We start from the raw sequence: 144,179 nt of genomic DNA, 5'->3' as shown, positions 1-144,179 counted from the left end.
ACTGTCCAAAGTAACGGAGAGTGTGGGAGAGAAGTGAAAAAGAGAGTGCAGGCAGGATGGAGTGGGTGGAGAAGAGTTGCAGGAGTGATTTGTGACAGAAGGGTAGCTGCAAGAGTGAAGGGGAAAGTATACAAGACGGTAGTGAGACCAGCTATGTTGTATGGTTTGGAGGCGGTGGCACTAACAAAAGACAGGAAGCAGAGCTGGAGGTGGCAGAGTTAAAGATGCTGCGATTCTCGTTGGGAGTGACGAGGATGGATAGGATAAGAAATGAGTGTATTAGAGGGACAGCGCAGGTAGGACGGTTTGGAGACAAAGTGAGAGAGGCGAGATTGAGATGGTTTGGACATGTGCACAGGAGGGAAACGGAGTATATCGGGAGAAGGATGTTGAAGATGGAGCCGCCAGGCAGGAGGAGAAGAGGAAGGCCAAAGAAGAGGTTCATGGATGCGGTGAGGGCGGACATGCGGGTGGTTGGAGTGTCAATGAAAGATGTGGAGGATAGAGCAAAATGGAGACAGTTGGTCCGCTGTGGCGACCCCTAGCGGGAGCAAGCCGAAAGAGGAAGAAGATATATGTATATGTATATGTATATGTATATGTATATGTATTTATATGTATATGTATATGTATATGTATATATATATATATATATATATATATATATATATATATATATATATATATATATATATATATATATATATATATATATATATATATATATATATATATATATATATATATATATATATATAGAGTCGCGAATTCGCGCCCGCCGGCGTGCGAGTGGCCACGTAACTCGAATCGCGGCACGTCGCCCACCGGACGGACAATTCTGTCGTGACCCTATCGGACTAACGCCAGGAACTAGTCACGGGTGGGCCTTTCGGCCTCACCACGATCGTGCCAATCGGCCCCCCGCGTGGGATAGGGTTGTTCGCCAAATTCGACCTACCTAAGTACCCACACGGAGGTTAGACCGGGCGATCGCACCTCGCTCCGGACTCGGGCCACTTTAAGCGACCCGTTCCGTACTATCGGGATAACAGAGCAGTGTTATCGTCAACCTCGACGTTTCCGATTAATTATCGGGCGTATTTAGCCCACTACCAACCCTTTACGTGAAGTAAGATGGAGATTCAATTAAAGAAAAGACGAAGCGAAACAGGAAAAACAGTTCAACATAAGGCACATTTATTACGCGGCACACGGGAAGCACACATATACAATTACAACAATTATGCACCAAAAGCAGTTGCAACAAAAGAAACACAACAATGCAGATCTACTACCGACTGCGCGAGCACACGGCAACACTTACACAGTTTTACTTTACAGACGGCACTGACAACACATATACTCAAAAGCAAAAGAAAGGGGCCACTCTCAAATACAAGGGGACAGACGGGGCTGTGGGCCTAGACCGGGTGGAGCCTACCCGTCTTGTGATGAGCCGCAAATGCGGCGGCGGTGCCCCGACTCCGCGCTCCTCCGTGGGTTTCGTTGGCACTGCTTGGAATGGGGTGGGAACGGGGCCCCCTTTCCGCACTATCTCAGCGCGGGGGGGGGGGGGGAAGGGGGGAATTGTTGATGCTCTGGGGAAAGAGGATAGCTGGCTTGCTTGGGTCCCGCGACGAGTGACTCCACTGCGACCTCGACCGCGTTCCCCGCTTCCCCTCTCTGCAGCTCCCCGATAGACTCTGAACCCCGACAGACTGACCCTCCTCCAGACCCGTCCCGACTGCCGCTGCCACACTCCGCCGCCACTACACCTCTCCAACTCGCCCGAGCCCAAAACTCCGCCGCTGCCACACCTCTCCAACTCCCCCGATCCCAAAAAACTCTGACTGAATTCACCCCGCGCTCGCGCTTTACAGTACGGCAGGAGAACCCATATGCAAATTTCCGGATCAGGATGAGCTCGGGGGCGGAGCCACGCTCGCCCATTGGACAGAGGAAAAGTGGGCGTGAACCTCCTCTGATCCTCGAATTTGCATATATCGATTCCACTCCGACGCGCCTGGAGGCGGGGCCAAATCGCCCCGCGCTTGCTGATAGGACGGATCGGAAGTGGGCGTGTATCATTCCTGATCCGACTTCTCCTCGGAAAGGCCGCTTTTTGCACCGGCTGCTCGGCGCGCGCCCTGTACGAGTCCAGGACAGCCTGACGCTCGGTGCCCACAAGCGGTGCGGGAATGGCCGCAGAAGGAGAGGCGAAGGTGGGTGGGTCTAAAGTGGCGGTCCCTGGCCACGGTGACGCTTGGAATGGTGGTGATGCGATGGTTGCGGGATGGTGTGCTGTGAAGGTAAAGGTCGTGGCTGTTGGCGTTGTTGTTGTTGTGAAGCGGCGTTGCGGTTGGTGGTTGTTGTGTGATGGCGGTTGAGACGTGGTTGGTTCAAAATAAAGATAGAACAGAAAAACGGCTATCTTAAAGGGTCGCAGCCCGAATGAATCACATTTATTCCCTCTAAACAACGGGTTTGGGGCTAACTCCGCATGTACTTACAGAGATATCTCACCTACGGGACCTGAATGGTGGTTTGTGAATTTCCTTAACCACAACAATATATACATATATATATATATATATATATATATATATATATATATATATATATATATATATATATATATATATATGTATATATATTAACATATATATTAACATATATTAACATATTTATATATATGTATATATCTTCTTCTTCTCCTTTCGGCTGCTCCCGTTCGGGGACGCCACAGCGGATCATCCGCATGATCCGTATATATATATATATATATATATATATATATATATATATATATATATATATATATATATATATATATATATATATATATATATATATATATACATCTTCTTCTTCTTCTTCTTCTTCTTCTTCTTCTTGTGAATGGCAGCAAAGCTGCCAGGTTCGCTATCATTTCTTAGAAGCGCGACTGTGTCGCTGATGCAGTGCCCCTCTACCAGTACACACGAACTCATTTCACCGACCTCGGAAAGATGACATGCTTAGTTAATTCCCTGGTGCATTAATTATTGGCCAACGGGGCTTGAACTCAGTACCATAGCCGAACCATGAAGCCAACACACACACACACACACACACACACACACACACACACACACACACACACACACACACACACACACACACACACACACACACACACACACACACACACACACACACACACACACACACACACACGATATTTATGATACCAGCAAGGATCCATGGAACATCCAGGCAATACAGAATGTGACATCAAGCCTCAACTCCTCCCATCACAACCCCAAAGTTAACATCTCACACTCCCAACTTCCTCCTCCCTCCTCCTCCTCACTCCTCCCCCCTTCCCCTCCCCCTCCTCCAAGCACTCCGCTGATCCCCACTGGACACAGTCAGACATCAAAGCGTCACCTCCAACACAGTGGCCTGGCCCAGTGACTGTCAAAAAGACAAAAATTACCTGGTCAACATCAGTTAAACATCAAATGAAGCCACCAATCCCATATCAGGATTGCTCATATAGCTCAGATGGCAGAGCACTGGTATGGGTTTCTGGAGGACTTTGGTTCAATTACCAGTCTGATCCCATAATTTTTCCACATATATTTAAGATGTTTGTTCTCTTCTGTTCATTTGTATTTATATTACTCTACCCCATGTGGTGATTAATCGTGGACACCAAGCGACCCGTGACCCTGTTGGGTTCCCGATGTGACAGCGGTTGATAAAAAAATCAATTTAAAAAAAAGATAGCTGTAGCGAACTCTACCGCTGAGGTTGTTGGCATTGATCAAAAGATGTTGGGAAAGTGTTGGGCAACATGTATACTTGACTGAATCGAGAATTGATTTTTAATAGCGAACGCAGTGAGCTTCATGCACATGAGAGAATAGGAAACAACAACAACAACAACAACAACAACAACACAATACCCCTCGCTATTTGGAATCCGTGTCATTAGCTATGACCTTTTGCTTCCGGTTGTTGTTAAACGCTGTGCGGTGTATAAACACGATTGGGTTTTATTTCTATCTTGTGAATATTACTTAACACGTGCACATGAGAGAATAGGAAACAACAAAAATAACACAATACCCTGGCAATTGTGAATCCGTGTTGTTGGCTCTGACCATTTTGCTTCCGTTTTTTTTTGCTTCTGGTTTTTTTTTTGTTTCCGGTTTTTGTCATGGGGAATGATGCATGCTGGGAGATCATGACCGGAAGTGTTTATTTATTTATTCAATTATTTTTTCCCAAAGTTAATTTTATACTTCCGAAAGTGATTTTTTTCATGACAGGAAGTGTTAATTTTGTATTTAACATCATCGGGAGTGATTTTGAAAGTCTTTCCGGAACTTTTAATTTCTTTTATTCTTGACCAGAAGTGATCGTTTATTTATTTATTCATTCAATTATTCTTTTCCCAAAGTTAATTTTAATAAAGATATCTCCCGCATCAACAAAAAATAATTTTTAATCGTGATTTTCATTATTTGATCGCTGATCCCGAATCCAGGCCGAAGTAACCGGAAATTGCATCAAAATCATCAGCTGTACGGCGCTTACACGTACCACGGTATAATTGGCAAGTATACAGTTGTGAACAAGTTTTATCTAAAGTCAGAAGTGAATGTAAGAAGAATTCTACGTTCGCTTCTTGGCTTTGCCTATTCCATATTAATTTTTTTCATTACCCCATTTGAACGAAACTTGATACTGCACATCAATGTGAAAAAATAAAACGGAGAAAAGAAAGTCGAAGAAATTATTGTGCGTAATCTTCTAAACACAGTTTTATTTATTAATGAACACAGAAGTATTAGATCAAAATGGCGATGTTTATTTTATGCTGAAAAATAAATCGTTCTTTGTCTACACTAAATGTTTGAGATTTTTAAATAAATCTTTTCAGGAAAAAAAAAAAGATAGCTCCAGCAAACTATACCACTGAGGTTGTTGCATTGATCAAATACTCCCGAAGAGTACTTGACTGAATCGGGAATCGATTTTTTTTTATAATTTTTTTCGTTGCCCGATTTGAACGAAACTGGACACTGCACACCACAGGAGAATGATGAATAAGATGGCCCTAAAATTTTTGGGCTATCCTGTACTATTTCGGCTGTATTTTGGGAACATACATACATATGTTCCATACATATATACAATATGAGAGTTTTAGTAATATATTGATGGAATTTTCCTCACACGGGGGGAAGACCCTCTCGTGACCAGGCCCTCGCTGCTCCTACGGTTGGCAGCGAGTACCCCGGAAGTGGGGGAAAGAGAGTGGCATTTCTATATGTGGAGGAATGGCGTTGCTCAGATGGCAGAGCACTGGTATGGTTTGCCATGCCAAAGGACCAACGCTTGATTCCTGGTCTGGTCCCATATTTTTTCCACATATATTTTAAAGTTTATTCTCTCCTGTCCATTTCTAATTATGATAATTATTGTGACATATTCACAAAGTGTGGTTGTTGTCTGTGCTTTTACAGGTACCACAGTCAAGGTGTAGTGAACAATGTGACCCTGGGACACGCCGCATTTCCTTAACAGGCCTTCCTCTTTGCTGTTTCAAATGTGTTCCTTGCAATGTTAGAGAATTTTCAAATAATTCAGGTACATGCAAAAATTGAATTGTGTTGCTGTAACCTCTGCCTATAAATACAGTCAACAATGTAAAATATCAATAATGAATACTGCACTGTTAACATATCCACAGATTCATATGAGTGCCATCGCTGCCCCATACATTACTCATCCAATGATCATGGTGACAATTGTTTTCCAATGCCTGAAGAATATTTATCATTTTCAGACTCTCTGGCAATCACACTTCTGTCCTTTATATTGTTGGGATTTATGCTAAATCTTGTCATCGGAACTCTCCTTTGTTATCACAGGAACAAACCTGGTTTCAAAGATTTTGAAATAAAACTGGAAGCATTCCTGTTGCTCGCTCTTTCTTTCACTCTTTTGAGCAGTTTATCATTCTTTGGACACCCCACTGAAGTTTCCTGTCAGTTTAGGGAATCCGCAACATGCTTATGCTTGGCAGTTGTCCTTTCTTATTATGCTCGAAAAATCTTTTGCAAAGTTCTCTCTTTTCAAGGTGGGTTTTTCCAATTATTAAAACTATGATTGGAAATGAATAAGTGCAATACTTCAAAACAGTATAAAGAAATCACTCACATTTTCAAAAAAGCTACATTACAGAATCTAAGGTCTAATCTCTGGCAGCTGTTTAGCATTGGTATTCTCATGCATGTGATACGTGTAAATGTCTGCAACTGTGGAAACACTCAGGTAGGGTTTGAAAGAGAAAGAGTTTAACTTGTGTACATTTATTGCTTGCTTTATGCAGCTCATATATACACTACGTGGCCAAAAGTATGTGGACACCCCTTCTAATTAGTGGATTCGGCTATTTCAGCCACACCCATTGCTGACAGGTGTATAAAATCAAGCACACAGCCATGCAATCTCCGTTGACAAACACTAGCAGTAGAATGGGCCATTCTGAAGAGCTCTATGACTTTCAACGTGACACCGTCATAGGATGCCACCTTTCCAACAAGTCAATTGATCAAATTTCTGCCCTGCTAGAGCTTCTCCAGTCAACTAGGTGCTGTTATTGTAAAGTGGAAATGTCTACAAGCAAAAACAGCTCAGGCGTGAAGTGTTAGGTCACACACACTCGCAGCACGGGATCACGACGTGTTGAAGCGCGTCGCGTGGAAAAATAGTCTGTCGTCTGTTGCAACTTTCACTATCGAGTTCCAAACTGACTGGAAGCAATGCAAGCACAAACAGTGTTCGTCGAGAGCTTTATGAAATCGGTTTTCATGGCCGAGCAGCCGCACACAAGCCTAAGATCACCATGCACCAAGCATCGGCTGGAGTGATATAAAGGTCACCGACATTTAACTGTGGAGCAGTGGAAACATGTTCTCTGGAGTGATGAATCACGCTTCACCATCTGGCAATCTGACGGACGAATCTAGGTCTGGCGGATGCTAGGAGAACGTGACCTGACTGAATGCATCGTGCCAACTGCAAAGTGTGTTGGAGGAATAATGATGTGGGGCTGTTTTTCATGGTTCCGGCTCAGCCCCTTAGTTCCAGTGAAGGGAAATCATAAAGCTACAGCATACAATTTAATTCCAGATGATTCTGTATTTCTAACTTTGTGGCAACAGTTTAGGGAATGCCCTTTCCCATTTCAGCATGAGAATGCCCACCTGCACAAAACGAGGTCCATACAGAAATGGTTTGTAAAGATGGGTGTGGAAGAACTTGACTGATCAGCACAGAGCCCTGACCTCAACCACATCGAACACCTTTGGGATGAATTGGAATGCCGACTGCGAGCCAGACATAATCGCCCAACATCAGTGCCCAACCTCACTAATGCTCTTGTAGCTAAATGGAAGCAAATCCCCACAGGAATGTTCCATCATCTAGTGGAAAGCCTTCCCAGAAGAGTGGAGACTGTTATAGCAGCAAAGGGGTGGGGGTGGGGACAATCCCATATTAATGAACAGGAATTTGGAATGAGATGTTGGACGAGCAGGTGTCCACATACTTCTGGGTGTGTGTGTGTGTGTGTGTGTGTGTGTGTGTGTGTGTGTGTGTGTGTGTGTGTGTGTGTGTGTGTGTGTGTGTGTGTGTGTGTGTGTGTGTGAACAAACACAACATAATAGTGACCGAAGCTTTTCGTGCTGCACTATTCAGGGTAAAAAATCACAGCAAGTGATGGAGGAAGTGAAGGTGAGTGCTTCTCCATGCAAATCTCACGAAGGTATACACTGATTGGTTCAACCGTAATGACGTCACGGTTAATCCGAACGCCCATTGGTCAGCTTATCATCTTCACCTCGAGCTCCCATTGGCTAGAGCAGAGTTCGTCTATGATTGACGTTTGCAACCGCATCCTGGAGAGAGGGGGGATGGATTTCCCCTAAGTCCATTCACCATTTGTTACCGTAATTCCCTTGATCTTTCCATGCTGAAAGAGACACAGAGATCGTACAAATTCCTTTTGATGACATAATATTGGATCGGTGGTAAGGAGAAAGGTCTGTATGTATGTATGTATATGTATTTTTTTTTTTTACCGGGCGTAGTGGCGTGCGCCTGTAATCCGGCTACTCGGAGGGTTGGGTTGGAGGATCGCTTGAGGACGGGAACTCTGTGCTGGGCTGCGCAATGAGAGGGCATTGGGCAGCCCGGAATCATGGCGAAACCGAATCCTTATCCCTGTGTTGTAAGAGGCGACCAGGGTTGCGTCAGGAAGGGCATCCGGCGTAAAACCTATGCCAACTCAGTATGCGGATCATAACGGATGATCCGCTGTGGCGACCCCTAATGGGAGCAGCCGAAAGACGAACAACAACATATATATATATATATATATATATATATATATATATATATATATATATATATATATATATATATATATATATATATATATATATATATATATATATATATATATATATATATATATATTTGTAGCATGAGAGAGCAAGGCAGATGAGAAGATATAAAAGAGGCTGCCAATGTGGCGAATATGCATGATTCTGATTGATACTGCATTCCATTTCAGTCATGCTAAACCTCCGAATTTTTTTTGACAACGAATGCTAAAGTACAAACCAGCCAGTACATACACAGTATGTAATTTGATGTTTTTATTATTATTATCATTATAATTATTTGTTGTTTCAGAAAGCTCCTCTCAAGCTCAAATCTGGACGTTTCTTTCTCAACAAGGAGTCCTTGTGATGCCATTGAGTATCTTGCCCCAGCTATTATTTAGCATCACCTGGATCATTTTCTCCAACATTCAGGTTCATCGAAACACAGACGTTTATCCTGGAATCGTTGTTGTGGAGTGTAAGGAAGAATCACCATTATGGGCCCTTTGTTCGTTAATTTACCTGAAAATGCTGATTAATATTTGCTTGTTATCAATAATAAAAATAAATAATGCAAATGCTGTATCTCTAGAGCTTAGGTTTATCATTTACAGCTTGTTGGTTTTCCTTTTAATATTATTTTCCTTTATTCCCGCATATCTCACCACGAGGGGAAAGATTGTTCTTGTTACTGAAATTTTTGCGATTCTCGCTACGGTTTATAGCACTCTTGGCTGTATCTTTCTTCCCAAATGCTATTACATGATTAACTCAAATTGAATGAATATAACTGTCACACCAATAAAAAATAATGACGTATCACCCGAGTTGTGTATTTCTTCATTTAGATTTTGGCGTACAGAAGAGCAAGGTGATGGAGGGTAAAAATCAACATACTGGCTATAGTGGAGGTGGAGAGCAGTTTCACACTCACAAGGGAAGACCGAACAAAACAAAACGAGAAAGGTGGACGAGTGGAGGAAACGCAGTCGCTTGTACATAATTTGGCTTTTTAAACTCGGGTTAAATGGGTTCCAAAAATGGAGAGAGGGTTGTAACATAACTTTGTGGTGCACCACCTGTTTCAAGTCATCGAGGGAAGAGAGTGATTGACACCAACATTGCACATTTGAGAACACCCAAGATTGAAATTCCACCAGGAGGATATTAAGCCCCTTATTTAACTAATTATCTACTTCCATTAAAGCATGGCCACCATCTGTTTTTTTTTTTATTTTTTTTTTGTTTTTTTTGTATACCTTGGTCGAGGCTCGTATGAGAGCAAACACACAACTCACAGCAAGGAGGCATGAGACAAGAGGGGCGGGAGTGGAAGGGACAAAACATTGGGGAACAGACACAGGTGAACTGTGGAAGGGAGAGGGATGGGGATGGGACGGGGAACATGGCGAGGAGAAGATGGACATTACAGGGACTTTCAGGAAGGAAAGCAGGAGAATTGAAGGAAGTGGGCTTGGGTGGATTATCGGGGGTAGAAAACATCGAGGATTTGGATGGGGGAAGATAAGAGGTGGTGGTGAACAGCTGTTTTGAAAGCCTGGAGGGAAGAATGGGAAAGAATAGAGTGAGGAAGTTTATTCCAAAGGCGGGAAAAAAGAGGAATGAAAGAGTGAAGATGAGCAGTGATTCGTGATTTTGGTAGTTTTACCAGAAGGGGGTTGTTGGCGGACCTTGAGCGCCCTGTGGAAATGTGGTTGGGACAAATCGCAGAGAGAGCAGGGGGGGCAAGGCTGGAGAGGAGTCGGTAGAAGACAGAAAGACCACCGACCAACCTGCGGTGATTGAGTGAGAGGCCCAAAGACTCAGCTTCATTGCGGGAGATGCCAATGATCTTAAAAGCCCTGGTTTCGACAGCGTGAAGTCGAGAAAGGTGAGAGGCAGGAGCACCAGCCCAGAGGGGAGAGCAGTACTCCATCAGGCTATGGACAAAAGCTTTGTAAGTGGTCAGGAGCTCAAAAGGGCCGAGGAAGGACTTTGCACGACGGAGGATTCCCAGTCGGCGACTGGCTTTTGAGGCGAGGTTGGAAATGTGACTTTCCCAGGAAAGGTCATGGCAGATAGTGAGACCCAGAAGCTTGAAAGAAAAGACTTCTTCCAGAGGATTGTTGAGAAAGTGGATGGGGGGGTTTTGTAAACGGTCCTTTCAAAGAGACATAGTGAGAGTGTGAGATTTGTCTGGATTGAAAGACATGTTCCACGTGTTGGACCAGTTTGTGATTTTATCCAGATCTGCAGTGAGCGAAGAAGCTGCTGCTTGCCGGTCTGAGGGATGACAGATGGTACGGCAGAGGGTGGAGTCATCGGCAAAGAGAAATAGAGGATTTTCCAGAGAGTCCGAGAGATCATTGATGAAAACCAGAAAAAGAACAGGGCCCAGAACGCTACCTTGAGGAACTCCAGCCTGCACAGGAAGAGGGGATGCAAGAACTCCATTTAGGGCCACACGTTGACTGCGACAGGAGAGGAAGTCTGCGAGCCATGAGTGGAGATGGCCTTGAATACCATGGGAAGAGAGTTTGGTGAGTAGGGCAGGGTGCCAGACTGTGTCAAAAGCACGTGATATGTCCAGGGATACGGCTCGGATTTCCTGTCTGGCATTGAGGACCTCCATCCATTGATGGGAGAGCAGTAGCAGCATGTCCAGGGTAGAGCGACCTGGTCTGAAACCAAATTGATAATTGGAAATCAAGCCATTGGAGAAGAGGAAGGATTTCATGTCTGAAGCGATGATGGATTCCATAACCTTGCTGATGATTGGGAGAAGGCTGATTGGTCTGTAGTTACAGGGATCTGTTTTTGCACCTTTTTTATGCAGGGCAGTGATGTTAGCAGATTTCCAAGCAGATGGCAGATGACCTTGGGAAAATGAGAGGGTGAATAGAACAGAGAGAGGGTGAGCAAGAGCAGAAGAGCAGGCTTTGAGGACACGTGGGCTGATGCCGTCTGGACCGGTTGCAGAATCTGACTCGAGGTTTGAAAGCAAGCTCTCCACCTTGTCAGGAGAAAAGGATACAGAGTCCAGGGACAGTTTGGTGCGACTGGGTAAAGTGGGTAGAGATAGTGATGGGTTTGGGACACAAGATTTAGCTGCAAACACCGAGTTTAGACATTCAGCTTTATCACGTGTGGAATCAGCAGTGCGGCCATTTGAGGTAAGGGAGGGGATGGAGGGGGAACATATACCAGAAACAGATTTGATTAAACACCACCAGGATTTTGAGGAGGGAGAGAGGTTTGAGAGTTCAGACTTGAGATGAGAAAGATGTTGTTTTCTGGCTCTCCTGAGGGTAGATACACACTTGTTCCGAGCTTTGTGGAAAGAACTGAGATTGCCCTCAGTTGGGTTTGCTTTCCATGAGGCAAAGGCAAGTTGTTTCAGGACAACTGCCTCGCCACAAGCTTCAGTAAACCAAGGGCGGGAGGAAGGGTAAGACAACTGAACACGAGAGGGGATAAATCTGTGCATGAGGGAGAGCAAGTTTCTTTGAAAGAATTCCCAGGATGAGTTGATGTTTGAGAAAGTAGTGATAGGAGACCAGTCTGTAAGTTTGATGGCTGCTCGGAGACCCTGCCAGTTGGCTTGAGTGAAATGCCAGACTCGACGGCGGTGAGGTGGTTCTCTGATAACAGCCAGAGAGATGTCCACTTTAACAAGGACGTGGTCAGAAGAACCAATTGGAGCGAAGGAAGAGCAGCAGATATTGTCAGGGAAATTTGTCAAAATCAGATCCAGAAGAGATGGAGTACCATTGGTTGAGATCCGGGTCGGGAAGTTGACCGATTGAGTCAGTCCCAATGAGTCACAGAAAGCTTTTGCTGATGTCCCATGGCAGGTGAGAGAGGTACCCACACCTAGCCAACTGGCGTGATGACAATTGAAGTCGCCACATAAGAGGAAGAGAGAGTTTGGATGAGAAGATACATTCATGATGATCACATTTGTTAGGGTTAGGGTTACATGATGATCAAGAAGTTACATTCATGATCAGATTTCTCCAAACATCCCTGTCATGCACTGCTTCCTGAAGCTCTGGAAGACAGAGCTTGGTTGATGTCTTCACCAAATCCATCCAGCAGATATAAAGCATCTTCCTCTTCTTTCCTCTACCATAACCAGCCTGGTTGACTTCTCCAGACCTTTGTTTTCTGCTCATATGATGTGTCCAAAGTATGACAGTTTCTGTTTTAGCATCAGTCTTTATAATCTCCATGGTGTTCTTATTTCTTCAATAACTGATTTGTTTGTTACCTCTGCCACTGAAGGTGGATGGAGGTTATGTTTACACCCGTTGGATTTTATCTCCATTTGCGGGTTTCAGGAGGTGGGAGGGGAACTCAAAATCTCCATGTCTTATTTTTTGGTGAAGAATCGTGATTCATGAACCAAACTGTGAAGTTTTGTTGACACAGCCTCATTGTGATGGTATTTTTCAGAATCTTCACTGAAACTCTGACAGCCTCCACTTTTAGCTCGTTTGGAGTGAAGTTCCCTGGAATGATTTTTAAGTGCTCATAAAGGGTTTTGTTAGTCATTCCTGTGGCTCCAACTATCGCTTATACAATTTCAGCTTTCATCAATTTCCACATCCTCGACCTCATTTTTTAGATCCTGGTATTTGGTAATTTTCCTAATTTCTGTGGCATTTAGCCTGAAGTCATTTGGAATTGAGACCTCAATCAACAATGCTGTTTTTTTTCCTTTTTGTGCATGAGCACCATGTATGGACACAATGATCTGTTTGCCATGTCCACACTTACTGGGATCATCTTATCACACGTGAGCATTACTTATTCATTTTTGAGGATCAGCTCTGGTTTGTTTCCATGATTGTTATGAGACCGGGATGTTGAAATGTTTACAGATGTGCCAGGGGATTACTTTGTAGATGTTGTCATGTCTTTCTGTATACAGCTTTTCCGACATTAGTTTTTTGCACCCCAAAAGGAGCTGGCTGGTACTTTCTGTTTCTTCCTGACAAAACGTGCATTTGCTGATTGACTCAATCGCACCATTTTCTTAAAAGCATTAGTGCAATATACTTGGTCTTTGTCATTGATGATGACTCGTCTCCATCCCAACAAATTTGACCTTTGTTAGCCATTCCAGTGAACCTTCCTTGTCAATCCCTGTCCTGTCAAGCTCTTTTTTAAATCCTCCTGCTCTTTTGTCATTCTCCCATATGTCAGAGGATATCTGCTGATATTTATTTTTGTAGTTTTCTTCTTTTATTCTTCTTTGTAATAATTGGGGTTGTGTTTTCTTCTGTTTTGTTCTCCTGTATCGTATCCATCATTTGCACCTCTCTTTAGAAATTTGTTGCTCATTGGATTAAGGATTTCCAAGCTGGCCTCCAAAGCCAGTCGCCGACTGGGAATCCTTATTTGGCATGCAAAGTCCTTATTTGGCACACTTGAACTCCTTACCATATACAACGCTTTCATCCCCAGCCTGATGGAGTACTGTTCTCCCATCTGGGCTGGTGCTCCCGCCTCTCATCTTTCTCGGCTTCACGCTGTGGATACCAAGGCATTTAGGATCATTGGGACCTCCTGTGGTGAGGCTGTCTTTGAGTCTCTCAGTCTCTCACCACATGCAGTCGGTGGTCTTTCTGTCTTCTACCGTCTCAACTCTGGCCTCACCCCCCCCCCCGCTGCTCTATCTGTGATTTGTCACCCCCCCCCCCCCATATTTCCAAAGGGTGCTCAAGGTCTGCCAGAAACTCTCTTCTGATAAAACTACCAAAATCAAGAATCACTGCTCACCTTCACCTTCATTCTTTCATTCCTCTTTTTTCCTGCCTTTGGAACAAACTCCCATACTTTCTTCAATCCCACTCTTCCCTGTAGGTCTTCAAAAAAGCTGTTCACTACTATCTCTTATCTTCCCACATCCAAAAACATAATCTTTTCTACCCCCGTTCATCCACTCCAAACTCACCTTCTTCAAATTCCCTACTTTCCTTCCTGAAAGTCCCTGTGGTGTCCATCTTGTTTATCCCGTGTACCCTGCCCATCCCTCTCCCTTCCACATATCTCCTAATATCTCTGTTCCCCACTGTTTTGTGCTTCTCATGCCTCCTGCTCCCCTTGTTATACATTTTGTATGTTAGCTCTTATACGAGCCTCAACATTGTATATAAAAATAATAAGAATAAAATATAATAAAATTAAAAACGACCCCTTTTCTGGTTTGTTGTTTTCTTGCTCACGTACAAATTTCATCTGCTAGTCTTTTGAGCTCTTCACATATTCTGCTAGTCTGACACATGATATTCTGTTCACTTGGTTAAGCTCCATCAGACCACCTCTTCGCTCTCACTCGGTAAGTGTAGCCTCAGTGGGCATTGGTTTTGTATCACATCTTGTGAATAGTTAGAGGTTTCGTTGTTTGATGTCTTAGTTGTTGATCTCCAATTGTGGCCAGTTTATACTTCCACAGTTATATTGAAATACGGGGACTGCAAGTTGGTTTATAACTTTGGTTTTATTTCTTGAATAGAGGGATGACTTCAGCATTAGTCTATTTCTGCGGTGGTACTCTTTGCTGATTATTTCACGCATTGTTTTGTGTTGTGCCTGAGGCCTTCTTCTCTTCCGAGGTATTTGTAGGATGCTTCGTTATTTTAGTTCCTCTATTGTTATGCTTTGATCGATTGAGATGTTGTCTGTTGTTTTTTGGTTTTCCTTTTACAAATGTGCACTTGGCACATTTTTCAAGACCAAACTCCATTTGCATGTTCTCCGAGTACTGCTTTACGAGTTTCAGTTGCTCTGCCAATTTCTTATCATTTTGGGTGAAGAGTTTTGGAGTCGGTTTCGTCCATGTGCAGTCGGTTTGTTGCCTTTATTGTTTCTTTAGTCATTTTTTTCTGTTGCATATCGGATTTCTACGGATTTTGACAAAACCCGGTGGATGAGTTGGGTAGGTGACAATAACAAGCTTATTAGATTTTGGTTCAGGTCCAGATGCAGTTCTGGCCTATCACTCGGATACAAAATGTAAACTGTTCAGCCTGGCAGAGGTATACACTCTACCGAGTGCTGTTTTAGTTCTTCTTGCATTCAAAATAATTTTTAACATTTGTCTCCAACACAACATTTCAAAACTGTCAATCTTATTCCTTTCTTTCTTATTTGCTTTTCACGACTCACATCCATACATTGCAACTGGAAATACCAGAGCATTCACCAACCTCCTCTTAGTTTGTCTTTCCACATCTTTGTCTTCCCAAATATTTGTCAATCCTGACATTGCGGTTCACTCCAATGCGAGCTCTCTATTAATTTATCCTCCAAATTCTCCACTCACTCTAATCCAACAACCCAGGAAGATGAAATTTTCCATTATTACCACTTGATCATTGCCCAATCTGAACACTTCGATCTTCTCAGTTGAAAAGTTTTGTCTGTTTTCGGTTTAAATAAAGTTCACCTTTTTCACTTTCCTTCCTCACCATCTGTAGCAGTTTCATCAGGTCCGCTTTACTTTCTGTGAACAGAGCGGTATTGTGAGCATATCTTATATTGTTCTTACATCTTCCAATCCTGAATCCAGCCTCTGTCATCCACGTTTGATTTCTTATTGATGTACTCATGATGAAGATTGAAAAAGTAAAGGGGGATAATTCACCATGTCCAATGCCTTTTACAATTCCAAACTATTCTGTCTTTCAATGCCCTATTCTTACTGATAGCTTCTTGTTTAGTGCACAGGCCCATCAGACATGCATTCTTATCAGCCACATCAGGTGTTCAGACATCCCCATTCCCCTCAGCATGATCCACATCAATTAATGATCAACACAATCAAAGGCTTTGCTGTAATTTGTAAAACAGAGACATACCTTCCTTTGATATCCCCTTGGTTTTTCCATTATCCACACCAGAATTGTGATTTGATCCTTTTCCTCTCCTCTTCTGAAAACTGCTTGCTCAATGGGCATTTTTCACTTCATGAAGAAATTCCATTCTGTGTTAAATCATCTTGAGTAATATCTCACTTGCATTTGAAATCAATGCAATAGTTCGGTTATTTGAACATTCTCTTGCACCTCCTTTCTTTGGTAGTGGTATCCAGTATCTCCACTGACTGCTTCCATATTTTAGGCCATGTAGTCCTGCTCCAGATCTGTGTACAGATAGCTGTTAAAATTTTGATTGCTTCCTCCCTAACTATCTGAAAGAGTTTGATTGGAATTGAATCAGCTCCTGGTGCTTTTCCATTTGTCAGCTCTTTCAAGGATCTATGTATATCACACATTCTATCACTATTGGTTCTTGCTCATATTCTCTTTCTTCGAAGTTTGCTATCATATTGCTCTCTAGTTATTTTTATGGAGTTTCTGCATAGTGCTTCCATCATTTCTTTCACCTGTTTCCTTTGTCAGATCTTTTCCTGTTCTACTCTTCCTCAACCTAAACTTTGCTGTGATCTGTTTTCCCCACTGTTTTCACTTTCTATCTCTCTGCATACGTCTTTTCAATATTTACCTTTTTATTTCCTCGCTTGTTGATGGAAGTCAACATTTAGCCACTTAATGTCCTCTCTTGATTCCCCTTTGGTTATGTTTGCAATATTTATGGTCTTTTTGACAGCCATTTAACCTTCTTCTTTTTGCTTGCTTTTGGGATATTGATTTTAGCCTCTTATTTTAGAATGCCTTCAACTTCTCACCAAAATTCGTCTGACCATCTGTCAATCATGACCAGCTCTGCAAAAAGCTTTTTTAGGCTCACCTATAATGTAGTTCCAGGGAGCTAATGGGATGACCCATCCATCCGTCCACAAATACTTTAACTTCTCTGAAACTACACATTATTTCAATGAAACATGATCACAATATTCACCACTCATGATGTACCAAAGTTTGTTCAGAACAAGAAAAAACCAGGGTCGAAGAGGGTCTGCGGAAGGCATGAGTAACTGCTGCTCCTGATCCAGGTGAGCTTCAGCACAGGTGATCCTATTGTTTTTTGTCCATATCTATTCTTCGTTACAGCTGTTCCTTTCGCCTCGATGCTGTATAGGAATGGAAAAAAACGAGGCAATTTTCGAGTTCTGAACAATTCGACTTATGAACAAAGTTCAGGAACGTAACCCGTTCATAAGTCAGGGGCTGCCTGTATATATTGTTATGCGTGGCCTCTGTGCATCGGGGTGAGTGCCCCACAAGTACCCGGAGGGGAGTGTGGCAGTTAATTAACACGATCACTCAAAACTTTACTGTCTATTGGCAACAAGGTGACACCATTTATCCATTGTTTCCATACTCTGTGCAGAGTGTTGCTGCTGCCTAATCAGCCTCCTTGGCTATTGGGCACAATCCTGGATGGGTTGCCACTCCAACACAGGATACCAGCAAGCTGGTACTTATTTTGCTGAACTTGAAAGGATGATAGGGAGAGTCAACCCCACCTGGTATTAATTCAACAGCTGAGTGGGATTTTAACTCAGGATCATAGGATCACCAAGAGGTGATACCAACACACAACATAATACAGAAGGAGATTTAAAATGCAATTTATTAATTCCTACTGTCTCCGGTTCAAGTGCTAATATCATTCCATAAGAAGTCCATCACAGTGATTCTTCATCAGTCCCCAATAACTGTAAAATTCCCCACAGAAATACAAGTCTTGATCAATGCTTTTAAAACTTCCACAAAGTTACACACAGATATTTCATTGCAGTTTTCAATACTCCCCCAATTCTTAGAAAGGCAACTTTAAACAATGTTTTTAATACAACCCCTTTTATAGGATATTTGCTGTGAATCAGATTTTATCTTGCACTGTCGTAACAAGCATACAGGCTCCTGACAGCATATAGATGCTCATGTGCAATTGCTAACAGGCCAGCCATGTGTGGTGAGCGAGCCCCCGAGGTGAATTTCCTTGCAGTAAGGGTTCATGCTGCATCCCGGCCATGCTGTGTTGTGATATGGACGAAGGAGGGGTGACTTTGACGTGAGATCCCACAGAAGTGGTTGGCGTGGAATGTCAATGTGGATGGCACCCAGAGCGTTTCGTTGGTTCCTTCTGATCTCATCCAGTCCACCAGCAGGAAGAACCCTCACACCCGCGAAGCTGCAATGGGTTACGATAGGGTGTGTGGTCAACCTGTGCCCAATGGTACAAGACTCATGAAGCTGTCACAGTCCTTCACCTGCCGTGCAAGCTCGCTTTGGCAAAATGAACTTGACCATGCTCAGCCGCTCCAAGGGAGGGCCTCGAACTCTGCTAGAGCAAGATCCCTGGTTCACCTCTGAAGTCCTCCTCTGCTTCTCTCGAATGCTCACTGCTTCACCATATATTGCAATGACACAAGGTCATCTCTGCAACCAGGCGACAGTCTGAAGTCCACTCAAACCAGGTGAAGTCCACTCAAGGCCTTGTGTGTTCGCTCTCATATGAGCCTTGACAAGGGATACAAAAAAAAGGTTTTCAATTTCAACTTGATTGGACACATGGTCTGGCAGCCAAAAAATTTTTTTCTTTTGATATGGCTTCTGTGTGTTTTATTTATTTTTTATTTTAAATAAGGCTCATTTGGCTGTGCCTGGATGGGTTTGACGGTGGAGGAGTAGTGGCTGAAATGCGAATCCTATCCAGATTCCTCCTGATGACATCATCTTTGCTTTTTGCTTGTTTGGCTTCCTTCTGATGACCCCAATGCAACACTGTACCGATATCATCTTCCATTTGATTTGAATTTCATTTTAATCCCATTGTAGTTTAAATTGAATGATGAAGAACAATCGAAAAAAACATGTGTCGGGGTCAGGTGTCCAGTCAAAGCGGGTTTACATCAAAGCAGGAAGTCTTGGTTACCCAGTCATCACTGCCAGTTATCAAGCGGAAGTTATAATTATGTCTCTCATTAATCAAATATCTCACACCAAAACACAACACAAAATGCGCCACACAATAGCAGTCCTGGCAAGGGTCTGCAATCTCTGATTGCTCGTTGTTTGTTTTTATTGTGCAGTTCTGTGTCCTTCTCGGATTTTAACTGAGTTGGATTGTGTATTTTATATCTTAAACCGAGCCAGAATGCACTTTTTAAAAAAAAATCTCAAATGAGATGGAGTGCACAATCGCGAATGTAAGCTCGAGAGGTCCAATAATTTGGATGGTGTGGTGGTGTCAAACAGATACACATTGAAATAGCACATCAACAGGATCCTCAATCAGAAATTTTCTTTGTTGCTGATGTAATTACACAATTAAGCAAAACTACAGTGTAACTAACAGTGTTAATCTTCCATGCCTCTGCTATTCAATTTTAATTCATTAATAATCATTTAGAGTCATTTTGCTGTTTTAATTTTCAAGACAATTCATGTTTATGCTGCAATAATAATTTCCCATCAGTAGTTTGACATGGGATCACCGATGTATTTCCACCACAATTATGTTTCCTACGAAAGTATAAAACATCATAAGAGAATATTATTATTGTTGTTACACCTCTTGCTAGTCGAAAAATGAACCTGTCTTGTTTCATTACATCCAGGAGTGCAAATCCCAAATTATGTTTATGTACATGGGCTGTCATTTATATTTTCTACATTTTATCCACATCCAGGGTAGGTGCTGAATCTGACGATGCCTGTTCAAAGCAGAGCGATTTGAAAAGCTCTTCCATCCTTCTTGCTGGAGCTTTCCACGTGCATTTTGATTTCAGTGTGAACTTTCGAGATTTTAAAATGGAGCCAGAGTTTTACGACTGCAAAATGTAAGCTTTCATCTTCCGCTGTGATTCTAGTTTCCACTCATGTCTTTCACATTTTCATAATGTGCAAGCTTTATCTATTTGTTGTTAAACCTGTTTTAGAGTCCATCAAGGTGTAATTACTTTTTGCTTGTTTCAATGTGATCAATGTCATGGGTTTATCACGTTGACGCTAAATAGAGCTGAACTACAGGATAAAACTCGAGAGTTCACGGAGCATGATACCTGTGCAGTGTTTATCTATATACAGTAGTGCGTTGCCGTTCTTGGGGGTTACATTGTTGAAAATCGCCGTGAACTGCAAATCCACAAACTTAGGGGTAATATGAAAAATTGGGTTGGAGACTTCAACTTTAAAATTTGGCAAAACTGTACCATTAATTATCATGTTTGTGCATTCTTTTTGAGCTATTTATTTTCATGAATAAAAGAGTTATTAAGAACTTAAAATAAAGTATTATTTTCTTGAGTTATTATTATTATTATTTTGTATGCAGCCTGAAGCTGCTGATTGCATCATTGCTGGAGTGCAGCTGTGCCACTGATGCAGTTTGCCCTGCTTTCAAGCTGGTACTCATTTTACTGACCTCAGAAGGAGGTCCTTCAACCATACTTGGTGTTAATTCAATGGCTAACAGGGGCTCAAACTCAGGACCCGAAGATCCCAAGCCAGCCACCCTAACCACAAAGCCAACATCAGCTTTAAACAAACTTATTTAATTTAAGTTCACTTTTCCACAGAGCATACTTTTATCAACATTTCCATGATGTGGTATACATTACGAACAGATTCTCAATGGGATTCAAGTCTGGGCTTTGGCTGGGCCACTCAAGGACTGTCACGTTCTTGTTGTGAAGCCAATCCAGTGTTGCTTTGACCATATGCTTGGGGTCATTGTCCTGCTGGGAGGTAAATCTTCGATGTAGTCTAAGGTCTTTTGAACTCTGAAGCAAGTTCTCCTCAAGGATTTCCCTGTAATTAACTCCATTTATTGTCCCTTCTCTTCTTACAAGTCTACCAGTCCCTGCCGCTGAAAAGCATCCCCAAAGCACGATGCTGCCACTGCCATGCTTCACGGTAGGGATGGTGTTAGATGGGTGATGAGCTTTGTTTGGTTTTTGTCAGATGTAGTGCTTTACATTCAGGCAAAAGAGTTCAATTTTCATCTCATCAAAACACAGAATATTTTGCCTCATGCTATCAGAGTCCTTCATGTGCCTTTTTGCAAACTCGAGGTGTGCTGTCATGTGTCTTTTTCTCAGGAGTGGCTTCCATCTGGCCACTCTCCCATGAATCCGAGATTTGCGTTGCGCTGCAGAGATCATTGTCCTTCCTGTAGGTTCTCCTATCTCAGCCAAGGAACTCTGTAGTTCTGTAGGAGTGGTCTTTGGGTTTTTGATTACCTCTCTGACCAAGGTCCTTTTTGTTCAGTTGCTCAGTTTGGTCAGATGGCCAGTTCTAGGAAGAGTCTGGGTGGTTCCTATTCTTTCCATTTCCTAATGATGGAGCTCACTGTGCTCTTGGGAACTTTCAACACTCTATAAATTATTTTAAACCCTTCCCAAGATCTTTCCCTCTTCACAATTCTATCTGGGAGTTCTACAGACAGTTCCTTGGACTTCACGGTAGAGTTTCTGCTTTGACATTCACCGTCAACTATGGGACCTTATATCGAAAGATGTGTTTCTTTCTAATCATGTCCAATCAATTGAAATGGTTTGAGGTGGACTCCAATGAAGTGTAAGAGACATCTCAAGGATGATCAAAGGAAATTGGGTGGACCTGAGTTCAATTTGGAGTTTGGAGTTCAATACTTATTGATGCAAGACATTTCAGCTCTTCATTTTTAATTAATTTGTAAACTAGATGGTATTCCGAGAATACCTACCCCATGTAGTATTGAGGAGGACTTGGTGCAAGCCAACTCTTCTGGCGGCAGATTTGTAATTGCATCGACCTAAACTTCTGAAGTAAATGTCGTCAACTTATACTTTGAAAAGTCTGCTATAGAGTGCATTCATTAGTCTTTCCAAAGTAGCTTTTATTCTCTTTCGAGTGTTTTCATAACTTCCAAGGTTGATAAAGATGCCAGAATAGATTGATAAAGTATAATTCGTGAGATTGTTAAAACGTCAAATTGTACTTCTTATTCTTCGTTTTTTTTTATCACCAGCTGAGCACAATAAAGGCTGAAGCGATTACAATGGTTCTAATTTCTAATGTAAGGAAGTGGCATTGTTTCTGGGCATTAGGCTTTGTTTATTTCAGCGTGTAAGTTCTGACGGTGTGTGCATCATCCATGCAATATGCATTGTATCAAATGGTCATGTAATATGTGGTAAAGTTTCAATTTCATCTGTTGAACGTTTTTCGATGGATGCTCTTAACACTAGAACTGCCACTTGATAACTGCTGGCAGTGATGATCGGGTTCTAAGGGGCACTTTGATCGAACACCTTTGATTTTTTTTTAATGTTGAAGCCTTCTGTCATGGACTAAATAGTCCTCATCAAGGCCAAGCCTTAAATACAAGAATGCATTGATAGAAAAGTAAGGAAAGAGAGAATAGTCTCAGAGTTTTTGACATAGTAAAAAAAATCTGTTTTTTGAAAACTAGAAGGTCATAAGTGTTTGGAAAGCCGTGAGAAGGAAAAGAGTTCCTGAGTTTGGGAATGCAGGGGAAGAAACAAACATCGTAACGGCCCACAATTGATTTGGTATGGGCCACACAATAATCATGTGATGTGGCTTGGATGAGTATTCCTTGGTCTCAGTAACGGTGTTGGTACACAAGCAGAAAGTTCTTGCGAGCAGAAACCGAAGTCATTTCTGCAGAAAAGAGAAAGAGAGCCTACTTTGCGGCATGATTTGAGCGGGTATAGTTTTGAGGTCAAATTGGTAGAGTTGACAAGTCGAATAACTTTGGATTTAATTCTGTCCAGTAAGTATGTGGAGCTGGAACTTCACCAGATGTGAATGCAGTACTCGATACAAGGACGAATCAATAGTTGAATTAGTTGGAGCAACTTTTCAGAGGATAAGAATCTTCGACATCTGAAATGGACTCCTAATTTCTTCGAGGCAGACTTAACTATTTGCATAATGTGTGGGTTCCAGGATAAATTTGAAGTTGGAGTAATACCTATTACGTTTATTGTATCACATGGTGTATTTTTAGAGCTTTAATAGGAAATTGTAGAGTTGAGAGGAGTTTTAGAGAGAAAGAGATGAGAAGAAATTTAGTTTTTGAAGCATTAATCTTAACTTGATTACATTTGCCCCACTGGAAGATCTTGTCCAAATCCGAATTTAAAGAGGTGGCTGCGATGAAACGAGATGTAGATCGAGTGAGGGAAGATGGGGCAGATGGGAAAGGCATGGAGGAATGTAATGTCGAGTCATCAGCATATCTGACCCATTATAACTTCTTTATTCAGTTGAATTCAGAATGGGATTTATAAAAAATGAGATTCAAATTAAACAGAAGACCAAATACAATAGGTATTTGGATTGGAGTCATCTGAAAGAACTAGAACAAGCAAAAAGCAAATATGAAGTCATGAGAAACCTGGATAGAATTCAAGTTTCAGCTGCTACTCCTATACCCAAAAATCCATCAAGGTGAAAATAATTGAGCCTTGTTAAAGATATAAATTAATAAATAAAAAAGAACCCCAATTCAAATAATTAAAGAATTCTGTCAGCAAGACCATGCATCTGATCAGGTTGAAATTTATAACATATATTCACCATCACTACTAGATCATAATTTTGAAGTACCACTTCGATCCATGAAGCGGATCAAGAGAGAGAATTAAAAAATATATTTTTCCTTTAATACAATATTGCTGACAATCCATGTGACCGATCAATTATTTGTGAACTCCCTGGTATGCCCAAAGCTTGGGGAACATGTGTGTGAAGTTTCCCCTCGATCTGCCCAGCCTTTCTGGACAAGATTTTAAAATGTTTTAAGGTAAATCCAATAAGGCTGCCAAACAATGTGACCTCTGATGTCAAAGGTGGGGAACTTTTTGTTCTTCAAGGATAGGTGGTTATACCTGGGGAAGTTTCACCTCAATCTGTTCAGCCATTTAGGAGATTTTGGAAGTTAAAAAAAAAAACAAGGCTGCCGAACCATGTGACTGATGTCATCATTTTTCTGTTGACTAATTAATCACGCGATGACCCTCAAAAAGTTTCCTACTCATCGGATGTCACGTTCTACGACTGCAATTATGACGTCATAATGAATCCACCTATGACGTCATAAAATCACACTTATCCAGGGATAGGAGCCAAGTTTTAATCTTTGGAGAAAAATTGGTTTGGAAAAAAAAATGCAGTTTCAGCGAAAAGGGAATAAGAAAATGCAGACACGTACCTTCTATGTACGCACGCGACTAATTGCTTAACTCCACTATTTGCTTCACGAGCATGTGGTAAAAAATCAAAAAATATGTTTTCCGTTTGTCATTATGGATATTTTGTGTAGATCGGTGACAATTTTTTTATAAATTTAATCCATTTTAAATTAATGTGACAACACAACAAAATGTAAATAGTCAAGGGGTGTGAATACTTTTTGAAGGCACTCTATATATTGAGATATTGCTTGGTTCTGGTAAATATTATGAAGATTTGTTTTATAAAGACTTCAAGCATATCATCATTTTAAAGAGGTTTAAAGTCATATAAATAAATTCATTCCAGATTTTACCGCCATTTTTCCAGTGGCTATAACACTATCGATCTAACATGTTACATTAGTTGTTTGAGCCTGTTGCTTGTGTCCCTTATAAAGCTCATAAAAAATGAAGTTTTCTGTTTGAAATGATTTTCAAATATATTTGATTGTCAGGCTGACAGATTGAGTGAAAATATGTCACTCCTCTCTGCTCATGTGCAATCTGAATGAATTCTAAGCCAAGGAAAGATAAAAAGACAGACGACTTTCTACTCATGTTCTGATTCATGTTGAAAATCTCACATATGACTTAAAAACATTGTTCCTCATTCACAAATTGATGATCATAAAGTGATGACAGATGGATGGGCAGACATGAACCAATTGCTTAATCCCACTTTTCAACTCGCGTGTGTGGGGTAATAATACAACATTGTCATGTTCTTTTCTTGCAGACTCTATGCTCGGGTTCTTCGATGGTTAATGGCGATGGTGTTTTCTGTTCAAGAAATTAACAAAAACCCATTGTTATTGCCCAACGCAACACTGAAGTATGATATATATGATTTTTGTTACTCCGGTCAACAGGAAACACGAACAGCTTTACAAATTCTGGGACCAAACTTTGTTACAAGTGGAATCGATGAATGTGGACCTCGTGCACTCATTGGAGCAATTCGGGAATATTCGGTGTATTCCTTTCTTCCTGAGGTATGCTTAAAAGCATATGGATGAAGTATGTTAAAAATATTCTGTTTCTGGTCTAGAATTGAATAAAATCATATCTGAAGTTGGCCATCTTTAGACATTCAAATTAACTTTTTTTGCCACATTTGTATTTCGAAAAAGTCAATAATGTTCCTCATTGGATTGCATTGTTGTCTTTTTTGGTGTACTCAAAATGAAGTTCAACAGAGCATGCTTTCATATTCTGTATCAATGTGTTCAGATTTTTTTATTATCAATTTCCATTTGTTATACAAGCACATTCAAAAAGATATACGAATGAGATACAATATTCAAAATCATGGAAGTCATTTCTTTAATTATGCATGTATGTATATATATATATATATATATATATATATATATATATATATATATATATATATATATATATATATATATATATATATATATACACATATATATATACACATTAAAAAAAATATATATATATATATATATATATATATATATATATATATATATATATATATATATATATATATATATATACACACATTAAAAAAAAAAAATATATATATATATATATATATATAAATATATATAAAACTAGTAATAGGCGTGACAACCATACTTGACCATGTTGCAGATTGTCGAACGAGGCCCTCACTTCAACACGCCCCTCCACCTCCCCCCCCCCACGGACCCCCATCCACATCCCCTCAATTTTCACCTGTATTCTCTTTTAAATTTGATTCATCCGCTTGAGCGATTGACATGAAACTTTCAATATCGGACCAGCTACCTTTGAATAACTTTTTTCAATAGTTATATTATGATTGAATGGAAAATACGGCTGAAGTTCTAAAAGTCTGATTTCTGTTGGTATGGTTTGCAGGGTGTTTCACATATCAGAAATCAAAGACTTTTTTTTCTTCAATTTACACATCAATGTATTATTTGGTGTATCTTGGACTCTCATAATGATCTCATTTATGTTACTTTATGAACACCTAAGTACAGTCCATGCATCTTTGTTATTCACTTAATGTCAGCCTTGTTTGTATTTTTAGCAAGTGCACGTGAAGCGAACAGTGAGGTGAAGCAATTGGTAGCATACATGCTAGTATACATGTACATTATATATATATATATATATATATATATATATATATATATATATATATATATATATATATATATATATATATATATATATATATATATATATATATATATATATATATATATATATATATATATATAAATATGTATTTCAAAATCTTGATAATTGAATCATTTGAGATATGAATCACTTCCCAAATTGATCTTATACTAATGTTAAATCTTATAAGTTTCACCTTTATCTGATCTTTAAAACATCTTTGAATTGTTATTTCAAATGGTTTTGACTCATTGACATCCCTTTCTAATCCAGTTTTCTTTTTATTTCTCTTCAACTTTCTCTGAATGTTCTTAACGTGTTTTTGTGATTGAAGGTGTTTCTTCTCACTCTCTTTCAAGACATCCTTAGAACAGACATCACAATGTTTTGATTCTCATTCAAATGGAGATACTTGTTTGAAAAGATTGCATATGTTTTTGTTGGTTTGAAGGTGTTTTTGCTAACATTTATGTTCATGATTTGAAATGTGGCAGTATGTTGTATTCACCATGTTTATAGAGAAAAACATATGCAAAAATAAAATTTTCTTGATGAAAATCTCACGGTAATTTAGAGACACTTTTCTTTTCAACTAAAATTTTCTTGATGAAAATTCCATTCAATGTATCGGTGAATCTGTCCTTAAAACCATTTTACCCACCAATTATTTTAACTTAACAAATACAATGTATCAAAACACAAAATACTCGTTTCATTCAATCTCTACATTTGTAAAATATTCTGAGAAACATGTCAAGGATGTAAAATTCAATGAAGAAAAATATAACAACTATTGGATAAAAACAATTTTGATTGAAAATATGAGTTATTCATATTCCTCCAGTGGAAAGGCTTTTTGTATATCCGGAAGAACATCAATTAAAATCACTCCAACAAAAGTTTATCCTATCCTTCTAGCAATATATTCTAAACCACAAAAAGCATTGAAACAAGATAAAGTATCAAAAAAGAAAAAAAAACTTATGGATGAAGCTTGAGAAAGAGAAGATAAAACCATCAGCAAAATGAAAGGAGAAATTTTTAATTTTTTTCAACCACCCAAAATATGTAAGGATGTAAATATTTCAGCTGAAATGACATTTCGCTCAGTCGTAGTTAAGGACTTTTCAAAATTACCTTGAATATAAAAAATGTCGTAGTTGAATCTGTTTATTAAAAAAAAAACAGGATATGAAGATAGAGGGAAATGTTTTTTTTCTGCCAATTAAACACGAGTCATTATTCAAGTGAAGATTTTGAAGATTATGAGAGTGATGATTGTATCTGTATTGGAACAGAAGACAGTTATGATACCGAGAGTTTGTGTTCAAACGATAGTTATGAAAATAGTTTTATAGATGATCATGAAATCACCAATGAAAGTACTGAAGATCATTCCAAAGACGAATTTTCTTTGAAATAAAATTTCAGCACATAAATATGAATAGTATACCAGATCTTGAGCCTCTTGAATTCCCACATACTCCATTGTGCAAATTTGAGAATTGTCTTGCGTGTGATAGAGTGGGATTAAACACAGAGTCAAAAGCCGATAAACAATGTATATTCTGTGATTTTCTTCTCATTAATGATAATATAAATATAAAAAAAGAACATAACTGTTTCAAAATTACACCAAAAATGAATTATTTTACAAGATTAACAAGAGAAATGAATGTTAAGTATGAGGATGATAATACACCTTTTCTTACAAGAGAAGAAACTGAACAAATGAGGACGATGTTTAATGGATTGAAATTTATTTTTCATGACAGTCATTTTCAGGGAAATATCAACACAAGGAATTGTATAAATAAAATAATGGATTATCTTTAAATTAAATCTGAACTCAGGATAAAACAATGATTCAAAAAAGCCTATAAAATTTTAAATAATATATTTTATAAATATAAAAATGAATGATTTTTTTGACCTTTTTGTGAGAATAAGATAAAATTTGACAATCATAAAAATCTTCCAAATTATTTAAGAAGTTTAATAGTTGGTTCAAGTGGATGTGGAAAAACGTGCTTGCTTTTGAAGATGACCCTTACTCACAACCTTTAAGATTATGATAATTTAATAATACTAGTGCGGGCCCATAGGTGCATGCCCGTACGTACAGCTTCGGTCCTTCGCTCTCGTAAACGACGACTGGATTGGGGCATTGTTTCATTTAAATCAGACCAACCATATCATAAATGGCCATAACTTGGGAAACACCTGGGAAACATACTCAGGTCCCCAACGTCAATTGTGACATCATGTCAAACGAAGAACAATAATTGTGATGCCCCCTCTCTCTCGCCCCCCCTCTCTCTCTCTCCCCCCTCTCTTGCCCCCCTCTCTCCCCCCTAGTCTCGCCCCTCCTCTCTCCCCTCTCTCTCGCCCTCACTCTCACCCCCCTCTCCCGTCTCCCTCTCTCGCCCCTCCTCTCTCCCCTTCTCTTGAATTGTGATGCCCCCTCTCTCTCACCCCCTCTCTCCTCCCCTCTCTCGCCCCTCTCTCCCTCCTCTCTCGCCTCTCTCTCTGTAAATGTATTCACAAATGTCTACCAAGCACAACAATTAATTCAAACCTTGGGAAAAAACAGCTTTCAAACCCTTGGGAAACAGCTGAAATGGATGAAGAACGATATCAAACCTCGAAAAGGCACATACTCAGGTCCCCAGCGTCGATTGTGACGTCATACCAAACGAAGAAAAGAAGAATTGTGACGTCAATCGCGCAAAAAAAAAACATTAAGTGTGACGTCATTCGTGATGTCATAGCACCGTGTCCTGTGATTGGTTGACAGACATTGGTCACTGTATCACGTTTTTCGTTTTATTACTGTCAATTATTGTGCTATTATTATTATTAGCATGCTGTTATCATTATTCTGAGATATCTTTGGGAAAAAATGGCATGATAAGGTGGAACGACACTTCAGCTGCGATATATACACCTTTCCAACACTGAAAAAAGCAATAAAATGGCCGTAACTTGGTAACCACTCGTCCGATTAATATCAAACCTTGAAAAGGCACATCCTCGGGTCCCCGGCAATATTCCTGGCAAGTTTCAATCAGATCGGACCGGCGGTTGTCGAGAAACGGCGGTCGCAGACAGACACACACACACACACACACACACACACACACACACACACACACACACACACACACACACACACACACACACACACACACACACACACACACATTGCTGGAATTATAGATAGATTCACAACGTCAAATTTTCTACCCAAGTATCAACTATTCTCACAAGGTGTTAATGTGTGTCTTCATAAAGAAGGCATAATCAGTTTATTTAAACTTCAAAACAATCAAAATGATTACATCATTGAAGATATAATTCAAGTATTTTGTGATGCAAAGAAATGTAAAACAAAATCAAAACCTATAACTTGTACTCTTCATGATAATGGATGATGTACCTTCAACCCAAGATTTGGATAAGTCAAAAAAGATCCTCGTCAATTTGATGATTGTGTTGATGAGAGAAACCAAACAGTTCATTTCTTGAGAAGTAGAAGGATAGCTACTACAAAAGTGGGTGACATTCTTCTTGTAATTGTATTTATATTTGTCAATCTTACTTTCAACTCCCTCATAGCTCGATAATAAATAATGCTCATACTTTTATTCAAGCTAAATTCAACAGGTATAAATAATTACGTCACGAAAAAGGATTTGAGGAGTATATGAAACACATGACTGGAAAATATAAACACATGTTTGGGAAACAAGATGAGAAACTGAGGAAGATTTATTTTATTTTATAAACAATTACATCCATGAATTATGGTTGTTATTATTAATCTTGTGGGTAAATATGCTTCTGGGAAAAACTTTAATAATCTATGTTCTTAAATAGTGAAAAAGAAAAGATTACACTTTTTGTTTTTATAATAAAAACATCCTGTGATATGCATTGCATCAAAAACAACCAGAGTAATGCGACCATGGGAAGTGGAAGGTGAACATTATTTCTACATTTCAGTAAAGGAACATATGTGTTTGAGGAACGGAGGTCAAACATTTGAAGAAGTCTCTCTTGGTACAACAAAATATTCACATTGTAAGAGTGAGTTAAAGAAACTAAAATATGGTGGTATTAGATATTGGAAACTAATACAGAAGGAATGAGACAAATTACACTGAACAACAAATTTCAAATTTTTTTTTTTACTGGAGATGTGTAAAGTGATTAAGACTAATTTGGGTACGCTGATTTCAAAAATCATAACCGTTTTGATGTATCACGTCAGGATTTTCAGGAACAGAAATATTCCCATTGCCTAGAAGTCAGGATTTCAATGAAATTTACATATGTCTTTAACATGTCTATTTCGTACAATTGTTGTGAACTTGTGTTATATTTCTTTCTTTTAGATAAAGATGAGTAGGCGTTCCTGTACCAATCATCCTGACAACTTCTGTTATGTCTGTGGTCGGTATACCAAAAAAGATCAACAGCGAAGTATATCTACAGCAGTGAAAATGAAGGCCGCCTACTTTCACTACTTCGGGTGTAAGGTGGGGGACCAAGAACAGAGCTGGGCACCACACATCTGCTGCACAAGCTGTCACACAACCTTGACTCAGTGGTTGGTGGGCAAGCGCGCGAGCATGCCATTTGCGGTGCCCATGATATGGCGTGAGCCGCAGAATCATCATGATGATTGTTATTTCTGCTGCACAAGCATCGCCGGCTTCAACAAGAAGAATAAATGTCACATCAAGTACGCTGACTGCGTCTCTGCTCGTAAACCTGTGCCTCATGATGACGAGAACCCCGTTCCAACACCTCCAGCTGATCAGAACATAGCTGTAAGCAGTGGTGAAGAGGATGGTGATGATGAACCTTTTGAACCCGACACTCAAGAATCACACCTTCTGAACCAGGGAGACTTAAATGATCTTGTAAGAGATCTCTCGCTGTCAAAGGCGAAGGCAGAGCTGCTTGGATCAAGGCTGCAGCAGTGGAATTTACTTGAACCTAACACCAAGATATCCTTGTTCAGAGCACGTCACAGAGACATGGCTGAGTTCTTTGAGATGGAAGACACGATGACATTCTGCAGTGACATCAACGGTCTGTTGAAAGAACTTGGGTGTGATCACGATCCTGCAGACTGGCGCCTCTTCATCGACTCGGGGAAGAACAGCTTGAAGGCTGTTTTGCTCCACAATGGCAACGAGAAACCATCAGTCCCACTGGCTCACGCGTCAGTGGAATCTACTTGAACCTAACACCAAGATATCCTTGTCTTATCCAGAGCAGCACAAACTCAAAGCCAAATGCCTAAAGCATTTTTAATTACATTCTAGTGGAGTTTTTCTGTAATTTCTATAATTTTGAAGCATTCATGATGAAATAAATGAATAAATGAATTTTTGTAAATTTCATTGAAATCCTGACTTCTAGGCAATGGGAATATTTCTGTTACTGAAAATCCTGAAGTGATACAGCAAAACGGTTATGATTTTTGAAATCAGCATACCCAAATTAGTCTAAATCACTTTACACATCTCCAGTAAAAAATTTTTGTTGTTCAGTGTTATTAAACATCTGAGTAGTAATGGAGTAAAGATTTTATCATTTGGTTTTGAGGTTGATGAAGAAACTCAATGCAAATGCATGAAAAGCAGAGATACAAGTATTAGTGAAGAAAAAAATTACATCTCGTATTCATGCGAATGAAGAATTTGATGAAATATTTAAAGAAAAGGATTTATTTGAACACATCTTCTTTAATGATGAAGAAAAGGAAAATTCCCCTGTTGACATTTACAATTCAGTGAATTATATTTTCCAATAAATAAATAGATGCAAAGGAATGAGGAAGAAGATGTAAGGAACATGATGAGTTGGTTTATAAAGTTGTGAAACAACAGGAAGACAAAAAGAAGATATGTAGACAAACTAATGGTAGAAGAAGCATTTGAAAGATAACAAGGGATGCTTTTCAAACCACTTTTAAAAACTTCCCAACAAAAAAATGATAGATGTTTCTGCAGTTCCTGCAATATAATACTGTTATGTTTGTGGTGTTGATGAAGGGATTTCATAAGAAAGATAGGAATGTGTAGAGTTGCTTTGCCTGTGGACGTGTAGGAGACATGTCAATGTAATTTAACTTGGGAGACTGTGAGCTGAAGTGTTACGTGTCACCACACAGGGGGTGGTGCATTGTTTTTTTAGGTAGGAATCAAGGATAACTTCCCCTGTATGAAATTTCCCCCTGTGACTTTTCTCTATGTTTTGAGAACCAAAATTGGCAATAAAAGGGGGGGGGGGGAACATGTCACGAGAACAACTTCAAGTGGGCAGAAGCTCCGCCTTCCTGGGTTCATGCAAGGAAGCCACGCCCCGGAAGTGGAGATTTAATGGGCATGCCATGTGACTATGAAGAGGAGGTGGGCACGGGAGGCAGCAGATCAAATAGGACGAGAAAGAACGTTAGTCAGAGGACATGGAGGATCTCATTTTTGCTCACGGCATGATGAATGCTGCACGATTCTCATGTTCGTGCTGTGTGAAGTTGGCTCGTATGCTGAGCAGGATGTTGGCCATTGATGGTTTGATTGAGCCGTGAAGTGTGTAAGATTCTGAGGAGGGAAGGAAAGCATGCCTCGTGGCATCCTCACGGGGCCTCAGAAATTGTCTCGTCGTGTGGGCCATTGTTGTGACTCGACCAGGTGCAAGATAGGAACGGTCAGCATATTCGCTTGTGAAATGAAGCTGTACGGCGATCTCTGAGCCTTGGTGTTAATTACCGCTCACAAAATTGCCTGATGTATGTTCTTCCCATGGTGCTTTGGCAGCTTAGCTCCATTTTGTTGGGCATGTCTATGAAGCACCTCAATTCCACATTCCATAAAGACCATCTGGACCAAGCTAAGTGCCGGGACAAAGGAGGGACTTTTTTTCATTTGGTTCATTTTGCCCTTGTCTGTATTTAAGTCTGTGTGTAGGAGCCTCAATTATATTTAGATTTAGTCTACCTCACGTTTTCCTTTCCTTTTTATTATTTGAATTATTGTCATTGTACATATTTGCTAATTGTTATTGAATTATGATTTAGTTCATTCAATTTGATTGTGTCCTTGTATTTGTGCCGTTCTGTAACAGTGCTGAACTGTTTTCCCGCACGCGCGCATTAATCTCCTAGAGTCTCAGCTGTAGGCCTCCAAGGGAGAAGTTTGGCCATCCATCCAGGTCGGGGTTTAACCCACTGGACATGACAACTGCTGCCAGGAGTGTGGTATTCGAACCCTGAACACCAACTCTTGTCAGATCATGGGATTGGAAACCTCCCTGACTCCTTCAGGAATGCAGGATTCGAACTACGATAATTGGTTTCGGGAGAAAAATCATAATTCTAATAATTGGATTTAAGAATACGATAATTGGTTGACCTTATGTCTATGTTGACTTTTAGGGTGAAGTTGACCTCAAAAATAATTATTTGGTTGAATTCATTGACCTGAAATATAAATCCTCTTCAAATTTCATGTCAATCGGATGAAAATTGTGGATTTTAGAAATACCACCTTCGTTGTTGACCACGGGCCTCAGTTGACCTTTTGACCTCAAAAACAATAGGATTCTTCCATATGACAATCTCTACCATGTGGTTAAGTTTTTTGAAGATCGGATTAAAATTGTGACCTGTAGGTGATAAACAGACAGACAGACAAACTGAAAGAATAGCAAAATCGACTCACCAATATACTTGAAAAGTCTTCGCTTTTGCAAATAACAAACAGACAGAAAGGGGTGAAAACATAACCTCCTTCACCTTCGGTGGCAGACGTAGAAAAATCACATAGAGTTTAGAATTACACAAAATTTCAATGGTTGTCAAATAATCAATGGGAAAACAATATGCTGCATTCTTAAAATGATATGTGGCTCAGGAGGGGCTCAGACCAGAACATTGAGAGAGGTTTATCATTCTGTCTCTGTTAAAAAACATATTTAGAACAAGAACCAGCCTCCAACATGTTATTTATCATCATTCTCAATGGTGATGAAGTTTATTACAAAATATCCTCCTTTACGAGACAACAAAACAACCAAATCTTTACCGGTAGCCTTTATGAATTCCACTCAAAGTGCCAATAACTAGTTACTCTTAAAAAAAAAATTATATGATTGTGATTTTTGTCTTTTGTAATTATTGCTCATAAATGAGCCTAAATTTCTTCTACTTTGAAATCATATAATTCATCAGTGCAAGTGACAATGTCTGAAATATCAACAATTTTAAAAAGCTCACTCATCTATCTCCAACTTAAACCCTTTTCAAAATGGGATTTCCATATGTAAGTTCTTACAATATAACCATCTTTAAATTTGTGTTTTCTTCAGTTAATCTCTTTTTCATATTCGAATTTTATAAATGTTTCTGATGGTTTGGACTTTGTTGAGGAAAGGACTGCATTGTTGTAATCATACACAATATCTTGAATAAAATAAATCCAATGAAAGAAATCCATTCAGAAAAATTATTATACAGTGTCACTTACAAACTGCGATTAAAATGCTCCTTGAGGACTGCTTTTCCTTCATTAAAAGTGCTGTACAATGATATATCATAATGTTTAAGAAAATTCTGAAATGTTCTGTTGTAGTTCTCAGATCTCTCACTAGTCCATAATTTGTTCAGCTTTTTTTTTTTAGTTTTATTAAATATCTGTTGGAAGGCTCACACAAGAGTGATACCTTTTATATTTTTATTTATCAAAGGACTTACCCATGAATATCTTGACTTTAAATCAATAACAGTTAAAGCATACTTGTATCCCCTGCCATTTTTTACTTCAATTAAGTCAGCAGACCATATGTAATCATTCACTTTAGAATAAACCTTCCTTTTTTAACTTTGTGTTTTTTGGTTTAAGTAATTCATCAGCGAATCTCCTTTTTATCTCCTTTTGAGTTCCCTCATTTGCTTCTGTTTGCTGCTCACCATTGATGATATCATTAAAGATTAATAGTTTTACAATTTTAATTGAGCACTTATCTTCTTTTTCACCATAAATCCATCCACTTTTTATCTTAACATTAGATTTCATATTAAAGACCAATCATCTGACATTTTTCTATCAAGCTCATGTTTTTTCGCTCAATGTCGTACTATTCCATTAATCAATATCATGTTTCATACAAAATTTATCAGCCATGTTTTTTAGGTTTAGCGACAGCTTAGGATTGTCAGCCTTATCTAATCTTTTGTCCAAGTTTATTTCTGGACCACAGAAAGAATACCCCGGTCGATGCAATTCTCCTGTTATCCCAGTTGCTGTAAATTTACTGTCCGAAAAAACTTTTGTTTATCTTCTACAGTTTTATGTTTTTTTGGTATACCTTGTCGAGGCTTATGTGAGAGGTAACGCATAACACATAGCAAGGGAGACATGAGACAGGAGGGGCGGGAGTGGGAAGGACAAAACAGAGGAATAGAGACACGAGGAGATCTGTGGAAGAGAGAGAGGGATGGGGCAGAGAACACGGGGTGTACAATATGGACATTACAGGGACTTTGAGGAAGGAAAGCAGGGAATTTGAAAGAGGTGGGTTTGGGGTGGATTAACGGGGGTAGAAAAGATTGAGGATTTGCAAGGGGACGATAAGAGGTGGTGGTGAACAGCTGTTTTGAATGCCTGGAGGGAAGAATGGGATTGAACAGAATGAGGGAGTTCATTCCAAAGGTGGGGAAAAGAGGAATGAAAGAGCGAAGGTGAGCAGTGATTCGTAGTTTTGGAAGTTTTACCAGAAGGGAGTTGTTGGTGGACCTTGAGCTCCCTGCAGAAATATGGTGGGGACAAATCGCTGACAGAGCAGAGAGGGGCGCAATACTGGAGAGGAGATGGGCGAAGACAGAAAGACCACTGACCTGCCTGTGGTGAGAGAGTGAGAGACCCATTGACTCAGCCTCATCGCGGGAGATGCCAATGATCCGAAATTCCTTGGTTTCCAAAGTGTGAAGCCGAGAAAGGGGGGAGGCAGGAGCACCAGCACAGCGGGGAGAGCAGTACTCCATCAGGCTGCAGACAAAAGCTTTGTATGTGGTCAGGAGCTCAGGTGGGCCGAGGAAGGACTTTGCACGAAGGAGGATTCCAAGTCTGGGACTGGCATTGGAGGCCAGGTTGGAAATGTGACTTTCCCAGAAAAGATCATGGCAGATAATGTGAACCAGAAGCTTGAAAGAAAGGACTTCTTCCAGAGGATTGCTGAGAAAGTAGATGGGGGGGGTGGTTTCCAAATGGTCCTTTCGGAGAGACAAAGTGAGAGTGTGAGATTTGTCCAGATTTAAAGATGTGTTCCATGTGTTGGACCAGTTTGTGATTTTACCGAGATCTGCAGAGAGTGAAGAAGCTGCTGCTTGCCAGTCTGAGTGAGGACAGCTGGTATGGCAGAGGGTGGAGTCATCATCAAAGAGATAAATATGATTTTCCAGAGAGTCGGAGAGATCATTGATGAAAACCATAACAAGAACAGGGCCCAGAATGCTGCCTTGGGGAACTCCAGCCTGCACAGGAAGAGGTGATGAAAGAACTCCATTTAGGGCCACACGTTGACTGTGATAAGAGAGTAAGTCTCCAAGCCATGAGTGGAGATGGCCTTGGAAACCATAGGAAGAGAGTTTGGTGAGCAGGGCAGGGTGCCATCCCGTGTCTGAGACGCTGAGGTGTTTCTCTGATAACAGCCAGAGTGATGTCCACTTTGACAAGCACGTGGTCATAAGAACCGATTGGAGCAGAGGAAGAACAGCAGATATCTTTTGAGACAAATTCACTTATTTTGGTTCCACATATGAAACATAACTCCACCCCCATCCCTCCACCCACCCCTTCAAATAACTCTATTGTTTTATTTTAACATGCGAGATATTTTTAAAATTAGTTTTATTTTGACATAGAAGGCAATAAACTGATGTCGTATTTATTTATTTATTTTACTTCCATTAACTTTCCTGCAGAGTGAGACAGTGTTTTTGCCATTCAAAATATCTCTTCAAATCCAGATTTCTAAAACAAAGTATCGTCAAAAAGGTCCTCATCTATCATCTATTTTTTGAACAAAATCCTCTGAACTCAAAGATCTATTAGAATGACATTTAGGTCTTTTTCACATAAATTACAACAATCAGATTTAGCAATTCATACATTTCCTCCTCAGTAGGATTGGTTTCTTTAATTTTCTGTAATTCTTCAATTCACTTTGTAATCTCACCAATTTCCATGTTGATTATATTTATCCACATCTTCATCACCTTTTTCCTCTTTCTTCTCAGCATCCCTCACAACTCTTTAGCTATCTCCCCATAATATATGAAACATATTAATCTGGATTTCAAGATATTCTTGCATCCACAATTATTGTTTTCATAGTAGAAAACCAATAAGATGAACTCTGCATTTCTGAATGAGATTTTTATTTAATCAATTTTAGAACCTTGGCATTATTTAACATTTTAAATTAAATCTACATTCATTGGTTTATAAACATCAGTTTAAAGCCAGTTCTTTATTGACAGTCTCCCATTTTCATGTTGTAGAACATATTTTTGAAAATACCGAATTCCTTTTATAATTTTTTTGAAGCTTTTCCTCCCCTCCCCCCCCCCGCCTTGTTCCAGGTGCTCTTCCTGCCATTTTTGTATAAATTTTTTTTTTATTGAAACAGAAATAATGTTTGAGAAATACATGAGAGATTAATGTAATTGCAGGAAATACCTCCCCATCTTCCTGTTGGTAAATCAGTTTGTATTTCCTTACTTACTTTTAAGAATCTTGTTATTTGAGTCTTCATCTTACAGTATATAATTGTGAAACTAACTGATTTTATTCCAATTAATATAATTTTTTGCTGTTTGCTTATGGTTCTTCCATATGTCATTATCCCCACAAAGCGGATAATAGTCTTCCTTACGAGACTGATTTAATTATTGTCGGTATTGTAGGTTTATTGAAAATGATTATATATACCCTAAATTATTCATATCATACCTCCAAGGTTGTATTCTCATAATTGAGATACATTCTTCTTGATAATATTTAATTGTAACATTTCTGTATTTTTGGGAAACATCGACATTATATTTAAAGATATGTATTTTTATAAATAATTTAACCTCACCAAGTGATTTGCCTATGTCAAGCTTGGATAACTGATGAATTTATAAGCATTTATCTTTGGAATATCTTGTGTTATACTATATTTCTGGCATTCATCTGTGCTTTTGTATAATATATTCACAAATCAATATCCAGTTCTTCGGATACTCCAAGAGCAAAACCATCCTTTTTGACACAAGTAATTGATATTAGATTAAAAAATTATATCATAAAAATTTTCATTAATGTTGAGATGAAATAATATACGGTACATAAAAATAATTGACCACAACATTTTGAATTAAAGTCCTGTCTTTGAAATGTTTCATAAACACCATTCTTTAACAATTTATATCTTCATCAGGTGGTGGAAGACCATAACTTTAAAAATAATATTTGTATTGACTATTATAAATACAGATGCATTGAGAACCGTTCCCATTATTATGTTCTAAGTTCATCATGAAATCCTTTGTATTTTTAGCCAACTTCATGAATTCTTCGCTCACACAAATAATGCAACTAGATGATCACATTTAAGTTTTTCACAATATTGTTGAGGTTCTATATTTGATGTTTTATTCTTTAAACCATTTAACAATTGAAAAAGTGATTGCTTTCTTCAACAACATATCCAAATCAAAGCAAAATCTACTTTGATACCTGACATGGTATTTTACCTACATATTTTGTAAATTACTAAACAAATACATAAATTTCACATATTAAGTCAAGTAATTAAAAATGTATACAATAGAGTAGCAGCCTTTGAATTCTATAACTGGTCTACATGGGCAGACACTATATCCAATGGTCTTTCTAAACGAAAGCTTGAAAAGACAATGTTTACCTCCAAAGGAAGAAAAGTGTAGCTGACTTGTTGAGTTTGAGTGTTCACACTTTGGCAGAATGGAAGAGGAGGATGGGTATGGGTGAATGCTCATTCATCAGCTCGACCTTTTTCATACAGCAGTATAATCCTCAAAATGACCTCTAATTAATAGAATTATTAAGTTTTAAAAATGCAAACTTCTGACTGCAGATGTGAAGTACTGTACTAGATGGATGTTTATTGTTTTAACTATTTAGGTGGATTCATGGAGAAGCTGTAAATGTTACAGTGACAAAAGCCAATTTCCTTCCTATTTCCGTACAATTCCTAGTGATGCATATCAGTCTTCTGTATTGGCACAGTTAGCTATTCGATTTGGATGGACATATGTTGGAACTGTTGAAGGAATGGATGAGTATGGACAATTTGGAGTCGCACAATTTGTTGAAGAAGTGCAGGAAGCAGGCATGTGCGTTGCTTTTTTCCAGAGGCTGAGTATTAATGAAGAAGGAAAATTGTCTGATTATGTTGGTAAGGAAATGTAAAATTCCACTGAAGTTTGTTCATGGAGTGATAGAATACAACTTTGCTTGATTCACAATCACTCAATGAAAAACAGTAGCTGCACAGGTGGATATAAAAGTTTTTTTTTTCAAACTGGCAAGCACTACAGAATTCAGAACAACATGTAAATATGTGAAATAATTACATGCCATTTCATGGATCCACAAATAATACAAACTGGATCATTATTCAAATGGAGGGCATCAACAGAACATTGATTGAGGTATTCTAACTGCCATGGGATGCAAGGAGAATCTGAAGTTTTAGATGTTAACCCTTCCTCAGATTAAAAGAGAATTAATGTTCTGATGAAGGGTTAATGCTAGAAACATCAACTTCTCCTGGGTTTCCATGATGGTTCCCTTACCTCTATCAATGCTATGTTGATTACATCTATTGTTCTGCCTATCTGTCAATGCAGATGGAGACTTTTTCCTTGTATGGATCAGCCTTTCCATTTCCCTTTTTGGAGAATCAGGCAACCGAGGATGAGTCGTGAACATTTTGTATGTGAACGTTTACCAAGGTCAGGTCTCACCTATATTGTTTTCCAGGATTTCTTGAGCATTATAACACAGTCTTCTCTCAAAATTATATCGAAAAAAACCTGCTCACACATCTTCATATAATTTGTTTTAATTATGTCTCGTGTTAACCAGTCTACATGTAAAGACTGAAGCTTCAACTGTGTCTGACCCTTTTACTCTGTAACAGACCTCACAATGTCACTTTATATCCTGTTATGATGGGGGTGGGGGGGGAGGGAGACATCACATCAACTTTGATTGTGACTGCACTAACTGTTTGAAGTGTGAAATTGTTTTGTGATTGGCGAGTGCGAAGTTGGAGGCATAGTGCTGTCGCGGGTCTGGCCGGTTACATTTAATCCTCCCACTCCAATTGTGGTGGATGGGCGGTTAACACCGACCAGGCCTGGATTGCGGAGTGGTTTTCCTTCAGAGGCAGACACGTAATCTTCAGGGATTATGGCACATGTGGGAGGGGCAGGGTGGCACTGGCGTAGCGACAGAAGCACAGCACAAGGGGTTTATTCTCAAATCCACAACAGATATGTGGACACCATAAACTTAAAATAAACAGGGATTTGATGAAAATAGAAGAAATATTTACAAGGGTAATAATTCAGAATGTAATAATAATACGTGAAGTAAATGAAGGTCTAAAGTCAAGGTGCCTCTGCTCACAAACTTTTATACAGACAAGGGGAAAATGAAACAAAAGAAAATCCTCCCTTTATTCTGGCACTTAGAGATGTCTTTAATGAACTTTGGTATCTTATATATTATTTCCGAGTTTGTGGTTTTGTGTCACGCTATCTTCGACTTTGTTCTGCGCTCGAGTAACGTAATATTCGGCTTACATTATATCAAAGACCATATGAGGTGCATGGTACAAAAAAAAGTTAATAAAATGGTTCTGAAACAGTGAAATCATATTCCACTTACTGCATTAAAGTAAAATTACTACTGATACTCTGCATCAGTTCCTTTCTCAAACACACCCACCCCAACATGTCGCGTAGAGCACGCGTTATGCTAGTCTTTAATGAACTTAGAGATGTCTTTAATGAACTTTGGGATCGCGCAACTTCATCCTGCGTGGGAAGACATGCCCAAAAATGGCGCCGAGCTGCTCTCTGTGCAGGTAACGTACGTGAGACAAATCGTGAGGCACTATTCAATGCTCGGGCTCACCAACCGCCATGCAGATTCATCCTCGATCGTGCTTACTGACCTAATGCTTTGCAGAATGGTGACATTTCTTCAGTGATACAGACGAGGCTTTGAGTTCCATCTCTCATGACCAGCCAAGAGTCGTTCGCCAGCATCTTGCTCAGTATATGAGCCAATTTACTCAGTATGAAAACAAGAATTGTGCTGTTATTTTGTTGTGCTGAGAGGAGAGCAAAGCGATATCCTCCATCACAGCCACATTCCTCTCACCACTGTCTGCTCCTCCAACCACACCCTCCTTCCACCTCTGGGTGTGGATTGTTGGCATGAAAACCGAGAAGGCGGGGCTTATTTCTGCTGAGCACTTTTTACTTCCTTGTTGTTGTGGTTGTGGTTGTTATACAAACATACTTCTTTCAAGGCTGGCTTGTAAATACAAAAACACAGGAGCAGGTCACAGGGGGCAATTGCATACTGGGAAAAATTGGTCTTAATCCCGATCCAATTAACACAGTATCAACCACCGTGTGGTGACACGTAACACTTAAACTGTGACAAGAAACACAGTTTCCCGACATAACTTACATCGAGATGCCTCCTACACGTCCAGGATGAAGCAACGCTATACAATCCTTACTTTCCTCTGAAATTCCTCCATCTACCCCCACAACCATAACAGTACTTCACACGAGATGAAGTTGTGAATACCATCATTTGAATTTTGCTTTTTAGGGCCTTCCTTTGATCATTTTGTTCCTCACCTCTCTGACAATGTTGGAGATGGGGGACATTAAAAGGAGCTCTGACCAACCGACCAAGTCCATACACAGTGACCTGCAGCTTTTGCAGTATTTACCCACTGTCATAGCGGGTAAATACTGCAAAAGTATTTACCTGCTTCCAATAATTCCATATTTATATGAATTACAAATTATGTAGAAATATTTTTTTCCAAATGAACTTTTTTATTCATAACTGAAGAGATCAAACTAAACACAGTTATAATTGAAGGGGATTATATGTCAGGAATACCTGAAAAAGCATATACAAATCAAAATTCACTCGTAAAAGTATTCATCCCTTCGGTCAGTACTTTGTGGAAGCACCTTTTGCAGCATTGACTACTATGAGTCTTTTTTGGTAGGTCTCTACGAGCTTTGCACAGTGAGATGATGAAATTTTTTCCCATTCTTCACGTGATAGTTGCTCGAGTTCTTCCAAGTTTGATGGAGATCGTCATCGATGGACTGCAATCTTCAAGTCTCGCCATGAATGTTCATTTGGGTTCCAGTCAGGACTTTGACTGGGCCACTCAAGAACATATATTTTCTTCATATTCAGCCACTCCAGTGTGGCTATCTTTCTGTGGTTTGGATCATTGTCCTCCTGAAATGTGTATCTCCTTCCCAGTTTCAGTTTCATGGCTGACCCAAGCAGGTTTTCATTAAGGATTCACCTGTACTTTTCACCATTCATTGTCCCTTCTACACTGACAAGCTTGCCAGTCACTGCTGATGAAAAGCAGCCCCATAACATGATGTTATCACCATCATGCTTCATAGTGGGGATGTTGTAGACTGCATGATGTGCAGTGCTTGGCTTGCGCCATATTTAATGCTTTGAATTGAGACCAAAATGCTCAATTTTTGTCTTGTATGACCACAAAACGTTTATTCACACACCTGCAATATCATTAGGATGCTTTCTCTCAAAGTCCACACAAATTTATAGATGCATCTTTTTCAGTGATGGCTTCTTTTGTGCCACCTGTCCAGAGTCCGTCGTTGTGAAGGGAATGGGATGTTGTTGATTGATGAACACTGACCCCCATTTCAGACATAGAGCCTTCCAGATCTTTCAAAGTCATTGTTGGATTTCCAGTGACATCCTGAACCAGTTTCCTGCTTGCCTGGCTGCTGAGTTAGGATGGGCGACCTGATCTGGGTGGAGTCTTGGTGGTATGATACATCTTCCAATTTGTAGTGATGGATTTCACTGTACTCAAAGAGATAATGAGTGACTTTGAAATCTTCTTATAACCCTCTCCTTAACGGTGCTTCTCCAGCACTTTATGTTTGAATTCTTTGGAAAGCTACTTGGTCTACATGTTTACCTTGTTGGTTGACAAAGTGAGTTGCACCTTAAAACTCCTTAGTTAAGTCGGGGAGTTTAATTTTTAAGTTAAACCACTGATAATGTGCAGGTTAAACGTATCACACTTATCTAGAGTGCTGTAAATGTCAAATATTGGAGACTAAGCTGAAGCTGTGGAATGAAAAGCTTGATCTGGGGGTAATTCCCATGCAGGCACCTCCAGTATATTCTGAACTGAAGCTTACAGCTGAAAAATATGAGTGTAATGTAAGTGTGAGCAGTTAACAGAAGGTGTAGCAGCTGTTCCTAACAGCAAGTTTAGTGATCCAAAGAAGACAAAGGTTCACCGCTATGAGATCACATGTGAGAATTATCACCCTTTCTTTTGCAGCAACATCCTTGAGCACTATTCAGAAAAAAGCAATTTGCATATTATATGGTGGGTGAAACAAAAACGGAATGTTCCAGGTAATAATATAACACTGTACACAACATAAATGTGGTGTTTACAAAATGTAATGCTTGCATCGATGAATTTCAAAAGTAACTGCCAGATTAACTGTGTAACTGATGATTATTTTTAAATTCTGCATATTTTTCTGCTGTGTAAATTCTGCAGGTGAAACTATTTCGAACATAAAGGTAAATGCAATATTAATCTTTGCAATTGAGACGGACATCATTCCTTTGGCAGAAGAGTTGTTGCAAATGAATGTTACAGGAAAAGTGTGGCTTGCAAGTGAGGCCTGGGTGAACTCAAAAGTCTTGGGGAAAATGTTTCCTGAAGTGTTTGAAACAACAATTGGAACAGCTTTGCCCTCGGGAAAAATTCCAGATTTTCAGGATTTTTTGTTGAATATTCATCCTCGTAAGAACAAACGATTTTTTAGTCATAATCAGGATGTCAGATATCATGAAGACGTACATGAAGGAAACTTCAAAGATACATGGCATTACATTTTTGGATTGACAAATAACAGAAGCATTCAGGAGTTTCATGGGAAAATATACAATGTGAAGAGAAATTGCAATGATCAAAATGTCCAAGTAAAATGTCATCGTCTAATAGGTTCTAATTTTGTAAGATGCAATGATACTGCCATCTCATCGGAATTTGGGCCAGAAGGGAAAAAAGATAGTTGCATCAATGATCAGCCAATGAATGATCCTCTGGTTACTAAAACAACCAAAACATCAACAAAGGAAGCAGTGTCTTTTGTAAGAGATCATGGTTTTGTTCCTGAAGATAACACTGTAGAAGAGCTTCTTCTCGAATTCTGGTCGGACATTTTCAATTGCTCCTGGAGAGTTGAAGAACCACATGGTAAAGCCTGTACAGGCTTGGAGGAAATAGAGAAAGTTGAAACGGTTTTTACAGATATTTCTCATCTTCGATTCACTTACAATGTGTACATGGCTGTATACTCTGTTGCACATGCCTTGCACAAGTTGCAAGGTTGTACACCAATGGATGGTCCGTTTGAAAATGGATCATGTGCAAGAATTGAAAATTTTAAACCCTGGCAGGTCATTGTTTTTCTATTTTTTCTCCAAATGTCTTACTTTTATTTTGTTTTAAAATCGTTAATTATCCCACACCTCACTCAATGATTAAATAAATAATATGCAGCATTTTAAAATCATTGTTTGGTTTGTTTGAATGAATATTTCAGGAAATGCATTTATCCCTGAACCAGCCAAAAGAAATTTTAAAAATATCACAAATTTCTGACAATGGGTGCAACAAAGTTCAATAATGGTTGTGGGTAGGCAAGCTCGTTCGGTGGCTGGTATAATTGATCACCGCAGTTCAATGGTTGGAATGACCTGCTTGGTGACTTAATGACTCACCGACAGCAATCAAACTTGGGAACGAGCAATTCCAACACACCACTGCACCAACCATGCTGCTTGCCATGTCATCAAGAGCCACCTCTTACTCACGCACTGCTCCTAACTCCAACTGACTGATACCTCAAGTTGACTCCTTGTGCAAGTCCTTGGTCCTGATGTCAACACGTTTTTCTCATTGGCTGCATTAATGGACACATTGTCTTTCCATAACATCACGACCTGAAACTCTGCCTTTTTGGCCGATATTGCTCAGAACACGAGGTTGGAAATTTCATCAAAATGAGGTGAAAGAAGAAGAAGCAGAAGCATGTGTAAGTGGCTGGGAGGAACATAAGGGTCCTCCTACACAATCTAGCCTCACAGCACAAATTGTTTTTTTTTTTACAGTATAGCATATTCTAACATGGAAAAGCAAATAACTAACTAATTAATCCTCTTTTTCACCCCCAAGACATTCCCTGAACATATGAGGGGTGATCAATGTGTTTGTTGTCCAGCAAGAAAAACACTACATAATAACTTATATTTCACTTTATTTCTCAACATAATCTCCTTTCATGGGAATGCATTTCCTCCATCAATCCTCTTGCTTGGCTATGCCCATTCTGTGGAACTCCTTGTCATGCCCCTCTAGGAAGTCTTCTACATTTGCCATCATTGCCGTTCTTGTACAGTATTTGTTCCCTCTTCGACCTTGTTTCAGGTAAGGGAACAAATACATGTCCGATCGGGCTAGATCTGGTGAGTCAGGTGAATGTGACAGAGACTTTTGCTCACAATTACCAGCAGTAGCCACCAAATGTTGAGATGTATCTGGTCAGGCATTGTCCTGGAGAAGCAGGACACCTCGGGACAGTGTCCCTCACCTCTTGCTTAATTGCATCACACAACCAGTGAAGTTCATCAGAATAATACTCCTTGTGAAGAATATTTGCATTTCCAAGAAGTCTTCCATCTTCATAGCATCATAATCCCCAAAACACAGTGCCCATGACCTTTCCAGCTGATGATGTGTTCTTGAACATTTGAGGAATAGGGACCTGTGTGTTTCCATTGCATGCTCTGTTGCTTGGTCTCTGAATCGTATCTCTCATCCTCGGTGACAATGCGCAAGAGGAAGCTATCTTGGTCAGCATGAAAATGGGCCAATAGCTCATGGGAAATGTCCAGATGAGCAATGAGATTATTGAGGCATGTTGGTCAAATGACCAGTTGATAAACAGACATGTTGACATCATCCCAGCTTACCAAGCTCTACACAGACATCTATGCAAACACCAATGCAAACTCCAATGCAGACACCACAGAAAATATGTTTTGCTCGGTTTATGGCTACTTTTACAGAGTAGGGTCATATATTGTGCCTTGCAGTAAAGTGTCATTCTACTTGGGAGAGAGAAGTTTCTTCTGCCTTTTTTGTTGAGCAGACGTGTCTAAAGGCCCGGTCACACCTTGACGTTTTAGCCAACGTATGCCGATTTTTGAATTTTTTTTCTAAAACGCTGGCACACGTTGAATACGTTATGGGTAAGTTTTGATAACATTGAGAGCACGCTGGCATACGTCGTAGTACGTTGCCATATGTCGTTGTACGTTGGCTTTAAACGTTGTACTTTTCGGTTGTCCTCAAATTTTTTCATGCTTGAAATTTCACGACGTATGCCGGCGTATGACTCACACGTTCCGCTACGCTGGCCACAATTTGTAGGCACGGTCTGCGATCGTTGACAGACGTCAACACATGCTACTTGTAAGTTAATCATAAGTTGAGACACGCCGAGGTAATGTTTAGAGTACCCGAAACTTATTTCCTACCTATGATTAACGTGTTGTTGGCACGTTACGCGATCGTTGCCACACGTCGACAGATGTTACTTTTAAGTTACTCATAGGCTGAAAGACGTCGGTATAATGGATCGTCCTTGCGTCAGCGTCCACGGCCACGGCCAGGACACTTATTTGCAGCATTCTTCAAACTTTTCTTCGGCATGACGAGGATGTTCACACTTCGATGTCTAGCTTGGCTATGATTCCAATTGTCCATCGGCAGCGTCTATTTAAAATAGTCGAGTTTGAGCGTTTTAACACGTTCAGAAGAAACGTTTCAAATTTCCAAACCCCAGCGTCAAAAAAAACAAAAACAAAAAAAACAAAGGCGAGTGACAGCAATTTAAATCGTTCATTGTAAACAATGAAACTAGCTGAGTGGTACCGTTTAAAAGTCGTTGAGTGTCAAAAAAATCCAATTGTTGAGCGCGTCTACTTTCGATAGTGGAGATGCAGCCATTTAAATCGTTGAGTGGCAGCCTATGAACCTACCCGTGGACACGCGGACGCAAGGACGATCCATCATAACCCACACCCTCCCCCTCACACTCACCTACTACTGCCAACATGAACAAACTACTACTAATACTAATACTAATACTAATACTGATACTGTTACTGCTGACATGGACATCGACTCAAAAAGGACTCGAAAACACTGTTGGGTTCCCCTTTTATGAACACCATTTTTATATACCAATTCCCAAAACCGCTGGGAACACGTCTTTATATGGCAGTTGTAAGCCAGAAACACATTCATTTTTTTTTTTTGTCGACCGGAAGACGTCATTGGAATACGTCTACATACGTCGATGTGTGTTGGGACTACGTAAAGAATTGGTTCAAAGAACGTCAAACATAAGTTAGAAATAAGTTTCGCGTAAAAAGACATTATCGCGACGTGTTTCGACTTATGAGTAGCTTATAAGTAGCCTTTGTGGACGTGTGTAAGCGTCCACATATCGTGTGTAAAACTTATCCTCATCGCATGCGAACGTGTGTCATACGCCGAGTACGTCGTAAAATTTTGAACATGTTCAAAATTTCTTGACGTACTCTACTTACTACGACTTATGATAGCGTATTTAGCGTTCTACTCGCGCATACCAAACTTACCCATACCGTATTTGACGTGCCCCAACGTTTTAGACACACTTTTTGTTACGTCGGCATACGCTGGCAAGATCGCCAAGGTGTGACTGCGATTTTGACCCTTCCATTTCTACGGCAGTTATGATTTGAATCGTTGTGAGTCAGCCTTTTAATAGGTTACGTCACGACATCGTCGGCGATGCGTGCAACGCGCTATGCCTGAGTTAGACTATCGTTGGGCATCGGTTGTGTAGGCCGACAACAGGTTCAGCATTCGTTGGTATAAGTTATCTATAACACAACGAAACGTTCTGTGTAGTTACCAATGCGTTATACATAAGACCAAGTCGCTATGAATATGTCCGAATCTTTAAAAAAAAAACATCAAAAGTTCAACGTAAGCCAGCGTTTTACATAAATTTTAACACGTTGCCATCGCTGGCTAAAACGTCAAGGTGTGACCGGGCCTTTACTCTGATTGCTTGACGATGTTATGCTTGTAATTCTATGTTTAAAGTGAGTTGAAGATCGGAGAAAGTAAGAGTGGGTGTCTTGATTTGGTGTTTAGTTTTGTTTCAAGTGTGTTGTTTTGAAATGTGAGTGATGCATACAGAAAGTGAACTTCGGGTTGTGAGCTGTTTAATGTAAACTTAATGGTTGGAAGCATCAAATTTAATTCAATTTGGAATGGTGTGAGACTTTGGAAGTTGTGGGGTGGGGGGTGGATTTTGACCAGATAAACTGGCGATCATCAATATAGCGTACCCAATATTTTTCTCTGTTGCCCTGATGAAGTTGTGCAAATATTTTAGCCTCAATCATTCCCAAAAAGATATTGGTATAGGATGGTGCAACAGGGGTGCCCATAACAGTCCCTTAAGTTTGAATGTAATTCCATCCATTAAATTGGAAATTATTTAATTTGATTGTCATTTCTAAAAAGCACATAAGGTCTTGGGAAGGTGAGTTTGGGACTTGTCGTTTATCCAGAGCTTTGTGATATCAAAGAGAGGTGCTCAAAGAAAGGAAAAGGTAACAGTGGCACAAACATTCTGATTTGTTTGTCTTCAAAGCAGGGTTCTTACACAAGTGGGAAGAGGAAAGGAGGGAGGGAAAGGGTAAGAAGGAATGCATTGTATTTCTTATCTAAGTTGGGAGAGGAAAGGAGTGAGGGAAAGGATAAGAAGAAATGCATTGTATTAGAAAAGCAGACAGGTCCAGATTTCAATATTTGTGCTTCAAAAAAAGTGTTGAAGGCATTTCGTGATAAAAGTCGGCAAACAAGTTTTTTTTAGGGTAATTTAGGGTGCTGAATTCAAAAAACATTGTTTGCCAGGCTGAAGTTTGGAGTTTTGACACTAAAATTCCCCAAAAACAAAATGGACACCATTTTTACCATATTTTGCAATATAGCTTGGCTTATATGGATCACAGGTAACAAATTGTGACAATACCCATGTTTGTGATACTGAGGATTCCAGATATACTGTTACTTCAGTTACGACGAGTTTGGTTTGCACGCCATCTTGATTCCAAGATGGCCACCATAATTTAGCCCAAAACAGTAATAAATGAACCCAGCCGATAGGAATAAGCAATAGAGGAAGTTGAAAAGTGCATTGTAATACACAGGTTTGTGATACCAAGGATTCCAATATGTTGTGTAAATCTAAGTTATAACCAATTTGGCTTGCTCGCCATTTTGAATTCCAAGATGGCCGTCATTTCTTGGCTTCTTCGTATTGAATGTAATCAGGCCAAAGAAACAGATTATCAAACATCTATACCGTAAATACATAATTGACATACATGAAAACACAACCAAACACATCCACATACCACACACCATCCACATCACCAGCCCCCCCCACCCCCACAGGCCCCCCACACCCACACACACACACACACACACACACACACACACACACACACACACACACACACACACACAGACCCGCGCACACACACACACACACACACACACACACACACACACACACACACACACACACACACACACACACCAACAAAAACACAAGTGTAAAATCTTCCTTAATTTATGCTTAAGTTACTATTGATTATAATAGTTTAAAAATTGACATTACTAATTGTGTTTTGTAATTTTTGATTTTTTATAATATAAATAAAGGCTGTGGTAAAGCTGAAATCAATGGCTTGAATCTGTTTTTCCATCTGAATTATTGTGATGCTTGATAAATGAAGTAAGTTTATTTTAATTATGACACTGTTACTTTGTAAATAACATACAATCTGAAATATGAAATTCGTAGAGTATTTAAAGAGAATTATATTTAGAGCAGTCTAAATTAATGTTAATCAATATTCAACCACAAACTATTTTTCTTTCTTTCACTACAGATATGTTACACCTCCATGAGATCATCGATGCATTAGTTAACTTGAAGAGATCCACCCCAGTTTCCCTCAATTTGTACATAATATGTCAAGAAGAGAGACGAGACATCCTGCATGATGTATCAGAAAAAGGCCTGGGTACATTGTCAAAGATTTCGCATGAATGACAAGTTCCGAGATGTCAAGTAAAAGGATACGGGTCATAGACCTTTGAAGGTCCTGAATGAAGACTCCAAAAAGGAGATCCATTGGCACAAAACGTGCTATGCTACATACACAAGCAAAGAAAGACTTGGTCGACTCAAGAATACAACCTTGAAAGAGAGTGGTCCCTATTCTCCTTCTGACTTTCCATCAACATCAAGACCAGCAGAATCCCAGCCTTCCTGCCCAAATCGAGGTCGTAGCACACAGCTCATCATTTGGGAATTATGCTTGATCTGCCAACTGAAAAAGGCCAAGCAGAAGTTAATTTCCATAACAACTTTTAACAAGAGCCAAGAAATATTGGAAGCTGCAAAGTTTAACCAATAAATAAGTGTCCGTGTTGCAGCTGTCAGTGATGTTATTGCACCACAAGGAAAGTATCATCTCTGCTGCCATGTTCATTTTATCAGAAGGACATCCCAAACCAAAGAGAACTCTCAGCATGCAGATATTGTGATGATTTCGCTATGTAATGAGCTGCAGTACTCTGCTGACCATGGCCATATATTAGAGCAAAGGGAAGTATGGAACCGGTGTCATACCATTGTCAAAGAATCCAATTTGGATATTCAAACCTCATTTACCAGTCGAATGGGCACATTCAAGGATAAGTTGGCTCCTCAGATTTCATAATTCTATGAGGTAATTGTACTCCATGACAATGCACCGAATGAGCGACGTTCTGTTGTGGTTCCGCTGAAGTTTTGCAACATACTTGTTTCAAAGATGACACAAACAGATAAAGAAGCAGCAGCTACACTCACCATTCTTACCTAACAACCACAAGAAGATGAGTTCCTGTCCATGATCCACGTTGCCGTAAAGCTTAGAAGTGACATTCTTTCACACCCATCTTACAAAGGAGTTAATGTCAGTGAAGAGGAAGCTACTGAATGTACACCAGATAGTTTGTACATGTTTCTTAACCTAATGATAGGTGTCATCATTTTAAACATAAGTGTTATTTATGCCTATGGGCTGATTAATGCATTCGGTGAATAATGGCAGCAATCTTGGAATTCAAGATGGCAGATAAACTAAACTAGATAAAACTTAGTTGATAATATATTTGGAATCCTTGCTATCACAAACATCGGTATTGCCACCATTTTAAAACTTCAATAATGCTTCGAAGCTGAGTTATAAGGCAAAAAAGATGGAAATGGCGGCCATTTTGTTTTTTCACATTTGAGGGTCAAACTCTCAAAATTCAGCCAAGCAAACAATATTTTTTGAATTCAGCACCCTCAAATTATCCTAAAAAACTTGTTTGCCCACTTTGAACATGAAATGCCTTCAACATTCAATTTTTCTCAAATGTGGAGAAGTGTCAATCATAGTTTAACTAATCAGGAAGAGATAAAAGCATCTGGTGCAAGGGTCCAACATTGATAACAACTGAGTGAAAGCGAGGGTCACATACAAACATAAGATAAGGCTTTGCTGAGAGAGCATACTCCCTTCATTTCTCACAAGATCTCTGTCCAGCTTGTTTCAAATAGAAAACAGATGCTTATAAGGGCTAACAAATACATTCAATACAAATTTTAATGCCAGAATATGAAGGAGTTATATAATTGTTTTCCAGAACTCATTTTACATTTACAGGTAACCTCAGAGTGAATTTATCATAAACAGAGACAAATACTGTTAATTGGATTCAATAATAAGCAACATAATACTTTTGATATTCAGTGTTAAGCAAGTACAGTACATGTAAAAAGTCATCAGAAATCGCAGCACTCCAATTCAGACACTCCAAAAATTAGGCTTAACAAAAGCAGGCATATAAAGCACAATATATAAACTGTGAGAGAGTGTAAGTGTCTAATTGTACATGTCTAATGCAATTCCAGTTCTCCAGCGGCATGCGGACAGGTTTTCTGAATGTGGAATATTAGTGCAGAAGGGTGTAATGTATGCCATTAAAAAAAAAAATTAGATGGGAGTTATAGACAGGGTGTGTCAATAAAAGGTTAACCACTTCAAAACATTATTAACCAAAACATTGAGTAATAAAACAAAAAAATTAACACAAAAAATGAAAACCAAATTGTGGAGAAACTCATGTGTTAATGCACATGCAGTTGAGGTGTTCGATGTGAGCACGCACACACACACACACACACACACACACACACACACACACACACACACACACACACACACACACACACACACACACACACACACACACACACACACACACACACACACACACACACACGAACTGCAAAGTTTTCAATCACGTTTCTGCAAGTTTCAATGGTCACTGTCTGCACATAAGCCTCAACTGCTACGGTCAGATCAGGTTCAGATCAGGGGTGTTCATTGTACACATTATCCTTACAAGCACCACAGAGGAAAAAATCCAACGGATTGAGGTCAGGACTTTGTGAATACCATTCATTTTCCATATGCAAACTGAGAACTCATCCAAATTTTTGACAAAGAAAGGCAATTGGTTCATTGGCTGCATTCGGGGTAGCACCTTCTTGGATGAAACACTGTCACCAGAGGGCTGCAGTACTCATCGATTGCTTCAAGTCTTCGTAAATTGCATTGACAATCGACCGCTATCAGTCTTGATTGATGGTAACCATTCTTCATTGTTGTTTTCAAACCAATAGGACCCAAACACACCTCTGTAGCTGACAGTCACAAAGCAAATGACTTTCCAACCCTCAAACGACTTCTCTTAAATCTCATCTGGATGTTGACTTCCCCAGAAATTGTTGTTGTGTGAATTGACAGCACCATTGACGTGAAAGTGTGCCTTTTCACTAAACCACACATCGTAAATCCATTTGGGTTTGCCTCCATCTTCTTCTGCAGCATCTCACACAGAGTGATTCGTGCAGCTTTATCCACATCGGTCAATTTATGGGCTTTGTGATGTGGTAAGGAAAGAGATTTAAATCTTGTTTCATTATTCTTGTGATACTGCTGGGAGTGAGACTCAGATCAGCCGATCTTAGTCAATGCGATTTCTTCGGACTTTGCATGACTGACTCACAAACTCGTTCCATGTTTCCATCACACATACACTTCTTGGGCGACCAGACCTTTACTTGTTAATGTTGAGAAATCGTCCCTTCACTTATTAACTTTTTCTCAAGTTTTCAAATGGCTGGCTTGCTTGGCTTGTTTCTGGAACGCACTCCATGTTCTTTACTGAACCTCTTCTGGACAGAAGCAATTGATTTGGTCTCAAAATATCACTTGACAATGTTTCCTCTTTGCCCAGTAGAAAAGGTCATTTTTCCATTGAATACTTTGGTTATGTTTGAATGACTTCTCCAAAGATCATTGATCACTCCTGTAAAACCAAAAAAAAATTAAGGTAATGACTAAAAGTACAAAGGTCATTTAAAGCGGTTAAACTTTTATTGACACATCCTGTATGCATTGTCGCATCTAGTGGGTTAGGCCCAACATGGATGGATGGCCAAACAATTCTCCATTGGCGGCTTACAACTGAGATTCTTGGAGATTATGGGTAAGAAACAGCGAGGCGATTCTCCAGGGTGTGAGCACAGCACAGCAGTTTTACTCTCGAACCCAAGACAGATACACGGGCACAAGCAAATAGAATGAATAATTATTTAATAACCAGACTGTCAACAGATATCATGGAACAAATCAAGACATGAGGTCACCTAAATCTAATTTTGAGGTGCCTCCACACAGACTCAAACACAAAGAAGGGAAACAGAATAGAACAAAGAAAAATAATCCCTCCTTTATTTTGGCACTTAACTTCGGGTCCAGGAGTGAATTTCAGTATCTTGAAAGTTACCAAACCGCTTTGTCACTGTATGGGAAAATGTGGCCAAAATAGCGTGCAGCCACTCTCATTGTGGGAAGTGTACGGGAGGTAATTCGGGTGACAATTCTCAATGCCAAGGCTCAGAAAACGCCGTGCAGCTTCTTGCGTCGATCATCCTCAACGACGCCGCTGCTTTGCAGAATGGTGCTGTCTCTTTCCCCTGATGGTTCAACACGAGGCTTTGCTGCTGGTCCCACACAGTTCAGCCAAACAGCCGATGGCCGACATCCTGCTCTTCCATGCAAGCCTTTTCACAGCATGACACGAGAACCATGCATTTATTTTGCCATGCTGAGAGGAGAGCAAAGTGAGATCCTCTGTCCCAGCCACGATCCTCCCACAACTACTGTCTGCTCTTCCAACCTCTCCCTTCTTCTAACTGCTCGCTCACTAACATCACGTCCATCAGTCATCCACCTTCGGAAGAGTGGTTTCGCCCACCGTCACCCTTGGAGGTGGGGCTTCTTGACTGCTTCGTCGAGCAGCTCGGTTGTAATGGTTGTTGATCTTATAAAAAGCATAATTCTTTCATGGCTTGCTTGTCAATGCGTAAACATAGGAGGTCACAGTGAGCAATTATATACTGGGGGAATTGGCCTTTATCCCTATCTAATTAACAAAGCACCCCCCACCCCCATTTGGTGGCAAGTAACACGAAAGCTCACAGTTTCCTGACATAATTTACATTGAGATGTCTCCCACATGTCCATGGACCAAGCAACTAAACACAATCCTAACTCTCCTATGAAATTCCACCATCTACACCACAAACATAACGGTATATATTTGTATGTTTGTTTTATTTTTGTAAACTTGACAAATATCAGTCTTCGGACTGCCTTGTCTGGTGTTTCAATTTCTCAATAACCCGAAATGAAATGGAAAAAAAAAACTGTTACCGAATGACCTACCATATTGAAGGCTTCAACATGGTGCATAAAGTTATAAATGCTATCCATAAGTAATTCAAAATGATTCTTTTTTCTTCAGTTGTTACACTATGTTAAAAAAGTAAGATTTTTGAACAATTTAGGGCATGAGATATATTTTAATGAAAATGGTGATCCTCCTGGAAGGTACGAGATTATTAACTGGCAACGTGATAGAAATGGAGAGGTTCATTTCAAAAGTGTTGGTATATTTGAATCCAGAGAACCTTTGACAATGCAACTCCAACTGAACATGAGTTCCATCATTTGGAATAATGACAATAATCAGGTAGGATATCCTAAAATACAATAACGTTATCTCTTTTCCTTTCACTCTTCCCCGCTCCTCCTCCCTCCACTATCCCCCATCCTCCACTATCCCCGACCTCCCCCCCCTCTTTTCATTGATATGCCAGGAGTTAAGTTGTTTCTTTCCAACAGAGACCATTCATTAAAAAAACCTCAAATCTTCACTGAGCAGGAAAAACTAATTGTTTCCTTTTTGTCTCAGCATGGAGTATTCAACCACCAGGTCAAAAAGGTTTGCACATTTGAGAAGGTGGGAAACAGTTGACACAATTTATAAAAAAAAAAAAAAACAAGTAAAAAAGACAAATAATGTCATAGCTGCCAGTGTTTTAATAATTTTGCTGCATGAGCCCATATTTATGTACAACTAAAATGGCTGCCTGTATACCAGTCGGCCATCTTTGATCAGATCGCAAAATAAAGTGGGGTGCACGTGTATACCATCATTAATTATCTGTGTGCCAAGATTGACCAAAATCAGACCACGCACAGATGAGAAATGGTTGGGGAAACATTAAAGTAATATAATGGCCACCAGTCGGCTATCTTGAATCTGATTTTGAAAAAAAAAATGATGAGCTCATGCACGCCATCGCTCTTTATCTTTGTGCAGAGTTTGAAGAACATCGGTAAATGTATGTCTGAGAAATGGTTGAAGATGTGTTCGACACCGGGTTTTTCTAAAACAACTAAAATGGCCGCTGGTAGGATATCTTTGTTGCATTGCGAAACAAAATGAAGTTCAAATGTATACCATCATGTGTTGTCTTTGTACCAAGCATGAATAATATCGGTCCATACTTGTCCAAGATATGGTTGCGGATGCATGCACACAAGGACACATAAATTGAGACCAAATCCATAAGCCCCCATTTCGGACAAAGTCGAACAGGATCTAATAACAGTTTTTTGCATTAGCCACAGTCCAACAAAAATGGAGAATCCCGAGATGACAGATGGACAACTACAAATGAATACCGAGAAAAAGTAAAATAGAAAAAGAGTCGTTAATTATGATACGGTAAAGAGAACCACACATGTGAAAGAGGAAGATGAAGCATTACAAGATACCATTTATTATTATTATTATTTTTATTGTTATTATTCTTATTATTCTCATTTTTTGAGAAAGATTGCAGAATATTTGGGAAAGGAAAGGTTGAAGAAAAATCGTGAGGTGAATGGTGAATTTGGATTGGCAAATGCAGAGGGTAGAACAATTCCTGCAGAAACACGTGGTCATGGGAAGTGTATAACTAAGTTAAAAGTTATTTTTTATTAATGAATTTATTATAATTTATTTTTTAAAGGATTGCATAAGATTAGGAAAAGGAAAGGTTGAAGTAAAATCGTGGAGTTGGATGGTGACTTTGGATAGGTAAACGCAGAGTGAAACTGATGGGTGGATGAAAAGTAACAGGAAGAGGAAGGGGTAGAGGGACACTTGGTTTCGCGAGATGGTAGTTGGAAAGGATATGAGGAAATTTTTTTTTTGATGGATTTTTGAGGATTAGGTAAGATTACGGTAAGAATGGAGGGTTGTAGAAAGAAATCGTGAAGGTAATGGTGAGAGTGGGTCAGCTCAAATAGAAGGAAGATGGTGTAAAAGCAGAAGGAGGAAGAAGAAGGATCCGTACTCCGAGGTATGGAGGGAGAAAGGGATTTTTTTCATATTTTTAACATTTTAAGACAAGAAACAAAGGGTGTAGTTGGGAGGGATAGATGAGGGTGGTGGGAAAAGGGGGGAAAATGGAAACTAATGGTTATGGAGAGAATACAAATAAAAACGATCATACACCGAGACGGGAAAGACAGGTAGGCCTCAAAGAAACCCGATAAGACAAGATCGACAAAAACTCACAAAATAGATAAATTTTTGAAACAAAACCGAACTAGGAACACACAGTAAACATGTAGGAGAGAAAATAAACAGTTAAAACGTGACAAATAATGACCGGAAACTTTACTTTGCTAAAGTCGGCAGAGACCCCTGAGAGAACCAGCCATCGTCTCAAAACCCAGAACTGGAAGTCCAAAGTTCAGAGAGAGGACACATAATAAGCACTCTTCACTGTATAATGCCTATGTCAACTCTACTGCCTCTCACTGCATCCATAAGAACAACATAACTTCACTCTAACTGGTCCCTTGTTGCAATAAATGTTCTCACTGACATGAACACATGGACCATGCTAAATTAACATCCAACCTAATTACTACTCCCTCCAGCACAACAACATTGTCCTTTTGTCATTTTGTTTTTGATTTTGCCAAGTGACACTTGTGATTTTGCCAAGAACACTGAAAACCCACTCAGTGAGAGTACCTCCTGTGCTGCTGCTCTTCACAGGGCAGCTCACTGGATGAAAGGATTGGGGCAAAGCCTTTGGGACCCCCATTCCTTGATGAAAAGCTTGGGGTAAACTTCCTGGGTCAGATTGTAGTGGTGTGTGGTGGAGAGGTGCTGAGCTGTCATCCACCAGATGGCAATCTCCTTGAGTGAAGCTGAGGTAGTCCCTTTGAGTGGTACCTAGAATGTCGTATCCCTAAGAGAGGATGATCACGTGTCTCTATTATCATCTGAACTCAAGCATTTGAACAACAGTATTGCAGCACTCTCTGAGGTTCTGAGACTGGATTGTGGTGAGATCATGGCAGGTGGATACACACACCTACAACTAGTATGGTCGCTCTGATGGTTACCATGCCCAAGCAGTTGTGGTAGCTGTGTCCAATATGATGACTGCAATGATAGTTGAGGTAACTCCGGTCAACATGCGTATTATAAGACTAAGGATTTGTCACTCCTAGGGTGTCGTCTCCCTGGTCTCTGAAGATGTTCCGACTCAGGTGAGTGATCCACGGTGAAGGATACATTCTTTGCCGCGCTTAAGTCTGTGTTTGAGCAGTGCCCAAGGTGGGATAATCATCTTGTCTTGGGTGATTTAAATACATGGACTGGAATTCATAAGGACAGTTATGAGACACGTGTTGGTCCCCATGGGACTGGAGCTGGAAACCAGAATAGCACTAAGTTCCTTGATTTTGCAAGAAGTCATGGATTAGGGTTGCTTATTCATGGTTATAGTGTCCACAGGCTCATTGCTGGACTTCGTATTCCAACACTGGTGGTGTGGCAAAGGACAATGACCATGTGCTCGTCGATGATCACTGGAGGAAGACCCAGAACTGCAGGGTCTACCGGAGTGCTCAGTTCATCAATACCGACCACAAGTTTCTTGGAGCAACTCTGAAGTTGCAGCTTAAATCTGGGAGATGGTACCATCCGAGCCTCAGCAGGATGTTGACAAGCTCAAGGATGAGAGGGGAGCTGAGAAATTTGCGAAAAGGGTGAGTGGGGATTTGGGGGAGTCTGGGTGCTTTTGGAATTCTGAAGAGTTGAGTGCTTTCAAAAGCACCATCATTGATGTAGCCAGTGGATGTCTTGGAACTCACCATAGGGCGAAGAAGAATTTTATCTCTCAAGGGACACAGGATACCATTGACCAGAATTGCAGGGCCAGGCTTAATGGCAGAGCTGAGCTGTTCAGGAAGTTGAGGCATAAAACTGTGTTTGTGTGTGCTGAGTGTGGAAAAGGAGGCTGACGTGCTAGGAATCTGTGAGGGGGTAGAGCAACACCTGTGTTCAAGCGATTCTCGTCATGCTTTCAGGGGAATTCCCGCATTGCGTTCCCCCAAGCCCATCCCTCGGTGTACTGCAGTTAGAGTGGAGGGTGGTGGCCTATTGACAGAGGAGTCCGAAGTTAAGGCCCGCTGGGCCAGTTGCTTTGAGTGGCTGTAGAAGGCTGACCCACCAGCTGTTGAATTGAATGACCGGGGTGTTAATATCTCCATTGTTGCCAATGCAATCAACTGTGATCCACCTTTTTGTGGAAACACAGGCTGTGGTGAACAGTTTGAAATGGGGTAAAGCTCCTGGGTTCTGTGGCATCCATGCTGAACTTCTTAAAGCTGGTGTACATTGCTGTACTCATGTCGTTGCATGCAGATATGTCCTCTGCCTGGAACACAGGCATCATGCCATCTGACTGGAAGAGGGGCCTTGTTGTCCCTCTCTGGATAAGGAAAGACTGTGCTTCCCCACTGATGGACGTCATGTAGCTTGTGCATGTTTCTCCAGAGCCTGAGCATTATTTGCTGAAATCTATCTGTCTGGGTTCTTCCCGATATCTGGCTCTTTACTTCTTCAGATTCCTCCTTAGTGTTCTGTTTCATTATGTTTGCACCATATCCGAATGCTGTGTGGACTGTGCTTCCCTGCTGATGGACCACTGGTAGCTTTGTACATGTTGCTGCGTTTGAGCCTGGAGAGTAACTGCTGAAATCTATCTGCCCGGGTTCTTCCTGACATCTTTGTTCCTTAAACACTCCTTTCTATTTTCTTTTTTAAACAATTCACTTTATTCACTCCAATTCACGCTTATTTTTCATCTTTATTCCTCTCTTTCGTTAGCTATCACTCGAAGGAAAAGTGAATTCTTGCAGAATGTTTTCTGGGAGGCTCACTTGGCTACACTTGGATGGGTTTTAGGGTGTTGGAGATGCGGTTGAAACCCAAATAAAAATCCAGGTTCCTGCTGATGACTCCATCTTTGCTCTTTACTTCTTCAGGTTCCTTCTTGGTCTTCTGTTTCATTATCTTTTAAATAACTGAACTCTTAAACTCCTTAACCCTTAAATCTAGAAGGGAAGGTGTCAATTCCATTTTCGAAAATGTACATGTATATTCATTATCAAAATATCATCATGCCTTTTTATTTACTTGTTCTCAAACATCAATGGAGACCACTGGACAGGATCCAGTTGGCTCACTTGACGTTTATAACTTCTTATCGGATTCATTTTTCTGTACTTCCCTTGCTTAAAAGCAAAACAATCTGCACATAATGGAGAAAGAGCATGTGCTACTAGTGGAGAATACTTCCACATTGTAAGCAACAACGAAATATGCTTCCCCATTGTCTTCGGTCACTCATTTTTTCCATTTTTTTTATTTTCATTTATTTATATTTTATTTATTTATGTTTTCATTTATGGATTCTTTCCGACGGTTATGTGATTTTTTCCCAGGGTAGCGGCTTCGATATCCATTGATATGCAACATTTCAGCTTTCTTCATCACCCAGATGGTACCAATCTTTAATATCATTCATTCAGTGAGTCAGTGAAGCCTGGTGTTGGCTTAGTGGTTAGGGTGGTGGCTTGGGATCCCAGGGTCCAGAGTTCAAGCCCCGTTGACTGCTGAATTAACACCAGGGGGTTGACTCAGCCTGTCATCCTTCCGAGGTCGGCGAAATGAGTACCAGTGTACTGGTCCCGGTGTATGCCCCGGTTAGAATAGGTGTACCATATCCCTGTGTGTCGTAAGAGGCGACCAGGGTTGGAGTCAGGAAGGGCATCCGGCCATAAAACATTGCCTCAAGAAAAAGCCCAACCCCTGCACAGCAGGGAAAAATGGCTGTAAAAACAGTCATTTATATTTTTTTTATTCAGTGAGTCAGTGGTTAGAAATATCTTTATATATTAGATGTAGGTATGTGTGTATGTATGTGTGTATGTATGTGTATGTATAATCTGCTCTTCACCCATTGGTATCACCCACAATTTTAACCATAAATACTTAACCTCAAGGACCCAAATGACCCTGAGTACTGAAACGACCCTGAGGAGCTGAATGACCCCGAGGACCCAAAATACCCTAAAAAACCCTAAGGACCCAAAATAACCAAATGACCCTGAATACCCAAAAGACTGAAAAGGGCCTGAAGACCCCCAAAAAACGCAAGGACCTAAAATAACCAAATTACCCCGAAGACCCTAAAGACTGAAAAGACCCTGAAGACCCAAACAACCATGAGGACCTGAATGACCCCAAGTTGTAAAATGTTGTCACAAACAAGTTGGACAAAACCTTCATTGTTATGGGATTCCACTGTATATATTTGAGGAATAGATGTTGCCAATTGTAGAATAATAATGACATGTAATGACTGTTTTGGTGTTTATTCTTTGAAAGGTGCCACAGTCAAGGTGCAGTGAACCTTGTGACACAGGGACACGCCGTATTTCCTTAATCGGCCTTCCTGATTGCTGCTTCAAATGTGTTCCTTGCAATTTAGGGGAAATTTCAAATGAGTCAGGTATGTGAAAAGTGAAATGTGTCGCAATAAATTTTGTGCATTAATATGTTGTTAACATTCATTATGACTGCACTGTAAACATGTCCATCCACAGGCTCGTATGAGTGTCATCGCTGCCCCACATATTACTCATCCAACAATCATCGTGACAATTGTTTTCCGATGCCTGAAGAATATTTATCATTTTCCGACTCTCTGGCAATCATACTTCTGTCCCTTATATTGTTGGGATTTATGCTAAATATTGTCATCGGAACTCTCCTTTGTTATCACAGGAACAAACCTGATTCAAAAGATTTTGAAATAAAACTGGAATCATTCCTGTTGCTTGCTCTGTCTTTAACTCTTGTGAGCAGTTTATCATTCTTTGGACGTCCCACAAAAATTTCCTGTCAATTTAGAGGATCTGTGACATGCTCCTGCTTGGCAGTTGTCTTTTCTTATCATGCTCAAAATATCTTGCGCAAAGCCTGCTTTTTTCAAGGTAGGTTTGATCCAATTATGTAATCAATAAGGAATGTAAATCATTAAGTGTAATACTACAAAATAGGATGAAACACTCACATTTAGACAATTTAAGTTTTAGCATCCAGTGGTATATTAGCTTTCTGGAAAGTAGTGTGGAGATTATCATGGATGTGCTACTTGTAAAAATGTATGCAGCTGTGGAGGAACTCAGGTAATGTTTGAAACAGAAAAATGGCTAACCTTGGGTATCTTTTATTGCTTGCTTTCTTTTCTTGTCTGCTTTTTGTCAGGTCCAGCCAGATTAGATCTGTGACTTGCTACAGATACCATATAAACCTGTACTAACCTGTTACATGGTAAGCTTGTTGGTGACTAAACCATCTCCCCCACCAGGTTTTCTGGTGAAGAGGGTGTATGGATAGGTACACTCAGCAGGATTAAAGACAAAAACTGTCAAAGGGTGGAGAAGCTCATTGTGAGGCATCGGCCATCCAAATCTAGTGCCCAACTGTGATGGCGGATGTCTTCCTGCAGTTGGGTTACCTTTTTTAGGAGCATGGTGACAGAGCTTGCACTCCGGTCAACATAAAACACTTCATTCCTCAAAACCATTGAACAAAAAGAAAACTGAATACACACTCCATGGGACTACTTACTTTGTTATTTCCATTCCCAGGGCAGCTCAACGGATGACAGGATTAGAGAAAACCTTTTGGGACCTCCATTCTTTGATGACAGGAGGAAAAGCATGGGGTAAAAAAAAAAGCCAGGAGCGCTCTGCTCCCACCTTACCTGCCAGGAGTGCTCAGCACCCGTCTTGCCTGCCGGAAGTGCACTGCACCCGTCTAGCCTGCCAAGAGTTTACTGCGCCCGTCTCGACTGATGAATCGCTCTGCACCCATCTCACATGTGATGAGGGCTCTGCACCCTTTTTTCCTTCAAGGAGCGCTATGCAGCCATCTAGCCTACCAGGAGCGCTCTGCACCAGTCTCGTCTACCAGGAGTGCTCTGCACCCGTCTCGCCAACTAGGAGCGCTCTGCACATGTCTCACCTTCCAGGAGCACTCTGCACCTCTCAACTGCCAGGAGTGCTCTGTAACCATCTCATCTGCAAGGAGCACGCTGCATCGAGTCTCTCCTGCGAGGAGCGCTCTGCACCCGTCTCGCCTGTGAGGAGTGCTCTGCACCCATCTCACCTGTGAGGAGCACATTGCACCCGTATCGCCTGCCAGAAACAACCTGTACCCATCTTGCCTGCCAAGAGTGCTCTGCACCCGTCTCGCCTGCCAGAAACAATCTGTACCCATCTCGACTGCGAAGAGTGCTCTGCGCCCATCTCGCCTACAAAGAGCGCTCTGCACCCATGTCACCTGCTATGAGTTCCCTGCACCCACCTTGCCTGCCGGGAAAGCTCTGCACTCATCTCACCTGGCAGGAGTGCTCGGCACCTGACTCAACTGCGGGAGTGCTGTTGCAACTGTCTCACCTGCCGGGGGAACACTGCACTCTTCCAGCCTGTCGGGAAGCTCTGCACCCGTCAAGCCTGCTGGAAGCGCTCTGCACCCAGATTGTGTGCCAGATGTGCTCTGCACCCGTCTAATCTGCAAGGAGTGCTCTGCACCCTTCTCACCAGCGAGGAGCGCTCTGCACCCGTCTCGCCTGCCAGGAGCGCTCTGCACCTGTCTTGCCTGCCAGGAGCGCACTGCACCCATCTCGCCTGCCAGAAGCGCTCTGCACCCATTTCGCCTGCCAGGAGTGCTCTGCACCCATCTCGCCTACGAGGAGCGCTCTGAACCTGTTTTGCCTGCCAGGAGCGCTCTGCAGCCATCTCACCTGCGAGGATCACTCTGTATCCGTCTTGCCTGCTGGGACTGCTCTGCACCCGTCTCGCCTGCCATGAGCAATCTGCACCTGTCTCAACTGCCAGGAGCACTCTGCGCACGTCTCGCCTGCAAGGAGTGCTCTGCACCCGTCTGACCTGCAAGGTGCATGCTTGACCGAGTCTCACCTGCGAGGAGTGCTCTGCACCTGTCTCACCAGCCAGGAGTGCTGTCCAGCTGTCTCGCCTGCCGGGAGCGCTCTGAACCCATCTCGCTTCAAGGGAGCGCTCAGCACCCTTTTTGCTTACAAGGAGCACAATGCACCTCTGTCAACTGCCAGGAGCACTCTGCATCCATCTCGCCTGCGTGGAGTGCTCTGCACCTGCCTTGCCTGAGAGGAGTGCTCTGCCCCATCTCGCCTGCAAGGAGCACGATGCACCTGTCTCGCCTGCCAGAAACAATCTGTACCCCTCTCACCTGCGAAGAGCGCTCTGCTCCCGTAAAGACTGCCAAGAGCACTCTGCACCCATCTAACATGCGATGAGTTCTCTGCTTTCACCTTGCCTGCCAGGAAAGCTCTGCACTCGTCTCACCTCACAGGAGTGCTCTGCACCTGTCTCACCTGCCGGGAGCGCTGTTGCACCAGTCTCGCCTGCAAGGAGTGCTCTGCACCTGTCTCAACTACAAAGAGTGCTCTGCAACCGGCTCGCCTGCCAGAAGCGCCCTGCACCCGGCTCGCGTTCCGGAAGCGCTCTGCACCTGTCTCCTCTGCAAAGAGCGCTCTGCACCTGTCTCAACTGCCAAGAGGGCTCTGCAACCGCTCGCCTGCCAGGAGTGCAGTGCATCCGTCTCGCCGATCAGGAGCGCTCTGCTCCCGTCTCGCCTGCAAGGAGCGCTCTGCACCTGTCTCAACTGCCAAAAGGGCTCTGCAACCAGCTCGCCTGCCAGGAGTGTAGTGCATCCTTCTCGCAGATCAGGAGCGCTCTGCTCCCTTCTCGCCTGCAAGGAGCACTCTGCAGCTGTCTCGCCTGCGAGGATCACTTTGCACCCGTCTCGCCTGCTGGGAGTGCTCTGCACCCGTCTCGCCTGCAACGAGCGCTCTGCACCCGAATCACTTGCCAGGAGGGCTCTGCACTAGTCTCATCTGCTGGGAGCGCTCTGCCCCCTTCTCGCCTGATGGGAGTGCTTTGCGCCTGTCTCGTCTCCAAGAAGCGCTCTGCACCCGTCTCCCCTTCCATGAGTGCTCTGCACCTGTCTCGCCTGCCAGGAGTACACTGCACCTGCCTCAACTGCCAGGAGCACTCTGCACCCTTCTTGCCTGCGAGGAATGTGCTCCACCCATCTGAGCTGCAAGGAGCACGCTGCACCGATTGTCACCTGAGAGGAGTGTTCTGCACTCGTCTCACCTGACAGGAGTGCTCTGCAGCCGTCTCACCTGCCGGGAGCGCTGTTGTTCCAGCCTTGCCTGCTGGGAGTGCTGTTGCTCCAGTCTTGCCTGCCGGGAGTGCTGTTGCACCAAACTTTCCTGCTAGGAGTACACTGCACCCTCCCACCTGCCGGGAGTGCTCTACACCCATCGAGCCTGCCGGATGCGCACAGCACCCAGCTCACGTCCTGGAAGCGCTCTGCAGGCATCTCGTCTGGAAGGAGCGCTCTGCACCCGTCTTATCTGCCAGGAGCGCTCTGCACCCATCTCGCGTGCCAGAAGCGCTCTGCACACATCTCATCTGCAAGGAGCACTCTGCACTCATCTCGCGTGCCAGAAGCGCTCTGCACACATCTCATCTGCAAGGAGCGCTATGCAACCGTCTCGCCTAACAGGAGCGCTATGCAACCGTCTCGCCTAACAGGAGCGCTCTGCACCCGTCTCGCTTGCAAGGAGTGCTCTGCACCCGTTTCGCCTGCCCGGAGTGCTGTGCACCCTTGTCGTCTGCCAGGAGTGCTCTGGAGCCATCTCGCCTACAAGGATCACTCTGTACCCATCTCGCCTGCTGGTAGCGCTCTCCACCTGTATCGCCTACGGGGAGCGCTCTGAACCTGTCTCGCTTGCAGGGAGCGCCCTGAACCCTTTTTGTCTCCAAGGAGCGCTCTGCACCCTTTTCGCCTACCAGGAGCACTCTGCACCTCTATCAAGTGCCAGGAGTGCTGTGCACCCATCACACCAGCAAGGAGCACGCTGCAAGGAGTCTCACATGCGAGGAGTGCTCTGCACACATCTCGCCTGCGAGGAGCATTCTGCACCCGACTCGCCTGCCAGAAACATCTGCACCCGTCTCGCCTGCGATTAGTGCTCTGCACCCATCTCTCCTACCAAGAGCAATCTGCACCCATCTCACCTGCTATGAGTGCTATGCAACCGTCTCGCATGCCAGGAGCGCTCTGCACCCTTCTTGCCTGCAAGGAGTGCTCTGCACCCATCTGACCTGCCAGGAGCACGCTGCACCGGGTCTCACCTGCGAGGAGTGCTCTGCACCCATCTCGCCTGCGAGGAGCGCTCTCCACCTGTCTCACCTGTCGGGGGTGCTCTGAACACGTCTCACTTGCAGGGAGCGCTCTGCACCCTTTTTGCCAACAAGGACTGCTCTGCATCCGTCTCGCCTGCCAGGATCGCTCTGCACCCAACTCGCCTGCCAGGAGCGCTGTTGCACCAGTCTTGCCTGCCAAGAGAACAGTGCACCTTTTCCACCTGCTGGGAGCACTCTGCACCCTTAAAGCCTGCCGGAAACGCTCTGCACCCGGCTCTCGTGCCGGAAGTGTTCTGCACCCGTCTCGTCTGCAAGGAGCGCTCTGCACCCATCTCGCCGCCAGGAGCGCTCTGCACCCGTCTCGACTACCAGGAGTGCTCTGCACCCGTCTCGCCTGCCAGGAGCGCTCTGCACCCGACTCGCCTGCCAGGTGCGCTCTGCAGCCATCCCCCCTGCAAGGATCACCCTGTACCCGTCCCACCTGCTGGGAGTGCACTACACCTGTCTCACCTGGCAGGAGCGCTCTGCACCCTTCTTGCTGCCAGGAGCGCTCTGCACCCTTATCGCCTGCCAGGAGCGCTCTGCACTCATCTCACTTCACAGGAGTGCTCTGCACCCGTCTCACCTGCCGAGAACACTGTTGCACCAGTCTCGCCCGCCAGAAGCGCTCTGCACCCGGCTCACGTGCTGGAAGCGCTCTGCCACCGTAAAGCCAGCCGGAAGCGCTCTGCACCCGTAAAGCCTGCCAGAAGCGCTCTGCCCCTGGCTCACGTGCCGGAAGCGCTCTGCACCCATCTTGCCTTCCAGGAGTGCTTTGCACTTGTCTTGCCTGCCAGGAGCGCTGTGCACCCATCTCGCCTGCCTTCGCTTGCTCCTCTTTTTTCACGCTCTCTTCAGCCCATCCACCAAAGATGTTCCAGTCCACTAGTTTTTGAGGTTTTATCTTTTTCTCTCTTTTTTATTCGCTTCTCAAATTCAACTTTTGTTTCTCAGTCCACTCTGCCCATATTTTTAAATCCTTTGACGAACTCGACCCGCAGGTTTTGTTCATGCACTCGGCCTTTGACCCGAAGGCGGGCCGCGGGCGCATCCTCGTATACTCAGTTTTGATGTTGGTTCCCCATCGAACACTCATCAGCGCTATATATATATATATATATATATATATATATATATATATATATATATATATATATATATATATATATATATATATATATATATATATATATATATATATATATATATATATATATATATATATATATATATATATATATATATATATATATATATATATATATATATATATATATATATATATATATATATATATATATATATATATATATATATATATTAAAACGCTGCAAGCATTTGTCAGCGCTCCTTTTTCTAATTCACTCTGAGCACATGTCAGCGCTCCCTTCTCGTCTTTTTCCAGCGATTAATCCGTTTGGTCACTGACTTTCTTAACCTTTGACAATAACGTGCCCTCATCACTAGCCCTTTTGGCCCTCCTCATCTCACTGTATTTCTTGACTCAGTGATAATTTTTGCACCTCTTCACCCTCTTGACTCGGTGACACTAATCCTCCCACCTCTCCGCCCCCTTGACTCGGCGATAATCTTTCTGTATGCATTGATTGCCTCTCACGATTTTACGTAACTTGGCAATCTCCCGTCTGCACAACGTGATCAAAACATCGATGCTTTTATCAAAACATACCAAGATGTTATCCTATCATAGACTCCTTATTTCCTTAAACATAAAATTTAAAAAAAAATTGTCTTCTATTTCACCCAACAGCCCTGCATATATCCTTACAATTTAAATTTCGGTTCAAGACTGCTCAACCCTCCGTGGAGAACTTGTCTGCCTGGGAGAAACGTGTTCCAACAGAGCTTTCTCACTTTTGGCTTCATTGGCGTACACTCACAACCAGGAGCAACCCTTCTTCGTGGCTGGAGGGTGTCAATCCGATCCTCATCGCCAATCTGTGGTGGCAGTTTCCTGCTACCTCAAAACAGTAAAAAGTAAGTTCACACACAAGCCGCTTATTCAGTAAAAACAAAAGACACTCCTGTGCACAGAAGGAAGGCCTACACTCCCAATTATAATGCGAGTCGAAGACTTAACTCTACATTAAATATTATATGTATACTAGCGATACCCGTGCACATGCACGGGATAGCAGTACAACATAGCTGGTTGCAGACGACATGCTGTACACGGAGATGGACAAAAATACACATTGTGCAAAATATGCAAGTGGTACTATGGAACGCGAAGACTTCCCAAACATTGTCGGCACGTCCGCTAACTGCCACAGCAATTTCATAGGGATCATGTGACGGCAAGCCGAGTTTTTAGTGTGCAAGCTTGGTATTATAATAGAGATATGCAGTTTCACCAGGGTGTGTCTTGAAAACAGATGGAACTTTGTGGCCTTTTAGATTGCAACATAGAAAGATATTTGCTCTGTTTTGGAGCTTGCTTATTGCCCCAGGAAAGGGTGTCGGGGTGGAGATATTGCGGGTTCAGCGAGATGGTCATCAGATTGATAAGGTTTTGCAAGGTAAGAGGAGTGTATGTATTCTGCCCTTTCCTCGTTTTCCCAACATATATTTATTCATTTATTTTCCAAAGCACAAAAGTAAGTTAATTTCGCATTTTTACATTATTATAAATTCAATTAACAATCCATTTTCCACCAGTGCTCTGCACCCATCTCACCTGCCAGGAGCACTCTGCACCGCTTTCGCCTCCCAGGAGTCCTTTGCGCTCGTCTTGCCTGCGAGGAGCGCTCTGCACCCGTCTCACCTTCCAGGCACGCTCTGCACCGGTCTCGCCTATGAGGAGTGCTCTGCACCCATCTCGCCTGCGAGGAGTGCTCTGCACCAGTTTCGCCTGTTGGGAATGCTCTGGTCAAATTTGGTCAAATTCAAATCAAATCTGGTCAAACGTGACTTTAATTTGGTCAAAATGGCAGACAATGAATTCCTTCAAAGATCTTCTTCTCCAGACCCACTAGTGAGATTGCTCCCAAATTTTGGTTTTCTCATTAGGCCAGGCTATGGATGTTTAATTGTGGAGGTCATGCCGATCATGTGACTGAAAGTGTGTCAGAATGGTGGTTTTCGTAAATTTTTGGCAAAATCATGTTCCTTCAAAAATCTTCTTTTATCAACCCAACAGTGAGAATGCTACCAAATTTGGGTTGCAACATTAGGCCAGGACCCAAATTAGCTACAGGTCCACTGGTCCTATTATTGTTTTTGTTGTTTGAAGAAGAACAAATATTTTGTTTCATATTTTTTGAAGGGGGAAGGGAAAAGGATTGAGATGAGGTTTCAGTTAGGTTAGGTATGTGATCATGCACTAGAGCAGTGCCGCTGTGTACTATACTTCGGTACTCCAGGGGCCTCCGTATGACCATCTCTCCGGCAGATGCCTGGCTGATTCCCATCTCCTTGAGATGCCGATAAACCTGCAAATCATCCTGTTGGCCTTCTAAACTCATGAGGCTGTTAGGCCCTCACTGAGAGAATCTGGTGAGCAGGATCAGTGTCAGAAAATCGAACCACATGTCCATTCATCCACTGCTGATGCTTCGGGATAATAATGGTAACAAATCTCATTTGAGTCTCTCTCAGCAACCACTCGTTGGACAAAAAGTCTGACCAGCGATAACCAAGGATTCTCTAAAGAGACCTGATCACGAAGGAGTTAAGTCTTTGTCTCAGATCCTTTGTCAGAGTCCAAGTGTCACATTCATAGAGTAAGACTGGAAGCACCAAGGACTTGAAAACTTGGATGGCCGTCAATCTGCAAAGGTACCGACATTGCCATAACCCATGATCCATTGAATCCAAGACTCCCTCGGGCCAGCCCAAATGTCTATTGTCCTCCACCTCACAACCTGCGGAGACATGAATATCACTGCCAAGGAAAGTGAATCTCTCCATGACCTCAACATTCTCACCACAAACAGGTACAGACAAAATGACAGCATCTAAGATGTCATTGAAAACCTGGGTCTTTGTTTTGACCCAAGAATCCCGTTGTCCCAGCGGCTCTGATTTCTCATTCAATGCCTTGAGGGCCCCTACAAGGATATCTACTGTTTCCGCAAGGATGACTGCATCATCTGCAAAATTGAGGTCAGAGATCTTGACATTCCCAAGAGATGAAGAACACCTTGTTGCCTCTGGCACCTTCCCCAGAAGCCAGTGAATTCAACCATTGAAGAGTGTTAGGGCCAATAGACACCTCCGCCAAACTCCTATCACAAATGGAAATACGTCGGAGGTTGAACCACCACATGTCACAGCACTCTTTGTTCGAAAGTTTCATTCATAAGTCAGATCATTCAACTTTGTTGGCACCCCACAAAGACTGAGAGTCGAATAGAGGGCATTCTGATTCACTGAATCGAATGCTTTGTGCATATCAACATTGGCTGCGAGCAGTCCCTGCCAAAACTCGACTGCATTCGATGAGGAACTGGAGAGCAAGGATACGGTCAATCATTGCCTTCTTTGGTGTAAAGCCTGAGTGTTTTGGGCGCTGGTGCTCGAGCTTATGGTGGCGAACCCTATGAAAAATTATCCAACAAAAGCCTTAGCCAGCATTGAGAGCAGCGTCACCCCTCGATAGTTGTTGCAGTTCTGGCAATCACTCTTCCCTTTAGAGTTATGGTCAATGCGACTCCTTTTTCCATTTGGTTGGGATGACACCTGTGCTCCAAAAAGAGCACAGTTCTGCATGTAATGTCCAGTCCTTCTCCAGTCCAGTCCAGTCCAGTAAATCTGTAAATCACAGTCCAGCATTTCCACCAGCCTTGAGAAGATCAGCATGGATGCCACAGAACCCTGGGGTTTTACCTCTTTTGAACTGGTTCACCGTATCCTGTGTTTCCACAAAAGATGGTGGTTCAGAGTAGATTGTTGCGTCAGCAATGGGGATAGTTATACTTCTTACGTCCAACTTGACAACCAGAAGGGCAATATGGAACAGCCGCTCAAAGTAACTGGCCCAGCAGGCATTCACTTTGGATTCCTCTGCTTGGAGCCCACCAACCTATGTTTGAAATGCCACACACTGAGGGATGGGGCTTAGAGGAAGGAATGCATGAAATCCTATGGAAGCAGTACGAAAATCACTCAACCACAGGTAATACTCTTCATCTTCACAAAATCCTCACACATAGACCTCCTTGTCTTCCCTCAGCAACATACAGTTTTACATCTCAGCTCCCTGAAAAGTTCAGCTCTACCATTAAGCCTGGCACTGCGACTGAGGTCAATGGTATCCACTGTCCCTTGAGAGACAACATTACTCTTCGCCGGATTCTGGGTTCCAATACAACCGCCGGCAACATCAAGGATGGTAGTCTTGAAGGCACTCCCCACTTTTCTGGATTCACCACAAGACCCAAACACCCCAAATCCCCACTCAGCCTGTTCTCAAATTCCGCAGCTACCCTGTTATCACTGAGCTTGTCAACATCCAGCCGAGGATGTGGTGATACTATTCTCCTGGATTTAATCTGCAAATTCAGAGATGCCAAAACAAGCCGGTGATCAGTATTGTGGAACTGGGCACTCCGGTAGAGTCTGCAGTTTAGAATCATCCTCCAGTGACCAACAAAAAACACATGCTCAATCTCTTCTGCAACACCACCAGCATTGGAATACAAAGTCCAGTGATGAGCCTGTGGGTGCTGAAATAATGAACCAGCCACCCTAAATCCATGACTTATTGCAAATTCAAGGAACCTAATGCTGTTTTGGTTCACAGTTCCAGATCCATGGGGACCAACACATGTCTCATAGCCATCCCGATCAGGGCCAGTCGATGCAATGAAATCCCCCAAAACTAGAAGTGTATCTCCTCTGATGCACTGATCAACCACAGACAGACTCGAGCACAGCATAGAATGCCTCCTTCACAGTCAGCTCACTCGGTTCAGTTGGAGCATGTAGAGAAACCAGGGAAGTGACACCCGAGGAGTGATGAATCCTCAGTCTCATAATACACTTGTTGACTGGTGTTACCTCAATTATCATGGGAGTCAGATTATTGGACACAGTTACAGCAACTCATTGGGTATTGTAATCCACAGAACGACCTGACCAGTTGTACGAATTACCACCCACCATGATCTCACCACTATCTGGTCTCCGAACCTCAAAGAGTGCTTCAATAATGATGTTCAAGTTCTGGAGCTCAGATGATAGCGGAGATAAGAGATCGTCTTCTCTTAGGGATCGGACATTTCAGGCACCCAACTGAAGGGACTGCCTCAGTTAACCAAAGTAGACCGCCTTCTGTTGGATGACACCTCAGCACCATTCCACCACACACCACGACAATCTGATCCAGGAAGTTTACCGAGTGTTTTTCTTCCTATTGTCAAAGAGTGGATTCACAAAGACGTTGCCCCAATCCCATCATCCAGTGAGTTGCCCTGCGAAGGTCAGCTGCACATGAGGTGCACACATCCACCACATGGGTTTTCAGTTTTCTTTGCATTTTTAGCATGTTTTGCAGAGGTAAGTGTTTTATGGTGTCTTGAGTGCAAATCCTGCCACCAACCTGCTAAGAAAAAGTAACCCAACTGCAGTAGGATGTCCGCAGACACAGTTGAGCACTCAATATGGATGGACACTGGCTCACAAGGAGCACATCCACCCTTTGACAGGTTTTGTTTTTAATCCTGTTGGGTGTCAATATCCATACACCATCTTCACCAAGAGGACACGGTGAGGGAAGGGGGGGGGGGGCGGGGAGCCGGTTTTGTTGTCAATACTCAACACTGAACAGATTAGTGCAGGTTTTACATGACACCTTTCGCAAGTCACAGATCTGATTTTGTCGAAAGTCATAGAATCTTGCTTGGGTGCCACAGCATCAGCTGGGATGCTCTATGACATATCGTGCAACACAGGACAGAACCACTGGCTTCAAACGATCCACCAACCCAAGCCTCCGAGTCACCATATTACAGTTGCTTGCCACAATGCCCAGCTTCGCAGTAACAATAAATTAAATAAACGGAATGAAAACGAGGCAGAAAAAGGAAGGGAAGCACACTCGACGATTACAGGTAGGCCCGACTGTACTCGAGAGATGAACAAAATGATTCATCATGGCAGGACACTGTTTGGGACAGTAAAAAAATGAGGAAAACGGGGATAACAAAATAGTGATAAAAAGGAAATAGCAAAACACAACACAAATGGTCTGGGGAATTTAGCTGAGAGAAACTGGTAGGAAAGAGCGCCGATCAGTCGGCAACGTGTGCCGATCTCCAAATCGGCACCTGACCATTCCATCAAGTGTGAGCAATGAAAGCAAAGCATTGTGAATAGATTAGGGCTATCCACACGTAAATGAACACAATTTCAGGAAAATTACGATGCTTCCCCAACCTCCACCTCCATTCTCATCACTATAGTTCCTTAACACAAGACTAAAGACCTCCGCATGCCCCCCCGCCACAGCCTTGCAAGAAAGAACAGGTGAAAATTTTCAGTGATGAATATTCACCCCAGATAAGAAATGGTGTTATTAAAATGAAAAGCTGTTTGTTCTTTTAGGCAAAGATGAGTTTTTCGACAATTTGTTTAGTTCACTTAAAAATGTATTTGAATTGCTTGTGAAAATTGTAATTCTGCACAGTTCTTGAGTTTGGAAGTTTTTTTCTTTTTTGGTGTTGGTGGTACAAATAAATTCTTATTGTTTATCATGTGATATTTTACTGTAATTTGTCATTAATTGGGGAAGCAATGTCAAGTGACAAACCAGCCAGTGCATACACATTTCATAATTTGATGTTCTTATTAATAATAACATGATAATTATTTATTGTGTTTCAGATAACACCTCAAAAGCTCGAATCTGGACATTTCTTTCTCAACAAGGAGTGCTTGTAATGCCATTGAGTATCGTGCCCCAGCTATTAATTAGCATCACGTGGATCATTTTCACCAACGTTCAGGTTCATAGAAACACAGACGTTTACCCTGGAATCATTGTTGTGGAGTGCAAGGAAGAATCACCATTTTGGGCCCTTTGTTCATTGATTTATCTGGAAATGCTGATTAATATTTGTTTGTTATTGATTATAAAAATAAAAAATGAAAATGCTATATCTCTGGAGCTTAGGTTTATAATTTACAGCTTGTTGGTTTTCATTTTAATATTATTTTCCTTTATTCCCGCATATCTCACCACGAGAGGAAAAATTGTTGTTGTTACAGAAATTTTTGCGATTCTCGCTACGGTTTATAGCACTCTTGGCTGTATCTTTCTTCCCAAATGCTATTACATGTTGAACTCAATATGAATAAAGCAGTGACATCAACAAAGAATAATGACGTATTACCCTAGTTTTATATTTCTTCGATAAGATTTTGGCTTACAGAAGAGCGAGTCGATAAAGGGTAAAAATCAACATACTGCCTATATTGCAGTTGGAAGACAGTTGTACACTCACAAGGGAAGAATGAACAAAACAAAACGAGAAAGATGGATGAGTGGAGGAAACGCAGTAACCTGTATCAGAGAGTGTGCTTGTACTTCCTATTGAGGGATGGCATGGAAAAACAATGCCGGTCCCATCTGCTATATACAAAACTAAAGTTGGAGTATCTTCTCTAAAAAGTCACTTTGGCTACATATGAGAGCCAACTTGGTCTGGTCAGCTGATGGTGTAGGCAGGGATCAGTTTTGAATGCTCCAGACCATGGCAAAAGCAAAAATACTGACATCAGTAAAACCGAGAATATTCTCATTCATCAGAAAGAATAATAATCATCCTCAGATGGTGTATTTCTAAGGTTCTTCTCTCAATGGCAATGATTCTGGTACCATCGAATAGAGTTTTACTTGATGAAGCATCCTTTCCAATCGAAATTTTATTTGCTTGAAAGGATTCCATGAAAAGTACACAAAACTGCATTTCTTTGTGAAGGACTCAGAAGGGAGGGATGGGCAGGACTACGACTGTCAGTTACCCTGATGGGGGTGGGGCTGCGAGACGCATGAATGTAGTTAAAAGGTGGAATATTATCAAGAAGTCGGTGATAGCAACAACCTGAACATATTTCTATAAAGTATGTACTATTTAGAATGTTATCTTGCTGTAAAGTATGTACTGCAACATTTGTAAAGCAGTCGTAGAACATCTCTATATATTTCTAAAAAAGTAAAGAAACAAGTCATAAAAACATTTTTAAAGCAGAAGGGCATGATAAACCCTTTTTAAACCAGATATGCCTCTGCCCACATTATTTCATCATTATACACATTTGTACCAACTTTGATTTAAATCCCTGAACCCAGATTTAAAATATTAAATTATTCTGGCTGCCTGACCATACATCCGATAAAGTTGAAATTTTAAACACATTTGACATGTCTACTCAATCATAACTGTGACATTTCATGTCAAATGATGAAGCAGTTCAAGAGAAAGATTTTCAAAGTTTTTCGTTCAATCAAATATGGCTGCCAGACATTGTAAAATCAATTATTCCAAAACAAACTTGAACACCCAAGGCTTGGGGAACATTTTGGTGAAGTTTCCCCTTGCTCCGTCATGCCATTCTGGAGAAGATGATTTTTTAAAGGCTCGATGGTAAATCCAATATGGCTGCGAAACCATGTGACATATGATGTCAGAGTTGGAGAAGTTTTTTTCCTCATGGACAGGCAATCATACCTATAAAGTTTGGCCTCGATCTGTTCTGCTGTTTCATAGAAGAAGGTTTTTGAAGGTGTTATGTTGAAAACAATATGGCTGCCGAACCACGCAACTTTTTTTTTTCCCACAAGTCCAACTAAGCCCTCGATGACCCTCAATTCATACTGATCGGATAAAGCGTTTAAAGTATGCATTAATGACATCATAATGAAGCCACATCTTACATTATCGAAAAAAACACTTCTTTCCCACGAGGACTGCTACACATGTGCCAAGTTTAAATATTGCCATTGAGCGGTTTCAAAGCTACAGAGGTTCAAAGTTCTTCCTTTTTTTTTCCATCATGGCTGCCACACCTTGTAATCTATTACATAATATTGTGACGTCCACGGGACTTGAACAGTCCCGCCAACGTAGAATGAGCCGAAACGATGGAGGCGGTTTATTTATTTATAACCCAAACATGGCGGTTCTAATCGCTCTACCGCAAACGGGACGAGGAAGGTGGCACGAGTCACTTTTCACTGAGTTGATGATGTTTATTTGTTTTTATTATTACCAGAAATAACAAGACTCGGCAAGAAAAGGGATCCGGGGAGATTCGACGGGATGGTGTGGGATCGGGCGTGGGGAAAAACACAGACAATTCCAATGAATATACAATTCTCAATCCCCCTAAGGCGCCAAGCACACACACACACACACACACACACACACACACACACACACACACACACACACACACACACACACACACACACACACACACACACACACACACACACACACACACACACACACACACACACACACACACACACACACACACACGTAGCTATTTCTGGTGGTCAGGCTGGACCGTGGTGTGGACGCAACTGTCCCTGGATCGGCGTCGGACGAGCTGGTCTTGCTCTCGTCAGGGGGGCAGGAGAAACCGTGTTGCAGTCGACCTCCTGGTCTTGGACCAAGTCCGCTCACAGCCGCCAGGGAACCAGTTCTGGCGCCAAGTTGCGAGCAGGAGAGGGAGGCAGGTCCGCCCGCCGTTCAACCCCGTACTCCGAGTCAGCAGAACCCCAGAGCCAACCAAGGTGAGGCACGAGGCTCAGCAAGGCTCCAAGACATGATGAAGAACACTATCGAATCAGCACAACAAGGATGCTCCCCGCGCAACAGCCTCCCCACCAAAAAAAACACGACCTTTTGGTTGTAATCTTCTTCCTCTTCCTTTTCGACCCCGAACAGAACCTTTTTATCCTCCCGTCCTCGTCACTTCCAATCGAGCCGTTTTATTGGCCCACCGCCGTCACCTTCCGCCAATCGTGATCACGGGGCGGAGCCATCCGCAGCCCTGTCCTGTGACGTCACGGCCAGCCTCCAGGGACTACTAAAAGGGGTTTACGCAGACACACTTACCCTATCCCGTGTCCCTATCTAATTACGTGACAATTATCATTTCCCCCTTGAAGAAATGAACATTTACTAGACAACTTATCACCACTGAATTGCTACTTATTACATCGAGATCCTGGTAAACTCGAACAGCATGGCATACCTAATTAAACATCCTAATTACCCTTTGAATACATACCCCCCCCCCATCAAACGTAACACTGCCCCCTCCTCTGGTACCGCAGCTCCTGCAAGGTATATCACAGGCGCTACCGTACCAGCCTTTACACTTACTGACTCACACCTAATTAACCTAACGAAATAAAGTAGGAGGGGCAATGGGCAGCGAGTCGCAGCTAACTTACCTATAATGTACTACCCCCTTATGGCCTTATCCTCGCCTAAACAATCATTCGTTTTTTTATTTTTATTTTCTTTATTTTATCACATGAGAGCATTGAGCGAAGTTGCACTCCAACTTCTGGATCATCGCTCTTGCCCAGCACTCTTCCAGTGATCTGGAGAGGGGAAACAAAAGGTTCCACAAAAACACAACACTTATACTTTACATTCCTACTCTAAGCCTTAACGACACTATTCACAGGATATTTACACTTGACCGCCTCCCCCAGTGGATGCTAATAGACCCAGCGTTACCTGGGGAGCCAATTTTCAAATTTGCTTGCCCCAAAATTATGCGGACATCATGCCCTTGCTGCACATGTCAAGTTGTGTGGGATCGAGTGGGACTCACACATCTTCACAACACTCACACCATGGTCATCATAACATTTCTAGGTCATGGTCCTCATTTTAATCATGCAGGCTGAATCCCGTCGTGGCCGTGGGGTGGGTTACCACAAGATGATGGGGGCATCTCAGGTGCAACCATGCCCACAGGTAAGCTTTAGTCCAACCCGGACGTTTCTCCGCCCCGCTCCCTTTGATTCGCTCCCCCCTGGTAGCCATCAGCTCTAATCCCATACAACACTCTGGAAGGGGTCTCACTGGCTCCTCTGGCCTTCCTGGGTCGCCAAGGTCCTACCCACCTTGGTCGCCCAACCAGACCCTCTCCCAGTTGCCTCCAGACACTGTCACCATTAGCCACCAGGTGGTGAATCTCCTTGAAGGGGGTCGCAATTCCCGCTCACCGTGAGCTTCAGCAATCCCTGTGGACAAGCAGATCATCCCCACCCACAAAACCCACATGACTCCCCCACCCCATCGGCCTTACATGTGAAACCTGCATTTCTAACACTTCACCGCCCATGACCTTCCCTGTTACCACACCATGTCCAATAAAAATCAATGTGTGCACCATACATTTCACTTCTTAACTTGAAGCAACTCACACAGCACTTCTCACCCGATCCACGCACCAGCCATTGGACAGCCACTCGTGCCCGCTTTGTTACCAATTACCCACTGTCCCGATTGTCACTCTAAAACCCAGCAGAACTTACAAACCCATGCCAATTTTCCCACAATTCATTTTTTTCCACCAAAGGAGGGCACTTCGCCACAATCTCAGCAGCCGAGCATGGCCGTATATGCTCAGCCCAATCTAGTCTCCTCGACCCCCGACAGTGATCTCCGGACCCGACCTATGAAAGGGCATCTCGGATAGACCTGGCGGTTCAGCAGGAGGATTCACCCTCTCCGAGTCTAAAAGTCTATTGGAGGGTCCCTCCATCGCCGGGTACCGGCAATATCGTTGCATGTGTCCTCTTCGCCCACACCGGAAACAACTCCCCATAAAAGGCCCCCGTGAGTATCGGTGAAATGTCTCTTCCGGTTCCGGACCCCCTCGGCCATAATTGAATTGCTCTATTGGCTGGGCTGGACCCCGCCGCTTTGGCGCACTAACTCCCGGATTACCCTTTATCAAACTTGACAGTTTCTGGCAAATTTCCTGAAACATTTGGGTAATGCCAATTTCTCCCAGCCCCACTCCCTGATCCTGGATCTCCGCCTGTCGGATCGTCACCGATGGCCTCTCTGGAACCCCGACCCGGCCGACTCCACGAGGCCAGCCTGGCCACGCACTCGGCCGCTCGGTGAACGGTGGGTGGATCCTGTAGCTCCACCAGCGCTCGGACCTCAGGGTCAGGAAGAGCAGCTAAAAATTTCTCTAGTACCAGTCTGTCCCATGCCTCCACTGTAAGGTCCCGATACGCGATCCTGACTGATTGGTAAATGTCCTGTGCCAGCTCCTGCACTGTCTCACCCGGCTTTAATCTGCGGTGCTGGAGTTGGGCCCGCACCAGATCACAGTTTGCTGCGAACCCAAACCGACGGCTCAACGCCTCGCAAATGTGGGAGATGGTCAACATCCCCTCCGCGATCACGTTTAACACATCTGCGGCTGGTCCCCGCAACGTTGCCACTAAATTCCCTGTACGTTCCCGCTCATTCCACCCGTTTAGTCGGGAAATGCACTCAAATTGCGTCAGAAAAGCTTCAACGCTCCCTGACCCGTCAAAATTTACCAGGGGGATCACTTTTACAGTGGCCCACTTCTCAGTTTCTCCCTTGTCCGAATCCAGCCCAGGGATCAAACACGCTTGTGGCTGCGTATCCAATTTCGGAGCCCACTGTGGCCAAAAATGTTTTGTGGTGAGGGTCTCATGGGTCAATTTTGCCTCCTGTTCCAAACGTTGAATGGACCGATTCACCTCTTCCCGCAGGATCTTCTGGGCCCGCACAACCTCCTCCAAGGCTCCGTCGCGAGTTTGTAGCTGTTCCTCAACCAACCCGGACACTACTTACAAAAGACGGCTCTACCAGGCCTTTATCCAAGACTTCATTTGGACTCATAATTTTATCTTGTTCGTCCAAACGAGCCTCCAATCCTTTTACCTCCTCCGCCAAATTCATCCCTTGCTTCCTCAGCTCTCCCCACTCTTCAACTTGCAGCTGCATACGAGCATCCACACAGGCACGATGACGTTCCAGGCTTTCATCCACTTTATCAACCCAAATGTTCGTTGCATCAATTTTATCTACCAATTTTTTTCGTATATTTTCCCCCTCCAATGTAATTTCTACCTTTGTTTCCTCCAATCTATCCTCAAATTTACTTTGTATTTCTCTCAATTTAACATCCACACACTCCTGCATCTTAGTTTTCATTTTCTCCATCTTTTCCCCCAATTCATCCCTCATTAAATCAATCCGTGCACCCAACTGTTCCCCCATTACCCCCAATCGATCCGCCATCTCTGCCCTCTGTGCCGTCATTTCTGCCCTCTGCGTCACGAATTGATTTTCCATTTGCGCCATCATTTCTGCCCCTTGTGCCGTCATTTCTGCCCTCTGTGTCACGAATTGATTTTCCATTTGTGCCGTCATTTCTGCCCTCTGTGTCACGAATTGATTTGCCATTTGTACCGTCATGTCCGCTATTAAACGTTCCAACAGTGTCTGGATCGTCATCGCACCGGTTTCCGGCGCTGCCGGCCCCATTACGGGCGATGAAGCACGGTCCACGCTCGGAATGGGGGAGGTTCCAACACTACCCCCGTCTCTCCCTTCTTCCCCCGACTCGCTGCCAGACACGTGGCCTTCCTCCTCAAACATCTGCACATCCGCCATGATGCAGAAGTCCCGTTTGCCGCCAATTAATTTAAATTTGAAAAATCCCGCCAAAATTTTCCCGCGCTCGCGCGCTTTTCTGTTGTAATTTTATATTCCAATTTGTGGCGAGATTTTAATTTTGGTATAATCTCCCGATACCAAATATAATTTAGAGGGGTTCGAACATCCCACTCCTGACACCAATGTGACGTCCACGGGACTTGAACAGTCCCGCCAACGTAGAATGAGCCGAAACGATGGAGGCGGTTTATTTATTTATAACCCAAACATGGCGGTTCTAATCGCTCTACCGCAAACGGGACGAGGAAGGTGACACGAGTCACTTTTCACTGAGTTGATGATGTTTATTTGTTTTTATTATTACCAGAAATAACAAGACTCGGCAAGAAAAGGGATCCGGGGCGATTCGACGGGATGGTGTGGGATCGGGCATGGGGAAAAACACAGACAATTCCAATGAATATACAGTTCTCAATCCCTCTAAGGCGCCAAGCACACAGACACAGACACAGACACAGACACAGACACACAGACACACAGACACACAGACACACAGACACACAGACACACAGACACACAGACACACAGACACACAGACACACAGACACACAGACACACAGACACACAGACACACAGACACACAGACACACAGACACACAGACACACAGACACACAGACACACAGACACACAGACACACAGACACACACACAGTAGCTATTTATGGTGGTCAGGCTGGACCGTGGTGTGGACGCAACTGTCCCTGGATCGGCGTCGGACGAGCTGGCATTGCTCTCGTCAGGGGGGGCAGGAGAAACCGTGTTGCTGTCGATCTCCTGGTCTTGGCCCAAGTCCGCTCACAGCCGCCAGGGAACCAGTTCTGGCGCCAAGTTGTGAGCAGGAGAGGGAGGCAGGTCCGCCCACCGTTCGACCCCGTACTCCGAGTCAGCAGAACCCCAGAGCCAACCAAGGTGAGGCACGAGGCTCAGCAAGGCTCCAAGACACGATGAAGAACACGATCGAATCAGCACAACAAGAAGGATGCTCCCCGCGCAACAGCCTCCACACCAAAAAAACACGATCTTTTGGTTGTAATCTTCTTCCTCTTCCTTTTCGACCCCGAACAGAACCTTTTTATCCTCCCGTCCTCGTCACTTCCAATCGAGCCGTTTTATTGGCCCACCGCCGTCACCTTCCGCCAATCGTGATCACGGGGCGGAGCCATCCGCAGCCCTGTCCTGTGACGTCACGGCCAGCCTCCAGGGACTACTAAAAGGGGTTTACGCAGACACACTTACCCTATCCCGTGTCCCTATCTAATTACGTGACAATTATCATTTCCCCCTTGAAGAAATGAACATTTACTAGACAACTTATCACCACTGAATTGCTACTTATTACATCGAGATCCTGGTAAACTCGAACAGCATGGCATACCTAATTAAACATCCTAATTACCCTTTGAATGCATACCCCCCCCCCCCTCAAACGTAACAATATCATAAAAAAAATACATTCTGCATTAATAGTTGCACCAACGGGGATAAATTTGTGTCAATTGGATAAACGGTTGCAGAGAAAACATAGAAAATTAGCATGAACATACGTACATATGGACAGGCGGATGGACGGATGGAGAGACGACCCAAAAATATTATGCCACGAGCATCGGCATAAAAATGCAAAAGGATGTCGGGATTTTACTCCAAAAAGTATGTAAACAGGGTCAGGATGGTCATGAGAAATGATCATGTGAAGCTGTGGTGGAATTACTCAAACCTCCAGCAGAGTTGAATGTCACTCCAGTAACTCCAATGCGAGTTGAGCCATTTATTCACATATACAACGGAAACAAAATAAATGCACAAAAAAATATATGGTGAATAAATGACTTTAGTTAATTACAATGCTTTGCAATAGACTTTATACCTTAACAAGCATTTAAAAGGGCCATCTTGAAAAAACCCTAAAACCTTCAAAAATCTTCTTCTCCAGAAGCGCTGTTCTGATGAAGGGGAAATTCCACCACTATATTCGGGAAATGTACGCGATATAAGTTTGTTAATTTGGAATTGATAGGTCACATGGTTTGGCTGCCATGTTGGATTTAAGAAAAATATTAAATAATGTTTTCTCTGGATCTCCTTAAGCCATCGAAGCGAAAATTTGCAACTGCCTTCTCCCATCAAGTCTGCATACAGGGCGAAATTATTTTACCTCAGAAGTCACATGTTTTGGCGCACATCTTGGATAGAAAAACAGACCTTATCCAATTTACACGAAACTTCACACACTTGTTAGGGTCCAGGATAGAAAGCTGAATTTCAATTTATGATGTCATAGGTCACATGGTTCGGCAGCCATCTTGGATTGAAATTGAATAAATTTTTAAAATCTTTTTCTCCAGAACGGCAAGACAGATCGAGACGAAACTTTACACATATATTCCTCTCGAGGTCCTTTCTCAAGTTTGTTAATTTCTTCTTGATTGGTCACATGGTTTGGCGGCCATCTTGAATTTCCCCTAAAACCTTCAAACATCTTCTCCAGAACGGCTGATCTGATCAAGGTGAAACTTCACACACCTGTTGCACATGAGCAGAGAATATAAGTTTGTTAATTTCTAATTGATAGGTCACATGTTTGGCAGCCATGTTGGATTCAAGAAAAATATTAAATAATGTTTTCTCTGGAATCACAACTTATCGAAGCGAAAATTTGCAATTATCATCTACCATCGTGTATGCACGCGTGGTAAAATTTATGACATCACAAGTCACATGGTTTGGCGGCCATCTTGGATAGAAAAACGCACCTTTACGGATTAACACGAAACTTCACAGACGTATTCCACTACACAATTGGAAGCAGAATGTAAATATGTGATGTCATCGGTCACATGGTTCCTCAGCCATCTTGGATTGAAAATTAATAACTTTAAGTCTTCTTCTCTGAAACGGCTGAAAAGATCGAGGTGAAAATCCAACCACTATGACCGCCTCTCCATGACGAATAAAAAGTTCTCAATCCCTTTGGATGTACTACACAAGGTTTGGCAGCCATAGTCAATTGAACAAAAAATATTAATTATTGTTTTCTCTAGAACTACTGTATCAATAAATGTGAAACATCAGAGTTATGATGGAACATTCATGTGGAATGAAGGTTTGAAATTTCAACGGGGTAGGGCTCAGGGTTTGGCAGCCATGTTGGAGTTAAGAAAAATATTTAATAATGTTTTCTCTGGAACTGCTTAAACTATCGAAGCGACAATTTACAATTATCATCCACAATCGTGTCTGCACACGTGGTAAAAATTATGACATCACAAGTCACATGGTTTGGAGGCCATCTTGGATTGAATGATAAATATTATTTAATTTTTACTCTGGAATCGCTGCTTCTATATATACGAAACTTCAAAATTAAAATTCAGCCGACATGTGAAACATAAGTTTAAAATTTCAACCTGATCGGTCACACAGTTTGGCAGTCAGAATTATTTAATTACTTGAATCTGAGAACTTTTAGATTATATTTTTCCAGAAGACTCACTTGGCTGCACCTGAATGCGTTTGAGGGACAGGAACAGCAATTCAATTTATACCAACAATGTCCCCAGGAAAAAGGGTTAACTGCATATGTAATAACGAAATTGAACGCTTTGTGCTGCCCGGTTCTTAACTCGTCAGTCCCGCGCCGTATCGAAGCAGGGCTGTATTTGTATCACTATTAAATAATGTTATCTCTGGAACTGCTTAACCTATCGAAGCAAACATTTTCAATTGTCATCTTACATGATGTCTGCATACATTGTAGGAATTATGACATCACAAGTCACATTGTTTGGTGGCCATCTTGGAGAGAAAAACGCACCTTTTCCGATTAATACGAAACTTCACAGACATGTTCCACTACACAGTTGGAAGCAGAATTTAAATTTGTGATGTCATAGGTCACATGGTTCGTCAGCCATCTTGGATTGAAAATTAATAAATTGTAAAAATCTTCTTCTCCAGAACAGCTGGACAGATTGAGGCAAAACTTTACACATATATTCCCCATGAGGTCCTTTGTCAAGTTTTTTAATTTCTTCTTGAATGGTCACATGGTTTGGCGGCCATCTTAAATTTACCATAAAACCTTCAAACATCTTCTTCTCCTAAACAACCGGTCAGATCAAGGGCAAACTTCACAAGTCTATTCTGCATGCATAGGGGATACAAGTTTGTTAATCAATAATTGATAGGTCACATGGTATTTAATAAAAATCTTGCCATCTTGGATTTAATAAAAATATTAAATAATGTTTCCTCTGGGACTGCTTCATCTATCAAAGCGAAAATTTGCAACTTCCATCTTCCATCATGTCTGCATACACGGTAAAAATGACATCACAATTCACATGGTTTGGTGGCCATCTTGGATAGAAAAACGCACCTTATCGAATTAACACGAAACTTCAGATCCGTGTTCGACGACCCGATTGGAAGCAGAATTTAAATTTGTGATTTCATAGGTCACAAGTCGGGTGAGTATACTGATTCTGGCTCACTTTTCCCCATGTAAATGAATGGGGGATTTTCAGCGATTCATATTTTTTTCCCGAAAAAATAAACCCCCTTTTTAGCCCAAGGTATATTTCTGTCTCCCCTTTTAACCTAGGGGCACTCTATTTAAATAACCAATGCAACAATATAAAGATTTGTTCAAGTAGCAAAGTAGTAATGTGATTTGTTAAAGGTGATTCTGAAGAAATATCTGTAACATGTAAGCCCAGGGACACTCTTTTTCAAATAACCAATGCATTTTGTTAAGCTCACTCATTGAACCTATAAAGATTTGTTCATTCTCAAATTCCTTCAATAGTTTAGTTTTCTTTGCACAATAATCCCCATCTAAAATATTTAAAAATAAAACATTTGAATCTTTATATTTTTCAAGATACCCCTTTTGTGTCATTATGAAATGATATACTTCTCTCATTGATCTCATCTGACCACCTCCTGAGGTGCATATCATTTTTGTGCATAAACCACGCCATAAAAAAGTTTTCTTTCAAATGTTTGCAGTTCGTGCCGTGAAAATGAGGAAGTATTTTTCGACACGGTTGTGCTGTGAAAATGAGGAAGTGTTTTTGGACAGTCATGCTGTGAAAAAAATAGGAACTATTCTGTGAGACAAGGCCTCGTGATTATATTTTAAATCAGAACATTAACAGGCTTTTAAACATAAGTTTAATCAAAATCATTTTAGGGCATTTTAAGTATGTTTTGAAAATGATACATACAATTTGAGAATATATCGCCTAATTATTTTCCAAGCTGTCTCGCCCGAAGCGTCATTTCCTGTGGCCACACCCAATGATTAGGCAATTTCCTCATCGTTGCCTTATAAGTGATTCGCCAGACAAAGTTTCTGCCAGACGCGATTTTTATTTTTAAAACTGAGACATGAACGATCTTTCTTCCAACGAACAAAACAGCTCACCACAAAGTTGGTAAGCTTGTGTATGGGTTCCTCTTTGAACGATGAAGCAATTGAATACAAATTAAATTGTGATAATTCTGATATATTTTTTTTTCCTGGCAGGTCCTTGGAAGAAGAGCAGTTTTACATATCACGACGAGGTGCATGAAATTAATGCTCTTATTGAAGACGTCAATGATCTTAGAAGAGAATTGAAAAACATTTTTAATGACTGGTACGAAGTCTTATCCCGGCCTCTGATCTTGAATGAATTAAACCAACGGTGAGACGTGTGTGTGTGTGTGTGTGTGTGTGTGTGTGTGTGTGTGTGTGTGTGTGTGTGTGTGTGTGTGTGTGTGTGTGTGTGTGTGTGTGTGTGTGTGTGTGTGTGTGTGTGTGTGTGTGTATCTCTCCCTGTCTGCCTCTTCATATCTCTCTCTCTCTCTCTGTTTGTCTTTCTACCTACCTCTCTCTGTCTGTCTCTCCATCTACACCCTTGACTCATTTTTTTTTTTTTTCAGCTCGATCACACAACATAAGCTGTTGAAGTAATCTGGTACAACACATGATTTTCTGGAGGTAAATGTTTCTGAATTATTATCTAGTTATTTGTTTATTTATTCTTTTATTCATATCACTCTCTCTTTGGAATGTCGCCTTATGTTGGTTGCATCATTAGTTTGGAAACGGTTATGCCAGTACACTGGAATTCATTTTATTGGCCTCGGAAGGATGACAGGCTGAGTCGGCCTCCTGGTGTGTTAATTCAGTGGTCAACGAGGCTTGACCTTAGAACCAACACCAGGCTTATTAATATTACCATGTAATTATCTTTATAAAACCTAATTATGATCCAATTTTGATTCAAAACAGAATATGGCGTCTGAGTTTCGAAATCACAAGACATCTGAAGAAGATTTCTGGGAAAGATTATACATTCTCACAAATGCATATTGTGACGTCCACGGGACTTGAACAGTCCCGCCAACGTAGAATGAGCCAAAACGATGGAGGCGGTTTATTTATTTAGAACCCAAACATGGCGGTTCTAATCGCTCTACCGCAAACGGGACGAGGAAGGTGGCACGAGTCACTTTTCACTGAGTTGATGATGTTTATTCGTTTTTACTATTAACCAGAAATAACAAGACTCGGCAAGAAAAGGGATCCGGGGCGATTCGACGGGATGGTGTGGGATCGGGCGTGGGGAAAAACACAGACAATTCCAATGAATATACAGATCTCAAACCCTCTAAGGCGCCAAGCACACACACAAAACGTAGCTATTTCTGGTGGTCAGGCTGGACCGTGGTGTGAACGCAACTGTCCCTGGATCGGCGTCGGACGAGCTGGCCTTGCTCTTGTCAGGGGGGCAGGAGAAACCGTGGTGCTGTCGACCTCCTGGTCTTGGCCCAAGTCCGCTCACAGCCGCCAGGGAACCAGTTCTGGCGCCAAGTTGCGAGCAGGAGAGGGAGGCAGGTCCGCCCGCCGTTCGACCCCGTACTCCGAGTCAGCAGAACCCCAGAGCCAACCAAGGTGAGGCACGAGGCTCAGCAAGGCTCCAAGACACGATGAAGAACACGATCGAATCAGCACAACAACAAGGACGCTCTCCGCGCAACAGCCTCCACTCCAAAAAACACGATCGTTTTGTCCCGATCTTCTTCCTCTTCCTTTTCGACCCCGAACAGAACCTTTTTATCCTCCTGTCCTCGTCACTTCCAATCGAGCCGTTTATTGGCCCACCGCCGTTGCCTTCTGCCAATCGTGACCACGGAGCGGAGCCATCCGCTGTACTGTCCTGTGACGTCACGGCCAGCCTCCAGAGAATACCAAAAGGGGTTTACGCAGACACACTTACCCTATCCCGTGTCCCTATCTAATTACGTGACAATTATCATTTCCCCCCTTGAAGAAATGAACATTTACTGGACAACTGATCACCACTGAATTGCTAATTACATCGAGATCCTGGTAAACTCGAACAGCATGGCATACCTAATTAAACATCCTAATTACCCTTTGAATGCATACCCCCCCCTCAAACGTAACAATATTTAATATTTTCAATTTTGATTAATTATATTTGTTTTGTTTGCAATTACTTGATTTTGAATAATGAAAAAAGAATCAAGACATGAAGAGGAGAGGGAGGGAGGGGGGGTAGGTGCGCTCCCCCAACTACCCATCACCCACTCATACCACCCCCTCCCCTCCCCGTGTGTGTGTGTGGGGAACGGTGGGGGTGGGATGAGGGAGGTGGTGGGTCAAAGGTGGGGGCGCACAGGGGGGATAAGGGGGTGGGGCTTGTGTGGGAGGGGTTTGTGTGGGAGGGGCTTGTGTGGGAGGGGCTTGTGTGGGTGGGGTTTGTGTGGGTGGGGCTTGTGTGGGTGGGGCTTGTGTGGGCGGGGCTTGTGTGGGCGGGGCTTGTGTGGGCGGGGCTTCGGTGGGATTTATGTGGGCGGGGCTTCGGTGGGGTTTGTGTGGGCAGGGTTAATGTGGGTGGAGCTTGTGTGGGAGGGGTTTATGTGGGCAGGGTTTATGTGGGTGGGGCTTGTGTGGGAGGGGTTTATGTGGATGAGGCTTATGTGGATGAGGTTTGTGTGGATAAATGGATGGGTGGAGAGATGGGTGGATGGGTGGATGGGTGGAGAATTTTTTAGTGAAATAAAAATGTTGTGTGTGGGGAACTAATTAACTAATCACTAATTATGTGAATATGATGAATGTGGGTGGAGCTTGTGTGGGGTTAGTGTGTGGAGCTTGTGTGGGGTGGGGTTTTTGTGTGGAGCTTGTGGGGAGTATGTGTGTCGTGGGGTTTGTGTGGAGGTTTGTGTGGGGTGGGGTTTGTGTGAAGCTTGTGTGGGGTGGGGTTTATGTGGGTGGGGTTTGGTGGGCAGGGTTTATGTGGGTGGAGCTTGTGTCTGGAGCTTGTGTGGGGTGGGGTTTGTGTGGAGCTTGTGTGGGGTTGATGATGATGGTTGAAAAAAAGATGACCATTGTTGTGAACCGTGTTGTGTGAATTTTTTAGAAAGTCTCTCTTTTAAGGTACAATTAAAATGTTCAACAACAACGGCCTTCCCTTCATTAAAGGTACTGTATAATGTAATGCTCTTATTTTTTAGAAAATTCATAAATGTCTTGTTTTAAAACTCTTGACCCTCATCAGTCCACAATTTTTTAGGTTTTCTCTTACTTTTATGAAATATATTTTGAAAGGCAAACATGAGTATTACCTGATTTGTTTTTTAAAGGGACAACCCATGCATATCTACTCCTCAAATGAATAACGGTTAAAACATACTTGTACCCCTTATCATTGTTGAGTTCAATCAAATCAGCAGACCAGATGTAATCAACTTCCTTGGAATAAACTTTCCTTCTCTGAAACTTTGTGAATATTGGTTTTTGTAATTCATCAGCAAATTGTTCTTCACTCTTAATGACATCAATAGAGCCTATAACTTTTTTGAATTTCCAAGTCCAAGTTTCAATTTAGCACTGATCATCTTCTTCACGATGAACCTATCAACTTTTTCTCTCAAGGTTGGATTTTGTATCAGACACAAATTTTACATTTCTCTATTGGCTTCATGTTTTTCTTCCAAAGTTGTGGTATTCCCATAATCAATATCGTGCCTCATGCACACTTCATCAACACTATTGATGGGTTTGGTCCATGGTTTAGGATTGTCTGCCTCATCTAATATTTTATCCAAGTTTGTGCCGAGACCACAGAAAGAATACCCTGGTAGATGCAATTCCCCCGGTATTCCAGTAGTTGTAAATTTACTTCCCGATAAAAACTTTTGAAAATCTCCTCCGTGTTTGTGTTTGGAGTTAAATTGATTTTTTTTTTGAACCACACACCGAACATATACCTTTTTGTATAACCCTGTTATTTTTACTTTTAATATATGAAATATTTTTAGTATTATATTTCTTTTTATATTTGAGACAATAACTCATTTATTTATGAGAAAAATTCCTGCAGAGTGCAAAAACCTTTTTAGTTTCCAACATGCACATTGAATCTTAATTTTTAAAACATAAAGAATCATGAGAAATGCCTTCACTCTTTCCTCCATTTATTGAAGAAAGAATAAAAAAAAAAAAAAAAAAAAAAAAAATAAACTTTAATTAACATCAATATCCTCTCCCTGAAAACGATGTCAACAGTCTTGTCAAAAATACTGCTTATAGAATTGTCAATTCTTTGTTTTCCTCCTCGGTGGGTTGAGTTATTTTCTGAAATACCACCAATCTTTTTCTAATCTCATTGGTTTCCATATTTTCATATTTATTCAGTCTCGCTCTTTCCTCCCTGTCCTTCTCTCTTCTCTCTTCTCTCTCTCTCTCTCCCCTCTCTCTCTCCCCTCTCTCTCCCTCTCTCTCTCTCCTCTCTCTCTCTCTCTCTCTTCTCTCTCCCTCTCTCTCTCTCCTCTCTATCTCCTTACTCTCTCCTCTCTCTCTCCTCTCTATCTCCTCTCTCTCTCCTCTCTCTCCTCTCTATCTCCTCTCTCTCTCCTCTCTCTCCTCTCCCTCTCCTCTCTCTTCTCTATCTCCTCTCCATCTCCTCTCTATCTCCTCTCTCTCCTCTCTCTCCCCTCTCTCCCCCCTCTCCCCTCTCTCTCCTCTCTCTCCTCTCTCTCCTCTCTCCAACTTCCTCGTCCCTTACTATCCTTGAATCGCTTACACCCCATAGACTATCATACATATTGTTGCGGATTCGCGCCCGCCGGCGTGCGAGCGGCCACGTAACTCGAATCGCTGCACGTCGCCCACCGGACGGACAATCCCGTCGTGACCCTCTCGGACTAACGCCGGGAACTAGTCACGGGTGGGCCTTTCGGCCTCACCACAATCGTGCCAATCGGCCCCCCGCGTGGGATAGGGTTGCTCGCCAAATTCGACCTACCTAAGTACCCACACGGAGGGTAGACCGGGCGATCGCACCTCGCCGCAGGTCGACTTCGGACACGGGCCACTTTAAGCGACCCGTTCCGTACTATCGGGATAACCGAGCGGTGTTATCGTCAACCTCGACGGTTCGATTAATTATCGGGCGTATTTAGCCCACGACCAACCCTTTACGTGAAGTAAGATGGATATTCAATAAAAGAAAAGACAAAGCGAAACGGGAAAAACAGTTCAACATAAAGCACATTTATTCCGCGACAAACGGAAAGCACACATATACAATGATACACTAAAAGCAAATGTAAAAGTAGAAGAAACACAACAATTCTGCACAAAAAGCAAATGCAACAATGCAGATCTACTACCGACTACCGAGCACACGGCAACACTTATACAGTTTTACTTCACAGACGGCGCCGACAACACATATACTCAAAGCAAAAGAAAAAGGGACCACCCTCAACTACAAGGGGGCAGACGGGCCTGGGGCCGAGACCGCGTCGAGCCTACCCGTCTGGTGATGAGCTGCAAGATGGCGGCGGCGCCCCGACTACGCGGGCCTCGCTGGCACTGCCTGGAATGGGGTGGGAACGGGGCCCCCTTCTCACACTATCTCAGCGCGGGGGGAAACAGGAGGGGGTTGTTGATGCTCGGGGGAATGAGGATATCTCGCTGGCTTGGGTCCCGCAACGAGCGACTCCACCACGACCTCGGTCGCGTTACCGGCCTCCCCTCTCCGCAGCTCCATGACTCTGACACGAGCGCCCTCTCGACTGCCTTCGCCGCCGCCACAACTCTCCAACCCTCCCACTCTCCACTCTTCTCAACTCTGTCCAACTGCTCAACTCCGTCCAACTGCCTCGATTCGCTCGGTGCTTTATAGTCCGACAGGAGAAATCATATGCAGATTTTTGGATCAGGAATCGCTCGGGGGCGGAGCCACGCTCCCCAATGGACAGAGGAAAAGTGGGCGTGAATGATTTTTGATCCGCGAATCTGCATATAGCGATTATACTCCGACGCACCTGGAGGCGGGGCCAAATCGCCCCACGCTCGCTGATAGGACGGAACAGAAGTGGGCGTGATTCGTTCTTGATCCGATTTCTCGGAAAGGCTGGTGTTTTTGCACCCGCTGCTCGGTGCGCGCCCTGTATGAGTCCAGGATCGGTGCCCACAAGCGGCGCGGGAATGGCGGTGATGCGATGGTTGCGAGAGCGAGATGTGACGGCAAGGGTCGTGGCTGTTGTTGTGAAGCGGCGTTGCGGTTGGTGGTTGTTGTGCGATGGCTGTTGAGACGTGGTTGGTGGTGGTGGTGGTGGTAGTAATGGCGGCTGGTCCAAAATAAAGATAGTAAAAGAAAAACGGCTATCTAAAAGGGTCGCAGCCCGAATGAATGACATTTATTCCCTCTAAACAACGGGTTTGGGCCTAACTACACATATACTTACAGAGATATCTCACCTACGGGACCTGAATGGTGGTTTGCGAATTTCATCAACCACAACAGTATATTCATCGGGATTTCTTGTTATTCCTGTATCCAAAATATTTTTTTTTTACAACAGGAAACCAATAAAATTTCTTTTGAATTTCTAAAAGAGCCTTACGTTTTCTTAGCTTTATAATTTTTTCATTATTTAACATTCAAATTAAATCTAAAGTTGTCGGTTTATCAACATCAGCATAATGCCAATCTTTTATTGAAAATACCTCATTCTTATGTTGTAGAACATATTTATTAAAATACCGAATACCCTTTTCTTGAAGGTATGCTTGGACACAGAAATGATAATTTTCTTGAAGCCTTCTTGCCGTCATTTATGTATTAGAAATATACGTTAGAATAATATTATGACACGAAACACCTCCCCATAGTTCAATCATTTTGTATTTCCCTACTTATTATATGTAATCCTGTTTTTTTATGTTTTCATGATATAAACTTGGGCAAAACCATGATTATATTTACCCTTATTAAATTATTTTATTTGTTGTTTACGAATCGTGGCTCCACAAAACTCATTCTCGATACCAAGGGGATAATATTTATCCTTACGAGACTGATTTAATTGCTCCAGGTCTTTTAGGTCAATTTTAAATGACCAATTATACCCTAAATCATTCATATCATACCCCCATTGTTCTATTCTCATACAAAACGATACGCACTTCTTTACGCAATTTATTTACATTCGAACTGTGAATTCTGTATGAGCTGGAGATAAAGTCAACACTTCTGTATCTTTAGAATACACGGCCGTGTTATTTAAGGATATATATGTGTATATATATATATATATATATATATATATATATATATATATATATATATATATATATATATATATATATATATATATATATATATATATATATGTGTATATATATATATATATATATATATATATATATATATATATATATATATATATATGTGATAAATCACTTAATCTCACCAAGTCATTCGCATCAGTCGGGGTTGGATAATTTTTTAATTTATATGCATTTTTCATATTAATATTTTTGGTTATATTATATTTATGTCGTTCAGCCTGTGCCTTTGTGTAATAATTTGATAAATCAATATCCAGTTCTTGGGATACACCAAAGATAGAATCATCTTTACCAACATAAGTCATTTATATTAGATTAAAAATAATGTCATAAAAAAATTCTTTTTGTTGAGTTTAAATAACACATGTAGACATAATTGACCACAACACTTGGAATTTAATTATTGGACTTGAAGTGTTTGATAAACACCATTCTTTAAGAATTTTATGACTTCAACAGGTGGTGGAAGAGCAAAACTTTCAAAATAATATTTGTCTTGATTATTAAAAATACAAACCCAATGAAAACCGTTCCCATTATTATCTTCGAAGTTCATAATAATATTCTATGTATGTTTAGGCATGTTTGTTAATTCATCTCTCATACAAATAACGACATTATGAATTTTTTATTTCTTACAATATTTGACAAGTTGTAAATTTGATGTTGTATTCTTTCCAAATTCTTTAAACCACTCATCAATGATCATTTATTTATTAGAAAGATATAATCCATTACCCCATTTATTTAATTTTACACCTGCTTGTGCGATAGAAGAAAGCATATCTCCAACTAACAATCTCGCTTTATCAGGCAGACCTTCAAGTTTTTCAGCAAAATCTACAATTACACCACTTCCACTAATTTGTTTCTCCAACTCTTTGTCATGTCTTTCCAATTCTTTTTGAGCCTGGAGTTGAGGCTTCCTTTCATTGGCAGTTTTCACTGCTGTTGAAATAACACCTGTCAATGCTCCAACCGCACTTAAACCAGCAAATAAAGGAATTAGAAATGGGAGAAATCCTCCACTCGTCTCTCTTATTGAATATTTTTTCAACATTGGTTTTGTCATTTTAATTTTAAGTGAGCCAGTGTCGTTCAAGATTTTAACCTGTTTTCTTGTGAGCAAAACATCAATTCTTACTGCTCCTTTTCTCTGAATTGTATAAACGTTAATCGGACAAGGCTTTTGATTTTGAACACAAGATTATAGTTTATGAAGATTGATTTGATTAACATATAACCCAATTGGTACTTTGCCACTCATTTATTTAACAAAAAATTATGTGAAACTAATCATAACACCATTATCTGTTTTAATCTGCAATTCTGTTTCTTCCAAAAGCAAACAATATGTATCAACTTCTTCACTCTTTCCTCTTTCAATGTACAGGGAAGTATCCACTCGATTCGACTTTATAGTTTCCTTTTGAGCAGTCAGGTCAAATGCATAGATTGTATACAAACTTTTAAATGCTGTCATATCCAAAATAGGTTCTTTATTTCCATTACTTTCGCACACCTTTTGGTAAGACTTGTATGCTTCAGCAAAATCATTTTTTCCCAATTAATTTCCAATCTATCTCGTGGGCAAAATGTTCCATCTCGAGAAACACGAAGTTGTTTCACCTTAGCATGACACTCAATGCATTATTCTTACAAGTCGCAGAATCACCATCTGGCTGTTTAAAAATGATCCACAGATATCGTGGCTTTCGTTCCAGAACACCCACATTCCACGTGTAAGTGGTTTGGTTGAGTTTAACGTGTTGACATCTTCATTTGAAGTATGATACACCGAGTGGTTTCTTTGAGTTAAGTCTTCTATTCAACATCTCTTCTGTTTTAAGATTAGCAGTATATTCACTAATATACCAACTCATTTCATCAATTACTAATTTATTCTGATCACCAAAAGCACGAGCAACATGAAAAAGTAATCTATTTTCATTATCATTCCTTTGAAGTTGAAATCTAATTTTAAGACCATACAGAACTATATCGTGATCAGAAAATCCAAATATACTTTTAAGAGGAACTGCCAAAGTAAAACAATTACCTGCTTTTGTATCATCATTATACATTCGTTTTCTTTGATTATATCCAGGGTATGCGTTTGTTCCCATTGACATATCAGGAATAAAACCTTCGACAGCCCCGTTTCCCATTCTATCACCGAATGAATATCGTGTAAATTTCATCATTTCAGATACAGCAGAGACATAATCAACTGCTTCAACTTATTGAGTTCCAATGTACAAACGAACATTATCAAACATTTTCCAGAAGAAATCATTTACGAGTGCAGCGTTTGTGTTATTCCCAGCCTTAGTGAATGTAAATTTACACAAGAAACTTTTAGATAGAATCAAATAGGTTTGTTGATTATTTATTTCAAAAGTTTTTGTACCAGTTGCATTCCAGTCTGTTCCAGTTATTGCATTTACCTTGAAGTAATCTTCTTTTTTTAGTGGAGTTTGAGATAATAATAGATACTATCAATTGCTTCCATACTTGTATTTATTTCGGAAAAAAGATGTTAAAACTTTTGAAATCCTGATCCAAGTATTCGAATTATTTTCTGTCGTTCTTGGTGAGAGAACTGGGTTTTGCCTTTCTTAATTGCTTTTATTGCTTGTAATTTATGAGATTCCTTTTGGGCATCTTTAATACTCTTTATCGCACCTGCAACATTTCCCACAGCAGAAGCAGTTGAATCAATTAGGTCTTCATGTTTAAGAACGGTTGAACCGATACCCATTGGAGTATCAATTATCCCATCTCCTCCAAATTGATGTCTGACACCCCTTTGTCTCGTAGGTTTATAATATCCTCTACCAAGATACATACCTTCGCCCTTGTAGTATGGGGAAAGGAACATGCCATCCCCTGTAATTATTATATATTTTCTCAACTCTTGTTTCCTCACAAGAACCATCGTTTTTATTTATTGGAAAACTTCACGTAGGTGAATTCTGATGGATATAACTTCTCCATTCAAAGAAATCACACGATTATCTTGGTCAGTTATCCTAAAATTTACTCTGTGTATGTTTTTTCCTGACACAGGGAGATAAACCAAATTTTTGGGTTCCATATTGAATTTATAACCAATTGGGGTTGAGTATGCGCTGAATGAAAATATTGTATTTGTTTTTATTCCATCATTATAAGCACCATCAATCAAATCACAGTGAATTAATACCGAATTTATTCCTGAGGATATTTGAATGACATTATCACTGTAAAACGTCCCATTAGTTTCAATCTTTTTTGAGGAGAAACCCAATAACTCTCTAAATTAATTATTATCAATTGTGAAATCAACCTTGTAGTGATTTTTAAGTTTAATCGTTGATTTTGAAGTATGTTTTTGAATATCTAAAACAATATTTTTTGGTTCATCACCCTGTTCTTTCATAAGATGAGCAATTTCAGAAGATATTTGAGAAATCTCATATGCTTCGGGTGAAACTGTTATAGTTTTGTATCAACTTCCCGGATTATAACTCTACTTGTCATTTTTCTCGGTTATATTAAATAAGGTATTATAAGTTTCCATGGACAATAAAGATGCCTCATATTCTTTTGTTGTGTCAAGTTGTAGTGGGTATGGGAATGAAGATGTGTGGTCGCTTGTTGTGAAATTGAAACTAAGGATTGTACTTCTCATCAGATTTAATATGAGATAAAACGTCTTTATATTGATATTTATTAATTATTTTAATGTTCATTAACTGGTCCAAAATGGCTGATGCTTCATTAAAACAATTGTTATTTCCAGCCTTCTTACTGCCGAACAACAATAAAAGTCTATTAACTAATTGTGATGGGTCATTTGGAAGAAAACTAACACCTGAACCAAGGATACTTAAAGCCTGAATAATGTGTTTCTCCTTATCATTTTTCCTACTTTTACTAGAAAGAATAACCCTATAATCAACAGATTTCAGTAGATCAATATACTTTGATTCATCCCTCAAAGTTGAACCTTGTCTTCCATCTTTTCTGAGAAGAAACATTAATCTCGGAGTTAGTTTGACAGGGGATTGAGCAGAACTCAAGAACCTTAATTCATCATTAAATATCAATACCTTTTCTTGAACAAGATGAAATATTGCTGATTGTTCTGTTGGAATGAGCCCTGCTTTGGTTTTTCAATACGCTGAATATTCATTGTTTTGAAGAGCATTCACAATATAATCAGGGGTCGATTCATCTCTTCCAGTTGTTGAAATAATCCTTCATCGACATATTCTAATTCTCCTATATGCTCTAATTCTTCCTCCGTCATTTGACTGAAATCTTTTAACATCTGGAGCTTTCTTGGAGTATATTTTATTGTGGAAACTGTGCAAACATCTATAATTTTTTCTTGAGAAGTTTTTAAAAGTGGTTTAAAAAATTTCTCTTGTTTTCTTTCAAATGTTTCTTCACCCATTAGTTTTTGTCTGCATTTCTTCTTTATGTCTTCCTGTTGTTTTACAACTTTTGAAACCAACTCTTGATGTTCCCCAAATCTTCTTGCCCTTTCTTTCGCATCCATTTATTTATTGAAAAATATCATTAAATATCTCATCTTGTTTCACAACAATATATTTATATTTTTCAGTCGTGTGTTTCATGTCATCCCTCAATTCCTTTTTACGACATAATGTAGAACAATTGTCTCTCCAAAAATTGTTTATATCTATTGAATTTAATTTTAATAAAATTAAAAGTATTAGCGTTGTTTCTGATGGAACGACGAGGAAGTTGAAAGTACGATTGACTAAGTTAAATACAATTACAAGAAGAATGTCTCTGTCTTGTGTCGTAGTTGTCCATGACCGTTTTGTATCTCTCATTAACACAAACATCAATGATAACGAGGTTCTTTTTAGATCTTTCCAAATCTTTGGGAGAAGGTATATCATCTGTATTATCACTAAGAATACAAGTTATCGATTTTGATTTTTTTTTACATCTCTGTGTATCACAAAATGGTTGTATTATATCTTCAATGTTCTCATCATTTAGGTTTTTTTGAAGTTTAAATAAACCGATTATATCTTCTTTTTGAAGACCAGCATTTAAACCTTGTGAGAATAGTTGATACTCTGGTTGAAAACTAGACTTTGTGAAAATTATTAAATTATCATAATCTAAAAAGTTAGGAGTAAGGAGCATCTTTAAAAGTAAGCAGGTTTTTCCACATCCACTTGAACCAACTATGAGGCATCTTAATAAATTTGGGAGATTTTTATGGTTGTTAAATTTTATCTTATTTTCCCAAATGGTTAAAAAAATCATTCATTTTCTATTTGGAAAACAGGTTATTTAATTTATTATTGGCATTTTTAGAAACTCTATATATTATCCTAAGTTCAGGTTTAATTTCAAGATAATCCATTATTTTATTTATGCAATATCTTGTGTTGATATTTCCCTGAAAATCACATCCATGAGTAATATATAACAACAATCTTTTGGACATTTCTCCAATACGTTCAGTTTCTTCCCTTGTCAGGAAAGGTATGTTATCACCCTCATACTTTACATTCATTTCTCTAATCAATCTTGTAAAGTAATTCATTTTTGGTGTAAATCTAAAAGAATTATTTTCCTTATGTTTTTTATTATGATTGATTAGAAGATAATCACAGAATATACATTGTTTATAGGCTTTTGACTCTATGTTTAATCCCCATCTTTCCCACGCAGGACAATTCTCAAATTTGTCATATTGAGAATCAGGGAATTAAAGAGGCTCAAAATGGAGTAAACTATTCATATTTATAAAGTGAAACTTTACTTAAACTGAAATCCATCTTCGATATCATCTTCGATACTTTCAGAATCATCTATACTTTCATAACTATCGTTTGAGCACAAACTCTTGGTATAACTATCGTTTGAATGCAAACTCTCGGTATCATAATCACTCTCATCGTCTTCAAAATCTTCAGTTGAATATCGACTCATGTTTAATGAGTACAAAAAAAACATTACCATCGATATCTGTATACTTTGTTTCATTAACAAATTCAACTGCCACATTTTTTATTTTAAAGGTAATTTTAAAATGATCCTAACTACAATTGAACGAAATGTCATTTCACCTGATATATGAACATCCTTTATTTCATCAGGATCTTTAGGGTTGTTGAAAAAAATACAAATTTCTCCGAGCATATTACAGAAGGTCTTATCTTTTCTTTCTAAAGCTTCATCCATAAGGTTTTTATTTTTTGAAACTTTTCCTTGTTTCATTGCTTTTTCTAGTTTTGAATATATTGCCAGAAGGAGCGGAGAAACTTTTGTTAGAGATACCTTAATTGATGTTCTTCCAGGTATACTAAAAGCCCTTCCACTGAAGGAAATTGAAGAACTCGTATTATTCGCCATAATTGTTTTTATCCAATAGTTGTTATATTTATCTTTGTTAAATTTTACATCCTTGACATATTTCTCAGTATCTTTAACAAATGAAGAGATTGATTGAAACTTGTCTTTTGTGTCTTGAAACATTGTATTTATTAAGTGAAAAAGTTGGAGGATAAAAAGGTTTTAAGCACAGATTCGGCTCTAAATTAAACAAAATTTTCATCAAGAAAATTTTAGTTTAAGCAAAGTTTAATTATATAAATATGGTGAATACAACATACTGCGATGTTTGTAATCACGAATATAAACATGAAAGAAAACACCTCCAAACCAAACACATTTAATCTATTTCATCAAATATCTCCTCTTGAGTTGGAAAGAAAACATTATGATATCTGCTCAAAGGATGTTTTGAAGAGTAGTTATAATAGAAATCTTCAATCACAAAAACACAACAAAAATGAGTTTAAAGTAAAGGGAGACAATTATATTGAAAACACTGATGGGGCATTTAAAGGGCATATAAAAATAAGGATTTTTCAATTTGGAGAACCCGGTCCATCATCAATAGCTGAATCAATTGAAATAGTGAAACCTGATGTTGAAAAAGTTATTAAAAAAACATTAAAAGAAATGAAACCTTTAAAGTTTTTTCTGGGAGTGAAAATGAATATGAAAAGACAAGATGAAGAACAAACTCCTTATATGAGAACAGATCTTCATTGTATAACATCATTTCAAGATTTTTTGAATAGTGGGGTTTATGACGAACTATCAAGACAAGAGGAGGATGTTGATAATAATACAGTGGTCGGAAGTGGATTTAATATTTAAAAAAATAATCTTTTTAGATATACACATTCTAAAATCAAACCCTCTTGAAGCTTTTCTTATATTGAATTACCAAAAGAAATACAACTAAAGAAGGCAGTTGTTAATATTGTTGCGAAATCGTGCCCGCCGGCAAGAGGACGGCCACGTACTCGAATCGCAGCACGTCGCCCACCTGGCGAACAATTCAGTCGTGACCCTCCGGGAACTATCGCCCGGAGCCAGTCACGGGTGGGCCTTTAGACCTCACCACAATCGTGCCAATCGGCCACCCACGTAGGATAGGGTTGCTCGCCAAACTCGACCTACCTCAGTACCCACGCGGATGGTAAAAAAGGCAATTGTACCTCGCCGCAGGTCGACTCCGGACACGAGCCGCTTGGGCGGCCCATTCCGTACTATCAGGATAACCGAGCGGTGTCATCGTCGACCTCGACGGTTCAGATTAATTACCGGGCGTATTAAGCTCACTACGGACCCCTTACGTGAAACAGGATGGAGAGTCAAATCGAGAAAAGACGAAGCGAAACGGGAAAACAGTTCACACAATGCACATTTATTTCACACACAGACCAGCACGGAAGGCACGTATATTACAGTCAATATAAAAATGCACATACAACAGCCAACACACAAAAAGCAAATGCAAGAAGAAAAGCAGTTAAAACCGACTACGCGCACACACGGCAACACTTGAACAGTTCTACTTTACAAGAGACGGCGCCACAAGACCCATACAAAAACCCTGAAAAGAAAATAGTGACTTACCTTTGGCTGGCGAGTCCCTCTCACGCGACCGATGGCGTGGTCGCGCCTGGCCGCGACTCCGTGCCCTGGCGTGGTAGGCGAGTCCTCTCCGGCATCCCTCGCACCAGCATGTGTTGGCCGCTCGACGCCACGGACGGAGTTTCCGGCGCTATCCCAGCACGGATATAAGGGGGGGGGGGAAACGTAGTTGCTCGAGGTCGCAGTGTGTGGAATGGCAGACGCTCCGTTCGCCAGCGGGGTCTCGGGACCGCCCCACAGAAGACCAGGCCAGCGGCCACCACGAAGAGAAAAGGAAGAGCGAGCCGGAAGACAGAAAGAGTACGAAGAGAGCAAGAGCACCCCCAGCGCTCTGCCCGTGTCAGTCTTTTATCGCGCAGGACTCCGCCCTTCCGCCCCGCCCCGTTTTCGGCCCCGCCTCCCTTCAAGCTTCTTGGAGAAGAGAAGCTTCTCGAAGGGGGAGTGCCCTCACGCTTTCCCTCCACCCCGCTACGTCCGGGGGCCGAGGGAGTCAGTTTTTGGCTTGGAGCCAGGGCATTATTCCCCCAAAATCAGGCCCCACCTTTACATGACCTCTGACCTTTGACCTGCTTCGCTCTTCCTCCACTCCAAAGCACAGGGAAGTCAACGGAAGAAACAGGCGGGGAAACCTGCGCATCCTCGCAGTTCCCTCCTCGGCGCCTTTGTTTGCCGTTCGTAGTGGCGAAGATGTAGTCGCATAGATGGTGGAGGTGGTGTGGTGGCAGTGTGGTTGGCGCTGTGATGGGGATGGAGTGGTTGTTGATAGGTTGTGTGTTTGAAATAAAAGATAGAAAAAGAAAAACGACTGACGCAAAGCATCACAGCCCGAATAAATCACATTAATTCCCTCTAAACAACGGGTTTGGGGCTAACGACACATGTACTTCGAGATATCTGACCTACGGGCCCTAAATGGTGGTTTGCGAATTTCCAGAGCCGTAACAATATTAAGAACAATGATAATAAATGTTTTCTCTGGTCTGTTCTTGCTCACGTACATCCACCAAAATGTAATTCAGAAAGAGTAAAACAATATATGAAATATGAGAATACCTTGGACATTAAAGATTTTAAATTCCCAATGCCACTAACAGGTATTCCAAAATTTGAGAAAAAGAATAATCTTTCTATTAATGTATATGGATTAACAGATACAAACAAAGTTCAAATATTAAAAATTTCAAACAACTATAAAAATGAAGAAACACACATTGATCTTTTATATGTTAGTGTTGGAAAGAATTCACATTACACATACATCAATAATTTATAAAGATTAATCTCTTTTCAGGTATTCAGAACAGCAAACAAATTATATCCTTGAAAGCGATGTCTTAATTCATTTCATACAAAAGAACGATTATAACAACATTCAAAATATTGTAGTAATCATAAATCAGCTGTAATTTCAATGCCTAAACCTGGTGAAAAAAATTTCTTATGAAGATTATAATAAATCTATCATGCACCCATTTGTGATGTACGCTGATTTTGAATGTATCCTTAAAAAGATAAATACTGCTTCTCCGAATCCAAAAGAATCACATACAAATAAATATCAAAAACATATTCCTTGTGGTTTCTGTTATTACATCAAATCATCTGTTGGAGAAAAGTATAATAAACTTGAACATTATAGTGGAAAAAAAGCTTCACAAGAGTTTGTAAAATGATTAGAAAAGGATTGTATAAGACTAACTCAATTAATGAAAGAAACAAATGAACCGATGGAATTAACCGAAGAAGAAAAATTAGAATTTCGAAAGAACAATATCTGTCATATTTGTGAGGAGGAAATTGAGGAGTCTAAAGTTCGGGATCATTGTCATCTTACTGGTAAATATAGAGGTCCCGCTCATTCCTGTTGTAATCTTAATTAGAAATTACCTTCTTTTATTCCAGTCTTTCTTCACAACAGCGCCAACTATGATACACATCTATTTATAAATAAACTTTCAAAACACACCAGGGAATATTTCTGCAATAACAAACACAAGTCAAAAGTATATTTCATTTACAAAAATGATATTCACAAAACCTTTAACTCGTATTAGGTTTCTAGATTCTTACAAGTTAATGGGAACACCACTAGCCAACCAAGCATCAAATCTAAGCTCCACGGGCTCTTTTCCAAATCTTAATTCATTCTTTAAAAAAGAGGAAATTCTAACTTCATAGGAAATTCAGATTAAAGAGAGAATTCAAAGTGAAGAGGAAATTCCAATTAATGAGGAAATTAATGAAGAAATTCCTACTGAAGATGAAATTCTAATTACAAAGAAAATTCGAACAATGAATGAAATTCTAACTAAAAGGAAATTCTGATTATAGGTGAAATTCTGATTAAAGAGGGAATTCTAACTAGAGAGGAAATTCAAACAAGGAATGAAATTCAAAGTAAAGAGAAAATTCTTACAAGTCAGGAAATTTATCCTTATGATTATGTGGATTCATTAATGAGATTTAAAGAAACACAACTGCCTTCAAAAGAAAGTTTCTATAAAAACTTTTATGAAGAAGAGATAAGTGATGAGGAATATAAACACGCACAAGAAATCTGGAAAATATTTAAGATAAAGAACCTTGGAGAATATCATGAATAGTATCTAAAAACAGATGTTCTAATGTTAGCTGATGTGTTTGAAGCTTTTAGATCACTCTGTTATTTAAAAAAAAAAAAATTGTTATGGATTACATCCTGCCCACTATTTCACAGCTCCTGGTTTACTCGGTGTGCAATGTTAAAAATGACAAAACAAGATATAGATTTAATCAGTGATGTAGATATGCTTTTGATGATTGAGAAGTCTCAGAGAGGTGGAATATCACAAGTATGTTCAAAAAATATGCTAAAGCAAATAATAAATATCTTCCAAATTATGAGTGAAAAAGATAGTAATTATTTGATTTATTTTGATGCTAATAATTTGTATGGATGGGCAATGTCTCAATCTCTGCCTTATGGTAAATTAGAGTGGGTGGAACAAAAGGATTATGAAAAGGCTTTGATGAATATTGTTTCTTTTCAAGAGGAATTGAATGAGGAAGAAGAACATTATTATTTTGAAGTTGATTTGAGGTTCCCGAGTGATCTTCATAGTAAGCATAAAGATCTTCCTTTTGCATGTGAGAAAGAAACCCCAAAGAAAGAATGGTTAAGTGATTATCATAAAAGTTTTGATATTAAAGGTAAACCAACAGAAAATTTATTCACAACATTCTATGATAAAGAGGGATATGTTTTGCATCAAAGGAACTTGAGACAATATTTATCTGCTGGGTTGAGAGAAGCAAAAATTCATAGTTTTAAAATTTAAACAAAGTCCTTGGATGGAAAAGTATATTAAAACTTCAATGCAGATATGAGACCAAATACAAAAGTAAAATTTGAAGGGGACTTTTATAAATTAATGCATAATGCTGTATTTGGAAAGACTATGGAAAATGTTAGAAACAGACAAAACATTAGATTCGCAACATCTTGGAAAGAAGCTTCTGGATTGATAAATAAACCAAGTTTTGAGAGAGAAGAGGTTTTTTCAGAGAACATTTCTGCTATTCATATGAAAAAGGAAAGTTTTGTCATGGATAAACCAATTTTTATTGGAACAGCAGTTCTTGATTTATCAAAGATATTGATGTATGATTATTTGTATAATGACTTAAAGAAAGAGTATGGTGAAAATGTTTCATTGTTGAATATGGACACTGATAGTTTTATTCTCGATATAAAAACTGATGATGTTTGTAAAGATATGAAGAAAAATATTTGAGTATATGATACAAGTAATTTTAGTAAGAAGAGCCAGTTATTTTCAAAAAAGAATGAAAAGGTTATTTGTAAGTTTAAGGATGAGTTGGGTGGAAAAGTAATGAGTGAGTTTATTGGATTGAGAGCAAAGGCATATGCCTATAAGTATGGTGATCATATTGATAAAAGGTTAAAAGGAATAAAGAAATATGTAATAAATAAATCAATAACTTTTAGAAATTATTATAATTGTTTGATGAATAAGAAAGAAAAATATAGGAAATGAATACAATAAAAGTTATAAACATAAGATATATAGTGAAGAAGTAAATAAAAAGGCATTAGGAGCCTTTGATGATGAGATTTATTTTAGATAATGGTATAGATTGTGTTCCATATGCATATTGTATGATAGAGTGAATAGAATAGATTGTGTTCCATATGGACACAAGTTTTAACGATGGGAAGATGGGTTGTGGTTTTTAAGGGCTACCGCCTCGTTTTTCACAATACATAAATGGTCGAACCAAGTATTAATCAAACTAAGGAGTGGAGAAAATCTCAGTCTTGGTATATAAATGGAAAACATAATGAATGTGAAAAATATCAAAAAAGTTTTAGTGAAAAAATAACTAAAACAAAGGTAAATAAAACAAATAAGGGAATCAATTAAAAAAACCAATAAGTTAGAGGATGTAAAGAAAATAATAAATATCCTTGAATGGACTGAAAACTTTGATGGTTATCAATTGAAAAATAATTTACTGCAATCTCAAAATGATATGCAACTCAGGGGGTGGTCAGATGAGATCAATGAGAGAAGTTTATCATTTCATAATGACACAAAAGGGGTATCTTGAAAAATATAAAGATTCAAATGTTTTATTTTTAAATGCTCTTAGAGCACCCTTATCCTGGACATTTTCATCTGTCTGTCTGTCTGCAAAATTTGGTCAAGCCTAGGGGCGAGACCACTCAACCGATTCCAATGAAATTTGGTAGGTAGGACCAATATTTCTGGGAATCAAGTGCTTTCGAATATGGGACCCCGGGCCCTAGCAATGGCATAGCAATGGCCCTTTAAAGTGGTCAAAAAATCAAAAAAAAAAAAAAAATCGAAAAATCGAAGCATAAAGTTCTGTGTGCAATCTTTCTCGCTCCCTTCATGCCAATTTGCAGCCCTAACAAAAAAATATTTGTAGGAGGAGATAGGTTTTGGGCGAGTACATGTCGAACATTTCAGAAATGTTTAACTGCGAATATCTCTCAGAGAAAGAGTCTGATTTTGATTAAACTTGGATGAAATGCGTACAATGTGGCTGGCATGTACACAAAAATGAATAGTTGCTATGCACACCTCCATTGCAATGCAACAGCTAAAATACTTTATCGTACATCGAAAACTTATTGTGGACTGTACACAACATCAATACCTCCGAAACTGGACCTCCGAGGGACCTGTTTTTGTGTGCCCAAGGAGAATGTCTTACAGCATCATATAAAAAAAAATAAACTCTTTAGCGAATAGATAAATGGAATTACCCGGGCTACCATTTGTTAGAGTCTCTTTGGAAACATGCCTGAAATTTCACAAGGCGGGTTTCTGGGCGCAAACTAAGAGGGCTGTGATAATCATAGTTATTGTGCAAAATTGATTGATAGCATTACATGAATATCGGCGAGTCGCGTCGACCAGCTTTCTAACTAGAGCGAGCAGCCATGTCGCCTTCCGGCTTGTAGTAATATAATTGCATACGTCATACAGTTTTTGAGGGAGCGGGCTGAAATTTTTTGACAAAGAGGTTGATTATAACACGCATAACAGCACGGAAGGCGATTGTTGATTTGCGGGGAAAAAAAAAAGTTTCGGATTTTTTCAAAAATTTCAAAGTACCGTTGCTAGGCAATGGTGGCGTCCATAACAACGGTTCTCAAAAACATACAACCAGATCCTGGTATGAACCTACCAGTCAAGCTTCATCAAAATTGGTTGACTCCTCTGGTCTCCAGAGCTGTCCATTACATATAAACAAACAGACAGAAAACCTGAGAATAAGGGTAGTCTAGCGACCACCCAAAAACCTGAGAATAAGCGTAGTCTCGCGACCACCCAACAGATGCAGAGAACGAGAGACAGACAGACGGACACAGAGACAAAGACAATTTTAAAACAATCAAATAATTATTTGATTGTTTTAAAATCCCCTGTGTCCGTCTGATTATAATCATTGATTTTTTTGAGAAAGTACAAAACAGTTTCTGTAAAATGAAACATTAAAGCATACCTTGGACTTAATGGATCTCTTGAAGACGATGCCAAGTTCATGGAGAGAGAGAGAGAGAGAGAGAGAGAGAGAGAGAGAGAGAGAGAGAGAGAGAGAGAGAGAGAGAGAGAGAGAGAGAGAGAGAGAGAGAGAGAGAGAGAGAGAGAGAGAGAGAGAGAGAGAGAGAGAGAGAGAGAGAGAGAGAGAGAGAGAGAGAGAGAGAGAGAGAGAGAGAGAGAGAGAGAGAGAGAGAGAGAGAGAGAGAGAGAGAGAGAGAGAGAGAGAGAGAGAGAGAGAGAGAGAGAGAGAGAGAGAGAGAGAGAGAGAGAGAGAGAGAGAGAGAGAGAGAGAGAGAGAGAGAGAGAGAGAGAGAGAGAGAGAGAGAGAGAGAGAGAGAGAGAGAGAGAGAGAGAGAGAGAGAGAGAGAGAGAGAGAGAGAGAGAGAGAGAGAGAGAGAGAGAGAGAGAGAATAGAATGCCCTCCCCAAAACCCCTTCCCCCACTGCTGACTTCAAGTGGCAAACAAATAGAAAAGGTCGAGAATGTAAATGAAGAGCCATTTTTCTTCTAATTTTCAAGATCGTTGCAATGCGTTGTAGTGTAATGTACTGTTCCATGCTCAGGGGTGTATACACTGAGAAAGATAGATAGAAAGAGACAGACAGACACACAGAGACACACACTTTTTGTCAGACACCTATTGCAGCTCGCGGTGTTCGCTTGAACTGGTCTCCCCCCCTAAGGTGGAGTGCACTTCATACTGTTCTGCAAGTATATTAGCAGGCGCTAATTCATGCCTCATCTACCTGCTGCCACAGATGATTTTCTGACTATACTTTGTCTGTATCCTATTCCTCAACCTGCCTGCATGGTTGTACCTACCTATCCTGCATGTTTGTTTCCTATCTTACATGGTTGTACCTACCAGTTTAGCTATCTAGGTTTTTGGAACACACAAAGTAATAGTCAACCCACAGTGCCCGAATAACCCCCACACCCATCCCAAATACCCTCGTGCTGTGCTGTTCTCTCGCAATTTAAGGGGCGAGCCCAGCCAGAACATAAATCACAAGCACTCTAGCATTTGGCCTTAACCTGTACGGTCCATAAGGGGTCTAGAAACTGAGAAAGACAGGTAGAAAGAGAGAGAGAGAACGAGAGACAGACAGATGCAGAGAACGAGAGACAACAGAAAGAAAGCAGACAGACACACTTCTTGTCTAAAAAGTAAAGGTTCATGGAAGAATGAGAATACTGAACAGATCAGTACACAACAGAGCAAAAGGACCATGAGTGGGGAAACAAACAGTTGTGTTACAGGATAAAACACAGGGAGACTTGGACAAATCAGGGTATGCAGAAGAATGAAAGGTACATGGACATGTCTGGGGTGAGCACAATGGATATTGAAGCACAAGTACATATTTTTCCCCTCATTGCACAACACTTAAAGATGTTTCTGAAAATTGATAATGAAAAATAAGGGTTTTGATCCATGAGGATCAGGAAATGCACCAAAGTTGTTTAGCTGCAGGTTGCAGACTGCCAGCTTGAGACAACACTCAGAACTCAATAGTGACAGCTTCGTGGTAACTGTAATATGTTGGAAGAACATGTACTTTCACATTGTCTGCACCCCTGACATATACATGATCAATTAAAGTGGCATTTTCTGTGGTCGATTCTCTCACACATTGAAGAAAACCTTTTTCTGCCATCATCTTGGCAACAGAGGAGGATTTGAAAATGTCCTCGTTGAAATCACCAATCACAAGGAAGCCACCTTGGAAAGTATTGAGTTTGTTTAACAGCAAAATGATGTTCTTTGTGAAAAGTTCAATTTTGTAAGATGATGGTCAATAAATCAATGCAAATATAACATTACGATCAACATTTTTGAATACGAGAGATTCCAAGTTTGTTGCAGGAAGATTCACAATTTCACAGCGAGTCGTCGTTGTGTAGTATAACCCGACTTCACCATGACATTGTTGTTTCAAGTTAGCAAAGAGGTCTTCAGATGAATCATAGCATTGTCCCCTTGGTTTGTGATGAAATAGAAATCCATCCAGCTCTGGCATTCCTTGTGGATCATCACTGGTTAACCATGTTTCTAAGAGACAAATGAAATTTCCTTCGAGGAAATGTCTGTAAGACCTCAAGTCTTCGATGTGCGACTTGAGACCCTGAACATTGTGTAGAGTTAACTTACATGAAGTTACAACTTAAGGATAAGTCACATCTGGTGAGGGGATAAATGGTAACATGCTGTCCATTGCTGCTGCGATCTTTTCATTGCAGGAAATGGCGGAATCTTTGAAGTCCTAGATGATAAGTCCTTCCAGTGTTGTAACTCAACTTAAAGCTACATAGGCTTGCCCAGCAGATAATATTTTATTAAGTGAGACAACAGCTTCTTTTAATGTTATTCCTTGAATTTTATGTATCGTGCAGGCATAGCTGAGTTTCAATGGAAATTGATGCCTTGCACGACCATTGTTTGTTACTCTGTCTTCGAGAGGACCGATTGGAGTGCTACGACTTGGTAGTGATGGTGGTATGCATTTTTCTTTTTGCAACTTGTCCCCTACTGTTGCATTGTCAAATACAACATAAATGACTGAAGGAAAGGAAACACCAGTTGTTTGTGATATATGAGACACAGTACCAAAGACACCATTTACCAACCCATCCGATACATCTAGGTTCTTTATCAACACGACACATGCATCGACATCGAGTGTGACTCTTCTTGCTCGATTTGTGTTGAACACTTTGATGTACTGGTTTGCTCTTTTTACCAGTTTTCCAGATTTGGCATCGCTGAAGAAGTCTTCTGATTAATAGAAACAATGTTACAGCAGGATGAATGAAGTTTAGACATTATACTGGTCTACTTGTTGATTTGTGGCAAAAATGTGGATTGCATCAATCTTCACCAGTTTCACGTTTGCATAACGCATTTACATCCTCAGCTTGCAAGTTTTCACATTTATTTAGTGTTCTCAAGTGATTCAGAATGTCTGCAAATGATCCATGTTTCTGTCTCATTATCTCTGTCAGTTCAGCAATAAGGAAATGATCAGCCCAAAGGTTTACAACATTTTATGCATGTAGAGCAATTCCATTCACAGGTGAGAGCTGATAGAAGTCACCAACAGCAATGATTGAAACATTTCCAAATGGAGAAAAATCCTGACATTGCTTGATCTGTCTCAGTCTCCCAGGAATATATGCTAAAAGCTTGTGATCCACCATGGAAATTTCATCAATGATCAAAATCTGCAAACTGCTTAACTTTGCTCCAAGGGAGTTGAGTTTTTCCTCGTCAAGAGGTTGGAATGGTAATTTTGCATCGACAGCGACAGAATGTGCTGTGTATTGTGGCTGCATTGATGTTAAATGCTGCAAAACCAGTTGGAGCAGTGAGTAATACAGACACATCATCAGGATTTGGCCATGCCCGAGCATGAATTCTGGTTGCCTCGTAACACATCGTTTTGATCAAGTGACTCTTGCCTGTACCAGCCCCACCGGTAACAAACACATGAAATGGCTCAGGGGCATTCCCATTACGTTTATTCAGACACCACTGTCGTGCCTTGTAGAATACTTCTCACTGTTTCTCATTCAATGACCTCATTAGAGTTTGAGCTTTATCGTAAGATATAACACATCGACGAATTTCAATGTTATCGTCTCTCTTTTCACGTTGAAGTAAGTCAGGGATATCAGAATCATCTTGTGGATCTGTGGTGGCATCTTTCTGCACATTTAAACAGCTCAACCTTTCTGCTTCGGTTTCTGGACATATCTGAGCCTACGCATTCTCAAGTGGACCAAGCTTTTCAAGCAGCTCTTCTGCTCTATCAATGTCAACAGCTGCCTTTTCAAACAGTGTCTTGTTCCTTTTAACGATGTCTCTGATGAATTGTACAGGGTGCTTGCCACATTTCACCGCTCCATCCTCGTAGAAGTTTTGATAAGTTTCAAAGCCATCAGGTTTCAGCTGACCATTACACCGGTGAGGTAGAAAAAGCTGCAAAATACTCTGATAGTACTTCTCAGGATCTTTCATGGGTGAAAATCTTGAATATCTGATCACTACTGGATATTTTCCGGATCGTTTCTGCATGAAACCCAATCCATTTTGAAGCTCGTGTACTGTACTTTGACATTTTCCACTTTTAACATTACGCATCTGAGATTTGTACAGAACTCTGAACTCTGTACAGAAAGTGGCGAGGCAAACATCTTCAAACTCTGTTGTATTCAGTCTGTTCTTGTATCTATCGACGAGGCTCGTCATCCATATATCGTCAACATTCAAGTCGCCACCTTTGCTTTTGTTCTGCAGAACGTGAAGTGGTGGACTCATTTTGACAATATTATCTCCGGTGGGAACAAACTGCACTTTTCTGGATGATTCTTTCAGTCTGAGGTTGCATACTCTGTGGACAGCTTCTTGTGCACCAACTTCTCTATTGTGAAGATAGACACCTCCTTACTTTTTCATGGCTTGTTTTGCATTTTCATTTCCATTCAGTGCTTCGTTTTGAGCATGATTAAACAATAACCCCATTTCCCTTTCTGTCTGATATAAAGGAAATGATGTAGAATATACATGAATATGCATCGACAACATTCTGGATATCCCTATTTTCATTCCAGCAGCGAAGGAAATCAGCATTGTACTGGTTTGTCCAAGCATCTTTGGTGTTTCGTTGCAAAACAACACCAGCTTTATTTGTCAGTTTTTCACATGTGAGTTCAAATGACTTGTGTTATGTCAATCTTTGTGAAAAGCTCATCCATTGTTTCAAAGTTTTGTTCACCATCTGAAAATGCATTCCATATTTTCTGCAACACATCTTTGGCATCCTCCTTTTTCATTGCCCGTTTCTGTAATTCAGTAACACTCTGTGACTGTTCTGTAGTGTTATGTTATCCTTTGTCACCTTTTCTCCAGGACGAGAAATAAATGTACGTTTCGATGGTGGCATTTGGAAATTTAAGCGACATGTGGTACCTTTCTTCCTGCAGCTCTTGGTGTGTTTTGTACGATGCTTCTGAACACTGTTCACAACTTCATGGAATGCATAATCAGCTGAAGATGGCACTTCACAGGTGACATATTGATCAATGAAAGATACCACATCTTCATCTGAGGCTTCGTCAAGTTTAGGAGCATCTTCAACTCAAAACAAAGTGTGTGTGTGTGTGTGTGTGTGTGTGTGTGTGTGAGGAGAACCACGCTGTTGGAATTCCACTCTGTAGAAATAATCTTTGATCTTACCAATTGCGTTGGCTGGTGACATGATGACCTTTTTTTAGGAATCAATGAAATCTATGATCAAACATTCTTGCGACTGTTACTGGGTTTCGTCTGAGCAATGCACATTTTTCAGAGGAATCAAGACAATTGGCACTTCGTGAGTCTCCCTCTGCTTTCAAAATATTTAACGATCTCTGGCCATCTCATATCACCTGCAGAAAATGAGCAGAACCATGTTGCATTTCCAAGTTGTCTCAACATTGCCAGCAAATCTTTCTGGGCAGTTTCCCTATATGCTGGAGTTCCTCTTATGGATTTTAAAAATTTGTAGCCATCATCACATTTGAGAATTTTCCTCAAAGAGTTCTTGTCCATCAGGTTTTCAGAGGAAACTTTCCCATCAAGTGCCTTGTGATGACTTTCCCCTAAAGCACTTGATACACTGCTCAACACCTGATACACTTCAGCGAGATATTGAGCAAAAAATATCTATTCTGTGCTTCTTGCAAATCTACCATCTGCATGCATAATACGTGATTTTAAATTCGTGCACCGAGTTATCTTTACTTCCCAATAATCATGTTATGTTGGGCTGCCTGTTGGAAATAGCACTGGGAATGATTTTGCTTCATTGCTTTCATGCATTAAGATTATAACTGGATCATTACCTTCAGCAGGTGCTATACACATTATGTTATCAAAATGTTGATCAAGGATTTCCTGCCCAATGTCCACAGGTTGAACACAACTGTCCATGTGCATTTCATGATCCGTTTTATCAGTCTGTCGGTGGGATACGTCCATGCACTCATAATCACTAATTTATTGTTCGTTCCCTCCAAAAACAATTGGCAAAGGATTTACCCATTCATTGTTGAAAGCAACTCCCACATACCATTTGTTGTTTCCAAACAAATAGTTGAGAGCATTTTTTATGTGAGCTTTGTCCACAAATTGGTACTCGTAATAACCTTTGTAAGCAAGCCGTCTTTTCAGTTGAACCATGATCATTTGATCATCTGCTCCACATCTTGGTAAAACAGTTGCAGCTTTCTGCACGATGGAAGGAACACATACTACAGGTCCATGTACACCACGTTGTCCTCCTTTGGGAAGTGCAGTAATTTTTGCAAAGGGAATATGTAAAGCGATCAAATGTTGCTCCAGGGTGTTGAGAAACTTTAATTCCTCAGGAATGGGCTCTAAATATAGATTGTTTGCAGCAGCTTCAGCTGGCATTTTAGCAGACATGATGTTTCGGTGACATGTGAAACAAATCCAGAGTTTTGATGCCGGACTATTTAGCAACATACATGGAAAACCACAATTCTCTGAGCATTTGTGGACATGTTTCTCTGTAATACACTTTTCAGCAAATGCCTTAACAGCTAACCTTCCTGTGTGTATGATTCTTTTCTAAAACAAACAACTTGATTCTCAAAAAAGTCTATTGCAGGCTGAACAGATGTAGTCTAATCCATGACATCATTTCCTTGAAAGCAGGTATTACCCGATACATCTCACCTTTCTCTTTCTTTTTCTCTAACCTTACAGCAGCAATTAGGATTTTTTAATTCTCTCGAAGCACCTCACTTTCCTTGTATGGAAGCACACTTCTAGCTTTCACAGCTGCTCTATATTTAGGATGCTGTGCATGCTTATGTTTACTCCGTTCCATCATCGCTGCTCTACGTTTCGGATTCCGTGAATACTTATTTTTACTCTGTTCCATCATAGCTGCTCTATGTTTCGGATTCCGTGCATTCTTATTTTTACTCCGTTCCACCATAGCTGCTCTACATTTCGGATTCCGTACAAACTTATTTTTATTCCATTCTATCATAGCTGCTCTATGTTTAGAATCCCGGGCATAGTAATATTTACTCCGTTCTTTCATAGCTGATCTGTGTTTAGGATTCTGTGCATACTTATTATTACTCTGTTCTATCATAGCTGCTCTGTGTTTTTCATCCTGTTGATACCTTTCAATACATTAACTTTTTCCTATTTCTCTATGGGTTTCATTGCACTTGTATTTCTTTACTGCATATAATTTTTTGCTTTGCTTGTAATGTTCATCTTTGTTATATCTTTTTGTACACATCAGATTTTTCCTTTGTTTGGACATGAATTCATCTGCACCATTTGTTGTCATAGCTTTCGTCTTTGCCCTCATTTGCTTCAGCTCATTTTGAGTGTGCTGCTTTTGCTGACCTCTCCCTTTGTCTCTTGTCCTCGATACTGATCTATGTGAAGAGATACACTTTGCTTAATTTGAAACACGTGCCATAACAGATCCAGCTGTGCTTGGTGAAGAAATCTGTAAATGGGGAGGATTATCTGCACTCTCATAAAGCACAGAACAATATTTCGTGCCAAATACGGCATTTGTGCAAGTCTCTGGACTGAGTGGATGTGAGGGGTACTGTGCGTGATTGGTATGCAGAACAATCTCTGTGTCCCGTATGTGAGTGTATGCAACTGTTGTTTGACGAGCTACACTCTGGTCATTCACAACATCGACATTCACGCCAGTGACTTCAAACTGAGTTACCTCACATCTCAGATTCATGGATGCTGCTAGCTTCAGACAGTGATCCTATACCTCCAAGACATTTCTGTGCTAGATTAGTACAGATCTTCCATTAGGAACTTCAGTTCCATCCCTACCTCTTGAATGAGAATCAAAAACACAAAACAGATTTTCTTTCATAATTGCAAAAGTTGAAGCTCCAAATGTTATGAAGCAGTGATTGTACAGTGTCAGAGTTGTTGTCAAAGCATCGTTCAAAGACATTAAAAAACCACCGGTAATATCTGTGCTACTGGATAAAAATCCATCAAGAGAGTCTCCAAGAGTGATGAAAAGGTTTGTGTGTAATAAACGTACAGCATGCGACAATTCAGATAACAAAAGCAGAGGATTATTATGTGTTAAAGACCTTTGCACCAATCGATACAATTCACTACCAGTCTCAAGAACAAAGTCTACATCAGTAGTTATCCAAGGTAGGATGTTTCACAAAATTTTGCCAGATGCTTTTTGTCTTGTTCCAATTGGCATTCTAAGCATCTGTACCAAAAATGGAGTCAATTGCTGCACATTTAGGGGTGGCACACTTTTTCACAATGTTGACGGTTTTTTCTATTTTCAGGAATAATGGCATCAAGAAAGAAATGTAACTTGCTCGAGAAGCCCCCACCACCTTCCATTTTAGGAGCTCGCCTTCCCTCAAAGGAGCAAGTGCTACTCCACCTCTATCATATTGAAGAGGGGAAGGCATTATCAAAGGCCACAACAGCAACAATGGATGAAGTGAAGAAGATATGGGAGAGAGCCAGTTTACCGACAATGACGGATGCCAATCTTCGAAAAAAGATCAAGAAGCTGTATGCGGAGTACAAGAAACTAATAAAAGAGAAAAAGAGAGAGATGGATGGAGCTCTTTTACGTCGTGAAACTTGGCTAGGGGATCTTCAGGACCTCTTCGGTATTGCTGCAGCAAACATATTCGACATGAATATCCCCGAAGAAGACAAAGAATTTCTAAGGCACCAAAGAGAAGACTGGATGTCATGCTCTTTTGGATGTGTGGACAAGGTTCAGCAAGGGAAGGATAAGAGAAAGAGGGCAAGAGAAGCTGAGAGAAACGCAAGAGCTGAGCACAGTGCAGAAACAATGGCAAAACAGAAGTGTATCCGAGGTACTCACACGCTATCTCGATTGAGGGAAGAAGTTGGACAAGATTCATCAACAGCCTCTGAAGATGGTTCAGACGAAGAGTTCGCTTACAGGGCAACGCCTGCCATGCCTAGCCATATCTCACATGCAGGATTAAAGAAGCGAGGCTCATCTGAAGTACTTGTTGCTTCATTGACAACAACATGGGACAGAGAGGGTCTATCCAATCATCAGGCTGCTGCATCCTTCAGAGTGACAGCAAAGAGCTTGGGACATGATGTTAGCAATTACTCCATACTTAATGACCATACTTATCTTTATAACGTTCAAGTTTCTGTTTCCTGCGAAAGTTATGCATTCTTTGGTTGAGCAATAAAAATTGTGAAAAAGTGTGCCATCCTTGACTGGTGTCCTATTGGCTCAATTTTTGGTACAGATGTTCAAAATGTCAATAGGAACAAGGCAAAATGCGATCTGGTAAAATTTGGAAAACTTTTACCGATACCATTATATTGTGAACCACCCTAATCCAAGGGGAAGCATTTTTTATTTTGTCAAACAATATCGAAGGACAGCTATTGGCAACACATTGTTTACCTTTATTTTCTAATAATTTGGCATCACCTTGATGAAACCTACCTCGGATGCAGACAGCCGAATTTGGCAAAAGCAATATTTTGGGAGGCTCTTAAATTGGGACTTGTCGACCTTCTATATTTGCAGACATTTGATGAGTCGTTTGTCGAGGAGTTTCATTGCATCTTTGTTCAACGTTTTGTACAGACCTTTGGGCAGCATTTTCAATCATTGCAGTACCAATGGGTGGGACATCTGTCCCAGTGTTGATGAGGACATTTGCCCCAGTGGGTGCAGCAGTGATGACCTTTTTATGCTGTCCCTTTTTCCAGTACTTTGTCCTGGGCATCTATATCAAAATCTTCTTCTTCTTTCGGCTGCTCCCTTTCGGGGTCGCCACAGCGGATCATCCGTATGATCCGCATTGTGATTTGGCACATGTTTTACGCCGGATGCCCTTCCTGACGAAACCCTGGTCGCCTCTTTACGACACAAGGATATGGTACACCTATTTTAACCGGGGTATACACCGGCCCAGTACACTGGTACTCATTTCGCCGACCTCGGAAGGATGACAGGCTGAGTCAACCCCCAGGTGTATTAATTCAGTGGCCCAACGGGGCTTGAACTCAGGACCTTTTGGATCCCAATCCGCTGCCCTAACCACTGCGCCAACACCAGGCATCTATATCAAAATAAAAAATAAAAATATATGCACACAAAATTAAATTACAACGATGAGCATTGACAACCACATGCAGACATAATTTACACCCACAGCGCCACACTGAAGTTAACCAAAATAAGAGAAGGGAATTTCAGTAAATAGTACATATTCAATGTGTAGAATGAAAATTTAAGAGCACAAAGGCAATGGATAGTTGTGAAAATTTTGAAATTGAGAGCCATTTCTTTTCTGCATGCAATAACGTTGTGCCAAAGCGTTACTTTAGCCTGTACCAGCAAGCAACTGGTTGCACAAAACCAAAAAAAAAAAAACGGTACCATATTGAAGCAAAACGATCTGGGCAGCATGGAATGAAAAAAATAAAATATTTGGATTATATGGTTTTTTGATTATCCGCATCGATGTCAATAAATGCCCACATCAAGCATGTGTACCTCATATGTAGATGGACAAAAATATTAGGCAGTTTCCATGTCCCAAAGTGTTTCTGCTCCAGGGTTTAGTCATACCTATTCAATACGTTCACACACAACTTGGATACAGGTGGAAGCCATTTGGCCCATCAATGCTGTGCTATATTGGTACCCCATTATTACAATCAATCAGTTTACCAAGTTAAATTCACTGCTGGTGGGGATGAGCAGGTGGAATTGAGGATAAGAATGGAGCAAGCAGATAAATCACAACCAGCGTGTTGTATCTTTATAACAGGATGCAGTGTTTTTCCATCAATTGGCATTTCCTCCAAGAAGTGGTTGCACAAAGTTGAGATAACGTACCATATTAATGACCAAGTAGAAGGCGCATACCTCTGCCATGCAATGCTTGATCCACGAGAACATATCAGGGCCATTGCATTTTTTTAAATATGTTATCCAGTACTATATCATTTTTGACCACATCTCAATGGTTTGGAATCACTTTTTTCAAATAAATAAATAAATAGCCTCAGATTTTCACAAAAAATTAGTCGATTCTTCCTTGTCACACATCCAGTATGCCCACAAAGTTTCAGCAAAATCCGTCCACAACATTTTGAGATAGTGTGCTATACATCTTTTTTGCCCCGATTTGTCAATGCTGGGGGGAAAGAAAAACAAAACCTTCTGTGGCAGAGGTAAAAATCATTCATTACATTGATAAGTGGTCAAAGAAAAACAGAAAATAAGCTTCACGTGCCTTACTTATTTCGTACAACATTTCACAAATACACAATATCCCCCAAAATATTTTTTTCGTGGTGCTGGTCATGCATCCATCACAAATAGCATCGGTATATCAATGGAATGTGACTTCAGTTTTCTCATTGTAAGAATTAAAACTTTAAAAATAAAATGAAATAAATAAATACCAACATCTGTCCTGAAGCTCACATGAATAAGGAGCAACAGTTACTCAAAAACCCCCTCCAATCCTTTATTTTTTTTAAATGCCATGAACAATATTTAGTACATCAAGGGTGATGAAGGTTGTGATGAAGTTTGTCGCGAAGTTTGATTGAAATTCTAAATGTAATTTCGGAGAACACAGCAAATACCTATTTTTGGTGGGGTGAACTGCCCCCCTTCCCCCCTACACTCCCTTAACGAGCGCAGATTTTGATGCAGACAATAAGCTGTCACATCACGGGTGAAGAATGTTGTCAAGTTTTATCAAAACCGTGTGTGCAGTTTCCGAGGAGCACGGAAATACCTATTTTGGAGGGGTCGAACCCCCCCACCCACCAACCCCACTACCCAACCAAATAACCCCCCCCCACAAACAAACAGCCGCCCAACCAACAAACCCCCCCCCACACAAACAACTTGGTCCATTTCATAATGACTGAAGTGTTTACGGACTCACTCACTGACTCAACACCGACAGACACTGCTCCATCGCATCAGCTCACCTGACGAAAATTAATGTCAGCTTATAACAGGTGGGGCTTGTGCCCAAAAGCTTGCAAGACACTTTATATAACCATAATTATAATGTAAATAACAAAGTCTTACCTTCAGGGTAAATGAAGTACGAACACAAAGCACTCCCTCCAATGAAGTGGTGCTGGGTTCTGTGTGAAACAAAATGGACGCCTTTCACAATCGATTTAAACCACGCCAACACCGAGTCTGGCATAATTAAACCATTGAAAGCTACGGTTTGCTTGAAGGGGTACCTCATGAACCGACTTAAAAATAGAAGATCGGATTTTACGTTATAACACATTCCGGATAATACCATTAACACACAAGGATAGTAAACCAGCAGATTTATTCATTTCGAGAAAGGAAGCCATTTACCTCTTTATATTCACACGACTGACTATAAAACCTTAATCCACACATCTCAGGAAAGCCCAACTCATATATTATTGAATGATTTTTTCCGATTTGGTGAGATTGCAAATTTAACGTTCATTTTCCTCAGAAAACACAAATAACCACGAGAGAAATTTAACAAAAAAAAAAAAAATTCTCCAATTTTCATCACCTTTCGATCCAACATGTCTCAGGTAAACTCACAAAAACCATGCCTGAGGTAAAAATGACTCCTGAAAACCATATTCCTTTGTGGAATAAAAATTCCCAGTTATAGATTAAAATTAATGTGACCACACACTGGTGCACACACGTGCTGCACAAGAAAGCTCTCCTTCAGGTAGTTTTGTTAAATAATCTTCCGATTGTAATCGAATTTGTTTTCGCCGAATGTTAAGCTCACATGGATGAGGAGCAAGTCACTCAATCTGTAGAGTGATGGGAGCAGGAGCAAGTCACTTCCGATCATACAAAATGTCATCAAGTGGGGGGGGGGGTATTATGTATACATTGTTGTGGTTGACGAAATTCACAAACCACCATTCAGGTCCCTTAGGTGAGATATCTCGGTAAGTATATGTGTAGTTAGGCCCAAACCCGTTGTCTAGAGGGAATAAATGTCATTCAGTCGGGCTGCGACTCTTCAGGATAGCCGTTTTTCTTTTACTATCTTTATTTTGGACCAGCTGCCATTATTACCACCACCAACCACGTCTCAACAGCCATCACACAACAACCACCAACCACAACGCCGCTTCACAACAACAACCACCAACCACAACGCCGCTTCACAACAACAACCACCAACCACAACGCCGCTTCACAACAACCACCAACCACAACGCCGCTTCACAACAACCACCAACCACAACGCCGCTTCACCACAACCGCCACAACCTTTACCGTCCCAACTCGCCACCATCGCATCCACACCATCTCGCGCCACTCGTGGGCACCGATACTGGACTCATGCGGGGCGCGCACCGAGCAGCGTGTTCAAAAACATCACGGACTTTCCGCAGAAAACGGATCAAAAACGACTCGCGCCCACTTTTGTTCCGTCCAATCGGTGAGCGAGGGGCGATTTGGCCCCGCCTCCAGGGCGTTGGAGGGCGGTCGCTATATGCAAATACATGGATCAAAAAGCATTCACGCCCACTTTTCCTCGGGCCAATGGGGAGCCAGTTAGAGAGGTGAAGGGTCGGAGGCAGAGGGTCAAGGGTGAAAGAGCGAAGCCACGGGGCTTATATAAACGGCTGCGTTTGTCAGGAGAGTTGGCAGTTGTGCGGAGTTCAAGAGAGTCATCGGTGGAGCTGGAAAGAAGTGGGACGAGCCAAGAGAGGAGACGGAGAGGGCGAGTAGACGGAGCTGTGGAGAGGTGACGGCGGCGAAGGCGGACGAGGGGGTGCTCGCGTCGGTGCCGGGAGCTGCACAGGGAGAGGCCAGCAACGCGCCCGAGGTCGAGGAGGAAACGCTCGCCGTGGGACCCGAGACAGGGTGATATCCTCCTTCCCCCGAGCATCAGCAACCCCCTCCTGTTTCCCCCCGCGCTGAGATGGGGGTGGGAAAGGGGGCCCCTTTCCCACCCCCTACCAGACACTGTCCGCGAGGCCCGCGGAGTTGAGGCGCCACCGCCACTTCGCGTCTCATCATCAGACGGTAGGCCCGACACGGTCTCTGCCCCAGACCCCCCTCATCCTGGAGGGTGGTTCTCTTTTCTTTTGCTTTGGGAATATGTGTTGTCGGCGCCGTCTGTGAAGTAAAATTGTATAAGTGTTGCCGTGTGCCCGGTAGTCGGTTAGATCTGCATTGTTGCATTTGCTTTTTGTGTAATATTGCATTGTCTTCTTCTTTTACATGTGCTTTTGGTGGAATTGTATATGTGTGCTTTCCGTTCATCGCGAAATAAATGTGCTTCATGTTGAACTGTTTTTCCCGCTTCGCTTCGTCTTTTCTTTCATTGAATCTCCATCTTGCTTCACGTAAAGGGTTGGTAGTGGGCTAAAACGCCCGATAATTAATCGAACCGTCAAGGCCGACGAATAACACCGCACGGTTATCCCGATAGTACGGAACGGGTCGCTTAAAGTGGCCCGTGTCCGAAGTCGACCTGCGGCGAGGTGCGATCGCCCGGTCTACCCTCCGTGTGGGTACTTAGGTAGGTCGAATTTGGCGAGCAACCCTATCCCACGCGGGGACCGATTGGCACGATCGTGGTGAGACCGAAAGGTCCACCCGTGACTGGTTCCCGGCGTTAGTCCGAGAGGGTCACGACTGGATTGTCCGTCCGGTGGACGACGTGCCGCGATTCGAGTTACGTGGCCGTTCGCACGCCGGCGGGCGCGAATCCGCAACAATATATATATATATATATATATATATATATATATATATATATATATATATATATATATATATATATATATATATATACTCCAGGTCTTTTCATCCAGTTCGAAAGAGCACACGGAGCATTAGACAAATAAATAATAATTAAATAATGCTGTGTGGCGAATTTAAAAAAAATACTTCGATATAAAATGCCATCTCTTAAAAATCGAAACTGAATCTTTTGACTTAACATGTGAGGTATGCGATGAAATTCACAATTTATTTGAGAAAATTAATCGACAGATTTATTGAGGGGAAAACAGTTGCGGCCTAGCACCAAAATAGCCATGTCACCACAGACATTAAATTAAATGTAAAAACTCGACATCCATTTGCACGACAAACTTCACATTTACCTGATACTCAAACAATCCGCTCTGGACAAGGTAACACCTGTTTGTGCCAAGGGTAATCGAACTATAATTCCAAAGATAACAGGAGCTCAAATACAAGTCTTCCACCAAGGAAATATAATACAATATGGCGATTGGCGAAGGCGGAACATGAAGGAACCACGTGATCACATCGCTTACGTCACACGCATCGTCTCGAAGCTTCCATCTGTCGTCAGCACATTTTTTAAATTTCAATCGACGAAGACCGGTGTTAATTGTTGCGATAATTTAAATATAATACATGATAAACTCTCGTGGTTAAAGCCTTTAAAAATAAAATAATATTTTATAACAAAATCAAAATTATTAAAATAATAATAATAATAATAATTTAATAAAAAGAAACCACACCACGCCTAACTTACACAATCATACACCTCAACCGGAAGGAGCACAATGCCGTCTTCACCCGCGCTACAAATTGTGATAACTACACTTTTTAAACAATAATTATAAAAGATTACACTTCTTTTGAAATAACTTTATCCCCACGGCAAAATAAATAAACATCTGCCGTGCAGGTGAAACAATGAGTGCGTTCTCCGAGATGCTAAAACATCGCTTCCCCCACTCTGTCCCTGTACGAATCTGTGCCTCCTGGAGGTAATTAGTGGTTAGCGACCTCACCTTTCACCTCTTTACCTTTATCTATTAAAAAAATAGGTGTGCTCCATGAGTGAACGATTCGCTATCGCTTGCTAAGCTGATCGTTCCGTATCAATCGCTTTGCAAGCCGCTTCTTGGCAAACAGCGCAAGCAATCAAAAGTGTTGGTGAAGGAAAGCGATCTGATTGAAGACACAACGTGTCCACTTATGTTAGAAAAATGGCCATTGGATTCAACCCACTGTACTGGACCAGATCCTACCACAACACACCTTGCACCACACCACACCACATGGGGTTGTCAAGGAGGTCGAGGGTGGGGGTTTGTGGTGTTTGTGAAGGAGGTGGTATGTTGTGTTTGAGGGTGTGTATGGTGTGCATTGTGTGAATGGACTGCCGACTCTGAGAGGATGGTTTGTCTGATAAACTGTAACTGTCTGTCTGACTGTGAATGTGACAGTGTGTGACAAGACTGACCGTTTCTCTGATGGGTTGTGATTGTCTGTCAGATGGAATGTGACGGTCTGACAAAATGTGATTGTCTGATGGAGTGTGGCTGTCCAGTTGATGGAGTGTGGCTGTCCAGTTGATGGAGTGTGACTGTCTGTTTGTCTGATGGAGTGTGGCTGTCCAGTTGATGGAGTGTGGCTGTCCAGTTGATGGAGTGTGGCTGTCTGTTTGTCTAATGGAATGTGGCTGTTTGTCTGATGGAGTGTGGCTGTTTGTCTGATGGAGTGTGGCTGTCTGTCTGATGGAGTGTGGCTTTCTGTCTGTCTGATGGAGTGTGACTGTCTATCTCTCTGTCTGTCTGATGGATGGTGACCTTAACCCAAACTACCCCCACCCTGCAATTATTTTATCCTCCCCAACCATCAACAACCTCTTCCGAAGCTCCAACTCTCTCTCCCCCAACCTTCAACTCTATTCTCCACCACCCAACTGTCTCCCCCACCACCTAGCAATCCCGCTTTACCCTCTGCAACGATGCTGTCCACATTTATTACTTTGTGTTTAACTTATTTAAACACCAATTTAATTGCTACCGACTATGTATTCAGGAAAAGGGAGAACTGCTTACGTAATAAATAGATTGAATGCAGAGTGTTATTTAAATGCGAAACTCTACATGTGTGACCGCCTCTCCATGACGAATAAAAGGTTCTCACGCCCTTTTGAGGTACGACGCAACGTTTGGCAGCCATAGTGGATTGAAGGAAAAATATTAATTAATGTTTCCTCTGGAACTACTGTATCAATAAATGTGAAACATCACAGTTATGATGGAACAGCCATGTGGAATGAAGCTTTGAAATTTCAACTGGATCTGGACCAGGGTTTGGCAGCCATGTTGGATTGAAGGTCTGGGTACCCGGTCATCACTGCCAGCAGTTATAAAGTGGCAGTTCTAGTTATTATTATTTTTATTGCAATAATGGCTGGATTATTTTAAGGAAAACACATACCTTATGGAGGTGGCTTCATGTTATATTTTTGGTTTCTAATAATGAAGCCTATATTGTTATATTGCACTTGCAGCCATCTATTTAGTTAAACAAGCTGTTATCATGGAGTATGTGGTGCTCCTTATGGAGAGATGATCCAGGAAAAAAATGGCCGTCCATTCAAATGTGTACAAAATGTTATGCTCATCTGTATTAACAAATGTGTTTGCGTGTATGTGAGGGTGTGTGTGTTTGTGTGTCAGTGTGTGGGTTTCCTCCACAACCACAAAACCATGAAACCGAGCAGCATGAAACTTTGCATTAATATGTTGAGGTAGAGTTCTTCTTACAACATCTGTAATTGGTGCGATAATAAAGGCATACTTGCCCACAAAACAAGATATATTAAACTTATGAAATAAACTATGATGGAGAGGATTCCATTGGAAACATAATTATCCATGTCTTCTGTTACATTCACTTTCTGCATAAAGTGTTTCTGCTTTTGTGATAATGATTTGCTGTGTTGTAAATTTAATAAAACTCTGTTATTATCTTGAAACATCACATGAGTTCCAGACAGAGTACATCAATTACTACATGATTCATACAACTTTTATATATTCTGATGAAACTCACAACTTAAAAATTGAGAAGAACATTGCTGTGTTTGTAAGAGGGCATTAAAGCAGCCTGTAGCACCATTGAAGGCCACTGAGAATCTGATGATTGTTTATCCTTATCAGCGCGAGGAGTATTCAGGAGTAACTGGTCGCTCTGGGCAGTTTTTGAATTTTATTACTGCTGAAAGCCTGTTTTCTCCTCTTTGGGCCATAAGTAATTGTTTGTGCTTTCTTCTCATCAGCTGATTATCGTTTGACTTTTCTTGGACCACTTGGTACTTATTATGGTCAAACCTTGCTCCACTCATTTTCCTTTCAAATTGAACGGACCCAAATTTCACCCCTGATTTGAAGACTGGTGCAAGCTACTATTCCAAAACAATGGCTGACCACAGCTATTTCTTATCTTACCCTCTGTACTCATACTTGTCCCTGCTTGGGTATAAAAGAGCTGGACTGGAACATTTACTTTAGAGAAGTTCATTGATGTTATGCTGCGTACCCCCTCCACAATCTCGTATTAAAGATTATCTTTTGTATGCTGAACCTGAATGGAAATTGAAGTTTATTCCATGACAAATTGACGAGCCAGGCAGGAGCATAAACCCCAGAGGAGCAGGGACAGATGGTGCTGTCTGGAGTGACAGCAAACACAAGTGGCCACGAACTAGAGGTGAGGGAGCCTTTTTGAAATTCATTGGGAAGGTGTTTGCACTCACTTCAGGTCAGATGCTGCATCTCTCAACTAATGGGTAACGTGCTCCATTAATGGGAAAGGTGTACAAAGGACAAACTTTATCCATAAGGCCTAAGAAGGAGTTAGAGTCCACCTCAAAAAAACAGACTCAGGTCCTAGGCAATTAGGGGATGACATCCACATAAATTACGGGCTGATGTCTGCCAACAAAAAGGGAAACAGTCCCTGCTTGCTAAAAGAGTTTGAGTCCTCCAAGAAGGAACATGTGTAAAGTATGTTTGTGGAATTGTCTTTTAATTTCTGTATTTGTTCATTGTGTCTGCTGTTAGTCTGCTCAATGTGAAACTGTTTTGCATTGTGATTGTTTGTTGGAAGTGTGGATGCAAATTTCTCCAAAATTATCATAGTGGGCTTAAGGAAGATAAAATATTAAAATGTTGCCAAATAAACTTGATTGATAATTACCTTGAAAAAGTCAATGTTTTTTTTTAGCATGCAGAACAATGTATTGTTATCACCCTTTAATTGGAAATGTATTCAAATACAACATGTATCTTGCATCTGTGTACTCAAACATGTATCTTATTTAGCTTAGGGATTCTCATATATAAACAATTATATTGACATCTGAAAGTCTGGCTGGAGGTTGCAGTCAATGAAATGTGTGTTTAGTAATGCGCAGATGTATCTTTGCACTGTTATCAACTTCAGATTGCAAACTGTTCCCCAACCCTTTGATATTTGGCTTACCTCCTGACCTCCAGCAGATAACCACTACCAAGGGGCCATGTGTGATATATTTCAGCAACCAAAGGGCTGCAGTGTTGGTACCATTCTGTCTCGAGGATGAACAGACATTGTCTTATTAACTTAACCCCCCCCCTATTCCCCTGCATATTATAAAAGAACTAAAAAATCCATGTATTGCAGAATCAGGGGAAGAGCGTGTTGTTTCTTTGTGTCATTGAATCTCCTCTGGTTTTCCACATGCATTCATATTAAAAGTTCAAATGTATAAGAGTAGAGTATTCTTCCACAATTTGGCAATCCAGGCAGGAACATTATGACCCAGTGGAACGTGGTTACAGAATAAGTTGGTGGTAAGCAGGAGCTCACAGATCAGAGGTGAGGGGCCTTTTGAAATACCTTAGGATCGTATGCTGTGACCTCACTGTGTGCCTCATCCCTTGTCTGAAGGGTTAACTTGCTCCGAACAAAATTTGAGCCATTTATGAAGTAGGTTAAAGTCCTTTATTTTTTGAGTAGGTTAAAGTTCTTTCTCTCAAGAGAAATATACTGCTTAAGTGTTGGAGTCCCGAGTCAGATGAAAAGGTCCAATGTGTGTGTACGCCATCACTGTATCGGTGTTTGCCTGAATTGATTTGGTATTTTCAATGAGGAGTTGGAATTAGAATTATTTCCCGTGAGGAGTTGGAATTGGATTTGTTGTTTCCAACGAGGAGTTGGAATTAGATTTGGTGTTTCCAACAAGGAGCTGGAATTGGATTTGGTGTTTCCAATGAGGAGTTGGAATTGGTATTGTTTCCAACGAGGAGTTGGAATTGGAATTGTCTGCTTCCAGCTCGTGGTTGAAGTTAGAATTGAAAAAAAGCTGTGTATTGTTTTGTGTCAAGCTCTTGTCTAGTTATATTTGCAACTTGTTTGTATTTGTATCATTGTATTTGCATTGAATTGCATTGATTCTCATACTGCCCAAAGTGTGGTCTTATTTGATATTTGTATAGTTATATTTGCATTGAATTACATTAGTTGCAGACTGTACTAAGTGCTGTCTTGTTTGAATTTTTGCATTAAGTTTGTGAGAATGGGTAACTGCCTTAGCAAAGTGATTCAGGAAAATCTATCTGCAAAAGGTATGCTGATTTGGTGCATGCTTGAAAATTATGGGAGAGAATCAATATGTGATGTTGACTTGTGGTCTAAGTGGACAGAGTGGGAAAGAAAGGGGTTCTCAGAAAAGGGTAACTTTGAAAAGTAGGATTGAGAATTTATAAAGAGAATTGGAACAAAGGGAGAAAAGAGGGAGAATGGCTAAAGAGGTAAATTAGAAGGCATTTATGATGTGGAACTAGGAATGTGAGGATCGGGAGGAGAAATCCAAATTGGCAGGCTAAAAACATAACTAGGAAGAAGTACAGGATAAAATTAAAAAGGCAACTCAGATACCCCTTAAAACAGCAAATGCATTGGCCCCACTGCAAGCAAAAGTGTACCCTCAGATAATTGATGAAGAGATAATTCATTTTGAAGAAACCCCAATACCTCCCAGGCGATCATCAATGGGGAAATTGGATTTGCTTGCTGAACACCAAGACCCACATCCCAAATACAACGCTGAGGATCCAAGTGATGGGGCTCAGGAAGGTGAGGCTGAGGGAGGAAAACTGGGTGTTAAAAAATTCCAGCTACCTGCTGCATTCCAGCCACCTGCTGCTGGTACGAGATCCGGAATGAATGAGTCACAGCTAGTTACGTCGCTTACAACTGAAAGTGAGCTAAGACTAAAACAAAAATATTCCATTACTAATGCCCCAAGGAAAGCATTCCCCGAAGATCAAAATACTCCGGTTTACAGGCATAGACCATGGACATTTGCTGAAGTAAAAGCATTGGCAAAGGAGATGGCACCAATTTGACAGAATCCTGCACAATTTTGGGAAGAACGATCAATGATTGTGGAATGTCATCGGCCAACCATAAGGGATTTGGACATATTATTAAAAAAGTGGCAATACCCACGGAGGTACTGTGGACCCTGAAAACATCATCAGAATGGAGGTCATTAAACCGAGGAGTTGAATACCTGTATGACAAGGAACAATCAAAGGATAAAACGTCACATACACATGCCCTTGGGAAGGCCATCATCACATTAACATCTCATACAGATTGGGATAAAGTGTAGAATTGCAAAGTGAAAGTGGTTGAAGATCCCAGAGATTATTTGTAAAGATTTGCAAGAGGTTTTTGAATGACATTCAGGGATGACTGGAAATATAATGGATATACCATTAAAACATGCTTTTGTGATGGGATGTTGCCAAAGTTCCAGACAGTGCTAAAAATGTTCTGTAATAGTTGGGAGATAAAAGCAATTAATGATATAGTTGACAGAGCTGTTCACTATGAATGACAGATGGAAAAAAAGGCATGGAGGCCACCACAAAATTAATGCAGTTGCAAACTAGCATTGATCGCTGACGAAAGGAAAGGAATTCCTAATGAAATCAAGGGTAATCAGAAGTACAACCAAGGTCGAGGCAGAATTGGGGCTCCACGACCTTTGACACCACAGCTGGATGACCAAAGATGTTATAAATGTGGAGAATTGGGTCATTGGAGCCGATATTGCCTGCAGTACTAAATGCAACATGGTACAAACTGAGATCGGCAACCTCAGCACAGACAACAGGTGCAAGCACCATTCCATCCACCAAATCGATGATGACTATGCCGGGATAAGGAAACTTTTGTGTTACCATTAGTGACAGAGTCCTCAGAGGAGGAGCAAAAATAAAATCTCAGAGTAGCTGGTCTGGAGGTTCCTTTTCTAATTGACACAGGAGCTACAAGCTCTAGGTTTTGACAAGACGATTTTCCAAATGTCTCTCTATCAAGAGCACAGCTAAATGTAGTAGGTGTGTCGGGAGTTACTATGTTGACCCCAATAACAGAGAGATTGTCAGTGCAAGTGGGACCATTGACTGAACAACATTCTTTTCTATGAGCAACCAACTCTTTGGAAATGTCGCAGGATTCGCACGAGTCTGTTTTGAATTTGTTGCAAATGACCACTGAACATTTGGTGCATTGATGGGAGCTTGATGACAAGACGTTGTCTGTGTCCATGAGTGAGAAATTCATGACTCTAATGAGTTCCGTGCCCGAGGTACGAGAATGGGTAACTTACCATGAGATTGATATTACAGGATGGAAGTTTGATCTCCACTATAAAGCATATTATGATTCCACAGGTGATGACAAAGGAAATGCAGAGGACGTTGTTCCACATCTGCAGACAAGGTATGACTTACACTTAGTGTATGTTTAACAGCAAAACAGCAAGAACTATGGAAACCACCTGAAATGACAACCCCACATGTGATTTTATTACCATCCACAATTGCAGGAGTTAATTGTGATAGACATACTGGGAGAGCAGATGATGTTTTAAGAGGAAATGTGAGAGCAGGCAATGCAGTAAAACTTGCAGCCAAGTTAGAACAAACTTCAGTGACCATGCAAGGTGTTTTTAACAATTCCTGAGAGTATCCCAACCTTGAAGGATGTAGCTGCCACACAGACAGCTGTTGATAAGCAGAAAAAGGACAAATGGGTAAACTTGTGATGCATATATTACACTGAATCTCAACTATGGACTTCTCATGATGGACGTATGGTAGCGCCACATGCATTGTTATCATGACTTGCACATTTGGCTCATGGAGTGAGCCATGTGGGCAAAGGGGGAATGTGCAAGTCCGTTGGAAAATAATGGTATGCACCTGGTTTATTGGCGATAGCTGAACAATATTGTGCCACTTGTCAAATCTGCCAGGAATATAATCCAAGGAAAGGAGAGAAGACTGCAGGCAGCACATCAACCTCCATCAGGGCCTTTTTCACACAAACAAATGGATTTTATTCAAGTCTTCTTCTTCTTCTTTCGGCTGCTCCCTTTAGGGGTCGCCACAGGGGATCATCCGTTATGATCCGCATTATGATTTGGCACAGGTTTTACGCCGGATGCCCTTCCTGACGCAACCCTGGTCGCCTCTTACGACACAGGGATATGGTACACCTATTCTAACCGGGGCATACACCAGTCCCAGTACACTGGTACTCACTTTGCCGACCTTGGAAGGATGACAGGCTGAGTCAACCTCTTGGTGTGTATTAATTCAAGTGGCCAACAGGGCTTGAACTCAAGACCTTTTGGATCCCAAGCCGCTACCCTAACCACGACACAAACACCAGGCTTTATTAAAAAAAAGGATTTTATTCAAATGCCGAGATGTAATGGAAATGAATTTGTGCATGCAATCATCGACATGTTCACAAAGTGGGTAGAAGCCTTCCCATGAAAAAAAATCATGCAATTACAGTTGTAAAAATTTTGATGAAGGATTTCATATGCTGATTTGGTGTACATTGCAGAATTTTGACCGATCAAGGAACACACTTCACAGCACAAGTGGTGCAAGAGCTGTGTAAAGCACTGCAGGTGAAAGAAAATTTCCTTTATCCAAACCACCCACAATTATCAGGGGTGGTGGAACGATATTGGGGTGGTGAAAAATAAATTGGCAAAAATTTGTGAACAGACTGGTATGAAATGGCCAGAGGCCATACCACGAGCACTAATTTCGATGAGAGCTACCTCAAATAGGAGAACAGGACTCTCACCACACAAAATCATCTTGGAAAGACTGATGAGGGTACCTTACTCACCTCTTTTAATGATAATGGTGAGGAATATACATCAAATGGATGATACATTATGTGCATTTTGTATTGCACTGACAAACATTGAATTTACAAATTCACAAAAGCATTTAATTCACAAGTGAAAGCCTTGCCTGAAGCAGAAACCAAGCACTGTCATGAACTTAGTCCAGAACATACTGTGCTCATTAAGGTACACAAAAGGAAATCTGCCCTATCACCAAGGTGGATCAGTCCTTATCAGATCCTGCTGACCACTCATACTGCCATGAAATGTGAAGGGAGACCAACTTGGTCCATTCTTGTCATTGCAAACGAGTCTGCAAGGCTTGTGATCCTGAGAAAACCCAAAAGCGGGCACACTGTAAAAATTATAACAACATTTTGTGTTTGTTTGATTGCACTGATCATTTTTGTTTTGCTTAATCGACACAGAAGTACTTCCCTGGTTAGGATAGACAAACAATGCTTGGCCTGATGCATATATGCGTGTTAAACAAAAATGTGATTTTTATTTTCCCACACTGACTCACCAAGTCATTTGTCACACATGTAAAAAAAAGAAAGATGTCAACCAAAATGTCACTGCCCAACACATCAAACCCCAACAGTCATGTATTAAACGAGGTATAACATTACATGAACGTGTACATGCGCATCCCCAAAATACGTTTCGAGAAATGTCCTTACAGCATGCTAACAGAATGAATGAGAGCAGCTGCTGGGTGTGTTCTCAACTTCCACACTCATTTAAACATGGATTGCCCCTTTTGGCAGTCCCATTTCAGGGGGAAGTTTTTTATGGATTATTGGTACATAGACAGAGTTACCCAACATTAAGTAGAATAAAGAAAACACAAGGGAGTAATTAAGGCATAAAAGGCAGAGATAAAAGTTAAATGGAAAAAGGGGGGCTGCAGGTGTACTGATTACAAGAGAGGGTACCATCCTAAGTCTAAAAGAAATACAGTAAACTTTACAAACATGGAATAATTAAAGGTATACCCACCACATTTTGAAGTTATGAACAGATAAATAGGCACGGTTTGTTTCATTTGTCAGACAAGCAACGGACCTTACTTAGGTAAGTCAACTGTAAACATTATGCTGAACATCTTAAAGAAAGTGTGACGATTAAAGGACTGGCCTTCGCGGTCAGGATAGATATTGATATTACAGCAAATAACCTCCCCAAACCCCAGCCAGCTGTAAGTAATACCCACTCCATATGTGGGCACAGTGCATATCCATGGTTGCCATTTGGATGGACAGGGTCTTGTTATGTAGGATATGTGATACCCCAAATTCGTATTTCTGACCAATCACCCTTTGCACCGCAAAATAGACAGAAATGGTCTATTTCAGAAACTGAGAGATTCTTCCTGAATATTTTTCCTATGTATGGTGCTGCTAAGACGACTAGGGAGCTTATTTATATGGCAGCCTCTTTCAAAAAAAATCGCTAATAATATTGCTGAAGGTTTTACTATGATTAGAGCAGGAATGATTGCAAACAGTAGCTATGCAGAATTGTATTGCTCCTGATGTTATATTGGCAGCTCTGGGGGTGAGGGGGATGTGTGCCATTGTGCGATCTGAGTGTTGCACATATATCCCTGATAATTCATAGCAAATGATATCGCTGCCAAAATTAAGGCAGAGATTAAAAAAAAAATACCATGATTATAATAAACGATGGGATTATGGGTCTTGGCTAAAGGGAATTTTTAGGAACTGGTTGGCAACATTAATGCATTGGATTTTCATTGGACTGTTACTATTAGACTGTTGTTATTATTATTATTATTGTACTCTTAAAATGCACCATAACTGTGTTGTCTTCATTGTCGAATCACTTTAAAAAGAAAAAGCCATTACCATTTCAATGTTTGTTCATACACCATTCCCTTTTGAGAAATCCATTCCGGATAGTGAATTTAATGATTTGTGAAACATTGAAATTTGAGAAATACATTGGTAATTGATGAACATGTTATCGGTCCATGAGCAAATGTTATCGCTGAGGCAGTCATCGGTCTTGCTCTCTTTTAGCATTGGTTTGCAACCTGTAAGAAATGAAATTTTCCAGCCCTTTCATGCTGCACTCAATGGGTTGGAATTACGGATGGAATCTTCATGCATCAGCACATGGACATCTTGCTGCCATGATATTGGAGTGTGCGGAGTGGGCAATGCTGGTGACATGCACATTCGAGACTTTCTACTCTCTACACACTTTCTACACTCTGGCCACTCTGCTCCTATAAGCCTCTGATTATACAGCATGTGATGGACTCTGGCAACAGCGCCTTGCATATGATGCCCCTCTCATCCACCTACATTCATCCACCTACACTGTGTCCTACACTAAGTTTAACCAAATATGGTTACTCGTTCACCATGGCATAGCATGACATTGGGGAGGGGGAAAGGAGACTCAATGAGAGACTCTACTCGACAAAGTGGCATGGGGTTTCAGAAGGGAAATGCTTGTGGCCACTTCCTCTTCATCGTTAGATAAATGCCATGAGCTTTCCAAACACCCAAGTTATTGTCATTAATTTTTAAAAAAAAAACTGATCCTGATCATGAAATGCAACATCGTGGTGAGACAACACCATCCTCTTTGGATGTATTACATGCACTCAAGCATCATTAACCACATGCAGGAGAATATTGAGACCCTGATACCCAGTACAATGCTGAGTACACAAGCATCCATCTGGACCTGCATCTCTCTCCTTGTATCACTGTTCACCTCTAAGCAAATATGGATCGGCAAGCTGTGTGAAACTTTATTGGCAAACTTTGATAGGGGAGGGCTGGGCTCGGTAATCTGCACTTGGATGGTGATTTCCTGGGAATATGGAATGTTCATTCAAGGATTGCCGATGTGAACTTTTTAAACTCATAAAATTGAAATTGATTGTGATGTTGTCTGAATAACAAAGAGGGAGGATTGTGTATGCAAGTTTCTCCAAAATTAGCATAATAGGTTTAAGGGTGATAAAAAGATAAAAATGTGGCCATTTCAACTTGATTGATAATTATCTTGAAAAAGTAAATGTGTTTAGCATATAGCACAATGTATTGATATATCCCTTCAATGGGAAATGTATTTGAAAGCAACATGTATCTTACATCTATATACTCAAACATGTATCTAATTTAGCAAAGGAATTCTCATGCATAAACAATTATATTGGCATCTGAAAGTCTGGCTGAGGCTCGAGTCTGGCTTCAATGGAATGTGTGTTTAGGTAATGTTCAGATGTATCTTTACACTTTTATCAACTTCAGATTGTAAAATGTTACCCAACTCTGAATTCTGGCTGACCTATGGATATCCACTACCAAGGGGCCATGTGTGATCTGTTCCAGCACCCAAAAGGCTGCAGGCTTGGCACCATTCTGTCTCGAGGATGGCCAGACATTGTCTTATGGTGTTATCCACCACCCCCTTGCCCCTGAATAATATATAAGAACTAAAAAATCCATCTACCGCAGAATCAGAGGAAGAGTGTTTTGCTTGCTTGTGTTATTGAATCTCCTCTCATTGTCCATACGCATATTATTAAATGGTTCAAATGTACAAGAGCAATTGAGTATTCTTAGACATAAGGACTATGTTAAATGTGAAATATGTGTCGTGAACCGGGAAGGACCGGGCAAACGAATCAGAGCCACATTGGTCCCCCTGATAAGGGAAATTGTGCCAGGTATATGTATGATATTTATGGGATGGAATTTGTCTGTGAAGTAAGGAAAATGGTGTAAGTAGTGAGCAGAAAGTGAAAACTGTCAAGAAGTGAATTGGAAAGTATTTATGATGTTGAATGATCAATGTCAGAGGAGAAAGAAGAAAATGCAATCCCGCATCCTCCACCAGAGTAAGAACGGAGATGTTACAACTCAAGTGGCACTAAAAACTGAAAAGGCAACAAAGCACCGAAAGCTGTGAAGCAGAATTAACCAGAGATGAGAAGATGTACCTGTGTGAGAAGGAACAGCTGTGTGCTGTGGCATGTCCTGCTACTGATTTAATTTTAAAATCAGGCTCAAACAGAAAAAAGGGTGTTGAAAATGTTGCATGTGAACCAGGAGTCAGAATGTGGTTCAGAATAAACATTTTATGATTGTAAAACGACCCCACAGTTATGCATATCATGTTCAATGCTTTTAAATCTAAAATTTAAAAACTCATGAAAAAGTATCATGGATGGCCCGTGCAGCAGCTGTTCCGAGGATCTCACGGAACCATCCCATCGGTAGCAGCGATGGGCAGTGTATACAAAGGGCATCACAGACCTGTTGTTGTTCTGTCATGTACAGCATGCAGCTGCTCATCTCTCTCCAGACAAAAATGCTTGCGGGGGGGGGGGGGGGTCACTTTTAAATCTCCCTCGAAGAAGTGTGCCTATATTTCAATGTGGAATGAAAGTTCCCACAACTACTAGGTCAGCAAATGAAATCCAGCACCCCATTTCACCTGTCCCTCATGCGTATTTATACAAAAAACTTCAAATGGATATGAGGTGTCATTCACAATCGATGTCTTGCATTTTTGAAGCAGGCGCTATCTGAAGAAAACCCAAAAGCATTTTCAAACATGCTCCAATTGGCATCGGGTGTGGAGGTTCCAGCCCAGCGAGCCAGCTTGTGCTTGTATCCATGCTAGGAGAGGATGGGTGGATTTGGCCTTGGGGAGATAATCCAAAGCCCCCTCTTTTCCCAACGCTTTCCGCTACCAGCTGACAGACAGCCTGAATTCCAAGAATGACACATTCAGCTGTTTACCAAAGTTTGCTTATTAGCTTTCATGTAGTAATGCTTTCATATCGTACTCATTTGATTCACATTGCCTTTGTAGTTATCTGGTCAAGCAATGTTCCTATAAGTTATGACGGATTAGTACAAATCCTTTTCGTGATTTAAAATGCTGAGGTGTTCTGAGGAAAATAAATCGCTTCTGAGGGAGGAATAGTCAAAAATTTGCAAATAGGTCATGGTCGAGGTTTAACAGACCCATGTTGGCAGCCAAGCTGGACATTGCGGCCAACCAAACAAAAGTATGCAAGGACAACAGCTTTTATGGCAAATTCAAAACCTCATGTCCCCGATGTCAGGATGCATAGACTGGTGGAGGGGGCTGGGGGAAAAACATTGTCAGTATGATCACTACTCAACTTCGAAACCTTTTGATGAGTCAATTCTTATTTTTGAAGGTGGCAAGATAAGAAATTCCAATTGTGAGGAAGCCCGGTATATGCTTTGTGCCCACATATGAAACAAGTATTATTTAAGATGCTTGTGGTTCAATTAAGTAGGTCTTCCATGCATATATTATGATACTCGAGTTAAACGATGACCCTGTGATGGTCATGTTTTTGCTTCATTAGTAAGATAATATTGACAGGTACAGATGATTCACAAGTACCTGCAGGGAATGAGCATGTTTTGTGGTCTGGTTGGAGGGGTAAGTACCTGAACCTTACCCATGACTGCAGGGTGTGGAGGTTGAAGGGAGGGCCTCACCCATTTGCAGAATTGGTACAATGATATCCACTTTCACTAAACCTCTCTTGCATTGCCGGATTTAAAATTAAATGTGCCTTGGCGCATGGCCTTCCCTCATCCAACTTCGCATAATCTCTCCCTCTTGGGGCTGTGGGCAAGCTACCTGTGTCCCAGCTGGGTCATTCCATGCCAACTTACCTAAGGGTCCCCAGGTCACCTCTTCAGATTTTGCTGGAAAAAATCCTAAATGTAGATCTATATGGCTCTACCCACCATGCAAAAGATTAGCTTTCAATTCGTCATAGTTTAAAAAATATCTATCTTTAGAGACCTTTGAAATTTGGCCCTAAAAATGCCAAATGTGAAAAACTCATTTTTTCCAACTTCAGTGGCTTATAATTTTATAATGGACTCCTCCAGAAAGCTAATATTGCAAATATTTACTAATTGGCATCCAAATTTTTTCAATTATGGCATCAGATAGCTTCTGGGATGCATATTTCTCACTGTATAGGAAGCTAAAAATGGCTTTTGGCCAAAAACGAGCTAAAATAAGGTGAAACTATAGGAGCCCTCCTGAAAATATGGAACAACTTAGAATTTTTTCCTCATAACACAGTGATTATAGGGTCATTATCTATCCATAGATATATTTTTGCTGGGATAATACAGTTAGGTGATGAATTATAAAAGTTTTACCATAAGCCATTGCCTCCAAGGGCCCTAAAATGGACCAATTTTGTCCCCTGGTTTGACCATGTGGCTAGGAGTTTAGGATCTTCATTTTTTTTTCCGAAAGATTGCCTCATATAAGATGTCTACTGGCTGAATAATTTTATCTAACGCCCATGGCTTCATAGTAAAATAAATTTTTATTTACATGCACGTTTTTTTTTAATAATTATTCACTTTTCTAAAGATTGCCTCATATAAGATGTCTACTGGCCGAATAATTTTATCTAACGCCCATGGCTTCATAGTAAAATAAATTTTTATTTACATGCACGTTTTTTATAATTATTCACTTTTTTCACATTCAGAAGTTTATAAATCGTAAAATGGACCTATCCAGGAAAGAGTTACTGCAGAATTTTACAAACTGGTATACAAACTTTCAGATTGTGGCATCAGAATGTCTCTAGAAAGCATATACTCCAATTTTAGGAAGCCAAATATGGAAATTTGGCCCACTTGGAACAAAACAAGGTGAACTTGCAGGGGTGCTCATAAGGCTCAGTTAGGCTTCTTATTAGACATTAGTGATAAAGATGTTATTTATTCATAAATACATGCTAATGATTACTTTCATAAGTGATTGCAAATTATAAATTAGAACAAATTTGATGAGTTGAGTAGCAGCTTTTTTATTTACAGATATATAGAGACAATGAATATTAGTAATTTTATACCTTAGAAAACTCTTTAATGACCTTTCATCTTTTATGACTTTCATTATCAAGATTATGTAACACTCAGAGGCACAGAATTTTACATGTAAGAAAACAGGTCGTGAACATGCTTAAAGTCATGCTGTGACAGTTGGTACTGACGTCCACCAGATTTTATGTCAGGGGCCTCAACCACACAAAAAATGGCGAGTAATGGCACCCAGCATTGATCTTTCTTTTTTTATCTGGAGGCCATGAGAATGTGTTACCCCTTCATTGCTTCATGAAGTTCACAAACACATCATTTTCATCATCATTTCTTGTGACAATGTTCCCAATGTACCATTTTGTGTCATAAACACAAGCAATATATTTCCCAGCCTGATATACATCCAGTTCAGTTAGGGTTGGGACTAATAACTGGGACAGATGAGCTTGTGTGGTTTCTGGTCCTGTGCATACTGTTGATGATACAGCATCAGAAGAAGCCCTTCTCATCTCCAGACGTGTTGAGGAGATAGGCAGGAAACCATGGTGTGACCGTGTACCAGCAATGGTTGTTGCTGCTCTGAAGCACTTCTCTAGGTCATACTCCATTGCATTTTGTTGGATTTCTTGTGATGTCACAAAGAAGAATTTGATCCCTCCTATATTCTTCTCTGCCCACTGGAACATCTCTTCAGCTATCAGAATCTGATTCTGTAGAGTGGCCTGCAAACTTGCCCTTGCAACAAGGCGCTTCACAGTTCCTCCAATCCCATCACATTACTCCATCTCGTGGTGTATGTCATAACTAATGACTTCAAATAGAGAACTGTAAGACATGTTTTTAAAATTAAAACCCAAGCATATGTTTGGATTATCATTACAAGAATTTATTTTTTAATAAAAAATGTACTTATAATTATTAATTTATGAGAATAATAATCTAAGTTGTTACATAACCTCAGTTCTTGCTCCCTGCATATTCACCATTTTTTGTCAAAGTGGCATTTTCAACTTCCTACAGATAGAAACGTATGCATTTATCAGGCATTCTGATAACAGATCCTTAAATTTCATATGCCAGTTTATAAACATCTGCAGTATCACTTTGCTAGAGTGTTCAGTTTCAGATTTATAAGCTAATGAATATGAAAAAGTGAATAATGATAAAAAACGTGCATGTAAATAAAAATGTATTTTAATATGAAGCCATGGGCATTAGATAAAATTATTTGGTCAGTAGACACATCTTATATGAGGCAATCTTTAGAAAAAAATAAAGATCCTAAACCCTTAGCCACATGGTCAAACCAGGGGACAAAATTGGTCCATTTTAGAGCCCTTGGAGGCAACGGCTTATGTTAAAACTTTTATAATTCATCACCTAACTGAATTATCCCAACAAAGATGTATCTATGGATAGATAATGACCCTATAATCACTGTGTTTAGAGGAAAAAATTCTAAGTTGTTCCATATTTTCAGGAGAGGTACTATAGTTTCACCTTATTTTAGCTCGTTTTGGCCCAAAAGCAATTTTTAGCTTCCTATAGAGTGAGAAATATGCATCGCAGAGGCTATCTGATGCCATAATTGAAAAAATGTGGATGCAACTTAGTAAATATTTCCAATATTAACTTTCTAGATTAGTCCATTATAAAATTATAAGCCCCTGAAGTTGAAAAAAAATGCGTTTTTCACATTTGGCATTTTTATTGCAAAATTTCAAAGGTCTCTAGAGATAGATATTTTTTTAAACTATGACGAATTGAAAGCTAATCTTTTGCATGGTGGGTAGAGCCATATAGGTCTACATTTAAGAATTTTTCCAGCAAAATATGAGGAGGTGACCTGGGGAGGTTTTTGAAATTTAGGTGAGTTGGCATGGAATGACGCAGCTGCATTACTTCCAGAGTTTGTGGCTCTTCGGCGCTCGTCTCATTTTGTGGTCATTTCAAGGCTCTTTCGGTTACTTGGAAATGCCCCAATAATCGCATGGAACTGTTTGTACTTGGCTGCAGACAAACACTGAATAATCTTTCTTTTACCTTGAAAGCGCATTTTTCATAATTTGACGGATTGTGTGATGTAACATTGGGATCATTGTGTGATGTAACATTGGGATTACCAATACTGAAAGGACGATAGGGAGTAGGAGGAGGAGATTGTGACCATACTCTGTGCAGAGCGTTGGTGTTGCTTAAGCAGTCTCCTTGGCTATTGGGCACAATCCTGGACGGGTCGCCACTCCGACACAGTATACCAGCATGCTGGCACTCATTTTGCTGACCTCGGAAGGATGACAGGCTGAGTTAACCCCACCTTGTGTTAATTCAACGGTTAGCGGGATTTGAACTCAGGACCCGAAGATCTAAAGCCCACCACCCAACCATTCAGCCAACACCAGGCATGATAGGGAATGCATATGGAAGTATACCTCTCAAAAGAACAATTGGAACAATGATTTGCATGCAATATATACCATCGGTCTCTGATATGGACATCATCGCTCAAGCCATAACAAAAATAATATAATAGGCATTGTTGTGTGTGCTTTCCTTCGAATGCATGTTGGGTGGACATCCCATCTGCTGGTATTGGATTGTGGATGTTAAAGATCCCTCGGTATCCTTCACAAGGAGTTGACGAGCTATCGACCAACTCCATGTAAAAAACGAAGTGCAAAAGGGTTAATTCCCATATGGATGATCATTTTAAGCAAATTTGATGATGATTCTAAGCTATGGAAATCACACGATAACCGCCTCGTGGCCGTGCGAGCAAAATGGGGGATTATTTGCTGCACCTCTTAGCTGGGTGAGCGATTATTCGTCATAATAAATAATATTTTGTGGCATTCAGATCATCCGCACCCTCTATAAATTGAAATGAGACTTTTAGTTGTATTTTAAAGAAATACAGCATGTTGAATATTTTGCAGCTGTGAAGTGGAATGTTTGCTGTTCTGCTTCCCTTGCGTTTTGCATAAGCAGAGTATTATTAGCTGCCATTTGGAACGCCATTCGCCTCGTGACTAAACTTTGACCTAATTTGATCAAGGTCGAGAGGCTGCGGTGGATTTTTTTACAAGACCCACAAACTTGAAATGGAAAGTAGCTGTTTCATTTTGCAGAACTTCACATTTATAAAAGGTGTTGCCTTTCTTTGCTTGTTTCCTGTGGGTGACATTGCACATCTGCTGAGGGACCCGCTGCATTGCTCTGCATCATGTTTGAGTTCACTGACTTCAGGTTTTCTGAGAAATATAGCTTTTATCTTAACAGAAGATGGTTGGAGTTAAGCAAGTAACTACCAATAAGTTAATTCTGCGTGAACGTGTGCACAAATGTAGAATATCATTTCGGCAATTTTGCACATCCAAATTTATATTCGAATAACCGCTCTGATTCAAATTATACATGCCAATGTCACAAAACGGAGACCTTCATGAGTATGGATGGGTCACAAAAGTCAGACAATTTGATTAGTTTCAAAATTAAATTCTCATTTTCGTTTGTGGAATGGAAATCCAAATTTCATTTTTTGTTAATGGATTTTTTTTTATAAGTGGGTTTATGCAAGTGCTTAGATTGTCAGAGTAAGTGGATGGAATATGCAGCGTTATACTGTGGCAAGTGCAAGGGTAGTGTGTTTTGCTTATTAAAATATAAGAACATCTTGATGTGTTGATAAAAATGCTTGTGTTGGCAAATTAGACCTGTTTTTGCGTGAATAAGTTTTGTTGTGTAATATGTGTTGTTTTGCTTCATACAAGCTAAAATTCACACTATTTCATGAAAAACACACATTTCCGTATTAGGCTCGTGATGTTTATGCCTGGTGTTGGCTTAATTGAAAAGGTGGTGGGCTTGAGATCCTCGGGTCATGAGTTCAAATTCCACTTTCCGTTGAATTAGTACCAGGTTGAGTTGACTCAGCCTGTCACCCTTCCGAGGTCAGTAAAATTAGAACTTGCTGGCTGGGACGATTGAGCCATTCAAGTATCCTGTGTCGGAGTGGCGATCCATCCAGGAGTGTTCCCAATAGTCCATAATACTGCTTCGGTAACCCGAGACTGTCCACTTTCCGCCGGTACTTCAGGGACCTACGTCCGACCATCCCCTCTCCTTGAGATGCTGGTCAACCTGCTGCAACATGGAAGCGCATGGTCAGCCTGTTGGCCTCCGCCAATCACGAGATTCCCTTGCTGAGAGTCTGGTGAGCAGGATCAGCATCAGAAAAAAGAGCCGCAGCTGATGCTCATGAACTATACACTTAACAAATCTTCACTGAGTCTCTCTTCGCAACCGCTCATTGGACACAAAGTCCAACCAGAGAT

At 41.0% G+C, this 144,179-nt stretch overlaps 1 protein-coding gene and 1 long non-coding RNA gene across 4 annotated transcripts; one reads left to right on the top strand and one right to left on the bottom strand.

Annotated features, from left to right (window-relative positions):
* Positions 1-24,809: 24,809 nt before the first annotated feature.
* LOC147035876 (uncharacterized) lies at positions 24,810-124,208 on the bottom strand. 2 transcript variants are annotated; one of them, XR_015049658.1, is made up of 3 exons: positions 124,080-124,208; positions 121,027-121,085; positions 24,810-25,386 (listed from the first exon to the last, which is right to left on the bottom strand). It is a non-coding gene; the product is annotated as an uncharacterized LOC147035876 (long non-coding RNA). The 2 variants fall into 2 exon arrangements; XR_015049665.1 differs by lacking the exon at positions 24,810-25,386 and adding an exon at positions 118,436-118,693.
* A 3,070-nt stretch (positions 124,209-127,278) lies between these two features.
* LOC147035875 (uncharacterized) lies at positions 127,279-137,056 on the top strand. 2 transcript variants are annotated; one of them, XM_085847899.1, is made up of 4 exons: positions 127,279-127,461; positions 129,776-129,870; positions 131,481-131,529; positions 135,004-137,056. In XM_085847899.1, the coding sequence occupies exons 2-4, from the start codon at positions 129,786-129,788 to the stop codon at positions 135,224-135,226; spliced, it is 357 nt and encodes a 118-aa protein (XP_085704025.1). In that variant the 5' UTR covers positions 127,279-127,461; positions 129,776-129,785; the 3' UTR covers positions 135,227-137,056. The 2 variants fall into 2 exon arrangements, with proteins under 2 accessions (XP_085704025.1, XP_085704032.1); XM_085847906.1 differs by lacking the exon at positions 135,004-137,056 and adding an exon at positions 132,065-133,030.
* The last annotated feature ends 7,123 nt before the right edge of the window (positions 137,057-144,179 follow it).

The sequence above is a fragment of the Eptatretus burgeri genome, chromosome 1, assembly GCF_056783735.1.
Source record: "Eptatretus burgeri isolate ZD-2024b chromosome 1, Ebu_testis_v1, whole genome shotgun sequence".
Taxonomy (NCBI): domain Eukaryota; kingdom Metazoa; phylum Chordata; class Myxini; order Myxiniformes; family Myxinidae; genus Eptatretus; species Eptatretus burgeri.
The sequence above is the reverse complement of the archived record's forward strand: the minus strand, read 5'-3'. Positions and strand labels throughout refer to the sequence as shown.

What these genes read in the sequence shown, in the direction of transcription:
- LOC147035875 (XM_085847899.1), top strand. Translation starts at nt 129,786, where the DNA reads ATGGGGAAATTGGATTTGCTTGCTGAACACCAAGACCCACATCCCAAA. An exon ending in AAGTGATGGGGCTCAGGAAG is followed by an intron (nt 129,871 to 131,480) that starts GTGAGGCTGAGG and finishes ATGATTCCACAG; the next exon opens with GTGATGACAAAGGAAATGCA. An exon ending in GTTCCACATCTGCAGACAAG is followed by an intron (nt 131,530 to 135,003) that starts GTATGACTTACA and finishes GCTCTCTTTTAG; the next exon opens with CATTGGTTTGCAACCTGTAA.